The sequence below is a fragment of the Neomonachus schauinslandi genome, chromosome 4 (assembly GCF_002201575.2).
Source record: "Neomonachus schauinslandi chromosome 4, ASM220157v2, whole genome shotgun sequence".
Lineage (NCBI taxonomy): Eukaryota > Metazoa > Chordata > Mammalia > Carnivora > Phocidae > Neomonachus > Neomonachus schauinslandi.
Window position 1 is genome coordinate 110,656,490 of NC_058406.1, and position 128,486 is coordinate 110,784,975.

The window sequence follows — 128,486 nt, forward strand, 5'->3', positions numbered from 1 at the left end:
AATTGGTTAGAGTGTGTGCTTTGCACAAGTGTTATGTAATTGTTATGAGCTGAATTGTGACCCCCTAAATTCATATGTTGAAGCCCTAACCCTCTGTCCCTGAGATTGTAACTGTATTTGGAGACAGAGTCTTTAAATTAAGTTAAAATGAGATCATAAGGATGGGCCCTAATCCAACATGACTGGTGGCCTTATAAAAAAAAAGAAAATCTGGACACAGACGGAGAAAAGCATCAGACACGTGTACACACATGGAAGACCATGTGAGGACCCAGGGAGAAGGTGGCCATCTGTAAGCCGAGAAGAGGCTTCCAGAGAAACCAACCCTGCTGACAACTTGATCTCAGACTTCCAGCCTCCACAACTGTGAGAAATAAATTCCTGTTGTTTAAGTCACCCAGGCTGAGGTATTTTGTTAGGGTAGTCTCACAGACTGACACAGTAACATGTACATTCGATTTTTCACTTCTGTTCTGTGTGAACAATAGGTAGTGAATCATTTACCCTGATTTAACCTCACAGTCTCCATTTTTCCAGGGAAGTAAGGAGAAAATATGCTAGATTTGTCTCTGAATCCTTTTATCCTACCAAGTGTTATATTTTATGAGAAGAGCAATGGATAAGTCATAGTTCTGGGTCATTTCCAAGGTTTAAAAGAAAATTTACTATGATTCATCTGTATTAAACATGACATATACATTCCACTAAATTAGAGAATGAAACAATTTAATAGTTAGAAAGACCACTTCCAACTTATTGAAGCAAAACTCTTCACAAAGTATTTTAAGAATCTTAGTGAAATATTTTCCAAGGTAAAACCAGCCAATGTACATAAATTGGAATGTAAATTCACTTTGCTTCAACTTCTGCAATTGCTTCTGACAAGATAATTTTACATGAGTTTTTAATATATACTTAAATGACTATTTCAGCTTCCAGATTAGATTACAATCAGAACTGGCTATACTTCAAAACTCATTCTTTCTGTTGGAATGTTGAGAAGTGCCTGGATCATAAAATAACAATGCTATCTCTATTCTGGCTGAAGTTGGCTATAACCAGGGTACCCCATGATTTAAAGAGCCTAAAAATGGCCCAAACAAGTAGTGACTATTTTCCATACTCATGTTGTAATGTTATGTGCATTTATAAAAAGAACCAGATGGTACAGTCATTAGTTGTCTGAATATCTAATGAGTGACAAAAGAAGCCTATAAAATTTTAAAAAGATAATTAACAGTAATACCCTAAAAGCTTCCTTTAATGTACATTCACCTGTATATGTCAGAGATTTTTTTAACAGTTTTATACAGACTGATTTTAAAAGGATTTTTTATTGCAATTTTTGGTTGCTTGCTTTTGAACAAGTAAAAATAAAAACTCATAGTAGCTAATAACAATTATGACAAAAAGATTTCAGTTGGCTTGAAGAACAAAAGAAAAAGGAAGAACATGTGTCCAAGTTTCAGCCAAAGAATGTGACCTGAACTTTTGATTCTAATTCTTACCCAGGCATATTTTCAGACTCCTTGTCATATAATTAAAACAAAGGCCAATGAGCAGATGAAATGAATGTTAAAACATATAAGAACAAAATGTGTCTATATTGGCTGATTTATTAAGCTGGATTCAAGATACATGGGTGTTTATTAAATTATCCTTAAGACTTCTTGACATGTCTGAAATATCTCATAATAACAAAAATAAAAGAAGTGTCTTCCCAACATTTTTTTATTTCCTTCTTTTATGGATGATGACTCTTAGGTCCATCACCATCTGTGGTGGGTCCCTATGGCTGGAAAAGCTAAAGGGAAGCCTGGTTGGCCCATCCTCAGTGCAGGCAATTAAAAGAAGCAACCTGGCTATGTGCCCATGACTTTTCTTCTGTTTGTGCACAATTTTTAAATGTACTAGGCCATTTTTTTGCCTTGAAAGGCACAGAGTAGGGTATCAAAATGGTCTTTTGATGATGGGAATCTCATAATATGTCAGGGAGCTCTTGTGGGCTTTTAGAGGTTTAAAAGAGGGGATCTTTTTTTTTAAAAATTTTTATTGTTATGTTAATCACCACACATTACATCATTAGTTTTTGATGTAGTGTTCCATGATTCATTGTTTGTGCATAACACCCAGTGCTCCATGCAGAACGTGCCCTCTTTAATACCCATCACCAGGCTAACCCATCCGCCCACCCCCCTCCCCTCTAGAACCCTCAGTTTGTTTTTCAGAGTCCATCGTCTCTCATGGTTCATCTCAAAAGAGGGGATCTTTTGATACTGAAGTAGAAAAAGCAGAAAAAAGCCACTGTCAGCAAGTACCCATTACTGCTTATTGGCTAAGGCAGCTTATTTTGTTTAGAATGTAAGAAACAAAAGAGAGATAAGATGGGAAATGAAGTAGCCGCTTAATAAATATAGAGCATAAGAAACATCTAGGTAGAGAAGCCCTAAGCTTAAAGACCTGTTGTATAAATGCAAAAAATTTAAATTTTATTATTCCACAATTATTAAAAAAAAACTGTTATATCCCAGACAATGTGAATAATACCAGAACTTCAACCTAAATAAAAATCTGGTGGTTTCCATTTGAGTTGTCCATTCTTTTTGCCTCAGCCCAACTTATTTATTATTCACTTGATACAGTGTATTATATTGATATTCAGATGGTAAATCAACCTTGCATTACTGGGATGGTCATGGTGTATAATGCTTTTTATGGTTCTGAATTCAGTTGGCTATATTTTGTTGAAGGTGTTTGCATCTATATTCATAAGATATATTTGTTTGTAATGTTTATAGTTTTCTTAGACATCTTATGATGTCTTTGTCTGGTTTTGGTGTCAGGGTAATCATTGGCCTCATAGAATGAGTTTGGTGGATAGTTTGTGAAGAATTAGTATTAATTTTTAAACATTTGGTAGAATTCACTAGTGAAGCTATCTGGGCTTGCATCTTTCAACATAGTTTTTTGTTTGTTTGTTTGTTTTGTGGTTAATCTCCTTAGTTGGTATAGGCCTATTCAGATTTTCTATTTCTTCTTGAGTCAGTTTCAGTAGTTTTTGTCTTTCTAGGAATTCATCCATTGTATTTAAGTTATCTAATTTATTGACAAAACTGTTCACAGTATTCCTTAATAATCCTCTTTATTTTTGTAAGGCTGGAAGTAATGTCCCCTCTTTCATTCTGACTCAATATTTTTGTGTTTTTGAATCTACACTCTGTCTCCTACAGGCCACATATAGTTGATTTAAAAAAAAAAAAATCTAGTCTGACAAACTGCCTTTTGACTAGATTATTTAATCCATTCACATTTAATGTTACTATTGATATAGTTGGATTTATGTTTGTCATTTTATTTTATTTTTCAAGTGTCTAATGTTTTTTCTGTTCCCCTATTACTACCTAGCTACTTTCTTTTGCATTAAGTGAATATTTTCTAATGTAACATTTTGATTTTTTAAATATTTTTTCACTATTTTTAGAATTATTTCCTTAGTGGTTGCTCTAGGGCTTATGATATACATCTTAATTTATAAAAAATCAGTTTCATATTTATACTAACTTAATTAGAGTGAGATATAGGAATGTTGCTTCTATGTAGCTTTATTCCCTTTTTCTGCTTTCTGTGGTATTATTGTTGTACATATTGTATCCATAAATGTTACAAACTCAACAACACATGGTTACAAATAATCACACAATTTTATTTCTTTTATAGATCTGAGACAGGAAAGGAGAGTAAGTAAATATTTATAGCTTTTGTTATATTAACCTTATTTTTTTACCATTGCTGATTCTCTTCATTTGTTCCTGGGCTTTTGAGTTACCATCTGTGATCATTTCCTAGCCTAATGCAGCTTTGCTCCCATCCTTCTCTTTTGTGTCATTTTGGGCAAATATTTTGATATGCTATAGGTCTAACAATACAGTCATAAACATACTGTTTTATATAATCGATTTTTTAGAACAGTTAAGAGAAGAAAAGAGGAGAAATATGCATTTATGCTGTCTTTTATAGATACATAATTACCTTTACCAGAGCCCTTGTTTTTCATGTGAATTCCAATTACTGTCCCTTGTTTTCAGTTTGAATAACTTTCTTAAGTATTTCTTGTAAGGTAGGTCTGCTATCAACAAATTTTTTTCTGTGTTTGTTTATATGGGAATGTCTATATTTTGCTTCCATTTCTAAAAGATAACTTTGCTGGATATAGGATTCTTTGTTGACTTTTTTCTTCTTTGAACACTTTGAAAATGTTACCCTTTTTTTCTGACCTCCATTGTGATGAGAAAGTCTGCTATAATCTTTTTTTTTAACTTTATTTTATTATGTTATGTAAGTCACCATACAATACATCATTAGTTTTTGATGTAGTGATCCACGCTTCATTGTTTTCATATAACACCCAGTGCTCCATGCAGTATGTGCCCTCCTTAATACCCATCACCTGGCTAACCCATCCTCCCACCCCCCTCCCCTCTAACACCCTCAGTTTGTTTCTCAGAGTCCATAGTCTGTCATTGTTCATCTCTCCCTCCCATTTCCCCCCTTCATTTTTCCCTTCCTTCTCCTAATGTTATTCCTTATGTTCCGCAGAGAAGTCTACTATAATCTTATTAGGGTTCCCTTCTAAGTAAAACTTTATTTTTCTCTTGCCAGTTGGCAGAGTCACTTCTGGTCTTCTTAGCTTGTCTCTCCATGGGGAAGAGTCTCCACCTTGTGAGTCAGGATGGACTGAGAGACACCCAGATCCCAGTATTTTCAGTGTCTGCAACTGAGGTAGAGCCTCCATCCCACAAATGAGGACCCGGTGAAAGAATAGAGTACCCATATCTTGGCTGCACCCTTCTGGAGCTTAGCTTCTGCCCCAGGTTGCTGAGAACAAGAGGACAAATGCTGAAATCCTACCCATCCCAGGAAGATACCTTAGCCCTCCAAGGGGGTTACTGGAGAGAGAAGGAGGCTTGTGTTCTTGGCTACCTGCATCTGGAGTGGAATTTCCATCTCAGCAGAAGGAGAGAAGGGAAGGAGAAATGGGCCATAGTTCAAATGCCATAGATTCTTGCTGTTCTTACCAAGTTTTAGTAGGTTTTTTTGAATAAATGTTTCTTCATTTACTATTTCACCTTAGGACTATTTCCAGAGAATTTAAATGGTTGTCTTTTTATAATTTTCACCAGTTCCACTGTGGAGTGGGTCTGTGGAACTCCTTATATTTCCATGCCCAAAATGCATCTCCTATTCACATCCCTTTAAGGCTTCAAGTTTTACTAGGTCTCTATTGATAGATTATAGATTATTTTAAACCACCATCATGGACTTAATTGTGCCTCCCAAGCTCAAATTCATATGTTGAATTCCTAACCCCCAGTACTCCACAATGTGACTGTATTTGGAGACAGGACCTTTTAAGAGTAATTAAATTAAAATAAGTTCATGTAGTTGGGACCCTAATGCAATATGACCTTTGTCTTTATAAAGAGAAGAAGAAACACCAAGAATGCACACACACAGAGGAAAGACCATGTGAGGACATAGTAAGAAGGCAGCCATCTACAAGCCAAGGAGAGAGGCTTCAGGAGAAATCAAACCTGGTTGGACACCTTGATCTTGGACTTCCAGCCTCCAGAGCTGTGAGGAAATACATTTCTGTTCTTTAAGCTACCTAGTCTGTGGAATTTTGTTATAGCAAACTAATAAAATGACTGCGATAATTTTGCTTTTTTACATTAATATTTTCCTCCATTATTGGTGGGCCAACATCTTCCTATTTCCTCCTACTACCACCAGAATGAAACCCAACCAAAACCAACCAAACAAAATAAGACAAATCATGACAGTTTTTCCCCAGCCTGCAGTGGAAGTGGTGAGCTACTGAAGCAGTGAGAAGCATTGGTACTTTCAGATGGTTTTCTGCATCTTTTTGGGCTAACCCCCAAAAGAACCAAACCCATTGGACCTCTTTTCTGCAAATTTGGTGGTATTATTAGGATTTTTAAAGTTTGTTAGCTTTCTTTGTTAATAGTACACACACTATTTTGATGGGTTGGAAAGCAAGCATATGACGTACTGAAGAGTCTTTAGTATCTTTTGACTTTCTTTCTTTAATATTCTCTTTTCAGGATAATAAATAGGTCCCTAATGAAACTGTTCCCCTTCCTTTGTAGGAAAATCTTGCATAGTTTTAAGCACTTTTAAGTTTTGATGTTATTTATATTGTCCAGTTTCAGAAAACAATATGTTGCCTTCCAGCTTCATTCTGCCATTATTTCATTATTTCATTCTGCCTTCTTATTTCAGAGGAGCCTCTCAAATAAGAGAAAGAGGGTGTAAATTTGGGGTTCTGTCAGCCTACTTCTTGAGATCTATCCCAGGAGGCTTTGATTTTACCTGAGGCAAACCCAGGGTGTCCTAAAACTAAGCTCCTGTAATTCTGACAGTGCTCTGGTATAACTGTCATAAGATCCCTGTCTCCTACTTTATAACCTAACATGAAGAAATGTGTGACCTTATGAAAACACACTTCTGATCGGCACCAGTAGCATAATCTACCCCTCCACGATTCAGATTTTATAATTGGAACTAACAGTCCAAGAGTGGCATTGTTGCTAAATAGCACAATTGTGCCATCTGTTTCAACACCATAGTTTTGGGGATTTCTACATGGTATATTGAAAGATTATTTTAAGAGGTGCAGTTTATGATGAAGCCTCCTAATAGTGCCTCTTTACTAAACCAATTTGATATTTATAAATGCCTGGGGGCGGAAGCTACTGAAATTGTATCACCACCTTCAGAAAGATTTTTAAAGGGCTTGTTTAATATTAATGTAGTGTACAATTACTTTTGAGCTCTTGCCAAGAGTGCCGGGATAATATAGGATATGAATGTCCCAGTGTGCCTGAAAATTATTTTAATTTACAAAACCCTACTCAAGCTGCTGTTTGTAGATTTAAACTTGAGGGCAGATTCTGCAAAAGGAGCAGAACATTTGCAAAACTAGGCAAATATGCAACCGAATGAAGCCCCAGGCTTATAGCATGTTAAAACACCTGAGATCGCATGGTCCAGAGGGAGACATTATATAATTTTCAAAAGGACAAGATGCTTCCGGGGCCTGAAGATTTTGCAGGAGAGTTCAAAAATGGTTATAAGAAGGGGGAAGCATGTTGCCTAAGTAGCTCTTCCTCATGGAGTCCTCACACATTCGCCCTTTCTCTTGGTCCCTGTGTTACTCAATTTCTCTCTCCTGGTCTCTCTAACATTTAATTCAGCTGCAAAAAATCAGCTTTCCTTGTTCTCCATCTCTTTCCAGATTATACCCTGGAGACTTTATTTTTTTCCCTAAAAAATATATTTTCCTAAACTAAGAGCCACCTATTCTGAGATGAATTATGTATCTTCTTTAGTGTCAAAACACTAAACATTTTTAACATAGCACTACAGCATATCATCATATTCTCATGCTTAATGGAATGTTTTTGTTAAAATTATACAACAATACAAATTATTATTAGACTAAGAGAAGATAGTATAACATTTAAAATATAAATAAGAGAAGCTTGAATGGAAAACTTCAAACTGGAGCTAGTGTATCTTTGTTAATGATCTTTTGGATATGCAGATATTATTTTGCACAAGGGCAGCAGAAGTTCAGTTTTCTCTGAAGTCCTGCCATCTATTGGCTAATTCATGCAATAAGAATTTATTCTAACATTAATTAAAAAACAACCACCAGTGTTTCTATTCATGGAATAGAAAATAGGTACATTCTTTGTGGAATTATGTAAATTTTTTAAAACAGTCCTTATGGGGGCGCCTGGGTGGCTCAGTTGGTTGAGCGACTGCCTTCAGCTCAGGTCATGATCCTGGAGTCCTGGGATCGAGTCCCGCATCGGACTCCCTGCTCGGCGGGGAGTCTGCTTCTCCCTCTGACCCTCCCCCCTCTCATGCTCGCTCTGTCTCATTCTCTCTCTCAAATAAATAAATAAAATCTTTAAAAAAAAAACAGTCCTTATGGTAAGTAGATGAATATAAATTTTAGTGCTAGTAATTAGTGCAATTTTTTTTATCAGAAATATTTTGTTTTCATGGAAGTTTTGGACAAAACTAAAGAAAAATTGAATAGGATCTTGGTAAATAACACAATGTTATATCTAACTGACAAAATATGTATCAATAGTGATATGTGTATTGTTATTCTCATTCCACAGAAAAAGGAAATAGATTGCAGAGAAGTTAAGTGACATCCAAAATCACGCATAGAGTAACAAAGTCAGGATTTCAACCCATGTTTGTCTAATTCTGAAGTTCATGCTCATGCCAAGTGGAAAAGCAGCTGCTTAAAAGCCCTATGATTTCAGTGATAGTCAAAATAGTCACTTTAAAATATATGTAAATCTAAAATGTATCCTTTGGAAGGCTGTGGCTTCTTACTCTGTGGCCAGGATAACTGACATCTTTTAGTACCCAACAGACACCTATTGAACATGGCCCATGCGGTCACTGTGTTCACTGTCCTACAATGGTGATTCACTAAAAAGATTCACAGAGATTGGAAGCTTGTTTACTTATGGTTATGGCTTATTACAGTGAAAGGATACAGATTAAAATCAGCAAAGGGAAAAGGCACATGGGGTGATGTCCAGGAGAAAGCAGCACAAGCTTTCAGGTATCCTCTTCCATTGAAGAGGATTTAATTCTCTCAGCAATAATGTGTGACAATATAAGTAAAATGTTGCCAACCAGGAAAGCTCACCTGAGCCTTGTTGTCCAGGGTTTTTATTGGGGTCAGTCATACAGGCACACACCACCTCAATTACTCAGACTCCAGACTCTCAGAGCAAAAGCAGACATTCACCATAAATCACATCATTAGCATGAACTCTCTGATCAAACTGGTACAACACAGCCCAAAGCCTCAGGCATACAGAATTCTTCTTATATCAGACAGAATATTCCAGGGGCTCATAGCTCATTACCCAGGAACCAGCCAAGGTCCCGTTCTGAAATGATGCCTTTCTTGGGAACGTGCAGTGTTTGAGCAAATCAGATCTCCTAACCTTTTTCTGCATAGCCACCTTCCCTGGTCCTTGCCCTAGGCTCTCCTTCAGCAAGCCAATCATATTTTTATGAGCATCTGCATTTAGTATAAAATTTATATGACAGATAAATGAATATGCTTAACATTTGGAGAAGCCAGGGTGGGACAAACAGATTTAAAGGAACAACTAATCCATCCTTTAAAGGTATTACATACATTTTTATATTTTTGTACTGATTTATTTGCTTTCCCCCTTAATCTATTATTTGTACCTTGTAATAAACTTGTACAGAACTATTTAACATGGAAATCAGCTGATGGTTTGCTAAATCCAGTACTTCCCCAGGCAAGTAGTTTTCCATTGACATTACATCTTCAGGGGTCTTTAACTTGATCTCCCAACACATTTGATCATCAGTATCAGTATTGTCATATCACTTATTTACATAAGGTACTTGAATTTTATCAACAATGCCAGCGTTACACTCTACTGCAGTATGGTCATGGTACAATTCAATTTTATTACAGAACACACCAGAAAGAATTACAGAGGTATTTGCTATAATCCCTTACCCATATACCAGAAGTTATAATGGACATGAATGATTATATTTGGCTATGATTTGGTTATTTTTGGATTCCAAGTCAGTTGGGGGAAAAGTCAGTCCTTTTCTCTTAGTTCAGAGGCTTGTACTGAGACTGGCTTCCATTGTGTGCTGTTATATAGTGGGGTCCACATCCCTTCTACAGGAAGAACACAAGTGGTATTCAGAATACTTCCTAATTCTGCTCACTGTACTACAAATATGTCTTATTTTGATCTATTCTTGGGGTGAAGGCAGTCATAGTGCATCAAGGTAAATTATAAGTACCCTTAGAGAATTCTGGTAATTTTAAAGGTCTGTAAGTTTTTCATAGGTGTGCCCCTTGGACCTCAGGAGCTAGGATGGAGGGCCATTGTCCCATGGCTACTTCAGACTCCATCTGTGTTAAAATAGTCAAGAGACCCTGTTGGGCCAGGAATAAGCCTTTTCCCAATGCTGGGTCCTGGCTTTGTTTAGCACTGTCTGCTGAATCTGCCTGACCACTTCACTAAAACCTATTATCTTTCCAGGCTGACTCTCATCCATTGCTCTCTTCCTAGGAGAGAATACTCCTGAATCTGCTTATTCTAGTTAATAAATCTTTTTCTTCTGAGTGCTGCTCCTCCTTTAAATTGAATTCAATTTGTCCTGGGATACCTAGCACCAGTGTCCCTCTAAAACCCTTTTCCATCATGTGAGCCAGTGTTGCTTACTCTGCCATGCATGTTGTTGCCACTGTGTTCTAATGGCCTGAGTGCAGTTAGACACTTGTGTGCCCAAAAATGTTAGGTCCCCCATACTAGGATCAGGTGAGTGGTAGATGTAATTTAGTCTGAGTAGACCATAAGGCTACCGCAGTCTTCCTTATCTCAGGGTGGGATTATTTCCTAGGGAATTTCAGAGCCACCATGTGATGTCTACTGCTTAATTCCTATCATCCTTTCTATTCTGTTTCATAGTTTTATGTACACAAAAACAAAGCTGGTATGTATTTGTGCACAGCACATTTTAGCATGTCAGGCATGCAGTCTCTATGTTTTATCCACTATAACCAGGAACTTTTCTAAGCATCTGGTCATCAAGGTTTATAGTTACATAGACCAGTCTGCCAAGAACTGTACACTATGTGGTCCAATGGCAAATGTGGAGTAGTTCCCAGAAATTCCTTGCCAGATGATATCCTTTGTAATAGATGTAATCTGAAAAATAAGAATCAAAAGATGATGACATATTACTAGAGTCACATTCATCATTATTTAAAAATTGGTCTAGTTTATCATCATACTGACAGCCAAAATGTCTCCCAGAACAATCCGTCTCATGTTTGCAGGCTTCTATTTAACCTTGTCAGGTTCAAAAGCAGGTGTGGTCTTGGCAGTATATAGCTTCACCCTTTCAGGCATCTATTATAATTGAACTAAGAGATATCATCCCTTCCTCTGAGCCCTTCTTGAGGCAGCAAAGTAATATTGGATTTCCATATTTTCATAGTTCATTTACACATTACTTTACCCTTGACTACTTTTTTTTCTTTTTCTCCATTTGTCATTGATTTTTACCCAAGCTTTTCCAATTTGGGAAGGAACATAGTTTCCACCTCTGTGCTGGTTCTGATTGCCAGCAGCAATGCTTGTCTAGCAAGTGCTTCCCACTTAGTCTATTCCCACTGACATGGGGTAAGGTCAGGTGTAGAACTAGTGGACTATCTTGATCATTAGGTAATATAGCTGTAGTCATTGTTAACCCTAATTTTGACACTAAGAGTGAAGGCCCAGTCCACCACATAAAGCCCTTAGGAATTCTGGCATAAGTGTTTAAAGCTAAAGTTCTTGCTTAAGGACCATTCTCTGCCTCTAGCCCCAGCTCTGGTCCTGGAGCAGTGGAGGTGATGTGGGGGATAATTGTATAACTGTGCAAGCATGCCACATCTTCTTCCCTAGATGCACCCAGAAAAACATCAACCCAAACATGCTCCTCCACTCTGCAGTATTCAAAATCAAACAGACTGTCCCTAAGTTGGTCACTCTCACAATCCATTTTAGTAGAAATTCTTCAGAAAGCTGACAATATCAGTAGTTTCTTGGTTTTGCCTCCCCTCAGCACCAAGACTACCTTCATCGTGATCAGAGATCCTAGAGGTGCTGTCTGTTTTTCCAGCATAAATTGTCCCTTCAGTAGTGGCTCTGAGACTAAAATCTATAGCTCAAACCATTTAAAATCTGAACTTGGCACAGGGCCAGGATCTGCCCCAACACAACCCTTTACTTTCATTTTAGCTATTACAGATAAAGACAACTAAGATTGCATATTTAGTTTGTTTCTCATTATTTTGCAATTCTTTTCATATTCGGTGAGTCAATTCCTCAGGAGTCCAGTCTATCTTCCTAAATTCCACTGATAATTTTTACCTCCACAGCATCGTAGCACAGCAGTTGCCCCATTCCACAGGTGACTTGGTAGCCATTCAAGCATCAGAGTTTTGTCATCCCCCATCCTACCATCTTGCCTTTCCCCAAACAATGCTTTCACCATATTTCAAGTGAGTCAGGGTCATTCTAGAAAATCCCACCTCTGATGCCCACTGTATCAAAGGTCCCCAAGACCACCCTTGCTTAATGACTCACTGGAAAGACTCACAAAACTCAGAAGCCATTATACTCATGGTTATGGATTATAACAGTAAACTGATATATATTAAAATCAGTAAAGGGGCAATATCCAGGAGAAACCAGATGCAAGCTTCTGGTGTCCTCTCCCAGGAGTCAATGGACAGACTTAATTCTTCCAGCAGTGATGTGTAACAACATACATGAAGTGTTAACTACCAGGGAAGCTCACCTGAGCTTTAACATCCACTGTTTTTATTGAGATCAGTCATGTAGGCATATAGTGCCTGCAGGACCTACTTTAGCTACTCAGACTCCAACATCATCCCCAAAGCATCGGGTAAACAAAACCACTCGTAGGTAGAAAATTCCAGGCTCAGAGCTCATTTTCCAGGAGTCAGCCAAAGTCCAGTTGTGAAGACAGGTATTTCCTGGGAATATGAACTGTTTGAGAAATTCAGGCCTGCTAAATTAACTCTTTCCCACACATCCTGTTTTCTTCAGAAGCTGGAGGGCTAGAAGCTTCTTTGCATTTTGAGTTGTCTCTAGTCTTTTTAGTCCAATATATTATAAGTCCTTTGAAAAATTATCAAATTTGTAATGTATAAAATTATAAATGTACCCCATTGAATAAAAGCCACACCTATAAATCCCTTCAAGAAAGATCTTTCTCTACTTTGAGGTGAAAGTCAGAGTGGTGTGGGATAAACTAAAACTCTTGGAGGCTCTACAGTTTACCTGGGGATTCTATGAGGTACAGTCTTAAGATACTTAGAAATAAAGCTTTTTTTTTTTGTCAACCAGACAGAGTCTATGAGGTTTTGCTTAAAAATTCCTGTGAAGTCTTAGCAAAGTGTCTTACAGGGTTTTATTCCTGGGGCCACTCTCTTACTGGAGGCACTTTGGATTTGATCTTTGGGGAAATTGATAATGTTGAGAATATTTCACTACAAAAGACTGGGGATGAAAAACAGTTTTATTTTGGAAACCAGAAAGTCCTAGTCTTTATTTATTTCCTCTAAATTTCACTTGAAAATGAAACATTTCCTTCTTTAGCTCATTTTATTTTTTCCATATTTTATTATAAGCAGCTAATAGAAGCCAGTTGCATTTTGCCATGGAAATCTCCTTAGCCACATCTTTAATTTTATTAGGAATCCTTTTTGTTGTCCATTTACTCAAAAGCAAGAGTTTTGCTTGCTGTTCTGACACAAATCAGTTGCTCATTTCCTCACTGACTTTGCAACCTTCACTGTCTTGTGAGGTATCTTGAAGCTTGTCTCACTGCCTGGCCTTGAAGCCAATGTGGCATGGCTTAGTTTTTCCATCTTGGTCTATCTGTTTCTGATGAGGATGTGTTAGCCTCCTACCATGATGATGGTTTGGGCAGTTTTCCATAACATTCCATTGGGTTTTGAGACTATCTATATCAGGACCATTTTGTGCATAAGAGTTCATGATTTCATTATATCTACAAGCCTAATTGTCCCCTTTTATTACTATGTACCATCTCACATCATCTGTCTTAATGCTTTATCCTCACATTCCCTTTTGTCTGGTATTAAGATCTCTATATTATCTTTTCACATCTTTTTCCAATTCTTTATTTTCAACATTTCTGTTTTTATGCTTATGCCTATATTACATAAGCATCAAATTGCTAGATTAAAAAATAATTTCAATAGTAATAATTTCTGGTGGATTTGGGCATATTTCTAAGGTTTTGTTTTATGTTCTGCTTGTCATCTCTGAGGACATGCCATTTGGTATGAGACTTTAAGGATGAAAAGCATTCAGGCTTGGGACAGACTTCAGGAAAAAAAAAAGAACAAGTGCAAAGACATGAAAGCAGGGAAGAAAAAACTTGACATATTTGAGGATAAGAGAGGAGATCAGTGTGGCTGAAGTCTGGTGTAAGAATTCTCTGGGGTGGAGGATAGGAGCCAGGTGGGGACTGATCTTGTAGCCATGTTGAGTATTGGGAAAAATCTGTGTCCCAAGAAGGGAGCTCTCCATTAGGGAATGCTCCCAGCTTCTTTCCATCCCCAGGGGATCAGAGCACTTGCTGAATGGTGAGACTGGGAAAAGCAGCTGAGCATGCCCCTTCTGAGCTCTCTCTTTGGTGGGGGGGTACACTTGCCTGCAGAAGGCATGTGTCATGTGATGAGTTCTGCCTGCTGTTGTCATTGAGTCCATGATCATCAGGAAGTGCCACAGTTTAATCCAGGGCTGAGCTGTCAGCAGTCCTAGTTGGCCGATACTCAGCTGCATTCTCTAAAGAGTGTTATCAAAAGTAAAGATTGTGCTTTGCCCTCTATATGCCTGTCTCCTGGGTCTATTGGGATATAAAGTTATTATTTAATCAGCCCATGAAAAACTGACATTAATAACTTAGAATTTTTTTAAACTACAATGAGAAGATTTTGAGGGGTTTCAAGGCAGGGGTGAAGCTGATTTATGTTCTATAAAGATCATTTTGTCTACTGAGAGGAGAATGGAATGTAGAGTAAAAAATAGAAGCTTGTTAGTAATCCAGCGAAGAAGAAAAGTGGGTTAACTTGAGATTTGCTTAGGTTGGGTGTGGGGAATGAATGATAAGGTGGAGTTTATTGTAGCTCTTGGGTTTTAGGTTTAGTAGTGAGTGGAAGGTGCTGCTAGGTACTGAAGTGGGAAAGTCTGGGAGGATAATATCTTTAGGGGTTTGGGGCTTGTTGAGTTTGGAATACCCATTAGATAATCAAGTATAGATATCAGGTATGCAACTGAATTAGATGCAGAAGCTTAGGGTTACATCAGGACTAAAGGTATAAAATTGGGAGTCATCAGTGAAAGGTGGTATTAAATGACTTTGGATCCTGCATAAAACATAACAAATATTTGACAACTATAATTATGTGGTGCATGAGTGTGATGCTGTAACAATACAAGGTAGGGGAGAAAGTCAGTGGGAGTGCAGTTATCACAATTACCAACGGCAGAAATAGTTGCTTTAATGAACTTACACACTCTCCTCACAGTGGAGATAATTGGGAAGGTATTATGGCATAAAGCTTGAAAAACAATGTCAGGAATGTTATGTTTAATCATGAGGATGAACCATAATCTCTGAGTTTAAAATTACTTATTTTACTCTTTTATAATTTATTGTTAGGGTATAATTTTATGAATGTTATTCATTTCATAAACAACACTTCAGGAAATAGAAAAATGCATTTATCAATGCTTAAACTCAGAAAAAAATTATTTTGATACTATTTAGCTAAAAAGAATAGTTCAAAATGTGTTGGGGAAAAAAATCTAAAATATGGAAAATGTGTAATTTTTTACATTAGGAGAAAAATTGGATTCACTTATGAGAATCAGTAAAGAAAAATTTCCCAAAGTCTTTGCCATTATGAAATTGAATTTTTTTAACTGTAAAAAATTAGCAACTTGATAATAACATAAAAGGATGAAACATTTTTTTTTAATGATCCAAAGTGGACTAAAACCATCACAACTACTGCCAGGAAAATATCTACAAACAGATTGTCCTCCTATTATTAGATTGGCGTTAATAATTATCCAGGCTCCAAATGGTAGTTTAGAGAATTGCTGAAAGAATACTTTCAGACCAATTCTTCCATTTGAGACAATTTTGGAACTAAGAAATATGTGGAATTGAATTAAAACACTGGTAAAGCAACTTATTTTCTCTTTTTTGTTGCAAATAAGTTTTTCTAGCATTCTGGTTGAATTTCTTAGCTGGAGGAGAGGGGAGAAAGGAAAGTGACTTTTATCCAGGCCAAGGGCGCAGGGGCCCCTAATCAGTAGGTAAGGGTTGAAGGAATTAAAAGACTGAACGTGCCCCCAAGGAGCTCATGCAGCTACTTTACCTAGAAGCAGTTCCGCAGACAGATATAATTGCTCTTCCTGGATGACGTCACTGAGGCTGAGCAAGAGGGACAGGAAGTTGCCCATAGTCACCCCTGATGGTGGTGGTGGGGTTTCTGCCCATCCCAGCTGGAGGGAACACAGGATCAGAAGCAGAAGAAACTGAATGTTTGAGATATGTTTTATGGGTGGAAGAGCAGCAACAAGCATTTGTTATTCATTGATTCATTCATTTAACAAATACAGTGTACTGCCAAAGTAGCCATACTAGGCATATGGTGGGAAACGGAACTCTAATTGTGGGAAGAACAGATGTGTCCTTCTCTTAAGAGTTTACAATCTAAAGGGAGATAATAATTATGAAGGTAAAATGCAGCGTGGAAAATACTGTGACAAGAAATGCTATGGATGTCTACACTTTACTCCTTCACAATTTACTCCAGTAACAGCCCCAGCAAAATTACTGGGCCCTCTCAATCTCTTTTGAGTAACATGAATGTTGATTATCAAGAGCTTATAGCCAACCTTGACCCAATCAATAGGCCAATAAATGTGTAATTGGTGAGTTATTTTGGGGCTATATATGATTCCTCTTGCTCTGGTTCACTCTCCATAATCCCCCAATTTTGTCAGGGAACAGGAGGAATTGCTGAGATTAAACGTGGTAATTGATTTTATCTGCATGTTTGCTTAAAAAGAGAAGATATGAAAATAAGTTTTAAACTATCTATAAGTTTCAATTGTGCATGCCTTTGTTGGCTTCTCTTTTTGTTCTGAAGATGTTTATCTGAATTTCCAATAATTTGTCTCAACATTATTATGGAGTAAGTACATTAACAGTCCTGATATTTTTTTGAAAATGGAATAAACTTGAAAGTTTTAAAAATTAATCTGGAAAGATATGAAAATATAAGTTAATGGTAGTAAAATTTTAAAGTTCATATTAAAAAAATAAGTATATTTCAACAGTAATTTCATTAATCAGAGAAAACCATTGGTAATATTTTGTTATATTTTTATATTGTTTTAAGCTTACAATTTTTCTTAAGAGTATATTAGGAAATTTTTTCTAGATTAGTGAACATAATTTTAAATTAACTTTTAATGGTTATAGTATTTTATTGTGTGAATATACCATAAGTGACAAGTATCCTCTTATTCGACAATGAAGATAATTTTATATTTTCCTTATAAACAATGCTGCAGTTAACATATTTGCACACATCTTTTTAGTTTTATACACATGTGAACAAAACAGAGAAAATTAAACATGACTTGAAGGAAAGCTTTTTCTGATTTCACACCAGACATGAAGTGAGACATGAAAAGGATTAGGCTCACTAAGGTTTAGTAAAAGCATTGGTCATTATAGGCATGGGTTCCTTATTGCTTAACAAGGAATTGCATTGCTTAACAAGGAATCTTTGAGAATCAATGAATCTTTGGCAAATCTTAGTATGAATTGTCGAGATGCCTGGGGAAGGAGAATGGTAGTGAGGGGAGGAAGAAACACTGGGACCGAAGTCCAACAGGACATTATTATGGGGGGCTAATTGTAATGTCACAGTGACAACTCCCAGAAGTGAAAAGAGAAAAGTGAACTGGAGTCTATTCCAAACCTCTCATAGCTCTAACCATTGTGTTCCTACTTCCTTTCTATCTCAACTGCTGAGGTCTGTGCAGGAAGGACTCACTGATAACTTATTATTTGTTGCTTATTTTTTTAAAAATTCTATTCTATTTACAATAGCCAAGATATTGAAGCAACCCAAGTATCCATCCATAGATGAATGGAGAAGATAGAGAAAGAAGATAAAGAAGATATAGCTATAATGGAATATTACTCAGCCATAAAAAAGAATGAAATCTTATCATTTGCAATGACATGGATGGAGCTAAGAGTATTATGCTAAGCAAAGTAAGTCAGTCAGAGATAGACAAATACCATATGATTTCACTCATATGTAGAATTTAAGAAACAAAACAAATGAATAAACAAAGAAAAAAAGAGACAAACAGCAAAAATAAAACAGACTCTTCAACACAGAGAATAAATTGGTGATTGCCAGAGGGGAGGTGGGTGGGGGAATGGGTGAAATAGATGAAAGGGATTAAGAGTACACTTACCTAGGTGAGCACTGAGTAATGTATAGAATTGGTGAGTTATTATATTGTACTTCTGAAACTAATATAATACTGCATGTTATACTTCAATAAAAATGCTATTATATAAGCATCTTTACATTGCCATTAATACAGGTTTCAGCCTCCATACAATAAACCTAAGATAAGGTGGCTGTCCATTCTGAGATAGGGAATTGAAAAAGCTGATTAATGAGGGTGAGGATCAGTGAGTTCTTATCACAGGGCCAAAGGACATGAATATTAAAATTAAATGAACACCAGCTATATCCATACCAGGTAGTCTAGTCTGCATAAGGACAAATTTAGTTCAGGGTGACAGGATTGGGCCGGCGATTAGTCTTAAGCCAGCCTCCATCCTAGAGGAAAAACAGTTTGCCTTTGGGGAGAATTCTTACTGCAAATCCAACTAACAAAGCAACATCCACAAAGAGGCAATGATTGTTGTTCACAGATTTGCAGGTGAGAAAATGCAAGAAAATCCTGGCCAAGATAAAAATAACCTCTCTTATACCTCCAGATTGCCCTTCATCATTTCAATGCACCGACAACACCGGTAAAATGTATATTACCAAGTACTCATACCAAGTACCTTCAGAGGCAAGACTGTTTTCTCTTCCTCATGGAAAATAGTCTGGTGCATTTGGGAAACTGATTGTTATCTAGTATCGTTAATTACATCAAGAGCTGTTACCACCTTTCTCTGAAATATTCATTGTGCATATTGTAAAAGTGAAATTTGTAATTCTTGTGGCCTTCTAAATGTTATTAGATCAAAGAGAAGGATTTACTGTCATTGTGGTTTGCATTTGCATTTCCCTGATGATAAGTGATGTTGAGTATATTTTGCATGTTGCTGTCCAGTTTTCCCAACACCATTTGTTGAAGAGACTGTCTTTTTTTCCATTGCATATTCTTTCCTGCTTTGTTGAAGATGAATCGACCATATAGTTGTGGGCTCATGTCTGGGTTTTCTATTCTGTTCCACTGATCTATGTGTCTGTTTTTGTGCCAATACCATACTGTTTTGATCGCTTCAGCTTTGTAATAGAACTTGAAGTCCAGAATCATGATGCCTCCAGCTTGCTTTTATTTTTCAAGTTTGCTTTGGCTATTCAGGGCTTTTTGTTGTTCCACACAAATTTTAGGATTGTTTGTCCTAGTTCTGTGAAAAATGCTGTTGGTATTTTGATAGGGATTGCATTAAATGTGTAGATGGCTTTGGGTAGTATAGACATTTTACCAATATTTGTTCTTCCAGTCCATAAGTATGGAACATTTTTCCATTTCTTTGTGTCATCTTCAATTTCCTTTGTCAGTGTTTTATAGTTTTCATAGAACAGATCTTTCATCTCTTTGGTTGGGTTTATTACTAGGTATCTTATTGTTTTTGGTGCAATTGCAAATGGGATTGATTCCTTAACTTCTCATTCTGCTGCTTTATTATTGATGTATAGAAATGCAACAGATTTCTGTATGTTAATTTTGTATCCTGCAACTTTACTGAATTCATTTATCAGTTCTAGCAGTTTTTTGGAGGAGTCTTTCAGGTTTTCTATATATAGTATCATGTGACCTGCACAAATAGTGAAAATTTGACTTCTTCCTTTCCAATTTGGATGCTTTTTATTTCTTTTTGTTGTTTGATAGCTGTGGTTAGGACTTCCAGAACTATGTTAAAAAAACAGTGGCGAGAGTGGACATCCCTATCTTGTTCCTGACCATAGAGGAAAAGCCCTCAGTTTTTTTCCCATTTAGGATCATCCTAAATTGGCTGTGGGTTTTTCATATATGGCCTTTATTATGTTGAGGTATGTTCCCTCTCAACCTACTTTGTTAAGGGTTTTTTGTTTTTTGTTTTATCATAGTGGATGTTTTATTTGTGAACTGCTTTTTCTGCATCATATGGTTCTTATCCTTTCTTTTACTAATGTGATGTATCCTGTTGGTTGATTTGCAAATATTGAACCACACTTGCATCCCAGGAATAAATCCCATTTGATCTTGGTGAATTTTTTTTTAATGTATTGTTGGATTCAGTTTTAGTGTTTTATTAAGTATTTTTGCATCTATGTTCACCAGGGATATTGGCTTGTAGTTCTCCTTTTTAGTGGTATCTTTATCTGGTTTTGGTATCATGGTAATCCTGCCCTCATAGAATGAATTTGGAAGTTTTCCTTCTTTTTCTATTTTTTTTGGAATAGTTTGAGAAGAAGAGGTATTATCTCTTCTTTAAATGTTTGGTAGAATTCATTTGTGAAGCCTTCTGGCTCTGGACTTTTGTACGTTGGGAGATTTTTGATTGCTGATTCAATTTCTTTGCTGGTTATGGGTCTGTTCAAATTTTTTATTTCTTTCTGTTTCAGTTTTGGTAATTTACACATTTCTAGGAATTTGTCCATTTCTTCCAGATTGTCCAATTTGTTGGCATATAGTTTTTCATAAAATTCTTTTATAATTGTTTGTATTTCTGTGGTGTTGGCTGTTATTTCTCCTCTCTCATTGTGATTTTATTTATTTGTGTCCTTTCTCCTTTCTTTTTGGTAAGTATGGCTAGAGGGTTATCAAATTTATTAATGTTTTCAAAGAACCAGCTCCTGGTTTCATTGAGCTGTCCTATTGTTTTTTTAGTTTCTATATAATTTATTTCTGCTCTAATTTTTATTATTTCCTTCCTTCTGCTGGTTTTGTTTTTGTTTTTGTCTCCTTTAGGTGTAAGGTTAAATTGTGTATTTGAGACTTTTCTTGCTTCTTGAGGTAGGCTTATATTGCAATATACTTCCCTCTTAGGGCTGCCTTTGTTGCATCCCAAAGTTTTTGGACTGTTGTGTTTTCATTTTCATTTGCTTCCATGTACTTTTTAATTTCTTCTTTTATTTCCTGGTTAACCCATCCATTCTTTACTAGGATGTTCTTTAACCTCCATGTATTTGTGGTCTTTCCAAATTTTTTCTTGTGGATTACTTCAAGTTTCATAGTGTTGTGGTCTGAAAATATACATGGTATGATCTCAATCTTTTTGTACTTGTTGAGGGCTAATTTGTGACCCAGTATGTTAATTATTCTGGAGAATATTCCATGTGCTCTCGAAAAGAATGTGTATTCTGTTGGTTTAGGATGAAATGTTCTGAATATATCTGTTAAGTCCGTCTGGTCCAGTGGTGTTATTCAAATCCATTGTTTCCTTGGTGATCTTCTGCTTAGATGATCTGTTCATTGCTGTGAGTGGGGTGTTAAAGTTCCCTACTCTTATTGTATTATCAGTGAATTTCTTTATGTTTATTATTAATTGATTTATATATTTGGGTGCTCCTAAGTTGGGGACAAAAATATTTATAATTGTTAGATCTTCTTGATGGATAGACTCCTTAATTATAATATAATGCCCTTTATCTCTTGTTATAGTCTTTGTTTTAAAATCTAGTTTGTCTAATATAAGTATAGCTACTCCAGCTTTCTTTTGACGTCCATTAGCATGATAGAGGATTCTCCATCCTTGCACTTTTAATCTGCAGGTGTCTTTAGGTCTAAAATGAATCTCTTGTAGGAAGCATATAGATGGATCTTGTTTGTTTGTTTGTTTGTTTGTTTTTATCCATTGTGATATTCTATGTCTTTTGATTGGAGCATTTAGTCCATTCACATTCAGAGTGATTATTGGAGGACATGAATTTAGTATCATTGTGTTACCTGTACAGTTGGTGTTTCTGGCGATGTTCTCTGGTCCTTTCTAGTCTTTGTCACTTTTGGTCTTTTTTTCCCCATTCAAAGAGTCCCCCTTAATACTTCTTGTAGGGCTGGTTTAGTGGTCATGAACTCCTTTAGTTTTTGCTTGTCTAAGAAACCCTTTATCTCTCCTTCTATTCTGAATGAAAGCCTTGCTGGATAGAGTATTCTTGGCTGCACATTTTTCCCATTCAGTACGTTGAATATATCCTAGCACTCTCTTGGGCCTGCCAGTATTCTGTGGACAGATCTGCTGTGAACCTGATCTGTCTTCCCTTGTAGCTTAAGGAAGATTTTTTCTCTTGCTGCATTCAGGATTCTTTTCTCATCTGTGTATTTTGTGAATTTGACTATGATATGCCTGGGTGATGGTCAGCTTTTGTTGAATTTAATGGAAGTTCTCTGTGCTTCCTGGATATTGATGTCTGTATCCTTCCCCAGATTAGGGACGTTTTAAGCTATAATTTGCTCAAATAAACCTTCTGCCCCTTTTTCTCTCTCTTTATCTTCTGGGACTCCCATGATATGAATGTTATTCCATTTTAATAAGTTTCTGAGTTCCCTAATTCTACCTTCATGATCCATTATTTTTGTTTCTCTCTTCTTTTCAGCTTCATTATTTTCCATAATTTTATCTTTTATATCACTGATTCATTCCTCTGCTTTGTTCATCCTCATTTTTATGGCATCCATTCCAGCTTGCATCTCGGTTATAGCATTTTTAATTTTGGCCTAAATATATTTTAGTTCTTTTATCTCTGCAGTAAGGGATTCTCTAGTGTCTTCTATGTATTTTTCAAGCCCAGCCAGTATCCTTATAATTGTTGTTTTAAATTCTAGTTTAGCTATCTTACTAATATCTGTATTGATTAACGCTCTGGTCATCATTTCTTCCTGTTCTCTCTTTTGGGGTAAATTCCTCCATCTTGTCATTTTGGAGGGAAAAAAAAAAGAAAAGGAAAAAAATAAAACAAAAATTTAAAAAGTTAAAAAAAAATAAATAAAATAAAATAAAGGGTGCTAGATCCTAGGTGCGTTTTGGTCTGCTTGTTATAAGAAGCTTACACAGGTTGTTTTTCCAGTTTGTAGACATGCAGTATTCTGGGACAGGACTTCTGATCGATTCCTGGGTGTTCAGAATGATTTGCTATTTACCTAGCTGTGTTCAAGGGAGGAGACAAGCTTAGGTCACCCTACTCCTCCCCCATTTTACCTTCTTCCACCTCAAGTGTGTTTCTATTCTCGTTTATTGCACTCATTTCTGACTAATTCTTTTTAACTCTTTTATTTCTGTTTTAAGGGTCTCACTGATGTCTTCTGTTTTCTTCTCAAGCCCAGGGAATATCCTTATGATTGTTGCTTTAAATTCTCCATTAGGCATGTTACTTATATCTGTTTCATGTAGATCTCCGGCCATGGCCTTTTCTTGTTATTTAATTTGGGATAAATTCCTCTGACTTCATATTTTATCTAAGTCTCTGCCTTCTTCTATGTGTTAGAAAAGCCAACTATGTCTCCTGCTCCTGAAAGTAATGGCCTTATGAAGAAGAGGTCATGTAGTGCCCAGGGCCTGGCACTTTAGAGACTGTTTCCAGTGTGTGTTGTGTGCACTCTGCTGTTGTGTTTTGGCTGCTCTATCCTTCAGGCTCTCCTTGCTTGCAGTGGGTAGTATTTGGTCCCTGGCCTGAATGTGGAGAGTTTTAACTTGTCTGCTTGTTAAATGAGACCTGTCACCACCTCCACTGGAACTGAGGCCCTGCAGAACTCTCTGGTCAGGAGATGTGATGTGGGCAGGGGTTTGTGCTGGTCTTCTGGGTGAGTAGCCTGCTGTACTGGGACTGAGGCAAGCTTGATTGAGAAGAGCAGTCCCTCCAGTGGGCAGGGGTGTGGGTCTTGGTTAAGCAAGTTAGGCAGTCATTGCCCATGCTGTGCTGCTTCCTGCAGGTTGCTCTGTGTTTATGCTTAGGGGTGGCGGGAAGGAAATGGCATTGGCCAGATCCTTTGTTCCTAGAGAGGTGTCTCATGAACTCTGTCTCTCAGGGATACACTCTGAGAAGAGCAAATAATCTCCCATTGTGTACTCCAGGTGCCCTCAGAACAGTGTATCCACAGTGTCTTCCCCTGGGTTGACTGCCTTCTCTCCAAGAGTAGGGCAGTGCCCTTTGGGCCTTATCCTGGCCAAGCCCATTGACCTTTAAAACTCCAGGCTTCAAGCCCCACTGGTTGCAAGAACTCACAAAATTCATCCCCTCTTGTTTTCCAAGCCAATGGCTTTGGGGAAATGTTCTCCTGTGTGTTCTCCTGTGTGCTCCCTTCTCTCTCACCCTTCTCCTTTTTTTCCTTCCATAGCAGCTGTTACCCGTTTCTTCTCTAAGCCATGTCTCTGTACTTCCTACCTTCTTCAGTGTGGCCTCTTCTTTCCCTTTAGTTGTGGAGTTTGTTCTGTCAGTTAGATATATTTCTGGAGTATTTAGGATGATTTGATAGTTATCTAGTTGTGTTCATGTGATGAGAAAAGCCTAGGGTCCTCCTACTCTGCCACCATCCTTATCTCAAGTTTTGATTTCTTTATATACTTTAGATTAATATCTTATCAGATGTATGATTTTAAAATATATTCTCCCATTGAGTAGGTTGCTTTTTGTATTGTTGTTGGTTTCCTTCACCATGCAAAAGCTTCTTAGTTTGTTGCAATCCCTTTTGTTTATTTTAGCTTTTGTTGCCTTTGCTTGAGGAGACTATTTCAAAAAAATATTACTGAGACTGATGTCAAAGAGCTTACCCTCTATGGTTTCTTCTTGGTGTTTCTTTTGTTTCAGGTCTTACATTCAAGTTTTTAATCCATTTTAAATTTATTTTTGTATATGGTATAAGATAGTGGTCCTGTTTTATTCTTTTGCATGTAGCTGTCCAGTTTTCCCAACACCATTTATTGAAGAGACATGCCCATTATTGCCTCTTATATCATAGATTAATTGTCCCTATAAGCATGGGTTTATTTGGGGGCTTCCTACTCTATTCCATTGGCCTATGTGTCTCCAGTACCATACTGTTTTTGCTCCAGTACCATACTGTTTTGATTACTATAGCTTTGCAGTATAGTTTGAAATCAGAGAGTGTGATTCCTCCAGGTTTGTTCTTCTTTCTCAAAATTGCTTTGGCTATTTGGGGTCTTTTGTCATTCCATATAAATTTTAGGATTTCTTGTTCTAGTTCTGTGAAAAATACCATTGGTATTTTGATAAAGACTGCATTAAATCTATAGATTGCTTTGGGTACTATGGGTATTTTAACAACAATTTTTCCAATGCATGGGTACAGTATACTTTGACTTATTTGTGTGATCTTCAATTTTTTTGCATTAATGTCATAGTTTTCTGACTATAGGTCTTTCACTTCTGTGGTTAAATTTATTCCCAGGTATTTTATTCTTTATGATACAATTTTAAATAGGATTGTTTTCTAATTTCTCTTGTTATTAGTGCATAGAAATGTACTTGACTTTTATATGTTAATTTTGTATCTTGTGGCTTTACTGAATTCATTTATTAGTTTTAAATCATGTTTTGGTGTATTCTTTACTGATAATAACTGGTAATGCTGGAGAACATCAGCATTGTACAAGGACAGAAAGAATGAGAAGCATTGATTAATTTAAGAAGGTAGAATTTGTCATTCTTTAACAACTCATTTATGCATTATCTCATTTACTTTGACAAAAGCTAGAAAGGGAAAATATCTACTATTTTACAATGCGTTCAGCATCTTATATATTACCTTACATCAGTTTTGGAGGAAAATACTATTTTCTCCTAATTGAAAAAGATGTCCATCTAACCTGAGCCTCTTATCTCTAAGAGAGTTTATCACACACATGTACCTACCATGGAGTTCTCCTTGCTTGCTTTTTTAACTCTTCTTTCTTCTGATCTCATCTTCTCTTGTTCTTGTCTCTGTTTTCCTTTTATATTCCTTTCCTTTTATATTTCCTTTCCTTTTATATTCCTACTCTTATCAATCTGAACTTAGTACTGGATCTTCTTGGTTTGCCTTAAAGCTTCTTAAAGATTTTGCTTTTGCCCTACCAGTTGCTCAGTTAGGTCTGTGGAGAACTGGGCTGGTCAGCTCTATGCAGTATTTCTTAACAGGATGTTAATTCCAGCAAGGACATAAGACTTGGAGAGATTTAGCCAATGGGTGTTTGATTAGACAGGACTCTTTTAGTTGAAGCAAGAGAATCCCAACTCAAATGAGCTCAAATAAGAATGATAATTATTCAGGGTAGAGTTCTGGAAGTACCACACTCTGATATTTTTATTCCTCGCTGTTTACCACTCAATTGTCCAACTCCTCAGATCTCTGACTGCTATAACTTACCAACCTCTAGATTTAGGTGAATTCTTATGCTCTGCTGAATGTGTCTTGGCAATTAACTCTATAGTTATGAGCAAGGCAGTTAACTAGCCTGCAGCACAGTGATGGAGAGTGGAGGGAAGATACTGGAAAGATCCTGGAGCTCAGGGATTTGTGGACACAAGAGGAAATTGACATCAGCTCACTGTGATAGCCAAGACTAGTGGGCTTGGTCTTTGAGGCTGGAAGAATGCAGGGAAGCTGAAGAACTAGAAACTTGGGCAGGAGGGTAAGGACAATCTGCTCAACCCTGGAAGTCCACAGTGAGAAAGGCAGGGGAAGATAGAAGAGTGATCTCAATTAATTTCTTATTCTTTTATCAACAGTTGTTTCAGGGAAGGGCACAAGAAGTAAGGAGAAGCCTGTAGTAGACATTTTGGGAACAGCAATTGGCTCCTAAGGGAATGCCATAGGAAGAAATAGACTGCCTCCATCCTCTGGGTTGACATCAGGCCTAGAACTGTTGGGGATAAAGATGATACTTAGGAGAGCAGAGCAGAGAGATGGAGGAACCTGCCTCCTGGTTGAACTAATTAAGCTAATGAGCTAACCAACCCTGAAGCTTGCCCTGTCTCTAGACATGCTTTTGTGTGAGATAGCACACATCATTATTGTTTAACATAGGTGTAGCCAGGGTGTGGTAGTTGCAGCCCAATTCAACCTAACTGATGTAACTTGATACTAGATTACAAAGCAAATCAGTTAAATGAGATTATTTAACCACAGAAATGAAAGAGTAGATGGGGAGAAGGAGAGGACGAGAGGAGACAGTCAGATTGACAGACAGAGGGAGAAAGATGGAAACAGAGGACCTGTGAGCATCCATAAAAAGGAAGAAAGTGTTACAAGCATCACTTAATGTCAATCATTATAAAGTAAATGGTGGAATTTTGGGAAGTGTGTAACACTAGACTCTACAGCTATAGGGATTATGACACTTTGCCAAAGACCACAGGGGAAAGTACAACTCCTTGAATTACTGGTGACATTCTAATCCCTTTAAAGAACTCTTTTACATATGACACCTCTTAGTAGTTATTTCATTAAAAATCTGCTCAACATGAAGAATTATGTACTTTTAATAGCAAGGAGGGGTTATCATCCATATTTGTTTTTATTATTTTAATTATTTGAAAACTTACTTCCAAATTCTCTGGGCAGCATCATTGATTCTCATTCCTACAGAATGTCTTCCTCTCCCAGCAGTAACCAGCCTCCAGGAAACAGAAATTTAGAAAAACTGTAAAATTTCAACTCCTTAGTGAGTACTGAGTATTGACGGAAATTTATCACATTGAGAAGACATGAGGGAGAATACCATAAATCGCAAAATGGTAGAACCTTCACTATTTCACATTTTTACCTTATCTTATAATTTTTTTTAAAGGGAGGTTTCTTTTTTTTTTTTTTAAAGATTTTATTTATTTATTTGAGAGAGAGAGAATGAGAGAGACAGAGAGCACATGAGAGGGGGGAGGGTCAGAGGGAGAAGCAGACTCCCTGCCGAGCAGGGAGCCCGATGCGGGACTCGATCCCGGGACTCCAGGATCATGACCTGAGCCGAAGGCAGTTGCTTAACCAACTGAGCCACCCAGGCGCCCCTTATCTTATAATTTTTAATGCTAGGATGGACTATTGAAGGTTGACTTGTTTCTCTCACTGGTTTTAAACAAGTTTATCAAAACAGCTTTTTTTCTACAAAAAAAATGTGTCTTTTACATCAGGCAAGTTTCCCAAACTTATTTCAGAGCTGATAAAATGCTCTTTTACTCTGACTGAGAAACATTTTTTTTTTCAGTATATTAGTTTCAGAACTGGCACCCCAGTACTCATGCCTGGAAAATTAAAAGCAGATGCTGATTGCCTGTTTTTGTGGCTACACTGCACACTGCAATTATCTCCATGTGGGAATGTTTGTCTGGGTTGCCCACAGCTGCTTGTGGGTGAAATAGCAACTACACATGAGTAGTGCACAGATGTTCCTCTTAAACTTTAAAAAAACAGGAGAAGTAACAAAATAATCAGTTTGTCAGCTTACTGCTTGTACCCCAGTCAGGGTGGACTTTAGATGACAGTCAACTTTAAGACTGGGCTAAAGATTTTTTTTTTTTTAATCCAATATGGTACAAACAGAGGAAGCATACATTGTGAAAGTGTATGAGAGGTATTCGTTTGCTAGGGCTGCCATACCAAAGTATCCCAAAGACTGGTTTCTTAAAGAACAGAAATGTATTGTCTCACAGTTTGGAGGCCAGAAGTTTGAAATCAAGGGTGAGTTCCTTCTGAGAGAGGTGAGGGAAGGATCCATTCCATGCTTTTCTCCTTGGTGTAGAGATGGCTGTCCTCATGTTCCCATGGAATTCCTCCTGTATGTGTGCCTGTGTTCTAATCTTTTCTTACAGGACACCAGTCATATTGAATTAGGGCCCACCCTAATAATCTCATTCTAACTTAATTATCTTTAAAGATCTTATCTCCAAATAAGGCCATGTTATGAGGTATAGAAGGTTAGAATTTCAACATATGAATTTCAGGGGGACACAACTCAACCCGTAACAAGGATAAAGTATTTTTGTTATAAATAATTTATAAATGGAAAGCCAAAAACAAAATTACAATATGTGGGCAATACCAGGTCCCAATTTATTAGATATAAATAAACTTAGACTTCAAGAAAAAAAAATACTGCTAAAGCAATCTGAATATTTTTCAATGTTAAATAACTCATACAAAGTAATAGATAACTTTAGCAGTATCTTGGATAATTCAATACCACAAATGCTTTTCTCCTTGAGGTGTGTGAGAGTACTTTTCTTTCTTCAGTTTTCAGTTCTATTGGCCTGATAGAATTCTCTACTGAGCTGTACATTTCTTTTATAAAACAGACAACTGCATATTCCCCAGGATGATCCATGAGTACCTCAAACTTCATCCCAAACCTGAGTTACAGGTCCACCTACTGGACTCTGCTCGTAAATCTCAATCTCCCTTCAGTAAAATAATACAAGATCAAGCCAGGGGTTATCCTAAGGACATCTGCCCCATACAACATTTTATTTTGCCCATTTACTATACATTCCTTGTTATTATTTCTTCTCCCCATCTCTCACTTTTATTCTACCTTAGTTTCTTACTCAAAGAAACAATTAAGACTCCCACTCTAGTGATTTAAAAGCACTCCTTGACCCATCAGCTGGCACATAAAATACACAATGCTTATACCTATATGCACCAAATGAGTTGATCCTCAGTCCCCTTTTGTATCATAATAGGCAGAAATTAAAAGAGATGCTAGATTATTTTTAAAGCTAACCTTATGACAAACTGAATAAAAAAATTAATATTGAATTATTTTCATGACTTTAAATATGGTTAACTGACAAATGTTATATTTAATTATAACTTTTTGGGAATGCTTCTATTACATTAAAGAAGATTAGAATTAAACAAGGCAGAGAGTTGGTTTTTCATAATATAATGGCAATTGCTGACTTTTGAAAATAACTCTAAGTGATTGAATTTTAAGAATTCTTGGCAATGGTAGAAATTTATAACATCTAGTATAATTATATCTCCTGAAATAATTATTAGTTTTAAAATACAGCATATAATTTGGTAAAGGGCTCAGCTTTTGAACATATGTGGAGTATCTTGTGAACAGTGGTCTGACTTCCAAAATTTTGAGCGTAATGTGATAATTCACGATATGAGCACAATCCCTCCCTGAAAATAAATATTATGCCAGTCAGGCCAATCTATCAAGCATATTTTTCAACATATTTCTTGAGGTATAATTGACATAAAATAAACTGAATATACTTAAAATGTACAGTTTGATAATTTTTCTCACTTTTATAATGCTTGAAACCATCACCTCAGTCAATATAATGAAAATATCCATCACACCACAAATTTCCTTGTGCCCCTTTGCCATCCTTCTCTTCTGCCTCTCTCCTCCCACCCTCTCCCCTAAACCCAGGCAACCACTGATAATGTGACTTGACCTCAGCCCTGAGCTCCTGAAAGACAGCAACAATTAAGAAGTCCCCCCACCCTTTTGTTTTCCAAAATCTCTCCACCTTTTTGTATCCTAAAAAAGAGCTCACACTAAAGGACTGCCTACACTTGTGTATTCTAAGACCCATCTGCGATCTTCTTCATGATTCCCATCAGAGGGATGGATGAATCTCTTGTCTACCTGCCTCCTTTTCTCTGAGATGTTCCTCATTAATGAATGCAATAACCAGAATAAAATCATCTCCTTAATTGTCCAGTGCACTTTGTATTTGACAGCATGGTGCCTTGACTCCGTAAGTTCGGACCTTGCCTTTGATTCTTGTTTACTCCATCCAGGTGATGAGGTCTTCAAAGGGCTCCATTAATGGTTGGCCATCTGGGGACCTAATAGTGAGAGGAGCTTCTGATTCTGTGGTAGTTCTGTCAGAACTCCCTTCTCATAGCATTGTAAGGATTTGGTTTTGCTTCCTTTTGTGTACTCAATTTCTGGTGTTGGCTTTTTGATTTTATGGTCAATCCATTTTGTAATCTTTCTAAATGAATTGATGGTTTATAGAGATCTTATGTCCATTGGTCTATTTATTAGCCTGCTCTGTTTGTCTACTTTATCTATTTTGATCTCAAATCAATTAAGGATTCATACCCTTTGGGAAGGGAACAGCTTTTTGACATAAACCAGTGAGTTTGTAATTCTGTGTTTACCTTTGACCCATGGCAAAAATTTTGAATTGAATCCATAAGCTTTCTCTGTCTGTGTCATATTTATATGTCTGTTATTTGGAAAGAACTTTATCTCTGATTGTGTGGGGTGTGTAATATTTTCCTACCTCCAGATAGTATTACTAAATTAGATCATAAAATCCCTTAAGTCACAGGAACGATACTCTGACTGCCTTAAGAGATAATCACTTATATAAATTGAATATTTCTAAAATTCCTAGCAATTAAGGGAATTTAACTTCCAGTACTTTCAATGTTCTCACAATTTATATTCTTATAGAAACAAGTCAAACAAGCATTCTCCCTATTGCAACAGGCTAAATAAGATCATATCTTTGTTTAGTGCAGCTTATCCCTGACACCACTTTATACTTTCTGGAAATATAGATTACTTTTTTTTATTTTTTAGAATTTTATATGAACAAAGTCATACAGAAGGTACTGTGTTTTTTGTCTGGCTTTTTTCACTCACCATAATGTTGTTGCATGTATCAACAGTTCACTATCTTTTATTACTGAGAAGTATTCTATTGCATGAATGTACCACAATTTGTTTTTCCAATCCCTTGTTGCTGGACATTTGGGTCCAGCAAGTTTTCAGTTGGGTCCTATAACAAATAAAACTATTTTGAGCATTCATGTACAAATACTTTTATGGACAAATATGCTTTCATTTCTCTTGGGCCAATATCTAGGAGTGAGAAGGCTGGTGGTCAGCAAATTTAAACATTTAGCTTTGTGCTAATTCTCCCTTGTTAGAATATCTTGAAATTGATCCTTCACTGTATGACCAACATAATAATTTTAGGTAGAAACTTTCCACAGAGATTTTCCTAGGCTAAAAGGATGACCTTAACAACTTTTTTGAAAAGAATAATAAATTTTTAAAAATCTATTTGGCTTCTAAAGTTATGGACTTTATAAAAAAATAGGGAGAGAGAGAATTAATGTTGCCTGTAAAATCTATAAGTTGCAAATAATATTTTCAATAGCATCAAATTATCATAATGAGAGGCCATTAACAAGACATTATACTAATGATTGTAATAAACACAAATTAATAGATCAAAAGTATACTTGATACAGGAAAATAATATGAGGTTGATGGCAGGGGATGCAAAATATAGATAGTTGAAAGAAGATAAAAGAGGTTAAAAAAGGATCTCAAAACTGTTATTCAAGCAAATTTCTTTATAGATAATATCTATGCCTCTTACCAGTTCTTTTCCATCAGGCTATAATCATGTTCAAGCCTTTTCCATGAGAAACAAACAAAAGGACTCCTTTGAACCTGCTTGCCCTTCTAGCTACTGGCCTGTCTCCTTTCCTTCTCTCTTCTGCTCCTGACACTAACAGTGCTAATGCTCTGGGAAGGTCCTAAATGACCTATAGATGACCTTATGCAAAGGACAAATTTCAATCATTATTTTTTAGACCTGTTTGTTGCATTCAGTATTGTTTATCACATGCTCCCCCAAATTCTATGATGCTTCCCTGAATTCTATGATGCTATTTTTCTCTTATTGCTTTTCCTCCATTTTTGACTTTTAGTTCTTGTTTTTTTTCTTTGTGGGTCTCTGTCACCCACCCCTTAAACATTCACATTTTAACTACTCTCCACTTCCTGTACACTCTTGTTTTAAGTCTATTTCAAGGACTTCAGCTTCCTTTGAGTGAATTACAAACACAGGGACCTGTTTAAATGGAAGCACTAGGAAAATGCAGCCATGTCCTCTGATGGCACAAGCCAGGCCAGGGCGCAAGCCTCCCGAGAACTGGATTGCACCCCCATTCATTCCCTTGCAGGCACCACGGAGCCCAGACACAGCCCACTCAGCTGCTCAGTGACCTCCCCTCACTGTGCAGTGTTTTCCTCTCTCATGACGTATCCTTGGTCCTAGCTGATCTCATAGTTTAAGAAAATTCAATTTAAAGATGGAGAAAGAGTAAAAATGTTTAGCTACACTACAGCTGTCCTACTTTAACTCACCATCCCTTCCTTCTACTCTGATAAATGAGATTGGCATATCTGAGTAAAAGCAAGGCTCATATCTACCTTTCATATTTTCTGAGAACAGCGGGATGCACAGAAGTACCTAGTGTTTTCTGGATGCAATTTCTGACCTTTTGTTCCTTCAGAGTAGTTTATCAGAAAGGTTTTAACTACTAAGATTTTTCCACTGGTCTCTCTAGTGATAACATTTTTATAAAAATATGTAAGTGTTAGGAAGGTCATTGGGGAAATATAGGGGGAAGGTAAGGAGAAGGAATTTACTACAATAGGAAATGGCTGTTAATGAATTATGTGTACATTTTAAGATTACATTTTGTAAAATCTCTTCTTAATATTACCTTGTGTTTACTGACTTCCAGTGCATTTTTTTTCTGTATTTACATCTTAATATATTTGTGTGTCAATGAAAATAATTTGTAAGAAAAAAATACAACCAGGTATCAAATAATAACAACAAATACCATCATTGTTATTTCTCCTAGCAGTTGGACAAAAATAAGCATGAAAGAGACATTTTTCCTGTGTCTTTCATGAAATGTAATAAAGCAGAGCTATTTCCAGTATATATTAAACATAGTCACATGCTTTGCATTTCTCTCAGCCTTTACACAGAGCCAAAAGAGAATGAGTCTATTACTGTAAATTATATGGTCAAAATTGCATCAGTTTATTACTCTTTTTAAATAAAATGAATAGTTTATGAATTAGTAACAAAATTGTAAACATTTATAATGTTGTATTCTTTATCCAATTATTGCTAAAGTGACTCTTATAAAGACAGATGAAGTTTCACATATTTTTCAAAAGACATACACTGTGAATCAGAGAAAAGAGTTTATTCAAGAATCTTTTATAATAACTAGACTGCCATATATCTTAGTAATGAACATACTTTATACATTATATTAAGTTCTTTAAAATCTTTTAAAGATTTTATTATGTTAAACATTAAAACTCAGTGAAATCTCTACATGTACCAAGAGTTTCCCCCCACCCTACCCCCTTCCCTCGAATTCATTAATATAAATACAGAACGGATAAGCTTGGGGGCAAGAAGACCTGACTTTACTTTGGGCATAGCTCATCTTCTCAGGAGGGCACAATGGGTATTCACAAGGGGAAGAGGTCATGTGGAACAGGGCCAACAGCTGCCACTGCTTTGAGTGGTGACGAGAATTGTGGCAGCAGGGCTCTAGAGTGAGAAACCACCAGAAGAACACAGTCCCTCTGGGAATCCTAATATGTATTAAGGAAGGTACTGAAATGCTTGTAGCATGTAGGGTAGAGACTTGAGTCAAATTTCAATTCTCTTTAATACCCCAGTGACTCAAACTAGAACTTGAGGACTTTTATAATACTTTTAAGTAATGTTGCCCAAAGCTATTATTTTATCTTGTGAAAAGTTAGTGAAATGGACCTTAAGGGTTAAAACTTACTCTTAACATATTTGACCTCATTTCCCAAATGAGTGTCATTGATAAGCTATGATTATACATTGTAGATACCAGAAATTTCCCATCTTAGTCTTCCCGTTCCTTCTTTCATTTGTTCCATTCTTGTTTATGTATCTTTTCTTTAGTTACTTTCCCTTTACTACTTTTTGTGTTAGTTAAATCTGACCAATCGATATTTGCCTTCCCAAACCTGATCCTCTAAAAAATGCATTTTTTATTCCTCTTTTCATTCTTTCCTTCGCTTAGAATGCCCATCTTTCATCCTAGCTCAAATATTACTGCCTCCATAGCACTTTCTTTGGCCTCATCAGGCAGAGTTAATCTTATGTTCTCAGAGCATACTATTTTGTTGTTTTTTCATCTACTATAGCACTTAATACATTTGGCTTTGCAATGCAGTGATTTAGAAAAAGAGCTTCCTCTTGCATAAAGTGTGATTGGGGTGGGTGCTGAGGGCACTGCCTAGTCCTTCACTACCAGGCTGAAGCAATGATACCCCTTCCTCTCAGTTTCTGGGAGTGTAGGTGGCCAACAGCTCTCCTGAAGTGAGCTGCCTTGGCCAGGCCAGGCTCCCTCCACAGAGCTGCTAGGGTCTAGGGGCTCATCTGCTGGGGGTGGGTGGATTTTAAAGGCCCAGTTCCCTTGACTCAATGTGCAGCCATCTTAGCTCCAGAGTTCCCCTTGGGCTCAGTTGAAGTCTTTGCAAGGACTGTATCACAGTTCAGCTCCTCTATCTGCCCAGTGTTGCTCCCACAGGACATGACTGTAAGGACACTTACTATCTAAACATCCTCTATGAAAATTTTCACCTCAGTGTCTCTTTCCTGGGGGATCTCACCTCTTCTTTACTAGATGTGGTTGGCATTACTTTGGCATGTGCTGTTACAGCAGAGGTACTGAGAACGTGTTGATTGAATTGAACAAAACAGAGGTTCTTAGTTCTGCCCCCATCATAGCCCAATGTCAAAAAGTAATTCAATCTAGGTCTTATTCTCATCAGAGATGAACTTCAAGGAAATTTATATAGGAGACTGAGCCTTTTATTTCTAGGTGGAAATGCAACAAATATTGAATTAAATTAAACCTATACTTTAGATAGTGGGAGAAACTGAGGCCAAGAAATGTTGTGAAACTCATCCCAGATCACACAGCTAGTAACTAATAGAGGTAGAGTGGCAACCCCGTCGTTTCCTCATTAAGGACAACTCCCACGCATCTCATAAAGTGCCTGTGACTCTCAGCTTCTGAAAGTCTTGATTCCAAAGGGATCATTACAGAAAATCTTTTTTTAAACAAGGTTTTATTTATTTATTTATTTGAGAGAGAGTGTGTGTGAGTGGGGGAAGGAGCAGAGGAGGAGGGAAAGAATCTCCAGCAGACTCCATGCTGATCATGGAGACTGATGCAGGCTTGACCTCACAATCCTGAGATCATGACCTGAGCTGAAACCAAGAGTTAGTCGCTCAACTGACTGAGCCACCCAAACACCCCCCCCCCAAAAAATCATTTTTAAAAAATGAAAGAAAAAATAATTTTAGCTCCACCTTGGACTTCATTCTGAAGCCCTATTTGCCACTGAGCTAAAATTCAAACATCTCTTGTTGAAATGACTGGTGGGCTTCTCCTGGTTCTCACTTTCCTTTTAACTATTCCATAGACTTCTCTCTGGAATCTGGACACTTTTTTGGGGGGTAATCTGGAGCTGTAGTTTTGAGAATTGCCTTTGAAGCTGGGGCTTGACTGTCTCAGGCATCACTTGAAATTCAGTCATCGGTGCCCTGCAGGGTTACATAAACAGCTACACAAGGTTGGGAGAAATGGAGAGTCAGTTCCATATGACCCAAAACCATGTTTAGAATTCCTGATGGGCCAGCCAAAGCCAGCAGAGGCGATGTAGTTGGAACACACCCAGAGTGGCTCTAGCATTAAACACATGCTAAAAGTGTAGCTTTATGGAACTCAATATTTTCATCTTCTGTGATAGGACATTCATGCATCCTCTAAAGGAGATCACATCTGCTAGACAGCTTCATGGGTTAGCTGAATGAGATGAATTCTCCTTACTATCTTAGACTGCAGAGTACAGAGGGGAGTGGCTCTTTCTTGTGATTTGAGAGGATGCCCTGCAGAGCATTGTCTTGTGAAGAGGTTGCCAGCTGAGGTGATGTCTGCTGGGTGATCCCTGGGAGAAATGGGACGTGTCACATTATGGCTATATGTTATACTTTTGCCTGATGACTTCTTTGGATTTCCCAAAGTTAATAAAAGTAAATTTTAGTATGTGTATTTTTAGCAAAAGCCTTCAAATGTTTTAGGGACTATTAAAGGACATTATTAAGATAAATTGTTCTGGGTCTACAAAATAGAGAGTAGATATCAATTGACTACAAATCTACTAACCAGGGCTTTGGACCAAATTAAATCAGAGGAAACGTTGGGCTAATTTTCAAATAGAATAATGTGTAGGGTTGACTGGAAAAGAATTATGAGAACAAAAGAGAGGGAAGAAAAACAAATTAAAACGGCTGTTGAAAGGTGATGAAATTGGGTCACTGTTGTCACAGTCCATGAAATACATGACCCCCCCCCCCCGCATTTTAACGCGTTCCTCCCATAGATCATGTAAACCAACCTTTTTACAAGAGTAAAGCATTTATCTATATGTGACATAAGCTTTCCACACACTATGTGCCCTAACTAAATTAGGTGTTTGAGGAATCAAATATAGAAGCCTCAAAATCATGAGGGAACATGCAGAAAAATGATACGCACTATGATAGGAAATGAGTTTTGAAATTAAGAGCATTGTGGGAAATGTGTATAATTCAGTCATAGGAACAGGCTAAAAAAGGCTATTGAAAAGTTGATTTACTCATTGTTTAGTGCCACATCCAAATGTAATTGCAGTGGAGAAATTAGCATTAGATTATTGCATAGCAGTTTTGAAAAACTGTGTCTTGGCCAATTTGTTTTCCTAAATCTATATAACATTAGTTAACATGAGTCAGGCTGTAATAATTTTCAGGCTCTGCCTATTTAGTTCCAAAACCTTTAAAGGAAAAGTAAAAAAAAAAAAAATTTTTTAAACCGTATTCATGCAAATACAGATGCTTTTAGCTCTATGCCAAATATCTTACTTAAGTACCTTACAGTTTTTGCTAATATGAATCATAATTTTCACATTTGGGTGAAAATAAAAAGCGATAATTTGTCTGTTAAATGAGATTTTTCAAGGTGAAATAAAAAGGGAGACAATTATTTCATTGGGCTGCCTGTGGGTGCCTGGCCCCTCTGACACCCCCAAATTAAGAGATCATGTATTTATATTAGAAAATGGATGTTAGCTGAACCTATTGTGGTAAACATTACACAATGTATTAATTCAAACCATCATGCTGTATGCCTTAAACTTACACAGTGATGTATATCAATTATTTCTCAATGAAATTGGAAAAAGAAAGAGATCAGATGTAGGCAGGGTGATGAAGTGATAAGGCTTGTATTTAGCCACAACCCTACTCTGTCCACTGGCTGCTCCCCTCATCTCTGTGGTGTCTTACTTGGGTCCTTCACCCAGAAATCCCTAAGACCAGGATTCCAGTGAATGTGATATTGGGAAATGTTCCCAGGAAAAACTGGTAGGGGAGTTAGGAAGGAGGGACAGGGAGGCTGCCAAGGGTGGGATGTCAAGCCAAGCCCAGAGAGAGGATCTACAGAGGGAAGCTCTGGCTCAACCCCATAGGGAACTTTGAGACATTGTAGGTCCCCTTCTGAGAGGGCAGATCAGGGACAAAGGAGCTGTAGTAGTCATATCCCCAGGCTTGCACAACAGTCAAGAGGGATTGGGGGTGAGAAGATAAAACTCCCTTGGCATGGCCAGCTGGGCACACACAACAGCAGTCTGCCCAGGGACAAGTGCTGAAAACTCCCAGAGAAGGGGGTACAAATTTGTTGAAGGGATCTTAGAGCATCAGTGTCCCCAACCACCCCAGAGCAGAGCTGCAGCAAGAACACTGCACTCCTTCTCATCTATCTCAGCAGCTCCAGCATCCTCCCATGAGACTGAAGTTCACAGCTCCTTCTTCTAGACCCTAACCAAAAGCCATATAGGTGGCCAACAGACACAAGAAAAGGTGGTCAATATCACTAATAATCAGGGAAATGCAAATCAAAACCACAATGATATATCAACTCCCACCTGTTAGAATAACTATTATCAAAAGACAAGCAATAACAAGTGTTGGTGAAGATGTGGAGAAAATGGAACCTTTGTGCACTGTTGGGGTGAATGTAAGTTTGTGCAGTCACAATGGAAAACAGTACGGAGGTTCCTCAAAAAATTAAAAATAGAAATAACATATGATCCAGCAATTCTACTTCTGGGTGCTTGTCCAAAGAAAACAAAAACAATAACTTGAAAAGAGACATTGGGGAGGGTATGTGCTATGGTGAGTGCTGTGAACTGTGTAAGACTGTTGAATCACAGACCTGTACCTCTGAAACAAATAATACATGATATGTTAAAAAAAAAAAAAAAGAAGAAGATAGCAGGAAGGGAAAAATGAAGGGGGTGGAAATTGGAGGGGGAAACGAACCATGAGAGACTATGGACTCTAAGAAACAAACTGAGGGTTCTAGAGGGGAGGGGGGTGGGGGATGGGTTAGCCTGGTGATGGGTATTAAAGAGGGCACGTTCTGCATGGAGCACTGGGTGTTATACGAAAACAATGAATCATGGAACACTACATCAAAAACTAATGATGTAATGTATGGTGATTAACATAACATAATAAAAAAATAAAGAAAGAAAAAAGATATGTTCACTGCAACAGTTATTTACAATAGCCAAGATATGGAAACTACTTATGTGCCTATGGATGGATGAATAAAGAATATTCATATATATATATTTTGAATATTAGTCATAAAAAAGGAATGAAATCTTGCCATTTGTGACAATATGGATGGACCTTGAGAGCATTATGGTAAATGAAATAAGTAAGACAGAGAAAGACAAATAATTTATGATTTCATGTAAATGTGGAATTTAAAAAACAAATAAATCACAGAAACAAAAAAACTCGAGCACTGGTACAGAGAGTTTGGATAGGGGGTGGGCAAAATGGGTGAAAAGGGTTGAAAAGTACAAACTCCTAGCTATAAAATAAATAAACCCTGGGGACATAATGTACTGCTAGGTGACTATAGTTAATAATGCTGTATTGTACATTTGAAAGTTCCTAAGAGAGTAGGTCTGAAAATTTTTCATCACAAGGAAAATGTTTCTTTAACTATGTATGGCAATGGACATTAACTAGACCTAACATGGTGGCCATTTTATCATATACAAATATCAAATCAGTATGTTGTACACCTGGAACTAATATCATGTTATATGTCAATTATATCTAAAAACAAAACAACAAAATAGCAACAAACACAGCCAAACCTCAGAGCTCTGGGATGTGTGATGCTACATATTTGGGCTTCTAAGCTTCGGCCCTTTCAGACTTCCTTTCCTGTCCACATGTGCAGATTTAGAAATGATCTTAAAAAAGCCCAGCTGTGATTACTAAAAATAGGAGGAAAGGGGCAGAGGGGGCTGGACAAACCCTACAGTGTGTGAGGCAGAACTATCTGTCATCAAACCTGAACTCATTTAAACTTTAAAACAGCCTGATGTTTCCTCCTCTCTGTAGTTGAAGAAAGCTTTCCTCTGTTGGTTCAGAGCTGCTGAGAAAGAAGTTGCCACCCACACAGGATGGGGAGAGGACCTGAGAACCTAAAGTGGAGAGTGTGGGGGCTGAGAGGGGCACAGTCTCCAGCCCCAGCTGAGTCTGACCTGGGGACAGTTTGGGTGGGAGAGGCTGGAGTTGTATCGCTGGTCCCAGAAGGCACCTAGCAGAAGGAGGGGGGCTGGAATGGATGGAGAAGCAGGGTAGGAGGAGGGCTGAGCAGCTCTGTTCTCCATCTCACTGCCCACACCCTACTCACCCAGAATTAGGGAAGTCCATGTGATGAAAGAAAGTAAAGTGTTCCGTGTGGTGGCTGGTTGAAGGGACTTGGCTAAGCTCTGTGACTCTGGTTTTTGCTCTTTTTCCTTTCTTGCCATCCTTCTCTAAAGTCTGAGATGCAGGAGAGATGGTTGGAGATCCAGCAGCCATTTTGTCTCTTGTGGTAACCTTGAGGCTGCAACTTAGTGGGAGGATGATGGGTTAGAAAGGTGGATAAGACTAGAGCTACATTGGACGGCCTGCCATCCAACTTCTTGGAGAAAGAGAGAGCAAGAGAAATAACTTTCCATCATGTTAAAGCTACGCTTAATGGGGTTTTACTGTTATATTCAAATAAACCAAATCTAACATAATTAAACATTTTTTTTTTACTCTTTATGTTAAATTAGAAAATCCTGGATGGATCTAGAGAATATAATATGCTAAATTAAAGTCAGTCAGAGAAAGAGAAAGACCATATGATTTACACATATATGGTATTTAAGAAACAAAACAAAGAAGAAGGGAGAAAGACAAAAAACCAGACTTAACTGTAGAGAACGAACTGGTGATTGCCAGAGGAGAGGTGGGTGGGGGGATGGGTGACATAGATGAAGGGATTAAGAGGACACTTACTGTGTTGAGCACTGAGTAATGTATAGAATTGTTGAATCACTATACTGTACACCTGGAACTAATATAACACTCATGTTAATTATGCATGAAAAAAACCACAAAAAACAAAAAGCAGCAAAATTAGAAAATCCTAGCATAATTATAAGTCATTCAGATGATAGCAATTGTTTGGCAGCTCTGGCAGGAAGTTCTGGATATTTGATTGAACACGGACCCAGAAATAATGCCAAGATTTCCCACTCCTTAGTAATTTCAGGTTTCAAATGTATTAAGGTGACAAATACCTCACACTCAAACATTGAAAGGTTAAATGTTAACATGGATAATAGCTGTAAATGGATTTCTAATCCATTGCTTGGTTGTATATATCTCTGAAAGCATTTTGGAATGTACTTGGTCTTAGTATAGTTTATAAATATATCCAATAAGGGGGCATTGATTTCTTTCTCCACTGAGTGAAAAAATAATCAAGTTTTGTGAAAGTATTAACTTCAGGTGATTGAACTGTTTAATCTATAGTTTGCTTTATTCAGGAAATTCTCCTTTCTTATCCTCAACATTAAAAATTATGATATTTTAGCATTAAAGTTATAGGTTCACCCTATTTCTGACACTGACAATCTTTGAGATCCCAACTTAACAAAGCTGCATGAAATCTGAGAGATGGTTTTAATTGGCAGTATCAAGGTAATTAAAAAATATCGTTATTTCATTCTTCATTTAAGAAAAATCTTGATTAGTATTTATGCCTTCCCTTTTATTAGACAGCACACTTCCAGGTGAAAAACCAAACTTACTTCCTGGTGCTTTACAAAGAATGCTAAGAATATGTATCTTCAGTGTCCAGAGATAATTTTCTAGTTTTCACTGTTTCCTTCAACACAACATTAAGATCAAGAAGCATATTGCAATACCAGCTGCTCTCTATGAATGAAGTAGTTTGTGGATTGGCATTCAGGTTGAACCAGTTTTATTCCAGTACTAATGCCCTTCCTTTTTTCACACTTAGCATGTGCTCCATTAGTACTGATACTAAGTATAAATAATGTCTTAAAAATTGTCATTAATTTAGAAAAAAAATCTCACAGATTTTGGGTGATAACAGAACGAGGCTCCCTCATTAACTGTGTGGCAGCATATCATAGGGCTTACAACGGCAGGCTCCAGACCTAAAATGGCAGGGTTCAAATCCAAGCTCTGTCACCTGGGAGCTTTGTAATTCCGGTTAAGAAATCCCTACATGGGGACACCTGGGTGACTCAGTTGGTTAAGCGTCTGACTCTAGATTTTGGCTCAGGTCATGATCTCAGGGTCGTGAGACAGAGCCCCTCCTTGGGCTCCACACTCAGTGGGGAGTCTGCTTGAGATTCTCTCTCCCTTTGCCCTTACCACCCCTCCCACTCTCTTTCTCTTAAAAAAAAAAAGAAAAGAAAAGAAATCCATGCATGCCTCAGTTTCCCCATATATCACGGGAGAGTGTTAGTATCTGTCTTACGGGAATATGTTTTTCTAAATTGAAATATTCATGTTGGAATTGCCACCTTTTCATTTTCACATCAACGACTCAGTTTTGAGCCCTCGATTCATTTCTGTATCAACAAAAGAAGACAATGAAAATGTAATCAACTTAAACATAAGGCTCAGCTGACATGAAAATACACTTGCAGAGATGAACTGCACCCCATTAACAATGTCAGCCTGTATAAACTAACCCGGGGCATCCACAGCTTACGTGCAATTCTTAAGAACCAACTGATAAACGGGATTTCTGCAGGAATAATAATCGAGATTATAATTCAAATCTGTCAAATGCATTTGACGAATTTATTCCCCTGCCTGTTCTTCTGAAACTGCTGCACCTCTTAGAGATTATAGGGCAGACCCCGGGGGCTCCCTGTGACCTGCTTATCACACTTTAGAAGCCCAGTCTTAGATGATCAGCTCAGCTTCAGAGGTTTATTTCTTCACCTGGAGTAAAAATCTATCTATCTATCTATCATCTATCTGTCTATGTGTGTGAATTTTTCTTGGCTAATCTAAAAATTGTAATAATTCTACTTTTTCAAATGTTTCCTGAACTTGGCCTTCCTCCTAATTTTCACTGTAATTACCTTTGATCAAGCCCTCACCATCTTTTCAACCTTTGCAATAGCCTCCCAGCTGGTATTTCCAACTTACTTTCTCCCATCTACTTCATCCACTTCCCAGGTGCAATATTTTTCTCCATCAAGGACCAGGTTGCATAAAATGTGGGGAGAACCGTGATATTTACAGTCAGACAAACTTGGGTTTGAATTCTAGCTATTTCATAGCCAGCTGGGTGATCTTAAACAGATGACTTAACTTTTTTGAGCCTTGTGTAAGATATAGAAACAAATACCTGTCTTGGGGGACTTTCTAAGATTACATATGCCTCAGAGACTTTCTAAGATTACATATGCTCAGCAGCTTTTGGTTTACATTAGACATCCCTCCTTTGGGCTCTACTCTACCTCTCTGCTCATCAATTTTGACTAACTCATGTTCATATGTCTTTGTGTTAAGGGCAAAGACTGTGTGTATGCTTTTTATTGGCCCCTTCCCAGATACATGCAATGAAGGAGTGCTGGATTGAGGTGTCTATGGTCAGGCTGTGCTACGATTGTTAGTAGATAATAGGCTTGCTCCTACTACATTCTGAGAACCTGTAGTGTCCCCATACCTAGAAAGGTTCCCACAGTCAGCCATACTTGCCAGCTCTTAAGGCCTCAGGATTCCTCACCCCCACAATAAAATCTCTGCAGATTTACCTTGGAGAGCAGAAACTATCTATCCCACATAGCTTACCATATACATGAAGGCAACTAATTTATATTATTGCAGTGTCTTTATCCACTTGACTTTACAATTCCAGGAAATTCTGCCCAGGATGATAGAGTTGCAAATAACTTTATTTTTCATTTCAGAAACTCCTCCCCCAAAATCTATTTAAATGGATATCAGAGCTATCAATTTTTAATAGATAGCATCAAACAGCTGTTTAGGCTCCAAGACTCCCTTCAAAATGCTTACCTCTTAACCTGTGTCCAATGATTGTCGCCATTATATCATGAAATTTACTCAATCCCAGTTAAGCACTGCCATGGAGAGATCTGTCTTAAACCAGAGCCCCCCACAATATAAATAAATATTCCCTGGTTGCCTTTCCCCTTCCAGAAGCAATGTTCTCCTGTGGCAGCAATGAACTCTTGTTTTCTTTATTAATAAAGGATTGTGCTTCAGTAAAGGAAAAGAAATCCACTTGATTTTTTTTTTTTTTTAAAGTAGACTCCATGCCCATCTTGGGGCTGGAATGCACCACCTAGTGATCAAGAGTCACATGCTCTATCGAATAAGTCAGCCAGAGCCAGGCACGCTCCTTTTTTGGTTTTCTAATTTCTTTTTTTTTTTTTTGAAAAATTTTATTTATTTATCTATCTATTTATTTATTATTATTTATTTATTTATTTGAGAGAGAGCATGCCTGTAAGCAAGGGGAGGAGCAGAGGGGGAGGGGTAGAGGGGGAGGGAGAGGGACAAGCTGATGTGGGGCTCAACCTCACCAGCCTGAGATCATGACCTGAGCTGAAATCAAGAGTGGAGTCGGATGCTTAATCAACTGAGCCACCCAGGCGCCCTGGGTTTCTAATTTCTATTAGGTTCTCTAAGCCTCTAATTCAGCACTGTACGTAGCTATGCACTAAAACAAGCAAATAAACAAACAAGAAGATTCCAACTATTACAGTAATCTTTTAAAACAGAATTTCGTTCTGTAGATTGGTTTTGTGGGGTAAAAAAAAGCTAAAATGGCTAGATTTTCAGGTTATGCTAGCTTATTTAATATATGTATGGATCTTACGGTCTGATTAGCCACTTTGCTTCTTTGTCTGAACACATAAAAGTTATCATAGTTCTCAGATGCTTTCATATTTGGAGGATTTCTCCCTCAAAAAGCAAGCAAACAAACAAAAAACATTGTGATTTCTAAGCTGTAGAAAAAGTAAAAGTAGAATATTTTCTTAGATTTTCTTTTTGAACATTCTTCTGTTTTTTTTGCAGAAGGAATGGTCAGACAGACACAGTGAAATTCACACAAGCAACTTTACATTTTCTAGCAGTTACATTGACAATAAGTAAGAAGAGGAGAATTTCATTTTAAAACTATAGCTTATTCAATCCCATGTGCCCCAGATATTTTTACATCTGCTGTGGTACCAGATATAATTCAATGCTCAGCCCCTATGGTTGTGGATAGTGCTGAAAGTGCAGGAAGGCAGAGTCAGGGAAGAAGCAGGAGGGCCTGAGGCTGGGAGGGGAGGGCTCGAAGGACGGATGGAACTAAGCAGCATTTTGGGGGAAGAGCTGAGAAGAGGTGAAAGTGTCAGATGTACTCAGCTGTGCACAAATTACTTAACCACTTTGTGAATCCTCTTCAAAATACGTAATGATTATAATAATTCTGAATTCACAGAATTGTAATGAGAGTTATATGTGTATAGCATTTGAGAAATTCCTGGTGAACATTAAGCACTGAATAAATGTTAAAACACACACACACACACACACATCCTTAAAAAAAACAAACAACAAAACACTTCACAATGTTTTGGAGTACTTATGGGTACAGTGAGCTGGCTTCACGCTTGTCCAGGACCATGGATTAGCTTCTGCTGTTCTCTGTAAGGAATTTGAATTCACTTTTTATTTACTTTTCAAAATCCTTATGTTATTAAGGAATGATAACTTTTCTTGTCCTTGTTTCTTCCCTTTCCCTTTCGCTCCCTCCTCCCTCTGCTCTTTTTCCTCTTCCTCCCCTGGTTCTGTTGATGGTTTATATTTTCCTACTGATCAGGATGGTCACCAGAGATGGAAAAGGGCATGTGGGAGAGAATAAAACATTCAGTCTTGCTTTATGTTCACAGAAGTATCCAAGGAGGTTATTGAAAATCTTTGGAGTTAAGCTTTTAGGTGTTTGGGTGATTCAAAATTGAGCCATCTATGCACCTGCTTGCTGAAAAATTGAAGATACAGCTCTGTATTCATGGTTGGTTGTAGGAATTACCTGGGCCTGTCAAATCCTCCAGAATACAGACAAAATGATCTGTTGATACAACAAAACTTAGTTTACCCTGACAGAGTCTTCGCATCTGAGGGGAGGGGAAGATAAAGGCTGGGTGTGTTTGTGGTTTGGGGGATTTGATTTAAGGAGGACTTTTTAACAAGAGTGTGGTTGGAATCAGGTAGAATCATGACATAAAGGTTTAGAAGAGACACCACAGCAAAGCTGGGGTTCAAAGTGAGTCTCGAAGAGAAAACAGTCATTTCAGGCTGGCTGTTGTTCTGAGATGGCTATTTACTCTGAGAGGACCTTGAGTAGTTCCCATTCAGATAAATATATTGTTAAGAAGTTCCTGGAACAAATAATGAAAACATTTTCAATTTTTCTTCCTGGGCAGAAATTTCCTGGAATAGTAAACTCATGTTAATGGACACAACCCAATTGTGGAGGCATGTCAGAAAGACCACTCACTGAGACCTGGACACAGCCAGCCATGTGTGTGGATGTTTCTGGTCCTTGAAAGTTCTCCCTTTAATTTTTGAAATTCAAGTACACTAGCCTAAATATTTTTGTAAATATTTACAAAGATTTCCAGTGGTTAAAAGTTTGATCCTTTAAAAGCATTATTAGGGTGTCAAATCCTCAAAGTGCCATTCTTCAAAATATCTAGCCAACTCTGGATTTTATCTCAAGCCAAACAAGGTAATCAGTCACAGAAGAAAAATGACTATATTTATATATAGTAATACATATTTGAGGGGACAATTTTGGAACAACAGCTGTTTCTTAAGATCAGGGAACTTCACGTTCTATGTTTTTAAATATTTAATAGCTGGTTAAGGTTGGTACACAGCGAACTTTTATTTGTCAGAGGTCAATCCAAAATTGTCAAGCATACACGAAGCAGCTAGTGATGGAACAAAATAATTATGTTGTTTTGCCCTAAAAAAAAATGAGTTATTTACATTTTCTTCATAGTTTGGCTGTTATTACAACCCGTATTAAGATTTTCAATCCCAATTCATCAAATAAATGATTAAAGTGTCATATTTTTATGATATGCCTTTACAAGAAAAATACATCATAATAGTGTGGTTTAAATGTGTAAATGATGCTTCTTTGAACAACTTTATCTGGAGTGGTGATTAAACTGAGCGCCTCTTGCCCACAGACTTTGACCGGCAGGAGGTTAGGATGGGGGCCCCGAGCTGGGGGTTGGCTAGAGACAGTAATGATGGTCTGCAGGAGGGACAGGAGCTGCTCTGTGGGTCAGAGCTGGGTTGAATCCTGACCCCGGTACTTATCTCTGGGGCATCAAGCAAATTCTGTATTCTGTCTAAGCCTCAGGTTTCTATCTGTATAATGTTGCTCATAATACCCACCACAGTTTTGCTGTGAAGCCTAGGAGATCCAGCTCAGGGCCTTGAGGGCACCAGGAGGCTGTCAGTAATCGTAGGTAAGCATTCTTATCATGTCAAGACTTAGGAATATGGGGCATGTCTGGGCTCTAGCATACATCTTGATATGAACCAATTCTTGTTTTCTTTCTCGCAGGTGAGGCAGGATCTGACAGGCGACTAGACTGATCGGCACGGATTACGCCTTCAAAATGGTGGAAAGAGGTCGAGTCCCGACTCTGCCGTTCCCTAGTCTTCTGATCTTGGGCAGGTTACTCACTTCCCTGAGCACCAGTTTTCCCGTCAGTTTAATTGGGCACGCTGGTATTTACTCCATAAATGTGGCTGAAGATTTCATGAGACACAGCATACCAGGCTTCACTGATTCTGTCTGACCGTGTAGACAGCCATTAGCCAATTAAATCTGCTTACTTTATAATTATCTGCTGACTAACGAGAGGAAATAGCAGGGTACTATTCCCAGACCACACTAAAACGGACATAATGTGTGGGGAGAGATGTAGAAAACATTAGTTTTGTGAATAATAAGAAATCATTGATGTATCATAACAAGTCTCATTTTTTAAAACTTTTTCTGGTGAGGCAGCTCCTTTTTTTTCATCCGGGCCCTTGGTTCAAGTGGAAGCATTTTACTTCTGTGTCTGAAGGCCCAGCACCTTTCGTGGAATGGTGAGAACGGTCTCTATGTAGTAGCCTGAAAACAAGCACAGCAACACTCACTACCAATTTTTATGTTCTACTGTACAGCAAAGGTACAGCACTCAACATTTTTCTTGCTTTGATGTAAAAATAGTAATTGTTTGAATTGCTAGAATAATCATTATCTCCAGTGGAAATCCGATCCTGTCATTCTCTCTTTTTTTTTTTTTTAAAGATTTTATTTATTTATTTGACAGAGAGAGAGATAGCGAGAGCAGGAACACAAGCAGGGGGAGTGGGAGAGCGAGAAGCAGGCTTCCTGCCAAGCAGGGACCCCGATGTGGGACTCGATCCCAGGACCCTGGGATCATGACCTGAGCCGAAGGCAGACGCTTAACGACTGAGCCACCCGGGCGCCCCTCTTTTTTTTTTTTTTTTAGAGATTTCATTTAATTATTTGTCAGCGCACGCGAGAGACAGAGACAGAGAGAGCACAAGCAGGGGGAATGGCAGGCAGAGGGAGAAGCAGGATCCCCGCTCAGCAAGGAGCCCGATATGGGACTCGATCCCAGGACCCTGGGATCATGACCTGAGCTGAAAGCAGACGCTTAACCGACTGAGCCCCCCAGGTATCCCTCATTCTCTGGTTTTAAAGCTTCCTTTGGCATTCTGAAGTCTGCTTGTGGAAATTGGTACCCCTCAACGTGGCCACTTATAGTGTGGCCCCCTCTGACACTTACCTTTGTTCTTTGCCTCTTATCTTCTCACTTCTCACTACTTTTTTGATATTTTCATTACCTTAGGCTGCTTGGTTGATGATCTGTCTCACCAGCATGCTTTTTTTTGCACATGCGGTTCCTGCTGCCTGCTATGCCTTTCCTGGAACCTGCCCCGCATCCGTCACCGGCACTTTTCCGGGAATGGAGTTTGTTAGGTGCCCCTGCACACTGTTTCCACAGGAGCCATACACACGGCCATCACGGTACCTGTCACTCATTTCATTGTCCCTCACTGGGTTGAATGGATGTGGAAGCCCGGAAGTGGGCCTGGCATAAACATCCTCGAATTAAACCTCTATTGTATGAATGTATGAAGCCTAGCGATCACTCTCTTATTTCCAATAGGACTGGTACTCCTGATATGTTGGGAGATAGGGACACAGACGCCAGTCCCTGATGAGAAATCGCAGTCAGGGTAAGATACACATCCTCTGCGAAGGGTGAGCTAAGAACACAGCTGAGAAGATTTGCATCTTGTGATCTGTTTTCACACAGTGTATTGTACGCACGTTTGGTACGAATAGATTTGGTGACTCAGAGCAGGCTATCTTGTGCATTAACGGCTGTGTGCCAAGCCCTGTCCCGCATAGGTCTACCCAAGTACAGCCCTGGCGTTCCTCTGGGGATCCAGACTTCTCTTCAGTCAATTTTTCTTCATTACATGAATTACATGGGTCTTACCACATTGAGTATAAATGTCAACCAGTCCTAGAGATGTGTAAATCTAGGCGGAAACTGGAAAATTAAATTAACCTGACTGTTTGACATTAGATAGGAAAAATACACAAGCAAAGGAGGTTCTGTCAAGAATTAATTATTACTTTTCTTTAATTTGAATTCAGCTGGCTTATACGAATATAGAGATACACTCAGTACCCAAAGCAATCGTGCAATTAGCAGGGTGGGGCCTGTATCTTAATCGCTCGCTAGATACAGGTGAATCACCTGTTAGTGCTAGCAAATTTTCCCTTATATCAAAGGTAACCACTGTTCTGGATGTGTCTACTGAGCCAAAGGCTGTGACAACTTATCATTTGGCAAAAAATCCTGTCTACTAGGGATGAAATAATAAGCCAGGCAGACTGGTTGGCAGAACCGAAATGCATCAGCACTACCTGACTCTGGGGTAGTCCACCTCAGCAGAGGTCCTCCGAGACAGTGCTTTTCACGGAACGGCAATAATGGTCTCGAAAGAGTAGCCCAAGAAAGAGCACAGCAAAACTCATTATCAATTTTTATTTCCTACCATACACCAAATGTACAGCACTGAACACAATTTTGTTGCTTTGATGTAAGAAATATTAATTGTTTGAAGAAACAGTATACAAACAAGCTACTTCAAATTAAAAAAATGCATACATCATTGCCTTTTTGTTGTTTACAAAAGACCCAATTTACAGTATCTATCATTAACAGAGTCGAAAGGAAAAAAAATCAGTGCACATTACAAAACACATCAAGTACAAAGGAGGCAAATAAATACAAACATACTTCACAAAACAGTCTGCTCAAACTATGCAAACACAAATAAATTAACCCGAAGTCATAGTAAATTATAGTAATAAATACATAGGTTGGTAAGAGATTTCTTTTAAATTAAATAAAATATATAACAAACTTGTTAAAATATTTAGCAAATTAAACTTTTGTCTTTGTAATAAGTGAACTTATTTGTATGCATCTATCAAGTACTGTATAGCAAAATGTTTGCAAGTACATAACTTTAATAGAAAATTTTGTTTGGTGTCCCATTTATAATAGACAGCACATATGGTAGCTCTTTTTTTAAAAGTGATTTTTAAATAAACACTGTTCCTACCTAAGAACAGACATCTCATTTTCACTAAACTAAGATTCAAGGGTTCAAATGGACCCCAAACTGAAGATAAGCCCCACCTTAGTACATAACAATGACCACAGTGTCATGGGAGTGGAATTACTGTTGATATTACTTTTCGTTTGTGCAGGTAACAGTAATAACAGTGGAATATATCAAGCCTGTGAGTGCCATCACATTCAGTCTACATATCCATGAGGCTAATAAAAAATAAACACTTTTGTTATAGCACAGAAAATTAAGCCCACACTAAGTTCAAGTGTCCATTTACACGGAGGCACATTGCACACGAGGTGTGTGTGCACACCAAAAAGGCAGTTTAGCTGGTTGTCTATACCTTTTTCTTAAAAAAAATAAATATAAAAAAACTTCTGAAACAATGCTTAACTACTTTACAATCCCTGAAATAGACATTGCCTTTACTATAGCAACTACTAAACTCTGATCCATCCAGAAATTCAAGATTTCGTGGGTGTGTGAGTGTGTGCGAGTGTGTCTCTCTGTGTGTGTGAATGTGTATACTTTGTAGCACTTGTAGTTCTATGGAAAGATTTTTATCAAATTGAAAGTTTCCCTGTTGCCTACGGAGGGTAAGACAATGTCACCAGTGTTGAAAGTAATGACTTGGATCAGAGTAATGTTTTTTTTTTTTCATGTGTTACTATATTTCCCATTCCTTTCCGGTCCACCCAGTAAGATAAATGCTATTTCAGGGGATATGGTATCTACAGAATTTTCCATTTGGATGTGTTTGTATTTGCTAAGTACAAATCTACATCAATATTGTCACTTGTATATTGTACCAACATATGGCAGGAAAGCCTGGCTGGTCACATCAACTCTTATTTCTCATCTTGGGATAAGAGTTGCCAACTATTTGATATGACTTGAAAAACAAACAGACAAATCTGCATCACTAAAAAAGCTTATGTTTCTTTAAAACATGTCAAATAAATAATTCATATTAACTAAAACCGTACAGCCAAGTCGAATACTTTGCTGACTGCTCTATTTAATTATTGCTAACAAATTCTGAACAGGCTGTTTTCCAGTACACTGTGCTTCTGTGAGTGCGCATTTCCCACTAGTGGGCGCCATTTATCTTCTTATTTCTTCCCTGCACCTCACGGCAAGCCCATTTATAAATACAAAAGCCAGTGAAAGGGAGGAAAAGAAGTGTGCAATAAAAATCAAACTGGACCATAGTGCAGTCCTTAGACAAGGATTTCCTTCTTACTGTTTTGTTTTCTCATTTAAACCCAGCAAGGTATGTGATTTGAGAATAGCATTTCTATTTAAATTCTATTGGAAAATAAATTAATAAACACACTTGTAAAAATATGGCAGACTTCAAAATGCAGTTAAAAGATAAAAAACTCTTTGATTAGAAATAAATAAAATATAAAAATGTCACATTTATTTTACATATACTTTACAAAAAAAAAAAACCCCAAAAGAGTGCAATGAAGAAATAAAATTAAAACATATGAAAATAAATAAGATCTAATATTTGACTGCATTGCTTTTAATCCAAAGAGTCTATCATAGTTTTTCTTTCCTTTTTATGTCAGCTGGGGGAAAAAAATTAGTGCAATGTTGCAATTGTAAATGCAGTACGGCAACCTACGTGCTTTAGCAGCACAGGAGCCCCTTCCAGATCCGTCTGTGTTAACTGCTGTTCGTAATTTCTGTTGCCCGGCAGCGCTGTGGTCCTACACATGGATGCCCTTCACTGCCTGTTTGATACTTTCCAGCAGAGCTTTGCATTCCGGGGAATAGTCCCGTTCCAGATTGCTGTACATGTCTGTGAGTGTATTTACATATGCTTCAAAATTCTGCTCACTGATAGGCCCCTAAATGAAGACAAAACACATTGAACCAATCAGAGTCACTCAGGCTACGACAAAAGAGGACCGAGTAACACAAAGAGTATCAGTGACTCCAGAGTCTTAAAGGGAAGGTAAGGATCCATATGACTGCTGGAGTTTGGGGAGATGGAGAGAGACTGTGTTGGGATTCATCTGTTCACTCTTCACTCCATTAATGGGATTGCTGTGATTGTCAGTATTTTGTGGTCAATTTGGAGCTGCATCAGGTAGATGTCTGGCTACTGAGCTGGACCCCTCAAAGCTGCACTACTTCTATGGAGAGGCCGCCTCAGCTTCAATTGCACATGCTCAGCATAACACAGACCTCCTGTCTGCGCAAGGGGAATGTCGGAGAGGCTATGGTGGAAGGCTTTGCTTGAGCCAGGTGGTTCCTTTGACAGCACTGGGCTGGAATTTAAGGAACGTAAGATCTGAGCAAGCTGCTCACTAACCAGGTGGAAATTTTTCCTTTTTCATCCTCAGAGACCTTTTTGGCCATTTTTCCCTCGTGGCATCATTGTAATATAACCTTGTATTTTTCTATCTCTGTTCCAGGTAGCACTTCAGATTCACCAAGTCAAGCTCTGCTTATCTCTTATTCTTTTTGTGTGCTTTGGTAGCTCCTTTGCCTAACGCGGTGCTTCAGAGAGTGGCCACTTGATCCGTGTAAGTTGCACGTGCCCCTGAAGGAAATGCATGACACAGAGGGCATGCTACTAACCATTTCCGGGTGCCTCCGTTTTCCCACCTTTTTGAAAACAATGTGACATGTGCTTTACTTGCTTCACAAAATGCTTGGAAGAAAGGATTTTTAGAAGGCCTAAATACTAGAGCTATAGCGGATGCTATCGTTACTGCTGTTATTTAGAAGGTAGGTATTGCTAAATCTGAAGATTATCTTGCTGTGCTCAGTAAAATACTGAATTATGAGTATTGTCTAACCATGGTTTTCTGCTCCCTTTCAGTTTCGGCCCTTGCTGTGTCATGCGTTTCTTGGAGAGTTTGTAACTGGACCAGGACCCAGGCGGCAGAGTGGATGAAGGCCACACAAAAAAGCCAGGCTCATCTGGCTTTGGAGCCTTGATCAAATTACATGAACTCTGAGCTCTGATTTCCTCAATTACAGAATGGGAAGGCCAAGGCTCAGTCTTTGTTGTCTGTGTGAACATTTAGTGTAATCAGCCCTAAAAATCACCACTAGGTTGCCTTGCATATAGCTCTACAAAGTACAAGTTCTCTTGAATGGTAACGATTCTTTTTATGGCATTTGTGAAGGAAAACATAGTAATGAACACAAATTTCAAGTATGAATTAGACAAATGTTCATAAATAATATAATAATATCCAATAATTTACCTTAATACTGGCCATAAAGTAATAATTTATTGTCCTTTGTGTTCCTTATTATTACATTATCGATTTTTTTTTTTTTTTTTGGTCAAGAGACACATTTGGAATTGGTAAGATGAGGGCTCCATGCTGCAAAATTGGGTGAATTGAGGGATTTATTGCTTTCAGGTAAACCAATCATATTTTTTCATTAAATTGCTGCTTCTTTAAATCATTCATGCATAAAATTTGCAGCTTTAAAAAACTTGTTCTAAGGAAATTAAAAGCATTCAACAATGCAGCCTCTCTTCCAAATGTTTGTAACATTTATGAAAATGTGACCGGAACTAATTATCTATGAATTTGAAATAGTTGCCAAAACTCAAATATATGTTTAGATTTTGAAAATAAGGATGACTTGCTCACTTTTTTATTCCGTATGAGAACTTAAGTATGTTCTTCCTACTTAACGCCAAATTAAAAACACTTTTTTTTTTTTTTTTTACAGTTCTTGAATTGGGTGGACAGCACAAATGGCTGTAAACCTTCTAAGCTTTCTATTTGGAAATAAACTTTTAGTAAGGGAGCTTTGGCCTCTGACCTTCATATTACATTATAAAGCAAGTTTTAAATAAGCCCTCACCTTTAAATGATTCCTGCAATTTCAAAAGCCCTTGGCCTTCACGTAATTTAATGTACGTATCTGTCATGGTCCCCGTGAGGGAGGTTGTTGCATGTCAGCCGTGACAGAGCGGGCGCCACACCTGTGCGGCTGCTGACGGGCAGCCCTCGTGGTGACTGTGCTGCGATGGAGCAGCCAAGGCCCTGCCTTGGACTTACCATCTGTGGGAGCTGAATGTCGGCAAGGCTGGAGATGAGGGCTTGGCTCAGGCCCGCCAGCTCCTTCAGCAGGCTCTCATTGTTCTGCTCTATGAGCCTGTTCTCCTCCTCTATGGTCTTTAGGTTGCTCTCCATAGATGTGATCTGAAATGGAAATAACCTGGGAATGTGAGCAGCCGGCTTCTGAAGGAAAGGCATCTGCTGAACCTGACTGCCAAGTAGTGGGTACTCTGCAACTTCCCCCCATAAAACTGCAACCCGCCACATTGTTTTAAGTTTTGGAATCACATTCCCAAGTCTACATCTCTAGCCCAGACTTCTCCTGTGAGTTGCAAATTCCACATCTCCACATGGCTACATGGTGGCTATCTCAAGCTCAGCATGTTCAAGAGTAAGCCTTCGCTACTTTCCCCAAACCTGATCCACACGCAGTCCTCACCTTCCCAACTTGAACATCACTCAGGCCTCCGAGGTATCTCTGAAGGCTCTCTGTCTCTCATACTTTAAATTCACTGGGCTCTTCCTTCACAACACCCAAGATGGACACTGTCCTCACCTGCACTGCTGGCCCCTGGGCCCAGCCACCCAAGGGACTGTGACTGCCTTCTCATGGGTGACCCTGCACCTGGCTTGGCCCCACGCAATCTCTTCTTGGCCTGTCTTCAACACAGCTACCAGTACAAATCTCTTAAAATGTAAGTCAGATTATAGGTCAAATATGATTGGGTTTAACCATTGGCTCAAACCCCATAATGGTTCTACATTCATTCAGAATAAAAATGACCTGGGTGCTCCATGTGTTACCTCTGGGACTCATCTCCTGTGACTCCCCCCCTTGCTCGCTTGCCTGCAGCCGTGCGTACTCTGATCTTTCTCAGAACTCTGAGCCTTCTCAAGATTTAGGGGTCCTGCACTTGTGGTTTTCACTGTTTGAAACACTCTGCCCCCATACCTGTTTGACTGCCTCCCTCAGCTTCTCAAGTCTCTGACAACATGTGTCCTTCCTGAGGCCAGCCGGCCATCCTATTTTATATTGAAATCTGGCCCTGCGCCCTTGTCCCATCCAGTGTGATTAGTCACTGATGATTCTTTTTTGTTATTATCTGTCTCCCCCTTCTAGACATTAAGCTCTGGGTAAGGAAACCAAACCTGCATTTCAGATGGACTGAAACCTTCTGTCTGAAGCTGCTGTGAGTGAGGACTTCTGAGATCAGTAACCAGAGGCCCCAAAACCCTGAGTTTCAGGATAGGACAGAAGGGGGAAAGAAACTTCTGTCCAGGCTTTGTCTCACTATTCTTTTCCTTCTGATTTGTTGCAATATAGTCATTATTAGTGTTTTTTTAAAAAACAAACTCCTAGACTGACTTTTATTTTCCATTTGGGTAAATCTAGTCAGGGGATGGGGCACATATTACATTGGGGAATACAGAATTGAGAAACTGCTTGGATTTTTCAGTAAAGAATCTATCCAGAAAAACCTCCAAAATTAAATGTGAAAAGTTGCTCTGTTTATTTGAATTTTGAATAAAACTAACTAATCTCATACCTTCTTGTGATAATTTTTCTAATGCACCATGTGCTCTGCAGGACTCTACTTACACAGGATGATTGGCTTTATTTGCTTCTAAAGCCTTTAATGCACCCAAGGCAAAAACATAAGTAGCTTTGCCTACAGGTTCCCAATCAATGATGGCCCAGGGTGATCTACCTATCCAAGCTTTACAGTAAGGATGTCACTGAGACATGCTCAGTGTATTCATTGTAAGATATCAGTTTATTTTTTAACACAATGTTTAAGAGTTTAATGTTTTGCTTCTACTAACGATTGCAATCACTTTAAAGATAACTAATAGCTTTTCTGTTGTGTTATTGTTTTTACCTGCGTCTGAAGTTTCATCATATCTGCTTCAATTTTAAGGTTGGATTCATTTAGTTCCTTTATTTCTTCATCCAAATGCCTAATTTCTTCATCACTCTCTAAACCTACAAAAAATCAGACTACTGGAGTCAAACAGAAAATATGAGACAGTGACAATATGAGTCACTTTATGTTTAAATTTGTGGTTTGCTAAGTGAAAATTAGACTTTAATTTGAAATGTTGAATTTTTACCCAAATCCATATCCAAGATTCTAAAAAAGTGGGTTAAAGAGTTCCTTTGTAAGAAAAGGGAGTAGAAAAGTAATACCATTTAATGTAGCGCCGTTATGTTCCAGGTATGATGCTAAACATGTCTGCAGATAGTTTCTCATTTAAACTTCACTGCACGCTATGGGGCATGTTCCAGTATACCCTTTTCACATATGAAGACACTGAGTCCTAGAAAAGCTAAATGAGGCCACACTCTTCACTGACAGAAGCTGCATAACCTGCCTGTGTCCAGAGTAATAGCAGAGCTAGGAATGAATTCCAGAGCCCATGCACCCTCTCGTACACAGTGTTGAAGAACAGTTATGGCACGAATTATGCTGATTAACTGTATATTTATTAACTGTGTGGGACCTTATGAACCATCACTGGAGGCAGAGCTGGGGTGCTGGCAGGGGGCTTAGAGTCCAGGGACACAGAATTTGGGTTCCCTATGTAGAGTTGGATAAGGAGAAATGCAATCTAGGAGAAGGAACATGGGCTTTGGAGTTCGAATGCTGGCCTTGACTCTTGTTCTTGAATCTGCACAACTTACTTAATTTCTTTGTGCCCCATTTTCCTCTTCAATAAAATTAGGCATAAAATCTATGTTGTGAGAATTAATGCAGTAAATTATAAAGTGCTGAACGTACAGTAGGTTCTCAATGAATGGGAGTTATTTCCCATCACTATTTTATAGAAGGAATATGAATGCATTTTAAGTATTTTTTTAAAGCTGGGAATGGTAGCTCATATTATTTTTTTTAAAGATTTTATTTGTTTATTTGACAGAGAGAGAGACAGCGAGAGCAGGAACACAAGCATGGGGAGTGGGAGAGGGAAAACCAGGCTTCTCGCCAAGCAGGGAGCCTGATGTGGGGCTCCATCCCGGGACCTTGGGATCATGACCTGAGCTGAAGGCAGACGCTTAACAAATGAGCCACCCAGGCGCCCCTGCTAGCTCATATTAAAGAGGACAGAAGCAGGACGTGAGGTGAGTTTAACAGTCCCGAATAATGAATCTGAACCAAAGAGATGACAATTAAGAGGGATAAATGTAAACTTCTGCATTTGGATTTAATAGGATTGAATTCATGACAGCAAGAATGAGGGAATTGGCAATTTGTTTGAAAGAGTTCTAGCCTCTCACACTGCCCTGTGGTTACTACTATGGAAAACAGTTCACTGTCCCCTGAAGGTGAACTTCACAGTGCTCTGTGACCCAGCAATTCCACCCCTAAGTACACACCTGAGACAAATGGCTGCAGGTGCACAAGAGGAGGCACGCACAAGACGAACACAACACATTCACAAAAGCCCAGCTTGGAAACACACCGCATGCCTGCCAAAGAGCATGGATGACTCTTACCAATAACATGTTAAGAAAAATGTAAGCCCTGACTGTTTACATAAAGCTTGATAAAACAGGTGGCTGTTTTGTGGGTACTTACTGCTTTATTATAAGTAACTAACTACCTAAATTAAGTGGGCTACGCATGCACCAATGAAGACAGTATGTCACGAGATTGACCTAATACAGGGCTCTGAGATTCAATAAAGAAGAAAAGCAAACCAACAACTAAGATCCAGGTATTTTAGTACCTTGATCAATTTGAATATGAGTCAACGGTGTGACACAGCTCCTAAGAAAACAATAAACAATTACTCAGGACCACACTAATGGCTGTGTAATATCCGGGACACGGGATTTATTCTGAATTGGCTGGCTGTATCTAGGGAATTGCATTGCATTCTGAGCACCAAGTTTTACTAGTTATTATTCTAGAACAGGATCTTTTCTCAGATGAGTGGGATTGAAATACTTGTTTTTGACAACACCAGGGAGCATAGATTATCAATTAAACAGGTATTTTGAGTGCTATCAACACTTGAAATTCTTCTGGTTTGAGCAAATGAAAACTTCTTTAAAAAAAAAAAAAAGATTTTATTTATTTGACAGGGAGACACAGCCAGAGAGGGAACACACAGGGGGAGTGGGAGAGGGAGAAGCAGGCTTCCCAGGGAGCGGGGAGCCCGATGTGGGACTCGATCCCAGGACTCTGGGATCATGACCTGAGCAGAAGGCAGACGCTTAATGACTGAGCCACCAGGCACCCTGCAAATGAAAACTTCTAATGCTATATTTCTTTGCCAAATTGGTTTTCCTTTTTGTCTCTTTGCAATAAAATTCCACTTCAGAAGATGGTATTTTCTTACATAATATCTGGTGAAGAAGACAATAAGCAAGGAAGCACGGATAAAATATGAAGAGCTATGAAGGAAATAAGCAGGGTGCTTTGAGAACCCTCACTGGGGAAGCCTCTTTTAATCTGAGACTTTACTGATACAGTAAAAAGTCAGGCACATGAAAGGCTTGGGATTGGGTTGGGATGAGCATCTCAGGGGAGGGAGTAGAAAGCACAGAAGCCTGGGATGAGAAAGGAATGGGAATTCTGCTCCCGGGACTGTAAGAAAGCCCTCGTGAGAGAGGAAACAGGTCATGGGGGACCTCACAAAGAGCTTGGGTTTATTCTCTGTGCATTGGGAGCCAGTGAAGAATTTTAAGCAGGGGAGTTGATGTGATCTGGTTGGCTTCTCAAAAGCATAACTCAGTTCTGGGTAGAGAATGGGGTGAGAGGGAGACAGAGCAGAAACCAGAAGACAGGTGAGGAGATTATCACTGGGGTCCTGGCTCATCTGATGGTCCTTTGCCCCATGGTAGTGGAAGTAAGGGTAATAGAAGTGGACTCAACATAAAAGATTTGGTGGGATTTGCAGTGCTTGTGATGAATGGGAGGAAGGGGATGAGTGAAGGGAGGAATCAAGGAAGACTGTTTTTGCTCAAGCAGCTGGACAACTACTGGTGTTCCGGCAATGAAGCAGAAGCTTCCAGCAGGAAAATCAAAAGTTTAAATTTGGCTGTTAAGTCATGGATGCTTGTGAGAAGACTCTGAGAGCCCAGGTTCTTGGTATTGAGCTCTAGTTAGTGTTACATTCCCCTGGCATCCAATGTTAGTGCAGACAGTCAAGCCTCTTGATCAAGATGGGGCCTAGCGACAAAAGGTACCTGGAAACCTATGGGGAAGGTATGATCACGAGATGAGACCTCAAAAAAGAAACATTGTGTCAGGATCTAACACATAATAGGCACTCCATAAATTCTCAGGCAATTAATGAATAAGTGAACTAACATTTTCGTTATGATTTCTGGGATTTGGGGAGATATTTTATTTTATTTTATTGGGAGGGTAGGCATTTTAGCCAATCTCTTTGTAATTTTTTTTCCATGAATACATTACCTTGTCTATTTCTGTCCATCTATTTATCTGTCAACCTCCTCTCCACACAGTCTTTAAGAGCCTCCTCCAGAGTAGAACTGAGAAGATACCACAGATTTTGAATTTCACACCGCACTTGCAAATATGAACCCATTTGATTCTCTTAAGGATCCCAAGAGGCAGATACACTTCTTACCTCATTTTGTGGATGGAAAAACCAAGGCATGAAGAGGTTAAGTAGTAAGCAGTAGAGCTGGGATTCAAAACACAAGCTCTCTGGTCCCAGAATATGTTCTCTTAACCATTATAATGCTACCTTTACTCATGGCTATTTAATCTGCTTTGAAATTATCAATTAAATGTTTGCACTGATGTTCCTTGACAAAAATATACACAATAGACTAGAGAGTAGAAACAGAGTGCTGGGTTAGACTCGCCATGTGTTGTTGACCAAGGAAATCGTATAAACTTTCCACTAAATATTTTAGTGGAACTATTTCAGTGGCCCTGTTCCTTTATAGGGTGTACCTGTTTAAAAGCAAAAGAATATGCTTTCTTTACTTGGTACAAATCTATGCCTAACATACATAATTAGGGATTACATAATTTATAATAATACTTTATATTCTGTATAAGCTTGTAAGGGATGTAAATACTTGTATATAGCAGATATGCTCAACTTATAAGGGGCTTTAAATAGAGTTCTATCCAGAAAAGAATAATGTATCACAATATTTACAGCATGGTACTTTGCCACATGGAAAGAACTAGAAGGATCTACTAAATATAAGAACATATACATAGGTCAACCATTATAACTTTTATTTATATCACAAAGAACAGAAAGGCAAGTATTTATTCATGTACAGATGTTCTAATTTTATTATCAAGGACCAGTAATGGTCTTTAAAAAATTAGCATGGCAATTTAATTATGGCAAGGAGGGAGAACTAAAGATCGATTCTTCTAAAATAAATGTAAACATTTTTGGTGTCGACCTTCCATGTTTTAACTGGTTTGTACATGTTATGGAATCCAACCAATTGCCTGAATGATTTGTACCTATTTTAACTTAATATAGCACACCAAGAAGTTTAAAGTCATATGCACTTTATAGTTTATTGCAATTTGATTTCTTTTTAGGATCTGGGGAATGTGGGGTTATACTTGTTTTATAAATCATCCAGGGAAACATGGCCATGTCCAAGCTTTAAGGTAGGGGACTATGGGGATGGCACATCATTAGAGAAGATCTCAAGTGACTTTAGGTCCTCCCTGACCCTCCACTGACCACTGACTTGAACTCAGGTGGATTTTTCTTCACACACAAGTCATTGTAGGTTCTCAGGCTTCAGATGAGCATCAGCCCCTAGCTTCTTAGATTATGAAAACGTGTAATTTTCCAGTTTCCTGGCGCATTTAGAATAAATACACTTCAGACACTTGTCAATGAGTTCCAGCCATCTTGCTGCTGCTCCACGTCCTTTGAAAGCTCAGCTGAAGATGCTCAAGTTAAAAAGCACCCTTCAAAGGATGTGTGTGCAGTCCAGCTGCTCCCAGGTTACTATAACCATCTACTAGGGGGTTTGAGCAACCCAGTGGAGCTGTGTGCACCTGGCCCACATCTCACTGGCACTCTGCAAAGCTTCACTATAATTTGCTGTAGTGCCGACAGCTTACTGTCTTGATCTTATCTTTATTAGGAACAGTCTGTGATTTCTATTATATTTACTGTTAAAGGTGTTGCTGGTGTTCTTATGATGAAAACTCATAGGAAATATTTTCTTCATGCACTCACTTCCAGAGAAAGTTTTGCTTTGAATTTACTCAATGACAGTGTGATTCTCATAGTGATTATATTCTCCTTTTACTTTGGCATCTAAAAAGCTGAGACTCAAATCTGAGATCCCTTCTTACCCACTGGGAAATGGGTACATTCCTGCTATTAGCCTCAGGCTTGATCCACCTTGCTTTCTTATCTTTGATCTCCTTTTGTCTCATTTTTTTGAATTAACTTCTAAGTAGCTTTTTCTAAATGTAGCATTGCACTCCCCATCATTTAACTATTGCTTGAAAGAAGGTGACATATAAATAATAAATAAATATTAAATTGTGCCAGTTTCACAGAAAATGTGCTAAAAGGCAGTTGAGAAGTGGGCAGTATTTCCAAGGAACAATGAAAACATCTGGAGTAAGCACTTTTACTGAGCATCTAAATGTTGGAAAGAATGTCCAGCAGAGTCCCTAACCTCCCGAGCTTTTATTCCTCCTCCACAGGCAAATTGACCCCCCTCACCTCTTAGTGGTGGCCCCATGAGGGAGAGCAGACCCCTAAGGGGCCACTTTAGATAATGCATCTGACAGATGAAAGCCTCAGAAGGGAAATAGTAGGAAGCTCAAAAGTGCTTCCCTCGCTCAGATACTGCATATCTTCTTTTGAAAAAAAATCATAGGCAAATTAAAAAGATTGGGCAATGCTTTCAAAGAAATAAAGTAAAAACAGTTACTCCATTCCAGTTATGTGCCAAAGACACCATCAAATCAATCTCCAAAGCAAAACAATGCTTTGCCATTGTTTCTAGACACTTTAGAATGATGATCTAAGGAAACAACATGTGCCTGAGATGATATTGATGAGAAATCTTAGGAAAAGCACTCAAGAATCAAAGGAAAATTGGAGGATCCGAAGATAGAGCTCAGAAACTGCATCTATTAGCTTCTATAAGGCATTGACACTAGGGAAATATAGATATAAATTTAAATCATCCAGATACATCATAAAAATATTTTCAGGATGGAACAAAATTTAAGGAGTCAAAGACAGAAGCCAAAAACTGTATTTCTTGAAATTTGATAGAAGGTTTACACCAGGAAACCCCCCTCCCCAACACACACACATGCTCATGCAAAAGCTGTCATTTTGAGGACCAAAGGACAAAAGTTCAGCTGGTGTGTCTTAATCCTTTGAATAGCAATGCTTGATTTTCTGTGTTAGAGATACTTATGAAAAAGGAAAGAAAAAAACCCAAGAAATTGTTTTTTAGATGAAGTTATAGTTTTAGTTCAAATTCAAGGAAAGCATCCGTCTTGTATATTAAAATTGCACTTCCCATATAAAGAATAATTAGGCATGCGAACGCTTTGGGGAGCTATGGCTGAAACCTTGGTGGGGATGGCAGCCCCTAGCCCTGTGATCTTTTTTTTGTTTTGTTTTGTTTTGTTTTTGTTCTTGTTTTAAAGATATTATTTATTTATTTGACACAGAGAGAGCGAGAGAGAGAGACAGCAAGCACAAGCAGGGGGAATGGCAGGCAGGGGAGAAGCAGTCTCCCCACTGAGCAAGGAGCCTGATGCGGGGCTCAATCCCAGGACCCCAGGATCATGACCTGAGCTGAAGGCAGCCGCCCTGTGATCTTACCGCCTGTTGCTTTGAGCTTGATGGTCATTAGTTCTTCTGAGACCTTGCCCTTTTTGATGGCTTGTGCATTTAGAGGACATCCAGATAAGCTGTAAGGACAGAAATTATACCAATGTGTGAAATACATATTACTTCTTTTTTTAACACATGTTACTTCTTTCAAAAATTAAAGTTTTGTATTCACCACTTACTAGGTCTTTGTCTACTAATTACGTTATAATCTGCAGTCTGTTTGTAGAAATAACACGTAATATTTATGAACATGAAAGCAAAGGCCCTCAGATAATGTAATTATGTTTTGTGTTTTTGGTCTTTAAATCAAAATTCAAATAGCTATTGCTGATACTATCATATAATTAATTTTGTTAAAATGTTACTATTCTGCATTCATACAATGCCTTTTTTTAGGAGTGGTTACTTTGTTTTCTGTAAACGCAAAATGGTACATATATATTACAATTAAGAATTGTTCCAAATTAGTCAAAATTCCATGAATAATAAAGCAGAATCTAGTTCTTCCTGTTTTTTACGTACTGTAGTCTGGTCTTTACAGAATGACTCAAATTAATACAAACCCAAAATAATATGACCCCAAATAATACAAGCCCAAAATAATAAAAATAAACAGGTATATTGCATACCGTTTGGGCGTAGGGACATTTCTAATTTATTCTCTAACTTTTAAAATATTATTTTTTATTAAAAAAAAATCTCTACTCTGAAAGGAACCACTATAAATATATTCAGATGCGCTCTCTGTGGGCGGTGTATTGTATTGCAGCGGGGTTTACATCTTTTCCTTAATCTCTGTATTCTTCAGCTGTGCTTCCTTTCTTTAATGTCATCTGTTTTATTTAAATTGCACCAAAATGATAATGACAACACTGAACAAAACTTGTTTGCTGTAGTACATGATGAGATGATTTTGTTGTTCTAAGCAACCATTCATTCTTTTGCAATTTTGTTGTATTTTTGGAAATACAATTTTCAAATAATGTTAAAAATTGTCACAATCAGCCACTTAGAATATTTTTTCCCACAGAAATTTGGTTGCAATTCATGTACGAAATAATCATTTTCAATTCAAACATTAGGACACTTGGCAAAGTGAAAAGAAATATTTCTAAAGAATGGTTGTTAATAAATGTTTGCTACATGAATATGTTTTTTTTAAGATTTATTTATTTATTTCAGTGGGGGGAGGGGCAGAGGCAGAGGCAGAGGGAGAGAGAGAATCCCAAGCTGACTCCCTGCTGAGCATGGAGCCAGATGTGGGGCCTGATCTCATGACCCTGAGATCATGACCTGAGCTGAAACCAAGAGTCAGTCGCTTAACCAACTGTGCCACCCAGGCACTCCATGAATGTATTTTTAAGTGAATTCAAAGTTATTCTATATGAAGATTATATGAAATCTAAAAAATAATAGATATGTAATGCTACATAGAAAAAGAAGGCTCGGGGTGCCTGGGTGGCTCAGTTGGTTAAGCAACTGCCTTCGGCTCAGGTCATGATCCCGGAGTCCTGGGATCGAGTCCCGCATCGGGCTCCCTGCTCGGCAGGGAGTCTGCTTCTCCCTCTGACCCTCCTCCCTCTCATGCTCTCTGTCTCTCATTCTCTCTCTCTCTCAAATAAATAAATAAAATCTTTTAAAAAAAAAGAAAAAGAAGGCTATGTGGTTTGCCAAAATTTGATAAATTATGAAATATTTAACACAGGAAAAGAAAATAATGAAAAAGCACAATGAGAACAGTGAACCGGATTTTCCTATTTTGTAAGCTTCACTGTAAAGTGTGGCCTATATAAGCTTCATTATCTTTTCTCTTTTTCTGAAAAGTTTGCCCAAGTCTGTCTTATTTTATGTCACGTATTGTGCTCTCAGAAAACGGTCATGAACAGAATTAATATTTAGTTGGTAAGCTGGATTTTAAAGGTGACCTGTAGTGGGGCACCTGGGTGGCTCAGTTGGTTAAGTATCCAACTCTTGACTTCAGATCAGATCATGATCTCAGGGTTGTGGGATCGAGCCCCACATGGGCTCCACACTCAGTGGGGAGCCTGCTTGGGATTCTCTCTCTCCCTCTCCTACTCTCTCTTCTCCCCCGCCCCTCCCTAGCCCTCCAACATTCACTTTCTCTCAGATAAAGCAAAAAAATCTTAAAAAAAAAAGTAACCTGTAGTAAGTCCACTTGTCACATAATGGTAGTGGCTATTAATAGCTCAGCAGACCTTCCCGACTCTGTCCTCTAAACAATCAGCTTTATTCCAACAACAAGGCAATAAATGTCCAGTTGTAACACAGTGGTGAGGAGAGTTAAGGAAGTGTGCACAGCTGTGTGACTTAGAACCTAAGGATATAGTTAAGTTATGAAAGTGAGGGTATGGTTTCACAATGTCACTCGATAGTTTATATCTTCTAATGTAGTTACATCTTCCAGGGTATAAAACAAATCTTAAATTAAAAAAAAATGGGATGGGAAAATATTATAAAAAGTCATTTTTCCTTTTGAGGATGGTCACATTCTCCATGGGGCTTCAATCTGCTGCTTAAGAAAAGGGGGAGGCTGGCTGGGGTGTCACTGTCAAGGTTTGGGCTCTGTATTGCAAAGGCAGGAAAAAATGTCTTTTATGCTTTTGACCAATTTGCAATTTTATCTCATATCATGGCAATTTTAAACCGTATCTTCATCTGCCTTGTTAAAGTGAAATAGCAGATGATACAATTTACATGGACATCACTGTTTATATTAAAAACATCAAAAAACCTCAAAAAATGATAGTTACGGCACAGCACTAAATGAGGTCTATTTGTCATAGAAGTTCTAGTCCTAAGCTACAACATCCATCTTGTGTGTGTGTGTTTGTGTGTGTGTCTGTGTGTCGATGTGTTTTAATATAAAAGCATTTGTCTTCTCAGACTGCTATTTTTTCAAAGTAGAAGTTTGTCATGCAAGACTTAAAGCATGGTTTTAAAATAATTAGTCTGTAAATATTATGCTGAGGTAAATGCATGGATCAGATTGTTCTCAACCATCCTCTAAGGTAAGTTTTGTAATTATTCCCATTTTGCTGCATGTTAGAGTGAGAAAAATTACAAAATTGACCTTACAGGGAATGGCTGGGGAAAGACTATGAGGCCGGCACACAGAAAGATCCACTGAAAACCAAGGATGAAGATGATACGGAGCTCACAACAGGGGCTGTGCTGTCCCAACGCTGTGTGGAAGGGCAATTCCTGAACTTCCCTGTGCTTGTCCTCTTCTGTCAAAGGAGGATAATTGTACTACCTCAGTAGCTCACAGGGTTTTGTAAAGGATTAAAGGAATAAACCACCTAAGGTACTTAGAACAGTGCTCTCTACTGGAACAGAGCGTGCCCTGAATAGATGTTAGCTATTGTGAGGGATGGGAAAGAGTACCAAACAACCTCGGGGATTTGAGGGGCAAAATGCAGAATTATATAAAAGTGTATCACAGGTCAAATCATGCTATTTTAGCATAAGTCATTCCTACTTTAATGAATTATTAATGAATTATTGCATATATACACATATGTTAATATAATTTTTATGAACGGGAAAGGAAATAGTCTGGGTCAGACACCATTATGTGCCAGGCTATAAGCTAGGCACTCTATTACATTATTTCACTACAGTCTATATATAGCAGAGAGAAGCATTCCACCTTAAAGAGAATACCCCAAAGTAAATTCAGTCTCTTAAATCTTTCAAGTAGCAAGAGAACTCTCTAGTGAAGAACAGTGAAATCTGAATTTTTCACTTGTTTTAACATGAAATTATTTTCTTTCTCCTAGAGAATAATATCTTGGCATTAATGTTGAAGCCTAATTTTTGAACTCATAATTTTCTTTTTATTATGAAACAGGTAATATGTACCTAGATACATACAGTGTGTATTTGCAGTTTAAAGAATACTCTCAAGGTGAATACCTTTTACCTTCAAACATGAACATATTTGAAGCTCCCCGTGCCTTCAACAGTTGCCTCTCTTGCCCCCAGACATATAACCATTGCCTTGAATTGTAGGTTAACAATTCCCTAGCTTTTTAAATGCAATATTGCTACTTGTTTTTAACTTTCTGGAAACAGAAGCATGCCACCCACAATTTCTTCCGCTCAGCACTGTGTTCTAAAATCAGCCCAGGACACATCTTCATTGTCACCAGTGCGTGGCAGCCCCCTGTATGCAGATACCACGGTCTACTTGGGTGCTTGACTTAGCGGGCACGTGGGTTGTTCCCAGTCTGGGCTTCGCAGAACAAGGCTACCACAGACATTCTCAGACATGTCTCTGGGCTCCAGGGTGCAGGAGACTCCCTGAGGCATCAGCCTAACAGCTCAGGGTCTGGGTGGCTGGGCATGTCCATTTGCTCTTTTTCATCTGGACTCCTTGAAGGCACTTTGCTTCCTGAAGTGGCTCTACCAATTAATTACTCTTCCACCACGAGTCAGAGCCCCTGTTGCTCCCTATCCTCACCAAGCCTTAGTGTCATCATTTAAAACTTCATGATTTTTAAAGATAATTCTGTTGTTGCTGACTGAGGGATGTGCTCACCATAGTACAGCATTAACATTTTATTATCAGTGTTAACATGGATATTACTCCACGATAAGGAAGTCAAGCTACTGTGCAGTTAATATGCCATTAGGCACACTTGATTTGTGACTGTCGCTCCCAAATATGAAATGAGATTCAAACTCAGAATGAAACAATGTTAGCTATTGTGAACATGACCATGCATTGGAAAATCAAAAAATAAACCACTTAAGAAAATGTAGGTTTTGGGGCGCCTAGGTGGCTCAGTCGTTAAGCGTCTGCCTTCGGCTCAGGTCATGGTCCCAGGGTCCTGGGATAGAGCCCCGCATCGGGCTCCCTGCTAGGCGGGAAGCCTGCTTCTCCCTCTCCTACTCCCCCTGCTTGTGTTCCATCTCTTGCTGTGTGTCTCTTTGTCAAATAAATAAATAAAATCTTTAAAAAAAAAGGTAGGTTTTCTCGATTAGCAGATGCAGCTTTATATCCACTGAAAACAGCAATTCCTGGAAGGCTTAATTTTCTGATACCATTGACATGTATCTTTAGAACCAAACAAAATATAGAATGCCCCAGCTTTGCTCAGTTTGCATACTGCTCATAAGCAAAGCATCAGGGCTCACTAAAGCTTTATTGGATTTTAAATCCGCATCACGCACAGGGGCCAGAGGACTAGATAGGTCCTCCTTGATTGGAGAACTGTATAGTGAATCTTCTTGCGCCTTTTCTTTAGGTAGAATGTGAACCAAAAAGCTGGACTAAGATCAGTGTTCCCAACAAAGGACTCCATTGAAATCCACGACACTCAGTGATAAAGGAATTAAGTCATTGTGGAACTATAAAGGGTTTTCTAAATCTCTCTCATCTTGTCGTATACTTAGTAGTCACTGTGTCATTCTCTTTCTGGCTGCTGGGGATGAGTCACACCTCCCCAGCAGCAAAATAACTACAATTTGGCCTGAAATTGAGCCAGTTCACAAGAGGGAGGGACATAAATATGTAAAGAGAAAGTTTACAATTACACTACATAATAGAGTAAATATCACCACTTGAAATTGAAGTGAACCATTAAAAGACTAAACCATTAAAAAATAGCAGCATAAGCAAATTTGAGAATACAAAAAAAAATGCAGTTTCTACAGCACTTAAAAACTATGTAGCAAATTTTCAGAAACAGAGGAAATAGCATTTTTCATTCTTCAAAGGAGTAAAACATCTATCTGGCAAGACTCACTGCACCATCTAAAGTGCTATGATTAATGAACTAAAGGAGGGATTCCCCCTTCAACCCAAAGCCATTGAGGTGACACACAATCACAACAACAACAACACAACAAAAGGCAGAAAACAAATGTTACCTTCTGTGGGTGACAAAAACATTATTTACATGGCCCAGCCCATTGCAGCCTGGCAAGGGACAGTGTGGTAGCTCTTGTTTGTTCAGTTTCCAGGAGAGGGGGGCCCCATTGAGAGGATTCTCCTTCTGTCTCTTGGCAGCCAGGGGACAGCCAGAAGCTGTGCGGTGGGACGTGTATTTACCTGATATGTGACCTTGGCCGTCACACCCTATCACAGGACATCTAGAGAGATACAGCAGAGAAATTACCAGCTGGGAGACCCTAGATAACTCACATGAAGCGCTATAAGTAGGTGAATAAGAAGGCAGTGGCAATTCCATACAAAACAGATGGCAAGTGGTGGAATTAAAGGGTTTTTTTAAATGCCACTACAACCAGCGAAACAGCATTGTATTAGCAGAAATAGTGGTCCACAAGCCTGACCGAAGCAAGGTTTGCTTCCCTGCAAACCCACTGGAATCTTCACTGCAAACCCACTGGGCACAGAGAGTTACTGTCCCATTTTCTAGGTCAGGAAAATGAGGCTTATAGAGCTTAGGTAACTTGCCACCCATTTTACAAGAAGTGGAGTCAAGTCCACACCCACACTTTTTGGCTCTAGAGTCAACCACATAAGCTGCTCTATGCTGCCTCCAACCAAAGACCATGGGTGTAAAATGTTAACTGCTTTGCCCTACATTACACAGCGCATTGCCCATAGCACCAGAATGTTGGTTTTTAAATGTCTCAACAATACATTTAGAAATGTTGTAGAGCACGAAATTTAAGATAAGATTTCAGGTTTTGGGGGGAAATGCTGCCATATTTGTCATGCTTGTACTTCTACCATGCTGTTTTCTTTTAAACAATTGGAAAAAGTATGAACTTACTTTTTTTTTTTTTTTGCATTATCAAAGTACTGTGTACACATAGCTAGGAATAAGATAATTTTCTCAAGCTTTTAAACCCTCTGACCGCTGCTTCAAGGGTCCTTGCGTCTAATAGAGTGCCTCCCCCCAACCTCAATCAATGCTCAGTTGCATCCCAACCAACATCCCGCCCATTTGACCAACAAACTACATCTGGCCACCCTTCAACTGCCACACCTTAACTACCACACTCACTTGAGTTCAGGGTCTTCTTTTTCTTCCTTCGTAGGAGTCATTTTGACACTACCTTTCCTGGCACGAGGGCAGCCGGACAAACTAAATATGCAGACAACAAGGAACAAAACCAAACCATGTGATCTCACTGGCCATTGCTATGGACATTCTGATTCCCTACTTCAGAAACGAAATCGATCTTACCTTCTGTGGGAAGCATAGTTTCCAGTCACATGCCCTGAACCATCACACCCCGGGGTTGGACACCTGGAAAACGGAGTGCACGGGCCGCATGGTTGTAGTGGAGGGAGGTGGATCACGACACATTCAAATAGAATGAAACACAATGAGTTGCTTTCTGTGGGATTCTTTTTCCTTAAATATAATGAATTTTTGGCTAGGAATACATTTTTAAAGAAAATGTTAAGATACATATCTCCTGGGTGATGCTTAGCAGACAATGTGTTAGCTTTTATTCTACCTTCTTTTTTTCTTTTTTTTAAACTTTATTTTGGAAGGAACCTGTAATTCGGCCGACAACCTACTGCTGGCCTTCTGTCTACATCATGCAAAGTTTTGCTTTTTTGCTTAAGAAAAAAAGTTTTCCAAATTGTTTTTGTACATAATTTATTTTCTCTGATTTGCTCCACTACCACAATAATCCATTAAATTCAGATGAACAAGAGTGGTATGTGTGAGCTCCAGAGACTTGGCACATTAACATAATTGCCAAAAAACCTAAGTCGTTTGCACCTGGTCTGTTCTGCCTCGTGGCCCAACTTAAATGGCCTTTTGGAAAATCTACCCATAGCTATTATCAACAATCAACCACTAAATTTGGAATGAAAAGGGGAAAAGAGGAAGGGGAGTCCAATTCTACTTGGAATGCTGAGTAGGAATAGGCTTCAAAATACACTTGAAAGTAAAAACTGAATATCTAAAGAAGAGGTCAATAAATGTCTTTTTCTTTTTTTATAGAAGAAAACTAAAGATGTTACTTATCAGATGGCTGTATAAAACATGTAAATACTGAATATTGCTATAGAACTTCTCAATCTACATATTTTCAATGTGTTATCAACACTTTTTTCCTAGAAATAGTGTTTAGAGAAACTACTTAAGAGAACCAATAGCTATTATTAAGGTACAGAAATGTACAAGTTTAGAACAACTGAGTAAGATTGAATAATAAATACTGAGTAAGTAAGGTAGTAAGTCCGATTAAGAATGCCTGGCACTCCTCTATTTTCAATCTGTCAGTCATGTCTCAACCTAATATTCTTACATTTCAGTCTAGAAAAATGGCAATCTATAGCATGATTTCTAGAATCTATACTGACACAATCAAATGTACATTATTATTTCTCATATTGAATATGAGAAAAGCTGCATGTTTCATAGTTCCCTTTACTATTTCTGGTATTAACATTCCCAAGTTTTATATCTGCTTAATATCACATTCACATCTTCTTTCATAAATTCATTCTTTGTAATTTTTAAGGAAAGAATTTTTACTTGTGATTTGGACATCAAATGTTGATTCTACTACTTATACAAATATTGTTTTATCATTAGACTTAGTAACACTCATTTTTCTTAAGATTATTATTGCAGATAAGTTTCATTAATTTTGTTTAAAGTTATTGCTTATCTTTTCTAAATTTATGCCCTATTATATTTTAAAGGGCATAAGGTAGATTATAACTTTTTATTATTCTATATGTAATATAACAAGATGCAGGAAAAAAAAACAAGTGAGAAATTTGGAATAAAAGAAGAGAAGAATAGGAAAAATAAAATCATAACTAAAAATTAATAAACATATGGCTTTGAGATCCTAGGTTGAAATAAGCCAAAATTGTGTCTAGGTCCTGGAATTGAAAGACAGGCATATGATTCAAAATTCCCATAAGGTAAAATATTATGCAGTTTACTTAAGATTAGATGATGAAAGTGCTTTGCCACACCTTCATAGGTCTGATTTAGTGTATAAATCTGAAATCAGCAGAAAAAAGTATTATGTTTAACTATTCTATTGTTACTTTAAAAAATATTATAAAAGAAAAAAAAATCCCCAAAGCAAGCAAATGAACTAAATTAAGTTACAATGAGTTGTTTTTAGTCATTTGGACTTTGTGGTGAAAGAATGTATTGGTTATAATTTAGTCAGTCATGATTTACTACTTGTTAGTGAAAACCCACATGGGTCTGGAATGAGGGGAGTCCTAACACAGTGAATGAAGAGCTAGGAGGTCATGATTCCAATACTTACTTAAGCTCCTGAGAATTAGCAGCCATGAGGGATTTAAGAGTCTTATCTGCTAAAGGACATCCAGAAACACTAAAGAGGGATGAGAAAAACAAAAACAAAACACACAACCCTGACATATACAGATCCAACTCAAACGGCATCTTGAGTTTGTGAACATATGCTAAATTTACTGGTGACTGGGGAATGGGAAAAATATAACTAGGTTTGAATCGGGCTTTGCTACTCTAACCACTGTCAGCTTATGGACACCTCAATTATTTCTCATAGACTCAGGTTTGCTATTTTATCAAATAAAGGGCTTTAACCCAATGAGACTCCCCAACTCTAGAATTCAGTAATACAATGATTACTGATTCGGAGTCCATTTCCATTGCACACCAAGGGGTGGTGGCTTAAAGGTCTAAACCGGTGCCCAAAGGGAAAGCAAATCACATCAATGAAGAAGGGAAGTGGAAAGATTAAATACAGCTTTTTTGCAGTGTTTAGCACCTTGACCTGGTATTTGCCCAGGGAAGAGGCTGCCACATTCCACAAGGTGAATGGTCAACCCAGGTCACTCTACTATCTTACCTTGGTTTCACTTGAGTCCTAAAGCTAGACAGAACCAAAGCCCTGACATAAACTCTAGCTTTTGGTTTATAACCTGCACAATAGGATCAGAACATTATTTTTAGCCCAAAATCATGATTTCTATACCATATACATAAAAAGCCAGAAGATTTAACTTAGCTTTACTTCTGGAAAACAAAACAAAACAAAACAAAACAAAACAAAAAACAAAACAAAACCCCAACTAACTCAGTCTTCAATTCTGGATCCAGATAATATCTTCCTAGAATGGGTGAGAATAAGTATTTACGTTAGAATAAGATGTTGTAGGTTGTAAGATACCTGCGATGGGAAGCATAGTTTCCTGTGACGTGGCCACTTCCATCACATCCTGGCGTTGGGCAGCTGAGTCAATAAAAAATACAGTGTTAAAGTCAAGTGGTTTTCACAGATTCATTTGCTCTGTCTATAGGTTATGAGGTAGCTTCTCTTTTCAAGATCAGTTAGCACAGTACGGGACACACAGGAGCTAGTGAACAAAGGAATTGTGTTATCTAGGAACCAGGAGACTAGCTAGAATAATACTGGCATGATCTGAAGGTATTAGTTTTCACCATCACATTAATTCTCTGACTCAAATCATGTAGGAAAGTCATGCTGAAATATATGCCCTAGCAATGTTGTGAGTCAACAACCAATGATGTTTTATCTCTTTGAAAATATAAATGTTATAAACCCACGCTTTATAATGAGAGTGGCTCCTAGGAATACGGGCACCAATCATATAACAGATTTCAGAAAAGAATTTTTGTGAGTTTGAAGGTTTTTTTTAAGTAGACTCCATGCCCGGTGTGGAGCCCAATGCCCAGCATGGAGCCCAACGTGGGGCTTGAACTCACGACCCTGAGATCAAGACCTGAGCTGAGACCAAGAGTCGGCTGCTTAACCGAGCCACTCAGGCGCCCCAAGGATTTTTGTGAGTTCTTAAGAAAAGGTCATCATAGTAACTTCACATACATTTTAGAAACTGCCTGAAAAAGAAAATCTTTGAAAATACTATATATCCCGGAAAGGTAAACTGACATTTTAGGTGGGAAAGTTGCTGACAATACAGAAACCTATAAGAAATTTAGTTATTAAAGCTTGGGATCAATTTTATCCAAAGCTTGAAACCATCATAGACAATTGCTAATTAACCACCAAAGCAGTAGGCTCTCCAGGCCACCTGCCAAAGACCAGAGTCTGTATTGATGTATTCCATTGTATTTCAGAAGCTGGTCATATTCTGTGCATCTTATGTGTCTTTTAAATATAATGTAAGAGGATTTTCTTCCATAGTTAATAGGTTCCTTGGTTTCTCAGTCGTTTATTTTCCTCTGATGCTGCTAGAAAGTCACTCATTTGGAGTAAACACATTGACCCCAGCCTACTCAGTGCTATTTGTGGTGGTGTTAATCAGAGGAAAAATCAGTTACGTCATTTAGGCTTCTGGTTTTCTCTGACACGCTGCCTAAAGTGAAGGCTTATCCATATGTGTAGAGTACAGAATTTACCCCTCTGAAGGGACATTTAGAGATAAACTGCCAACATTCAAGATTTTCTTAAATGTCACCTTCTTAGTTTTCTGTTTTGTTTTGTTTTCCTGTGAGCTATTTTCTAATCATCTTCAGGTAATCTAAAGAAACGATAAGAGTTAGAACATTTCCATCTCTCAGAGAGAGGTTTGATTTTCAGGGCTCAATTCAAGCTGAATTGCCTAGCTCTTCCCCTACCACTTTCCCTAGATGGGATATCAGAAAGGAAAATGTGGAAGCTATATAAACATGTAAACAAGAAAAGGGGGAAAAAAAGAACAATGATTAACATTTGAGCTCAGTTATCTTGTAAGTGCCATTCACCCACTAAATGGAGAAACAATCTTTTCTGAACACTGTACAACTGGAATATTCAGAGTGTGAGAGATGTGTTGTAATTACCTGGGAATCCCCACTTTAGAAATACATGGCCACCTGGTGTGCAAAAACAGCACTGCATTTATTTTATTTTATTTTTAAATTTTATTTCTATTTTTTAATTATTTCTATCAATACTGCCAGGAGAAGCAAAGAAGTACCAAAGAGTTTCAAACCAGTCAGCTATAAATTAGGGAGTAAAATAGTAAAGTATGCATTTAATTAGCTGCTAATTACTTTTTCTAAGTTTGGTGGGATAAAGAGGTTAAGGAATAAAGAAAGGATTGGAGATGGTGTTGTGGGAAAAGCTTTTGTTTCAGATTCTGATAGCTGGCTTAAATTACAAACCATCAATGAAAAATCTTATCCAATAACATGTGCCCATACCATTTGGGTGAAACAATCTGGGTAGGTTTGCAAATGGAAATATTAACACTTAGAGGGGCGCGTGGGTGGCTTTGTAGGTTAAGCATCTGCCTTCAGCTCAGGTGGTGAGCTCAGGATCCTGGGATCTCAGGGTCCTGGGATCTAGCCCTGTGTCAGGCTCCCTGCTCATAGGGAGTCTGCTTCCCCCTTTCCTGCCCCTCCCCTTCCCCCCTGCTCATGCTCTCTCTCTCAAATAAATAAATTTTAAAAATCTTAGAAAAGAAAGTATTAACACTTAGAGAAAGGAAATGAGCCTGTTCCTTCAGTAAGTGGCCCTCAAACTCCAAGGAAATTTATTCTAATCAATGACATTAAAAAACTCTATTTTGCAAACAGTTTCTGGTAATCAATTAAGGTACATTTATCTGTTAGAAACAAAAAGTACCAAAAGACTCCACCCCAAAACTGCTAGAACTCATACAGGAATTCAGTAAAGTGGCAGGATATGAAATCAGTGGCATTTCTATACACCAACAACAAGACAGAAGAAAGAGAAATTGAGGAGTCGATCTCATTTACAATTGCATCCAAAACCATAAGATAACTAGGAATAAATCTAACCAAAGACGCAAAGAACCTGTTCTCAGAAAACTATAAAATACTCGTGAGAGAAATTGAGGAAGACACAAAGAAATGGAAAAATGTTCCATGCTCATGGGATTGGAAAAACAAATATTGTGAAGATGTCAATGCCACCTAGAGCAATCTACACATTTAATGCAATCCCTATCAAAATACCATCCACTTTTTACAAAGAAATGGAACAAATAATCCTAAAATTTGTATGGAACCAGAAAAGACCCCACATAGCCAGAGGAATGTTGAAAAAGAAAAGCAAAGCTGGTGGCATCCCAATTCCGGACTTCAAGCTCTATTACAAAGCTGTCATCATCAAGACAGTATGGTACTGGCACAAAAACAGACACATAGATCAATGGAACAGAATAGAGAGCCCAGAAATGGACCCTCAACTCTATGGTCAACTAATTTTGGACAAAGCAGGAAAGAATGTCCATTGGAAAAAAGACAGTCTCTTCAACAAATGGTGTTGGGAAAATTGGACAGCCACATGCAGAAGAATGAAACTGCACCATTTCCTTACACCACACACAAAAATAGATTCAAAATGGTTGAAAGACCTATATGTGAGACAGGAGTCCATCAAAATCCTAGGGGAGAACACAGGCAGCAACCTCTTCGACCTCAGCCACAGCAACTTCTTCCTAGAAACATTGCCAAAGGCAAGGGAAGCAAGGGCAAAAATGAACTATTGGGACCTCATCAAGATAAAAAGCTTTTGCACAGCAAAGGAAACAGTGAACAAAACCAAAAGACAACCGACAGAATGGGAGAAGATATTTGCAAATGACATATCAGATAAAGGGCTAGTATCCAAAATCTATAAGGAACTTATCAAACTCAACACCCAAAGAACAAATAATCCAATCAAGAAATGGGCAGAAGACATGAACAGACATTTTTCCAATGAAGACATCCAAATGGCCAACAGACACATGAAAAAGTGATCAACATCGCTCAGCATCAGGGAAATCCAAATCAAAACCTCAATGAGAGACCACCTCACACCAGTCAGAATGGCTAAAATTAACAAGTCAGGAAACGACAGATGTTGGCGGGGATGTGGAGAAAGGGGAACCCTCCTACACTGTTGGTGGGAATGCAGGCTGGTGCAACCACTCTGGAAAACAGTATGGAGGTTCCTCAAAAAGTTGAAAATAGAGCTACCCTATGACCCAGCAATTGCACTACTGGGTATTTACCCCAAAGATACAAATGTAGTGAGCCAAAGGGGTAAGTGCACCCCAATGTTTATAGCAGCAATGTCCACAATAGCCAAACTGGAAAGAGCCAAGATGTACATCAACAGATGAATGGATAAAGAAGAGTGGTATATATATACAATGGAATATTATGCAGCCATCAAAAAAAAACCCCAAATCTTGCCATTTGCAATGACGTGGATGGAACTGGAGGGTATTATGCTAAGCGAAATAAGTTAATCAGAGAAAGACATGTATCATATGATCTCACTGATATGAGGAATTCTTAATCTCAGGAAACAAACTGAGGGTTGCTGGAGTGGTGGGGGGTGGGAGGGATGGGGTGGCTGGGTGATAGACACTGGGGAGGGTATGTGCTATGGTGAGTGCTGTGAATTGTGTAAGACTGTTGAATCACAGACCTGTACCTCTGAAACAAATAATATATTATATGTTAAAAAAAAAAAAAAAGAAGATGGTAGGAAGGGAAAAATGAAGGGGGGGGAAATCGGAGGGGGAGATGAACCATGAGAGACTATGGACTCTGAGAAACAAACTGAGGGTTCTAGAGGGGAGGAGTGTGGGGGGATGGGTTAGCCTGGTGATGGGTATTAAAGAGGGCACGTACCTGAATGGAGCACTGGGTGTTACATGCAAACAATGAATCATGGAACACTACATCAAACACTAATGATGTAATGTATGGTGATTAACATAACATAATAAAATAAAATTTAAAAAAAGAAACATAAAGCAAAGCATAATTTTTGAAAAAGGATGCAACTATAGTAAGACTTTTACAAAAACAGTGTATAACACAGGTACATAAAGATCAGCAGTATCCACTGAAATGTTCATCTCTCTGGGGATGAAAATGAGGAGAGAACCATGAAGTTTCTATAGAGTTAATTTCCTAAGAATTCATGATTAAATTCTATTTCAAAAATTGTTCCAATGTTTTTAGAACCCTTCCTCTTTTGTATTAGCTTTGTCCCAGTGAGAAGTGCCCATTACAAAATAATCTCACTTCATTTTTCTGTTCAAAATGGTAACGCAGGTTAATTATCAATCTTTTACACTACATTTAGTTTGGAATGACTCTCACAATTTCCAAAAACCTACCTCCAAAGGATGAAAATTTGCCATTTTTGAAGATATTCAGAGTAATATGAAGAAACAAAATCCATACAAAGATTTTAAAAACTTGAAGTAACTCCACAAGGGAGTAAGTATATGGCTGACCCCAAGCCACCTCTGGGAAGAAACAATGTTCAGTGACATTGAAACTCTAGTGTGTTTGGTACTCATCCATCACGTTGCTCCAGCTACCAAGTTCTAGGTGAACATTAAACTCATAAGAGAAAATCATATTTGAGCCAGTAATGTTTGCCTATTAAATCCATAAAGAATGCAGTCTAGTCTGATATGCAGACTGATTATTTAAAAATCAGTCACATATCAACACAATATATCAGTGTTGCACTAGGAATAATTTCATTGAACACTTTCTATGTGCAAGGCCTGTAACAGCATTTGAGATGTGTTCCCTGCTCCCAATTCACCGTTTGTGTAGTTGGGGAAGTAAGAGGCACTGCAGTAAATATTATGTACCAATGGTGTGCATGTAGGAGACAACAAAATCAATGAAAGAAGAACACCCTTGCCCTCCTGGGGCCTCCACTCTTGTTGGGAAGGCAGACAACAGAGAATATGGGCAAGCAAAATGTATGAGTGCATTAGAAGGTGATAAATACTGAGGGACAACAGGAGTTCCAGAAACGGGATAGGAGCATCAGGGCTGGGATTGGGGGATGATAGTAGCCAGGAAGACTCCTCATGTAAGTGACATTTGAGAGAAGAGCTGAGGGAGGATGAGGAGCTATGGCCCCAGCAGATGTCTATGGCATAGGGAATAGCAGCAGTGAGGCCCTGAAGCCTTAGGGAAAAGGCAGGAGAAGAGGCGGCTGGTGGAGAGGGAGGGGTGGACCCTACCCTAGGGTCCTGCGGGGAGGGGAGAGCTCATTCCCCATGTGCCATTGGAAATGGGTCCGGAGGTGATGCAGGCCTGGGAGTCCTCAGAGTAGAGATGGTTCTAACACCGAGAACCCGAGGGACTGAGTGTAGACAGAGGTGAGAAGAGGTTCCAGAACTGACCTCTGGGACATTCCATCTTTGGAAAGGCTGCACCAGAGTCTAAGCAGGAGTAACAGGTGAGGTGGGAAACTGTCCCAAGTTGTGGTACCCTAGAAGCCAGGCGCAGAAGACAGAGGAGGAAGTGATCAGCTCTGTCAAATCTGGCAGCCCCATCAAGTAGGGTCAAGAAGACCAAGATACCACACAGAGGGGTTCCCTGGAGGGCTTAAGGATGGTTGTGGTGGAACGATGAGAACGAAGGCCTATCTGGGAGAAATTCAGGAGAGAAAGAGTCACACTTTCTTGAGGAGGTTAAGTACGAAAGGAAGAAGAAACAGGGGGTCAAGGTTAAAGCCAAGTCAAGAGAGGGGTTTTAATTATTTTTTATTAGAAAAACGGAAACATACTTTTGTACTGATTCAGAAGAGAATGATTCAGATTCAGAAGAGATTCAGAAGAGATCATACAGATGCTGGTGGCTAAGTGGAAGAGTTACTTTTTGCTAGAAACTCTCATTAATTGGCAGCTTTGAATATATCTGTGTATGAATATACTTTAACATTTCACCATTTACATACAGAAAATATTTTCCTGCATGCCACTCACTCCCTCGTGTGAAACACCAAAGCAGGACTATACTGTCTGCTAAGGATGTAAGTGTAGAAAAACAATGGATCCTACCTTGTGTTTGCCTGAAACACCTCCCACTTCTCCTCCTCACTTACCATCTATCCTGGTAAGATAACTGGAGGTGAAGTGGGGAAGGAACTTAGGAGCGGTTGCCATCAGGACATTTTCTTTAGTCGTCCTCCTGTGTCTCTAAAGGGCCTTATTTCTGTGTTCTCTGTGGGCTTCCCTTTTGCCCTGTCAGGGGCCAGCAGCATGTGCACCCTCAAGGCCTCAAGAGCACTCTATCCCTTTCTTTCTATAGTTTCTCTAGCCTCATGATCTCATGTCTGAATCTTTACATCAGTGTTTTATTTTTTTTCACATCAATGTTTTAGATGATCTTCCAGCTTCAGAATAATTTTGCACGCTGTTCTTCCTAAAGCACTACACCGTTAATTCACTTTCCTGTTTAAACCCCTGTGGTTGGCTCATGCAAACCTGCAACGAGGCACTCTTCTTAGGGCCCCGTCCTGCTTGAGTCCACACCTGCACTCTCTGTCTCTTCCACATCTGGCTAGTCCTCAGGGCTCAGCTCAGGGCCCCTGCTCCCCGAAACTTTGTTCCTGCTCCGGCCTCTACTGTAGTCTTTTTTTTTTTTTAAAGATTTTATTTATTTATTTGATAGAGAGAGACACAGCGAGAGAGGGAACACAAGCTGGGGGAGTGGGAGAGGGAGAAGCAGGCCTCCCGCGGAGCAGGGAACCCGATGTGGGGATCGATCCCAGAACCCTGGGACCATGACCTGAGCCGAAGGCAGACACTTAATGACTGAGCCACCCAGGCGCCCCTCTACTGTAGTCTTAACTAGTACTTATTGCTGTCGAGTGCCCTGGTCTTTAAACTCTCCTGAGTCACAGAACCCTTTGAGAAGGTGATGAGAGCCATAAAATCCCTTACCCAAATAATCATTTGCATTAAGTGTTATAAGGTTCATAGACTCCCTGAAGTACTGACTTGGATCTTCTGGGGTCAGTAGGTGTCAGATTAAGAACTTCTGATCAAAATATAAACATTTTTCCGACTCATTCACCCGACCCAGAAGCAACATTGTCTATCCCGCCACCCTGTTAATTTCCTTCAAGGCACTTTCCAGAAGGGCAGAGTTCACTTCAAATTTGTTCCCCCTATATTCCCAGCATCTGACATATGCCTAGAACATAACATAGTAGGCAGGCAAAAAACAGTTACTGAATAAATTAACAATTATTCCACTGCCAGAGAGAGAATAATATCTAGACCCAACTAGTCCTAAAAAAGATGTGACTCTAAATTTAAGAACGGATTCTGGATCTTTCACTCCATCATCACAACTGACTTTATAGTATCACTGAACACATCATCATGAAAAATGTTAAGTGATTTTTAACAGAATCCCAAAATTAAATGCAAAAATTCCCCTCAAAAAGAAAAAGCTGGACTCTGCTTTTGAGGAGAATCTATGAGTCTGTTAGAGAGGTTAGACCTATGGGTAGTAGGTTTTTTGTATCATCCATATGCTAACAATACTATAATTATGTTATGGAAAGAAACATTAACTTGCTGACAGACTTTAGGGAGTTTATATTTATTGCAGAGTCAAAAAGAAAATGGCTGCCATCTGTACCTTAAACACATGTCATATTTTTTAAATTTCAATGCAATAATTATTTAAATCCTAACTAAATGTGATTAATTTCTCAAAAAATTTCAATAGAGACATGAATTAATGCACTTCCCCATTAAAAAATGTTTATGCCTTTAGTGGGCAAAATGCAATAATCCTGCTTAGAATACTATGTCTTAACGGTCCATGACACAAGCAGTGATAATTACCGCACAATGAAAACATACTATCCACTAGGCATTTTGTATATTCTTATAGATTGTTTCCTTAGATTTTCACAATTTCATGAGATGACTATTGATAGCGCTGCTTTACATTTAAGAAACTGGAGGTTCAAATGAGTTTAAAAACTATGTCTAAGGCTACAAAACTAGTAAATGGTACTCTGGAGACGCTGAGTTCAGCCTGACTCAGTGGAGCAGAGCACAATGAAAGGTTCTGATCAGCCAAACAAAACAAAACAAAACAAAACAAAACACATAAACATTTCTAGTTGCTTTATATTGTTTTTGTTTTTTCAATCATCTCTTAGCATGAAATCATGTCATGTATACTTTTTTTCCCCATAATCCTCTTAGTTCTAAGCATAAATTTAGTTATGTATGGAACATTTAACTATCGACTGGCTGAAGTTGTCCTAAAACATTCCTAAAGTCAACTTATAAACCAGGATATTATTACTCAAAATTTTGAACTTGAGTCTCCTAATTCTAGAATCTCACAGAATATGCCAGTGAAGATCGCTTACGTGATTAATTCTTTTTTGAGATCTCTTGCATGGAGCTTGGGTTTAGGGCTTGGGATGGAGGCCTCTCCAGGAAACTTTTTTTCCTCTAAATTTTCTAGAGAGCTCACTGGATCTTTCTGGAAGAAAAAAAATACAGAAGCACAGAAGGCATTAGGCCACCCTGTAAAGACAACTGTATTTGAAGTCATCAGGGAGGAATTTGAGTTTTAGCTTAATGACTTAGCTGCAATTCTCCATAGGATTTGTACATAAAATTAATAAGGTAATAAGTATAAGGATATATCCTGATTATTATGGACCTCTATCCTTGGTGAAGAAAAATTGCAATTCATGGGGACAACTTTAAAAGCTCACATTTTGGCAAATATAACTACAGAGGCATTTCTTGAGCTATATAACGAATACATTTCAGATTTTATTGTATAATGAATGTTTCCTAGAGAACATAGGAATAGTTCTTTATATACACAGCAGTCATTGATAAAACAAAAGAAATATTGCAAAAATGAACCACAAATTTTTAAACAAAAAAGAATAAGTAAATTTAGGTTAACAAAATGTCCTTTCTAACATACACATAAGTACGATTTAAATTGTTTGTTTAAATATGTAATAAGTGGTCCACAATATTTAGCCACTGAATTTTATTTTTTCCGGATAATTGCTTTTATTGTCACATCACTTCCTATTTTTCTTAAGTTACCTCTTTTGCTAAGTTGGTATCTCGTAATGCTTTAGTCATTGGATGGAATTTCTTGCTGGATTATCACTAATTTTTGTGGCCTTCTGTTAAGCTTAATACTGATCTTGATTTCATAAGGAAGAAGATTTAGTAACCCTTTCAAATAATTTATTTACCATCTGATATATTATCTTACAGAAGACTAATGATGGTTTTCCTCAATTACATAATTAGCTTACTTACATCTTAAGCTTATATCCAGTAAATATAATACTTCCTGGATTTAATATTAAAATCAGATTAACTAATATAGAAAACTGTATTCTAATTCTCAAAAGTACTGATCTCTTTAAAATGAGAAAACTTTGGGGCACCTGGGTGGCTCAGTCGTTAAGCGTCTGCCTTCAGCTCAGGTCATGATCCCAGGGTCCTGGAATCGAGCCCCGCATCAGGCTCCCTGCTCTGCGGGAAGCCTGCTTCTCCCTCTCCCATTCCCCCTGCTTGTTTCTCTCTCTCGCTGTGTCTCTCTCTGTCAAATAAATAAAATCTTTTAAAAAAAATAAAATAAAATGAGAAAACTTATTTGAATTATTCAAGGTAAATCTCATTTAAATTAAATGGATATAAACATGTGATGGCAAAATTTAATTTTAATAATCCTAGGTCTATACTCAAAATCAATGGAAAAACAAATACCTGGGTTTTCTGCACCAAGGAAAAATTCTACACCTTGATCTCAGTCATAAAGGTAAGTGTAATTTTTTTCATTAATTACTTGGATAGCAATTCAGTCATTTTCCACAAAACCATACAGCGATAAATACATTGGTAAACTATCTGAAGTAACTCTATCTTCAGGCCAAATAAATAAAACCTCGTTTGGTACAATTTCTTCCTTCATATTATTTATAGTTCTAAGTTGTCATATTTTAAAATTATTATATGTTTGAAAATAGTAGGAGATAATAGTACACCACTTAAAAATAAGGAGAAATGGGTGCTTGATTATAGGTGCCCTTTAAGATACAAAGAGAAGTACCACTTTAAAGCTACTTCCATGGAATCTATAGCAAAATAGATGGATGGTGCTTCTCCTTTTCAAGTTTTATACTATAAATGCCCAACATGAGGCAATTCCTAATTAGAAGACCTATGTACTATGGTGAAGGCTGTGAATTGTGTAAGACTGACGAATCACAGACCTGTATTCCTGAAATGAATAGTACAGTATGTTAATAAAAAAATTAAAATAAATTAAAATAAAAATACTGATTACAGGAGCAAAAAAAAAAAAAAAAGACCTTAAACCTGATAATGCCACCCTCTATTCCATTTGGTGCTATCTGGATTTCACCCAGGTAGTGTTTTCTGCTACAATTTATAAATGTCTTGGCTTTTTGAAAGTCGATACAAATGCTAAATCCAATATTGCCTCAGTGTGGAACAGCCTTTGTTTTTCTGTTTAGATGCTAATTTTTTTTTAAATGGCATACAGTGAATTTTATCTTTATGATAAAATTAAGAACAAAGTATTCCTAAAGGCATGTACATTTATAGATGAACATATAAATTTTAGCAGCTATCATTTGACTGCTGAATCTATACATTATGGGAGACAAGGGAATAAGGGATTTTGAAAAAAATCATCAATTATGAAAATTTAAATTATTATTGTAACTAAAATGTATATAAAAATAATGCTTGCAGAATATATGGTATTAATTTGGTATAGTAACATGTGGTAATGTTTTAAAAGGATAATTTCACTGGATATGAGCTTTTAAATATTTCGTGGGTTCTTCTAAAAACTATGGACTCGTATGCATGCAATTACATTATGAAATGATTGTCTTTTCCCCTTTTCTTTGCTCAGCATCCTATCCCAAGAAACCTACAGAGAGCATACGTACTAAAATACAGGTGACCATCATTGAAAGAATTCTTAATTTTGTTGCACAATCACTTTATATTAAATGAATTTTTAAGAAGGACCAAGTAAAAAATAAGCCAATGTCATTTGGAAGAATTATTTTGAAATTTAAAATATAATTTTAAAAATAATAATTTTATCCTGTTGACATGTAAGAGAGAATCTGGCATATATGTGTTGTGTTTAGAAAGTATATGGATGCAATGAAATTCCTTCAATGTACAGATGGAAGTTTATATTGATTTCAGTAAAGACCAGAACATAATGGTAACATGAATAACAGATAATAGCATCTGGCACTTTTAACATTTTAAGCCCTAAAATCTTTGGAGAACTGACAGTTGAATGGAACTGACAGCCCTAGTTATTTCTCAGCACTTTCCTTTTGAGATTTTTTGAGTTTTTTCCAGATTCAGGATTTTTTTTAGGGGGCATCTGGACAGGCTATTTCACTAAGAGAGACAGACAATATTTTCTGAAAATTACCACCAAAATTAAGCAACTGTTGTGCATATGAACTAGATAACAATGAATTAGAAATAATCGCGGGGCGCCTGGGTGGCTCAGTCGGTTAAGCGGCTGCCTTCGGCTCAGGTCATGATCCCGGGGTCCTGGGATCGAGCCCCACGTCCGGCTCTCTCCTCAGAGGAGAGCCTGCTTCTCCCTCTCCCTCTGCCTACTTGTGCTTTCTATCTCTCTGTCAAATAAATAAATAAAATCTTTAAAAAAAAAAAAGAAATAATCGCTCTGTTTCTGGTTGTGCGTGTGTGTGTGTGTGTGTGTGTACGTGTGTGAGTGTCGTGTGGGCTAAGGGTGGAGGTGCCCATGGGAAGGACAAGGTGTCAGATTAAGAGCCGACCACCACCTGGTCTTCAAACATTCACAGTATATTGCCTGAGCCAAGTGCAGCATCCAGGTGGGGCTCATTGGAAAAGACAGGCACGGACCACTTCCTGTGACTGGTTTGTGTGGTCGTGTCCTATAGATCACGCTCAGGGGAGGTTTGGTCCTGCTGCCCTGGGAAGCACTGTAGACCACTGTTGGCTTCCCCGCGCCTCACCAAGCACCATTTCTTCTTCCTTCTCTTTTTCCCTTCCCTTTCTAATTGTCCTCAATATTCCCTAGCTGTTGGCACTTTTTGATGTGCTGTTTAACCTTTTCCTTCTCTCCATTCTCTTCTTTCTCCTCTTTCTTCATTTCAGGGAAGCCCAGGCCCATTTCTTAACTTCTATAAGACCAAGGACCAACAATTTAACCTCCTTGAGCCTCAATTTTCTCCTCCAAAAACTTTGACAATAATCCTGCTTTTCATGAGTGTTAGGATAATGAGACATGACTGTTAGAATAATAAGATTATTCTTACTGAACTCAGTGTCCCTCTGCTACCTTCACAACGAGGACGTTGAATACAGTCTATTTTTTCAAAATAATAACTAGCAAGTATCACAGTTCTCATTTATAAGATTCAGAAGAGGGCGATAAATACTGTCTATTTGTAGATTACCTCAGCACAGATGAAGGCACAAGGAAGGAGGGGTGAAAAACTGTCTTACGGAGTTACAGTGCTGCAGAAGCACTTTTGTGTGAGTGTGTCCCCATCAGGTATAGTTTCCCCAAGCAATGAGTCACTCATGCTCAGATCACCATGACAATAAAAATTAAGCTTAAAAAATATTTTGTCGGGGTGCCTGAGTCGGAGTGGCTCAGTTGGTTAAGCGTGGGACTCCTGATTTAGGCTCAGGTTGTGATCTCAGGGTATTGAGATCAAGCCCAGTGTGGGGCTCTGTGCTGGGTGTGGAGCCTGCTTAAGATTCTTTCTTTCCCTCTCCCTCTTCCCCTCCCCCCAAGCTCGCAAGGGTGCACTCTCTCTAAGAAAACAATTTGTCAACTCAAACCTAGGGCAAGCACCTTGATTCTACGAACTCACTTAGCATTTTCAAAGTCCTCTTTTGTCATTCTTAGTGACACTGAATCTCCACAAAGCTTCTCGATTCCAGATTCCAGAATGCTTAGGTTGCAAACCGTAGCAGTAAGAGTCTGTACTGCCAGACCTGAATAAGTAAGCCATTCTGAAAAGAGCAGAAATCTAATCTAACCAAATCCATTTTCCCCATGAAATTGCTGGGAAATAAAACAGTGTCACAGGGGGTGCCTGGGTGGCTCAGTCGTTAAGCGTCTGCCTTCGGCTCAGGTCATGATCCCAGGGTCCTGGGATTGAGCCTCGCATCGGGCTCCCTGCTCAGCGGGAAGCCTGCTTCTCCCTCTCAGACTCCCACTGCTTCTGTTCCCTCTCTCGCTGTGTCTCTCAAATAAATAAATAAAATCTTAAAAAAAAAACCACTGTCACAGATATATAAGCATTAGATAAGAACATACTCCAATTGAATCCATGAAGCTGCCAAGGTGAATCCAGATGTTTTTTGGAATTATGCAAAAAAAAAAATGAGATTGGAAATAAAGAAAATATTTGTTATGAGACCTCATTTTCTGGCTATCTGAGTGATAAGAGGTATAGCCAAGGAGGTTCTTGAAGTACTTACTAGACCTCCAAATGGGAGGAATGTCTCAGAATGTGAGTACATTGTTGACATTGTTGCCGAGGCCAAAAATTATAACCCAGTTAAAACAATACAAGAGACCCTAAATGAAAACAAGAACCCACTTAATACAAATTTGCTTCATTACTACTCAGGACTGAATCAGTATGTCTGATATTGGAAGGAAGATTTCTGGTGATTGTTGACCATGGTCCACTTATAGCAGTCACAAGGGTGGGGACAGAAAGTCTAGGTCCCACCCTGCACATGACACTGAGATGCTCCCAAACAAGGTAGGTTTTATCCTAGTGGGATTCATCCAAGAATAGGAGCACAGTTATGCTTACTCTGTAAATATAGTCCTTCATGTGACATGAGACTTTAACTGAACCCCCCATCAACAGATCTTCTAACTAGGATTGGGTTTCCTTTTGGTGGTGTACAGTGGGATATGCCATGATCCAGTCCACTATTGGACTAGCTGGGGATGAAGCAGTTTTATGAATGAGAGGGTATTCCCTTTCTCTAAAGCTGGCTTCTACAGAGTGGGATTGGATCACTAATCTTGATCTCATCGTGATTGTGCTTCTCAACAACTTACACTGCTTCCTTACCTCCATTTCAGACCAGTTGTGCAGAATGATCAGTTAATGTGCATACTGACAGATTTCCAGATTATCAAAATAAACAGCAGTTAGGTGTAACTTCTGTTATTTTGCACAAGTCCAAAATGGCAGGGGGGAATGTGGTGGATGGAAGAGGTACGTGTTTGCCCATCTGTGGTCATCACTTAAGGTAAACCAGCTTCTAATACTTTGCAGGTATTAGTTTTATAATGATCAGAGTCAAACATATATTATTTTTAGAAATGGTTCTTCTAAAATAGTGTTATGATAGATTAACTAAGACCATCCCTAAATACTCGAGGCAAATTTTGTAAAGCCAAGCAGAATAAAATGACTAAGACTAGAATGGCAGAATCGAATCAGAAACTGCTGTTGTGTGAATTCCCCCCCCCACACTTCTCTGTGATGGTGTGGGTGGTGGTGACACAGAGTCTGCCTTGGATCCTGGGGTATCCTCCAGGAACCCATCCCTGACCACTGTACATAAGGTTGGCATTCCTTTATTTCTTCATTGTGTACCTGCTCGTGCTATTCCATTTGTCACTGTATTTATTTACCTGTCAGAGTCCCTACCAGACTGAGCATACATGTGGGGGAAGTTTGTCCCATTTGGTGCTGCTTCCCTGGGACGTATGTTACTTCTGGACATGGAGATGCCAGGGAAAGTGTGCTGAAGGAAGCAAGGAAGGAGGGAGGGAGTGAAGGAAGGAAGGAGGAAAGGAAAGGAAAAGGGAAGAGAGAGAGAGGGAGAGAAGGGAGGGATAGAGGAAGGAAAGAAAGAAGGAAGGAGGGAGTGAAGAAGGAAGGAAGGAGGGGAAGGAGGGAGGGAAGAAGGGAGGAAGGAACGGAAGAAGGGGATTTGGAGAAACAACCCAATCTTGTGATCACTACTGTTTATGTCAACTTATGCTCTGAGATGTTAAAGCATATGCTAAAATCAAATTAGTTTTTCCCCCCCGAAGTTTCTGTACTTCAAAAAGATGAAAAAGGTGGTGCACCCTTCCAAAGACAGTGGCTATTTTATTTCTTTAAACATAATCAACCGGCAAGTATCAACAATTGTCCCGACAAACAGCAAAGCAAAGTGAATCACTACTGTAACAATTAGGGTCACATTTGCAATGATATAGAGTCTAAATAGTGGAGGTTTCTGGCCATGAATTCTTTTGGACGACACGAAATCATGGCTAATTAGACTAGGCCAGGTGGCTCAAACTAGGGAGATGCAGGCTTGATGAACCTGTGCAGTCACGACACCTGGCTACTCCAAAGATAACCAAACACACAAATGCATCTCCTTCACTTTGAGATTGATACAATTTAGACACCCATGATCCAAACACCTCAGCCAATGGCTCTATACGTAGACAGGCTAGCATAGTTCCTTCATGAAACCAAGGAAAGGATTTTGACATGATTCTTACTCATCCCTGATTTGATTTCATTTTCTACCCTCTGGTTCAGAAAGAGTTAGTAAGCTGGCATTTCAGTGTTGAGTAATACACTGCACCTTACGGGCTGCTGTATCTGAAGGGATGTCTAATAAAATCTTTCATGCCATGCACACAATTGCAGCCCTGATGGGGATCCAATTCACTCAGTGACATCATTTTAGTCAAGTGACAGAAAAAGTTGGATTCATTTATCAGTTTCTGATGAAATTTAAGATCATCACTTTACCAAAATCTAAAACAAGGTACAGAATTATGCATTATCTAAACAGGAGTACGAAAAGTAACGTAGGAGGAAAAAGCTAAGAATACTCTCCAATCATGCTCTGTCTTAAACTTAGTGATCGACATATTGAAACAATACCTCTTTCTCCTCCTCTGTCTTCCCATGAGTTTTGCTATAGTTGATAGGAGTATCCCAGCCCTCTTGATCACAGAGAGCCTGATAGAATGCTGCATTGACCAAAATGCTGCTTGTTTTGAATGGGGAAGAGGAAGGAGTTGGAATAGAAGTGTTAGAGGAAGTTAGGGGTGCAGCTTTGTCCAGGATTCGATTTTTTTTTCAGGCTTAAGTCCAATGTGCCATTTTCATCCACTTCTATCTCGGCTCCCTGGTATACAATAGGAAACAGAAAAACATTTAAGCAGTTTGCAGTTACAGCCTAGCCATGTGGGGCTTTTAAGGGATAATTTTAAATGCAAGCTTTTATGTAAGTATATCTGATTTAAAATCTAGCTTTCTGATTTGCTTTGGTTAATGTTCAATTCTTAGGCAGACTTTTAAGAGCAGCACCATTAGTGAGCTTCGTGTTTCTGGGTTTAAACAAAGTAGAGTCTAATATAAATAAGATGTTCCAAATGCTAAATGTATTGGCTAACCCTGTTTTATATATTTTTTTGAAGTTTAGCTTTAAATCTCCTTTTCTGGTTTGCAGAATTATCACTTTCAATTCATCACTTATAGCATTAACACTTGAGTTTATAAAAAGGCCCAGCACTACTTCCCAGCTCACCCCCCAATGCAGTATTAATCTAACGTGAATATATGCAAAAATAACCAGCTGCAAGAGAATTTTTACTGGAATATTAGATTAATACGAACATGACCTTTTCCCCTGGGTTACTTGAACCAGAAAAGCTTTGTTTACGTGAGGGGCGGGGGCAGGAGCCGGAGGCAGACAGGGCAAACTGTTGTTGATTCTGGAAGCCTTCAGGTATCTGCGGCCATCAGGTCTGCTTGGAGGTAAGTTGTAGAGGGAAACTTGAGAATAAAGCTGGATTCTTTTCCAGACGCTTAGTATGAGACTTAAAACTCACTATACTTCACGGCATTTCTCCTTGGGATACAGCTGGCTATCTTTTTGTTGTTGTTGTTGTTGTTGCTGTAGTTTAAGGTACAAGTCCCAACAACTGCCCACGTGCTCTGGATCTTCCGAAGGACGCATGCCTAAGGATGGTCCCTGTGCTGTCGCCAATTGTGAACACTGCCATGCAGTAGGACTCCGAATGCGGGAAGAGCTCGCTTGTCTTTTTCCTAAGTGGGTCAGATAAATACCTCTCCGTATTTTCACTATCACCCATCAATTCACAATTAAATCTTGGACAACGTCTCGGCTCTTTTCCCTTTTGGCTGGCAAAGCAGGAGTCTCTTTGAATACGTTAGCAAGATCCCTAACCCATATGGTAGCCAGTTACTTCCCCGGGGGGGATTTATTTTAACTCCCCATTTACACTCTGCCTTTCCCCCTCCCCAACAGTTGCCGCTGAGGTGTGGGCCAACGTAGCTGTGCTCCAAAGGCTCACTGCTTGCACCTGATTTGGAAAATGAGGCACCTCTTCTGTTTGCTTGTTTCACCTGCATAGTTCCTATTTTCAATCTCTCAGCCTCTGAGGTAGATATGCTTTGTTATATTTGTGGGAGGTAAATATACTTCTAATATGTTTGCACTAAGATGCTTTGGCTATATCTTTCTGTCCTTTTTAGTAAATAGTTTAATCTCCTGTGATAGTTTTAAGCCCTGAATTTGACAGTACAGCTTATCTGGGATAATAACTTAGTAACCACAACATCTTATGCCATCTGTATAATATCAAATACGTTTTTATACCAGCATTAATAAACCTTAGTTACAAAACTCCAAGATATTAACCATATCAGTGCCATGTGCTCTCTCCGTGGTACAACAATGTATTCTGCTGTGAGCACATCAAAATAATTCTTGGCTTCATAGCTGATATGTAACTATAGCAATGAAACAGAGCTATAGTAATCAAGTTTAATGGCCAATGTAAAGTAAAATGCTAAATATTGTAGTTGCTGACATTTTTCATTAAAAAAATTAAAAAAAAACTTGGGTTAAGACTGCACAACCAACATTCACATAAAATTCCAGACCTCTGTGACAGATGGCTTAGGAAAAAGAAGCCATGTGACTGGGCTGCAGAGTTTTATAGTGCAAAACCCATAAATAGTGCAGATTCGATCTCCCTGAAAAAATATCAACTATTCCAAGACAACACCAATATATATTTTAGTTTTTGCAGAAAAAAATTCCAAATAGTAAACAAAAAAATTAGAGATTCTCGGAGTTGTTATGTTTTACATCTTGAGTAATCACGAGCTGATTGGGGAAAAAAAAAATCACTCCTAATGTTTAAAAGAGGCACTCTTGTATATCCTGCGCCCCAGCCGGCTGCTCTGAGCACCTGACTTGACAGGGAGAAAGCACGTTTGGGCAGCAGGGTACAGATGGGCTTTAAGTGAGCGCACAGATGCATTCAACAATTACACACAGTACCAGAGAAGGGTCCCTTTCTGCCCATAGATGGGTGGATCACACGTTTACTGCATGGATTTTTTATTCAGAGCTGTATCAATAGGCATCACTTCTGTCTGTGCTTGAAATTCCAAATGGCAGCACACAAAGGAGGGGGTGGTGGGAGAGGCCACAGGAGCAAGAGGGCATAACATTCAGCTGACATGGACCCCCACTGCTGACTTCTAGCATTCCGATTTCTAAAAGCGCCATTCGCTGTTCTGGATCCTTATTTTAGCCATTTAAATTTAAATTTAAAGGGTTTTTTTTTGAGGGTAGACGTAGGTCTAATACTATTCATGTACTTTCCAAGTTAGGGCCAACATCAAGGACCATCACTTTCAGCCAATTTTGAGGTACTGATGCCATGTATGATGTATTTATTAATTAAATTATTGAGAAAGCACTTAACGTTTTCAAGCTTCCATATTTTGGGGGAAAGAAAATTGAAAAATATATTGTTCCTGCCCTCAAGGAGCTTATGTTATATGTAGAGGAGATTGTTAGTGAAAGGTAATTTAATAAATATGAATTATTATTCAACTGAAAGCTGAAATAATTATTTGTTATATAATCCTTATGTGGACCATAAAATGAGAAGTGATTCAGATGCCCCTCAACAGAGAAATGATTAATGAAATTATGCTACGTCTATTTAATGGCACAGTATGCAACCAGTAAAATGATAATTACGAGGATTGTTACAACAAGGAAAAGACGTCTATTACGGAAAGCAGGAAACAACCTGGCATTCCTATTATGCCTACAACCAGGGGAAAAGGGTAGAAATTTGTTTCCTGAAGAACAAAAGGGAAAACACAGAAATTACTCTACTTGTATTTAAAAGACAGTCTTAAGGCCAGTCTCCAATAGTTTCCAGGCAAATGACAGCATGATAATGTTCTAACAATTAAAAATTACACATTCAAAGATGGTAATGAGAGAAAGATAACTTTGCCTTAAAGTTCTACTGTGAAAAGTGTTAACTTTCAAAACATAGATATAACAAGACACCACTGTTTTCTGTATTTGTCAGGTTTCCTATTAACACAAGAGGGGTCACCCGCCATCTTTTCCTTTTTGACTTGGATACTAGGAAGTGCAAAAATTAAGTCCCTCAGCTTAGGTTTCTGCTGTAATTAGCTTCTGGTTTTCATCCTCTGGCTTATGTTCTTTCACTTTTGCTTCAGGGTCCTTTGTTTGGGGAGTATCTTCTCTGTATTGAAAGCTATCTGAAATATGTTTTCAAAGTAGGCAGGGTATTAACAATAAAAAACGAAATTAAAGTATCTTATTCTTACCAAATAGTAATTAAGTATTAACACAGTTAAGTTCAGAGTATAAACTTGTGAAATTTACTCAACATAAATAGAATGATGGAATTCAGGGGAGAAATCAGTGTCTGACATAAGGTATGAAATTAAAATTAAATTTATAACCATTTTCCAAAAATCTTTGAGACTTGGAACCAAAGTCAGTGAAAATTCTTAAGTTGGCCAGCAGTCTATATAAGACATGATGGTAAGATCTTTAAGAACATAAGAAGTTGGACAGGTATGAGTTAAAATTTTAGTTCCAACAGTTATAGCTGTGCCAGTTGGAGAAAATTATTTAATGTCCCCGTACTACTATTTCTTCATCTGCTAAATGGGATGATACCTTCTTTACAGAGTTTCTGGAAGGATTAAAAAGAATATAAGCAAAGTGCTTATTTACAGTGCCTGGCACATAGTAGGTGTTCAATAAATGACAACTTATAATAATAATAATAATAATTTGATTGGGTTTCCAAATGCCAAAAGACACAACCCTATGCTACCATATGCAGAGGTAAAGAGAGAATTATTAAATATGTACACACAGATCAGTTGGTTCCTTGTGATCTCCGACCCAAGTCTCTCATAACATTTCACTCAAAATAATGGTAGAATCTGACATGACATTAAAGTTACTGAAAAAGGGCTGCTTTTGGATTCTAACCCTCCCAAGACCCATCAGGCTATTTCTGATATCAGGCAGCGAGGATGGTGACGTGTTCTCATGTTGTTTCTAGGCCTTATTCAAGCACAAAACAGACTTTGAACTTTAAACATTTCAAGCAAGTGTCAGTTTTTTGTTTTCTTTTAAGGCACACTGTGCATATGCCACTTTGTCTAAACAGGTGGGGAAAACACCAAAACAAACAACAGAATGCTTGGCAAGCAGAAGCGATCAGGATAAAGATAGACCATGTGCATGTTCCTACCTCTGCTGCTGAGGGTGGGAGGAAGGAAGGAAACGGGGAGCGTCTCCGACACGTGCTGGCATGTGCTCTCAGGGGCCGGAGGACAGCCTCAGCAAACTCAGCAAACCCAGGGTGCTCACTCTATGCCTGCCACCTGTTTCTACTGAATGCTGCGCTCATAACAGCAGCAATGGTGGCCAGACCGAAGGGGGGGTGTTTGAGGTTGTGGCCCATGAACGTTTTACAAACTCATATTAGTTCCAAATTAAAACAAAGGACATTATTCCAATCTTAGAACCAATGAAAGTACTAGTTTCAAGAGAGGCTCATACTTCAGACAAATTACCCTTAACCAGTGTGATATCCACTAATATTGATATTACTAATTTTTTCTTCTGACTTGACTCCTCAGAGATACTTAAAGCAACATACAGGTAATTTTGGTGGTGTAGATGTGTTGTGTACATGCTGGATTGTATTTTTTTTTAATTTTATTTTATTATGTTAGTCAACATTCACTACATCATTAGTTTTTTTTTATTATGTTATGTTAATCACTATACATTACATCATTAGTTTTTGATGTAGTGTTCCATGATTCATTGTTTGTGTATAACACCCAGTGCTCCATTCAGTACGTGCCCTCTTTAATACCCATCACCAGGCTAACCCATCCCCCCACCCCCCTCCCCTCTAGAACCCTCAGTTTGTTTCTCAGAGTCCATAGTCTCTCATGGTTCGTCTCCTCTCCGATTTCCCCCCCTTCATTTTTCCCTTCCTGCTATCTTTTTTTTTTTAACATATAATATTTTAACAAACGAATAATTCTTTTTCACATCTACTTTCAGGATATAATAGACTTGACTGGGTAGTGGTGGGCAATGTTAGCACTGATTTTCTCAACACGGTGTTGGAAAAGAGTCCATGAAGGAAGTGCTTTAGTGTTGGGTAGACAGTCAGGTGGGGCTGGGAAACTTCAGAAGGAGAAGAACACTGTGGAATATCTCTATTGTCCTACATTGTTTTTAGATTGTGTAGGAACTCAAGTTCTCTTGCCTCTCTGAAGACAGCCTCTGCTCCTATTATTTTCCATAAGAATAGGGATTTTGTAAATCATGAATTTAGATTTCCCACTAAACTCGGAGTCAGTTGTGAGCTTGCAGGTAGCACGAGAAAGATCTGTTTTAGCCCCAACAAGTGGGTATGGAGGCAATTTCAAGGTTAATGTCCTTTGGTTTGATTTTAAAAAGGTTGTGCCCACATGTGACAGCCTGACCTGTAATTTGTTCTCCTACTGGACTCTTTAAGCAATGTCAGAGAAGCTCATTCCATCACAGAAAGGACTGCGTGGAGGCAGAAGGAAAATGAGAAATCTGCCCTCACCCAGATTCTGATCAAAGCCACGCATGCCTCCCCTGGACATTAGAAATGTCACCTCTAAAAATGTAGCTCTCTACCTGGAACAACCATTTCTTTTTTTCTGCTTCGCCCATAAGCTCCTTGAAGGCAGGGTCTGTGGCAGGGCAGTCCAAACCTCATAGACCATTTGGTGGGTACAGCTAAGAGTCCATCTGCCAGAATACCTCTCTATACATCAAAAAATGCTTCTATGCTCAGCTACAGAAGTCAAGAGTAGGGAAAATCTGTACATCTCTATATCCTTCTTTCTAAATAAGAAGCTCAAGAAAACTATGGATTTTGGCTAGCAGAAATAAACATACTAACCACCATGGAGGAAAAATCAAGTCATAGTGGACAGAGAATCAGGCTCGTATTCAACAGGGGAAGATCGTTTATATATAGCTAATCCTATATTAAGTGAAGGGCACAAAGTAAAGTGAAACACTGAATAGAAATGGCCTACATTGGCCACTGTTTGATCGGAGGCCATTTTTCAGGGTTAATTACTTTGGCTTTTTCTCACTTTTTGCTACAATGATTATTTTTTGTGGTTTTAGGAATTTATGAGGTTCTCTTTTATGTTTAGAACATAGGATCCAACTAGAACAGAATTCTGCAAATTGCTACAGTTGTGTGAGAATATGCGCCTGGAAGAAAGATTCTGCACAAAACGACACTGTAGGGTGCCATATTTATCCTATTTTAAGCACCACTATGTCAAATGAGATCATTTTGGTAGGAAAATGGCTTTTTAAACTGCTAATGCAACAAACTCCTTCTAAGAGTTGATTGGTACTCTCTCTGTCTCTTCCATCCTCCTCATCATGTCCACGGTTTGGCTTCTGCAGTTAAGACCTGGTTGGCTGTATGGAGGCTGAGACCCACAGGGCAGTTCCTGTCACCCTGGGCGGGAGTATCCGCTCCATAGAGCAACTCTGGCACACGGCATGCTCCCAATAGGAGTGTGAGAATAGACGCAGAAGTCAATTATTAGGAATTTTGGAATGTGCCAACTTAACAGTCATGTTTGTGACCGGAAGGTATTCAAGAAAAGAACAAAACATATACTGATAAGGGAAAATACCCTCAGTTTTTGGTCATCCTTGTTTGATTCATTGTTTGGCTCCAGCAACTACTAGAACATGGAGAATATAAAGGTTAAGGGCAGAATTCCGAAAAACAAAACAAAACAAATCTACCTGTGCAGATGGAAAGCACGCATTCCACAATCATTTGCTCAAATAATTTAAGCGGCGTTAATCATTATAATAGTGGTCCTTTTATTCTCAAAGGACAGCTTTAACAAACAAATAATATAAAGCCTAAGAAGGAAGATATTTTAGTGTTACTCCAACTAGCTGCCTATTAGAATGTCCCTTTAAAAAGGAGAAATGTATTCAGGTTTTAACAAAATGAATAAAAACAAACTAAAGTAACACTGTAAAGCACCCTAAATCATCTGCTGATGTAAATAATTTCTGACCTGAATTCCTTTGAATTTGGAGAGCTCGGAATTTTCTTTATAATTTTCAGAGGATGCGTTTTTCTTTGTTTAAGAACCTCATTTGTTTAAAAATTGTTTTTGAGAGGTTTTTGGCCACCAACTCTTCCTGGGGTTTACTTGGCTCAGATTTGTCCAGAAGCTAATTCTGATTCTTCTGTCAAATGCTCGATGGCACCGCGTTCCCTGCTCTCCTGAAGGCCTGGCACAGCACAGGTGAGCAGCTGACCACACCAGGGATGGGGCTGCGCTTGCAGGAAAAAGAGAGCTATCTACTCTAATCGCCTGAGTTTCAGGGTTAGGGTTTAACCCAGGAGATCTCCCACTTACAGCAAGGGGAAAATCTCTTCTCCAGATAAGCCTGGGCACTTTATTTGAGCTGGCTTCAGCTGGCTTCAGCCATCTAGGTAGCAAAAGAATTTCTTTTCACTGAGCCCTTTGTGTAGATGGGAGTTACATGCTCTGGAGGACTGTGGGAGCAGCTCTAACCTTCCCTCTTCAGATCTGAGGATCGCTGCTACTCTGTAGCCTGATAAACCCCTCCTCCTCAAAAGGGGAGACATGGAGGATCTTTTTGTTGTTGTTGTCGTCAAGGTGTCAGAAACACGGATGTCTCCTTCTCGTTGTCAGTCAGGGAGGAGAGGTTTATCAGAGAAACGTGATTCATTTCAGGGGCCTTAGAAATGTGACATCTTCATAAACTTCACAGAATTTGATTTTGGATTTGAATGCCCTGAGTTCTCAAAAGTCCCCCTGAACCATCTCTTGTTAACTTAATGTATCCAGGTTTTACTCAGCGTCCTTTGAGAATACCACGGCATCTGAGACTATCTTGCCTTATACAAGAGTAATGTGTGCAATAATAAAATGTCCTGAGTCAATTTTGCAACTGTTTTACAAGTCACTGTGTAGTCAGACATTTCCTACCATCTTTGATTTGCAGACAGCAAAAAGCTTCCATTGTTCAGATTGATTTTTAATGGCAAGCCTCTTTCTTGTGTGCCAAAGTCCCTGACACAAAGGTGGGTTTGATGTCTATAAATCTCCCCAACCAGGCTTCATCACTCACTTCTCCCCAGCCTTTGGTATACCGCCTTCAAGAACAACATTCCTTCACTCCTCCTTGAAGCCATGAAACTCATCCCTGTCCGTGTTCCTCTGAGTCTCTCCCTAAGACGAGGAGGGGATGTGCTTTAGGGGTGGGGTGCGGCATGGTAGTGAATGTGGTTAGGAACATGAAAGGCAGTTTATTCTCACGGTTCAGTCACTGGCCCACCCTCCGGGCTCTTGGACTGGCCTACCTTGGCATGCAGACTCTGTGGTTTGTTGGAGAGGATATCTGCAGCTTCCCTGCAGCGGGTGGAAAGGTTCAGGATGGCAGCAGCTGCTGCTATGTGGGTGTCTTCACTACATTGACCGTAGCTATAAGAGTTGGCACGGCAAGGGCTCTGTGTGTGGGCGCCTGCACTAGGCAGTCGATTAGGAAATTTCCCTGGATTTGAAAAATGCTTTGCTGTTGAAGAGAGATTTGATTAGCAAATTGCATGTACGTGTTTTAGTCATTAAATAGATTTGTTTTAGAGATATAACTTCTTACATTAAAATATGTTAAGAATAAATTAAAACAGGATCCATTATCTATTGGTACGCTCAATGAAGGTTATTCAGATTGGTTTTCACAGAAGTTCACAGATCAGATGATGTGATGGCTGGGGAAGAATGTCTGTTCTCTTAATATTTTTTGTATTTCACTTCTTACGGTAAAAACCCTATAACTAATGTTATGGGGCAGGTGCACTGGCAGCATTTGTGGCAAAAATTATGGATTAAAATGACACTGGCAAAACCCCTCAGGGACTACAGAAGCTTAAGGCTTGTACATCTATTAACTGTGTATGTGTGGAGACCAGTTATCCCAGTAGAGGAAAAAAAAATGCACCCTTTCGACATTTGTTTTCACAGTAACAATTTATATTTAGACATAGAATTGCATTTTTATTATTTGATATGCAGGTTTGTTTTGTGCTTAAACCAGTAGAAGTTGTTCTTAATGTCCAACTAGATGAAACTAAATAAATGGCAGAGTCTTTTAATGAGCTAGCATTTTGCATATTTAGGTAGAGCATGATAAGTAAAGGACAGAGAAAATGTTCTCAGGGTGAGCAGAAAGGCAATTTAGTTATCAAGGCTGAGTTTCTGTTTTATGTTTCTGTTGTGGCATCAAGGTATTACTGAGAGAGAGAATTAACCATATTTCTCTTCACTCTGGGTGTTTGTAAACATCGCTCAAGGTTACGGGAGAAACACCCAAGATTTAAGTGGGATAATATAAAAGCGTTTAGTTATTTATTTTGCTGCAAATATTCTTTATTTGATCATTGTTTTTCATGAAGTAATTTAAAACATTTAAAACATTACCAAATGTTATTCCTACAATTATAAAAATGTAAAAATGTCACTGAACGTTTGCATTTTTAAACAATATTGGTATTATATGAGTATACAGAATGCTCTTAACTAACTTCGCTTGAATTAAACATATATGTATATGTGTATGTATATGTGTATATTTTACGTATATACATAATAGAAAACATTGTGCATGTGTGCGTATATAATTTTTTTCCCGAATCTAACAGGTTGTCGATGTTATGTAGGCTGAGCCTTATTTTTAGAAAGAATAGATAAAATATCTTTTGGAGTATAATGTACATGTTGTTAACGGGCCAACTCCTTTCAAGTATGCTTATCACTGCTAGGTTTTATATAACATTCTAGTTCTTTGAAAGAAGTGACCAACATCACAGAATGAAGCCCATATTATGTGTTTCTAAGAGCACTCAGTCTAGGTCCGGAGGTATGAGATCAAAGGGACTCCATGGATTTGCATGTTGTGAAGAATCCATGGTCTATGGAGGACCCAAATCGGGGAATTATTTCACTTCTTTCCTTATCATACCATAATGCAAGATTCATGCCTGGGTTTATCCCAATGTTCACTTTCTTACCTTTTCATTAGACTATTCAAGGACTCTAAAATACTTGAAGAAATGTGTTAGTAAAAACACCAAGTTGTGTATATTATAGCATCTTTGAGTTATGATCTTCTATATGGATGTGTTACCAGTACAGTATTAACACATTTTAAATGATTCTATATTAATTCTTCAATATGTGGATAAACATCTCCAGAGTCACACATATTGCACCTATTGTAAAATCTTGATTTCTAAACTGTGAGTTTTTTCTGAGACTTTTCACTTTTTCTCTCTCTGTCTAAATGCGTTTGCTGATTTAAATACTACTTTAAGTAGTATTTCAATATTTTAGCTGTTAAATTTCCATAATTTCAACATGAATCAAAATTACTGAATTGTGATGACTATTACAGTTTTCATTAATCCCAATCCTAGCTAAATGTGAATTAAATATTTCTTTAGAATTACAGTATTTCAATCCAGCAATGGCATGATATTTGGAGAATAACCCATTAACTATTCACCATATTCAGTGTAACTTCATGTAAAATCAGTAATACTGATCAACTTATCATTGTTTTCCTTATTTTACTTCACTGTACAATATATTTTCTCTTCTCCCCACAGTAAATAATGTATTCTATATTTGAGCACACCCCCAGCCCCAAAAACACATACAAAAGATGCATTTTTGGGAATAAGGATTAGAATTTGAGGCTTACATTCAGGAAATGGTGGTGTTTTTCGTCCTTGACTTGTTTGTATGAGGGGGCGTTTACCAAAAACCTGGGCATCGAAACTGGCATAATCGAATGGTACTTTTCCAAACTTCTCTTGTTCTTTTGACACCGTGGCTCTGGGAGAGGTGATGGCTTGTGATCGGAAATTGAATTCAATTTGTTTCACCAAGCTTGTCCTGAAGAAACAGGGGAGAGTTCAAAAGAACTATGGTGAGCATATTAGCATCAGAATTTAAAGCAGATCCGATGTGTCATGCTTGTCGGTACCCACAGAGACAGTGTACTATGGAAAAGACCTGTGGTCACAGTATGATAAAAATAGAGTGCTCTGTGCTGGGAGTGAAAGATGGGAGGCACCAAGGGCTCTGGATGGCTATGGCGAGGCTGCATGTCGTGGGTCCGAGTGTCCCATGGGTAAAAGAGGAATGTGCAATTTTGCATTTGTCTTATGCAGATGCAATGAGCAGCAAGTATTTAAAGTCTGTTAGCACCTTGAGCTCCACAGAGAAAAGTGCCATGTAACTATCATTAGGGCACTGACAAGGTGTGCACATTCTGCTTATTAGGACTGTTAATCTGACTGGTGGTGAAAAGTCAGTCACGTTTTAACTGGTGGGGAAATGGCATTGTAGTCAGTTCAGAAGAAGCAATGCTGAGCCTCACTCTCCTTCAGCAGAGCTGACAGGAGCCTGACACCTAACAGGAGCACCGCAGACACCAGAAACTTGACTTCTGAATTGTGAATTTCTTAGGCTTTTCACCTTTTTTCTAATTTTGTCTGAGTGTTTTTGTTGATGTAAATAATACTTCAATATTTTATCTGTTAAATTGTTATTTCAAAACGAATCAAAATTCTGTATTGTAATAGCTATCACATTTTTTCAAAAGAATTACCTTAATCCAAGCTGTGAGTTAAACATTCTCTTACAACTAGTGTATTTGGATTAAACAAGGGCATCATATTTGTGTAGCACCAATTCCAGCCAAGAAAAACACAAACATAGTCTAATGGTAAATGAACATAAACAAATACACCTTTTGGGATTTAGCAGTATCAAAAGAACATATATGTTTTTCTTTTGTTTTCCACCAAAACATGCCTGAATCATCAGAATGTCAAAATTTCAATGATTTTTCTTGGATTATGTAAGAAACATTTTAACTGCTACATAAAAATATTAATTAGTTGATCTTATTATTAGATATGTAACTTGGTTTATACCCCTAATATACGAGCATTCTAGTCTAAAACAAATTTGTTTTTTAAGAAATTAACAAAATAAAACTAAATGCCATTTCTATATTTGATAAATAACTTACGGAGAAACTAGAGGATATGGCCATATTAACCAAAAACCTTGTTGTTAAGATTTTTAATTGCTAGTTATTCAGTAATTCATGATCTTTGCTTGACATATGTTCACTCATCTGATTTTGACTCTTTTAATTAAATCTATAAGAGCAAATATTAAGGGAAGCCATATCTTGAAAATACTCCTAGTAACAATGTTGCATTTCAGTGTTTTAGTAACAGTGAAGATCTGGTCATCTGTTTTAATCCTGAAATCACTTTTCCTACCTATATGATTTATTATTAATAAATGTATAACTTCAGGGGCACCTGGGTGGTTAAGAGTCTGCCTTTGGCTCAGGTCACGATCCCAGGGTCCTGGGATCGAGCCTCACATCGGGCTCCCTGCTCTGCAGGAAGCCTGCTTCTCCCTCTCCCATTCCCCCCTGCTTGTGTTCCCTCTCTTGCTATGTCTCTCTCTGTCAAATAAATAAATAAAATCTTTAAAAAAAATAAATGTAGGGGCGCCTGGATGGCTCAGTTGGTTAAGCAACTGCCTTCGGCTCAGGTCATGATCCCGGAGTCCTGGGATCGAGTCCCACATCGGGCTCCCGGCTCAGCGGGGAGCCTGCTTCTCCTTCTGACCCTCTCCCCTCTCATGCTGTTTCTCTGTCTCTCTCTCTTTCTTCCAAATAAATAAATAAATAAAATCTTAAAAAATAAATAAATAAAAAATAAATAAAAAAAATAAAAAAAATAAATGTATAACTTCACATTGTGTCATCACATGTGGTTTATTATTTAAGTGTAAGTATTAGGTGTTCCAAACTGCTGGAGATTGTGAAGTACCTGGGGCAAACAGGAGATATTTCATTAATACTTATCAATTCATGGAATGAATTTTTGTCTTAAATTATCTGTATAGCTGGAACAGAGGAACAAATATATAACATCACATATTTTGGGTGGGTGTGAGCGACTTATGAAAGTATTATCTGCAGGCAGAAATGTTAATCAATCATCGGGAGAGCTTACCTGACTAGTGGGATGGGTTGTATTTAGTGACACAGAATTTTGATTAATGTATGTTATATACTTTATTTCCTTTAGATTCATCCACATTATGTTACCTTTACATACAGATTAATTTCATGTTAAACTTCTGGAGGGTCTAGCAGTTCATTTAAGTGAGAGTATGATTAACTAGACCAGCCTCTCAAATAGAAATCGGTAGTTGCGAACGAAGGTCGGGCCATAGTGAACTGGCATACGAGGAATGACGGACCCATTGAGGCACAGACAGACTACTAGGAATGCAAGGGAGGGTCATACCTGTGAACCTGGTCAGGACACTGCCCGGCTTTGGGAGACTCAAGCTGATTTTTGTCCTGGGACATTGCCAATTTTTCAGCTGCAGCAATTGGACAACCAGAAAGACTGTTAAAAAAAAAAATAAAAACGGACGATTTGGGTAAAAAAGATAAAGTAATTTGCTTTGGCATGTACCTCACAGCATACTTAGCACACATTAAATGTTAAGTCATATTAATAGTTCATTTAGCACCTTTCTCATGCTAATAGATCCCAAAAAGGTTTTGTAAACTACCGTGTCAACGTTTGCCCCCCATTTCCATCTCAAAAGTGATGAGTAATGAACTCATTTTTAAAATCGGAAAATTATGTAAGGGAATTATTCTGAAACTCCATAACATTTTAAGTAGAAATGCACCCACTCCAACTACAATGTGCCCAGCTATAGATGTTAGCATGATAATTCAATGATTTGTCTTAAGATATTTAGAAAAATGTTAGGGACTTAATTTTAAATCAGTTTAAAGTATAGAACATGAAGTTTTCTGGCAATATGCTTATGAGTCACATAGTATCTTGTGAGCACATAATAGATACACAGTATAAAGTACAAATAAAACAATAGGCATTTCCACCAAAAACATTTGCATACACACAATACATTTGTATATAAATGCACATATGTGTTTTAAGTGAGTAGCAATCTCAATGTAATGAATCTCAATGAGATGAAATGATGTTTACCTTCCTCCTGGCTTATAGTCAGAACCACAGTAGATCGAAGCCCTTTTGGTACCTTTTAATGCTTATTGGATGGGATCCAAGATAAACCCTACGCAACTCTTTTCAGTGTCAAAACGGCTATGGTAAAGTTCCAGAGCAAAAAAGAACATGTTCTATTTGTGTAACTATATGAATGTATAACTCTAGTCTTCAAATACAACATTTTTTGTTTGCATAACTGGCTGCTAAATGAAAATTTCTAGGAAAGTAAATTGTGTTTCTGTTTGTTTTTTACTCTGCACACATTGAGAATATTTCTTATCTATTTCAAGTGGTAACATATTTGATACTGATCCAGCGATTTTGATGACACATTGTTAGTTGCTTATTTTCTCGGTGGAAAGTTTCTCTCACTTCCCTTTGTAAGGTAAAAGTGTAGCATCTCATCACAATTACCTCCTGTGGGTGTTGCGGTTGCTGTTCACGTGCCCTCTTCCTGTGCATCCCGGGGTGGGACACTTGAGAACGTTTTCATGCATGGCAAGAACTAAGCACAAAATATCACAAAAAGAAAAGAATAGTATACCATGAATACATAACACACCGACAAACTGACTTCTCAACGTTGCATTCAAAAGAATTTGGTTATATAATCTGCCATTCTTCCTCCCATAGATGTTCGGGTTGAAATTAATGAGCACTTAAGAACTTCATAAATTAAATTCAGCAAGTTTGTTCAAGTTTTAGTTTCTCTAATAAACTTCATGTCATGGTTAACACTAGACTTAAATAAGACTATGCCGTTTCTATTTAACTTAAACTGAGAGGCTCATAACCTTCCTTTTACATTTATGTGCTTTCCTTGGAAGAATGGATGGAGAACATTATTTGTCAAGTAGTTCCTTTTATCTTTTCCCCACAGTGTGAACTTCTGAATATAGTCTTCTTTATTTTCTAAGAGATATTACTTTGAATCTTGTCCATTGCTCCCCACTACCCACCCCACTACCACTCAGTTATTGGTGAAAGAGCATGGTTAAGTGAACAACCAGGTAATCACTTTGAGGAACTGCTAATCTACTGGGACAGTGCTGAACAGATTAGACTCACTGATCTGTAAAACTGTGCTTTCAAGAAGGGTGATGCTGAGGCATTCATACCACCATGGTTTGTATGAACCAAAGGTGTTCCAATATGTAGGTTAAAATAGTAGAGGATGTAGCACATCGATACTTCAAAACTTAGAAGGCAGCCCTTTCCTTCTCCTCCAGTTTCCTAGCTCACAGCAGGGCAAAGCAAACCAATGTTTGCTCTTGCCCAAGGCCCTCTGCTACTGCAGGATGCCCTGGGGAGACATGGCAGGCAACACAAGTTCCTACAAGGAACGGGGAGACAGGGAGTAAGGAGGACAGTGGTGATGTGATGCACTTTTTTTTTTTTTTTTTAAGAAGACTCCAGGCCCAGTGTGGAGCCCAGCTCGTGGCGTGAACTCACAACCTTGAGATCAAGACCTGAGCTGGGAGATCAACAGTCAGATGCTTAACCAACTGAGCCACCCAGGAGTCCCTGGGATGCAGTTCTTATATTTAGATGATGCACTGAGGCTAAGACTGCTGCTGGGCTTAAGGCAGCCACACTCTGGGTGAGAAAGGACTATGCAGTCCACGGTGTATTAACCATGACTTTTATTTTCTGCACTCTGATATTTTGTCATCTGGGGCCTTGCAAACCCTGGAGAGACCTGCCTTTCAAAGGTAAACCAACCAATTGTCAGCCCACACCCAGCTGCCTCCTTTATTAGACTCACACTCTCCACCTGCCAGGTATCAGACACCAACAGAGAACCCCTAAGCTTTGGAGCCTACTGAAAGAAGTTAAACTAGCCAGTCCTCAGCCTGCTTACTCTGCTCCTTCCCACAGAAACCATGTTTCCCCCCGCCCCCGCCCTGGCCCCTGATGACCTGGTGCCCCCCCCTGTGTGGCCCTGCCTGGCGTGGCACATCCCCTTCTCTCAGGAACTGTAACAAATTTTCTTCTCAATGTTGGCTGTCTCCTGATCTACTGTCTTAATTGAACCCCCAAGTTTTCTATTAATACACTGACTTTAAACACCGAGCTAGATGGAAATTGTCTTGACACAGAAAGGAAACTTTCTATTTCCATTCCAAATTCCACATTGGAGGAGAAAGAGGATAAGATCATGATGCTGTGGCGCATATAAGAAGAAGCCCACTGGTTTTAGGGATAAGTTGTACTCACTTTCCAGGGGAACCCGCACTTTGTGGGGGCACCCCGAAAGGCTGCGGTGGTGGGGGTAGAGTCCTGTCACATGTCCGGTGCCATCGCACCCGGGGATAGGGCACTTGGTCTCCCTCTTTTCGGGCCTCGGTGAATCTACAGAGAAATTAAATCAAGAAATTCATTTGGCTCTTCTTCTTTCCCTCCCCATTCACTAGAGTGGCCTTGCAAGGTGACATTCTCACTTCGCTCAGTTTTTTACAGCATAAACATTCTTCTCACATTGCCTTGAATAAGACCCTCAACTAAGACCTGTGGAAGCATAAAAAATGTTTTCAATTTTCTTGGTTTTCTAAGCAAAGGCTGACACAGGGCAAGGGAGTGTTAAAATACAGAGATGGTTTTAAGTTGTCATGTCACATATTGTAGTTAGAGTCTCATTATGAAAAATGAACCCTACGCCAGAGGCAGAGGATGCACAAGCTCCCGAAAAGGAAAAAAAAAAAATTGAGAAAGAAGAAGAATGTATTTAAACCAAACCTATCTCTTATTGAAAGGGTCTCAAGAAAGCCAGATTCAAAATGATAAAACAAAGAAGCCACCATATCCAAGAAAGGCTGCTCTCGTCTTGTCCCTGCGGGTCCCTGGCCTCCCATGGCCCTAAGGTTCCAGGGCCAAGTGGCTACTCCCACATGTGTGCAGAGCCCGCTCTGGCCAGAGTTAGGAAGGGAGTCAACGATGCCATTGTGTGCTATGGCCACGCAATTGGCAGTGCTGCAGAGGGCCCAGATCCCCAAACCCCGATGCTTTGCCTCTTTGGATCTGTACAGAGCCCCTATGGAGAAGCAGCATTCATTTTACTCTGAATGCAAAAACTGAAAACCCAGGCGATAGGAAGATGGCCCGGCAAGGAAATGTTCCAGGAGGTATGGGAATACAGAGTGGGGACGGCCTTGAGTGGTCTGTGCCGCCAAGAACTTTGGGGTGCGGGAGGTGCCACGGGGTGGAGAGAAGGGGCACCTTGTAACACCGCTTGTCAGGTTACCATGGGGCATCGGCCTAGAGGGGGAGGGCGGAAGACAAGCTGGGGTTTTAATCTTCTGGTGCACACTTTGCTGAGGCTTAGATGAAAAGCTATATAAATATGTAAAATAAATGAGGATTATCATGAATATTGGTGGGGTTAGAGCTAACAGAGAAGAGGCCTTCTGTAGACATTTTCATATTCGTGATCCAGATAGTAAGTACATAAACTTAAAACAGAAATGCCTCCTTGGAGGCCAGATCACCCCCCTAACCTGTGCCTGGAATGATGTACCAATCACTGGGGCAAGCTTGTCACTCAGCATTGCCGGAACCAGCATCACAACGGGCACGGGGGCCTCAGAGAAAGGACCAGTGTGGACTGGAGGCTGGCCGCAGGCTTCTCAGAACACGAAGTATCACGAATAATGAATCCACTTGATGCTGAGAGCGAAAATAAATAATCTGTGTGATCCTGCCTTAGGAAAGCTGCTGGTGGTGGACTAGGGGGCAGAGTCCTGCCGTGTGAGGATGTGGAGGGCCCATATGCTCCTGCTCCAAGCGTGGAACCGAGAGCAGAGCAATGTCGCGGGATGCGACAGCCGTCTCCGGGGTGGAATATTGCGATGAGCAGAAGTGCTTCTGTGATACCACACCACCCCAGTTGTTGGATGATAAACGGTCCTGGGCAGATGGGCACAGCAGGTTGTATGTAATGCAATTATTTGGGGGCATGCTTTCAGTACAGGAGGAGGAGCCAAGGATCCTTCAAGTTAGGCACACACTGCCTGGGAGGGAAGGTCAGCAGAGAGAAAACTGGTAATCGAAAGAGAGAAATGAACAGCCCAAAGACAAGGATGCCTTGAGTAGCAGACATTTATGTTTCATGAGAGACAGGACTTAAATGCCATGGTATTGGGACTGTTCTCTGTCTTTTGCAAGAAAGAAAGAGGCATATTAAGAGTTTTGACATGTTCTATGATTTTATGGCTATATATTTTACTTAATTCAAAAATGTTGCCAAATTTGGAGTTGTTTTAGGCCTATAATATCTGTAGACGGAGAGTCGAAAATCCTTGAAGTGTGATTCAAGTGACATTAGGGGGGTTGACACCATGTACGAGAGGGAATTAGAAACGAGGAGAAGCAAGGTGGATTTTGATGCCCTTCCTCCCTTGGACCTGGTCCAGTTGAGGCCACATTTCTAAACCACATTGAAAGGTTTGGCGCCGCGCATTTCCCCTCCTTGCCACATTATTTGTCTATAGGAAGCCAGAGAGGGTGTGGGAGATAAGGCAGGGCTGGCACCTGACCAGGTGTGGTCCTCTGACAGTCTGCAAGCTTCCTCTGCTGGGCGAGACAGATGCCATGAAATGCTCTGTGGGGCAGAACCTGTTTGCATGATAAGAAGCCAGAGCTTGAGCTCTCAGGTGACTCTCAGGCCTGGCTCTTCCTCTCCTTTAATTTTCTTTGCTGAATGCTGCATAATGAGGGTGACCTTATCCTCTGGTGACCTTACACGCCTGTATGCCTGGGACTGTCTTATTCGCACCTGATAATACCCTGCGGTTGTTCATAGCACTCCCCTTGGCTCTGAAAAGTGTCTTAGGCTGTACAATAAGTTCTATGGTGACTCCACATGCACTTTGACCTAAAGTCTCACTAAATGCTTAGTAGCAACAAGATAGTCAAACTTTTTTTTTTTTTTAGAATTGCTGACTCATATGAAGTCTTGGGTAAAACGATATTTTAAAATGCTAGTGCTCTCTCCTTTAACAGCAGGGTCGCATACCCGAGGTATAAGGAAATTAGGATGGTATTGTGGAGAGCATGAATTGTCAGTACAAGTATTGACCTAGGAGCATGGAATGCACACCAGAGAAAGAAGCCATTGGCTCCCACATCCGGGGCAAGGAACAGGAGGGCGAATACCTAATTTGGACTCTGCAAGTATCCTCTAGATGAAGCCTATAATTCCCGTGCATTATGGGCTTTACCTCTTTTTGCCTGTTTCATACTAGTCTGGTCTGGATCTTCTTGCATAGACTTTGAATACCAAAAGGCAGGACCATGCCTCACCCAATAGGATATACTGTTAAGTTAGCCAGCCTCATTCATAACTCTCTAAATCTTATATCACCCATGTTTACAAACACAGATTCTACTGCCTTGTTGGTTTTTGAAAACAAAAATTTTTAAGTTTTATAAAAATGACCAAAGGATTGTTAAATATTTTAAGGTATGGCACAAATAATTAAAGATTCTCCAAACACTGAATTTCACTGGCTGGAAGGTATCATCAACTGTAACATGGAACATCATTTTGTGTGTTAGCAAGAAAGAAAAAAATTATTGAAAATTAAATTATGGCATACCCTTCTGATTTCAGAGATGTTAAAATGGGAAAACTGTGTATCTTAGAATGAACGAAATATAGTAGATGGCAAATTATGACGTTTTGGGATTTGAAGTCAATTTTATCTTTTTTTTTTTTGGTTTTGTAGTCCATAAAAAAAAACAAACAAACATGCATACAGGCAAGTTTAGCAAGTTGCATATTAGTAGAGTGCACAGAGTTCATAGTGGGTCCTGTCCCAAACCACACACTGCTCATTGATATTCTGTCTCGATCTCAACCCTGGCAGTGTGTTTGCATATTATCTTGCTCCTCACTACATGACATTTTATTCTTTGTTTTGTTTTCTCAGCTCTGAGCTGCAAGACAATAATTGACAAGATTGTAGGTGAGTACTAAAATAGACGCAACATGACAAAATATACAGTTCATTTCTGCATAAATCTCAGCAAGGAGATCATCCAAACCATAACTAACATATTATTCTTGTAAGCTCCCTGGGGCCACGATCTTGATTTTCTTTAAGATATTTCTAATTCGGGGCACCTGGGTGGCTCAGTCGTTAAGCGTCTGCCTTCGGCTCAGGTCATGGTCCCAGGGTCCTGGGATTGAGCCTCGCATCGGGCTCCCTGCTCCGCGGGAAGCCTGCTTCTCCCTCTCCCACTCCCCCTGCTTGTGTTCCCTCTCTCGCTGTGTCTCTCTCTGTCAAATAAATAAAAATCTTAAAAAAAAAAAAGATATTTCTAATTCTATGGTTCTTAGATTTTAAGGTACGCAAGAATCATCTGAAAAACACGCTTAAAAAAATGCAAGTTCTGGAGCAGTAAGTCTGATAGGATCCTGGAAATACCCATCTTAAACAGGCCTTCTAGGCACTTGAGAACCACCATTTGGGAATTATCACCAGGCCCATCTGGTGTAAGACTCAGCGTGGGGGGGGTGGAGTAGCATTATGGGGGACGGGACACAATTTCGCTAAAGTTGAGGAACAGTTTTAAGGCCTCCTCCAAGCACATTTATTTTTCTCTTTCATGTTTGGACCAGATATTTGTGGCCCTGAGTTAGAGAACTGGTAAAAGCATAGGCTTATAAAGGCATTAACATCCAGTTTTATCCTGCCTGACTTGCCAGTAGCTCGACATTATTTTAAAGCTCCAAAGGAGTCAGCTGATCCCAGAAAGAAAGTGGGAAAGAAAAATTAAATTTCTGGAATTGATCTGATTAATAAAATGATTTAAAATCCAAAAAGTACTAATGTACCTCTAACATGTCCAATATAGTACTGTACAAGTACTATATATTTTTTAAAAGCTGTCAAATTAAGAGAAAAAGAGGCAATGATTCTTTTTTTGTGTGTAAAAACATTGCAAAACTGACAAAGCTTGATTTGAGAACAACCTAGAGAGCAGAGAGAGAGAGAGAAAAAAGAAATAGTTTGTTTTATAATATGAATTGGTTTTTAAAGTGCATCAAGTTGTCAAAAGCTATCTGGAAGTGGTAATCAAATCTTACTAAATTTTCTTCCAACCCTCAAAGCAATTTTATTCCTAAAATAAATGCAAAAAAAAAATGTGCCTTACGTTTATTGTTAAAGATTTGTCTTCCACCCATGTCAATAACTTTGGTTTGCCTCCTTTCCCCAGCAAGGTGCTCCAGTAGAAACCTGTCCAACTCTTTGTAGGTGTTGTGGAAAACACAACCTCGCTCAGCCTGGAGAGCAATTGCCTGCTCCAGCAAACTCAAGTTCCCCTTCGCCTTCTCCAGGTCAACAGACTCTTCTGTCATGGCTGCCAGACACTCGTTATCTTCTTCCTCCATCCCAGCGAATGAGGGCTGGGCTTTGCTGTCCCGCGGTTCCATGTGAGCAGTCTGTGGGTCTCTCCTTTCTGTTTCAGAATCACACATGTTTTCACAAGAGATGAACTTGTCACCTTCAGTTTTTATTTCAGGAACTTCCAATAGGTCTTTTCTATTATCCACTAAAATATACTTTGGGACCCTGTGTGGTTTGGTTTCTTCTGAGAAGTTGGAGCTACTGTCCCAACCATTCTCCACACTTTCAGAGTTACTCTCACTGTCCTCTGAGGAGCAGAACCGAAGCTGGGAATCATCGATTTTTTCTTTTCCATCATCAGAATGAATCATAAAGCACTCATCAGCTTCATCACTCTCTGCTTTTAGAGACTGGATGCCACTGTCATTTAAATTCTCACTTATGGTCTGAACAGAAACATTTTTTTCAAATTTCCCCAAGTGCATTAAAGATTTGACCACGAGCTCCTGATAGCAGCCATATCTGTCTTCCTTCCCATCGGAGTTGTCTTGTGCAGTCGAATGAAGGTTCTCATCCATAGGTTTTATCGCGATTTCTTCTATGGAAAAAGAAAGCCGATATTTAAAAAACAACAGCAAAAGATATTTTAAGAAAATTGCACCAATATGTAGACGAGAGATAGATTTATATATATTTACACAGTAAGTACAATATGCGAATATGTGGGCTCTATCAATTTTCTAAACACCGAAGAGAAAAATATATATGAATGAATATGAAACAAAACAAAACAGACCTTAATATTCTGAGAATTGCATTTAAAGAAGTGAGCTAGTAGAATTTTCAGCATATTAAGAGCTAATTGTTTCCAGGATACTGAAATAGATACTTAACAATAACAGTGCTGAATGTGAAATTGTTGTTATTGCACCTCTTATATTTGCAAATCCTAGCCAACCAAAAGGAAATCAAATATGCATAATACTACTCATTATAAAGGAAACATTCATCAGATTTCTCTGTTAGCATGGCAATGTATTTTCAAACTTTTTTTTTTTTTGATGTAGTGTTCCATGATTCATTGTTTGCGTATAACACCCAGTGCTCCATTCAGTACGTGCCCTCTTTAATACCCATCACCAGGCTAACACATCCCCCACCCCCCTCCCCTCTAGAACCCTCAGCTTGTTTTTCAGAGTCCATAGTCTCTCATGGTTCGTCTCCTCCTCCGATTTCCCCCCCTTCATTTTTCCCTTCCTGCTATCTTTTTTTTAACTTGTAATATATTGTTTGGTTTATGTTCACTACCTCCACAGTTTCTCAAACATACTTCCAGATTTTATGGAATGTTAGCTAAAAGATAAAATACATCCACATACAGATGATAACTAAAAGAGTTCTAAAGCTTTCAAGGCTTCCTGTTGACTTTCAGAACTGTCACACCGAAATTCCATGCCAAGGGAAATACAAGTAAATGGGAGAATTAGCATGATCAAATATCTTTTTTAAAAAGGATTATTTATTTATTTATTTATTTGAGAGAGAGAGAGAAAGAGAGAGACTGAAAGAGAGAGAGATTGAGAGCAGAGGGAGAGAATTTCCAGCAGACTCTGTGCTGAGCACAGGGCCCACCACAAGGCTCGATCTCACAACCCTGAGATCATGACCTGCGCTGAAATCAGAAAGTTGGAAGCTTAACCGACTGAGCCACCCAGGCTCTCCAGCATGATCAAATATGTAAAATAGTGACACATTTTCTGGCCTGGTACTTGCATGCATTTGTGTAAGAAGGCAATGAGACGAGAGGTGGAGATGGTTGGAGTATGTAGAACATTAACTAATAGTTTTCAGTAGTGGGCTGACTGGAGTCTTAACAGTCAAAGAGCCTTGGGACTAAGAACAGGTCTCCACATGCCAGTCTGTCCAGGACAGTCCACTGGATCTGTCCCAGTCTAGTTGTCAGTGTTATCCGCTTCACTCTTGGAGTGGTCCAGCTGCAGTGACAGTATGTGTGTGTGTATAGTCATATGTATATGTATATATGTATATATATACATGTATATGCATATATATACACACATGTATGTGTGTGTGTATGTGTGTGTGTATATATATATATATAATGATAGCCTACTCAAGCCTGTCCCAATGCAAACACACCAATTAAGGGTGCAATTCAGGGTGCAGATCTGCTAGTGACCCAGCAGCCCTGGTTTAGCAAGCACAGTGGTCTGGGGAGCATGACACCCAGCATACATGTGGCTTAACCAACTGAGCCACCCAGGCGCCCCCCAGCATACATGTGGCTGTGAAAAGCTCCAGACAACCCAGGAATGGTCCCCTTATATTCACTAAGACAAAAAAAAAAGAAGAAGAAGAAGAAGAAAAAAAGAAGCAGGACCATTTCTGCGTCTCTGAAGGCAAAGTGGGGGATGGGCAACACAAAATAATAAGCCCCCTTAAAGACTGTGAAAGACACCAAGTATGTTAATAAACATCTTTGGAGGGAAGAAAAGGACAGCCATCCTGTGTGATAGCTGCAGGAGAGGGTGTCTGTGCAGGAGACAATGTGCCTTTTTTGGTCTCATTTAATTTTTTATAAACATTGTCTCTGACAAGGACACTCAAAAATACATCTCCATCATCTTCCTTTCTGGCAATTATCTCCCTAAATCAACACTGGGCTGCCAGGATCAAGTAAATATTGCCATAGTAACTAAAAGCATTTTTGGATGAAGGGAAGAATTTAGTCACAACACTAGCCCCTTTAAATAATGCTGATTATAGGGTGCAGTCTTTTGTTGGGATCTATTCAACATAAACTGAAAAATTTAACATTTTACTTCCTAGAAAAGAGGCTGGATAAACAAGCACATCATATGTGATAGGATGGTCTATTCCCTTCGGAATTCATATCAGAGGAATTCCAGGTTTAAATAATATATTAAACATAGTCTAAAATGCAAATGAAGTTTTTCTCAATATCATGGTTGGCTATTAGGAGAAAGTGTAAAGGGTTATGATAATTTTAAAGTATTATGAACTACAGAAAACAAATAAAAAGCATTTTCAGTGAATATGCTCAATTCATTGAACTATTCTCTCACTCCACTTAACTACCCACATGTGTACAATAATGATTTATAGACATTATACCTAATTATGCATATTTGGGCTGTGTTAGAGTGCTAACAAAAGCTCTAGAAAGCAACAATTACCTCTGTTGCTTAGCTACATAGTTTAAAATATTCCTATTAAGTGCAGATCACCAGAGAGGCGGGAGTGACAAAAACGCACATGTGCACGACAATGCGTTTCACTGTGCTGCTGCCAACTGCTAGCATTTTGGGTCATTTCCAGTTTACATAATTGTTTGGTTCAACTGTTTGTTATATGCTAAAAGAAAATATTTATTAATTATTCTTCAGAAAGAGAGGAGTCCTGCCGATAGAGGTGCTACGTGCATTGTACGCGGTGGTTTCCAGGGATGTTCCGCAAATCTGCAAACCAACTTTTCATAATACACATGCCTCTCTGGCTTTCGCTGTCATTAGAAGAAAAAAAAAAAGTCGAGTTAGCTTTTGAACCTGACAGATCCGTGATGAGGTTCTTGTTTCTCTTAGCTTTGTAATGGGCTGCCTACGTGTTTACACTAGTGTGTTTTTCTTTTCATGGGTGGCCTGGTGGTTCATTTTGTACCTTGGTCATGGAAACAACTAACCTCGTTTTGCTTCTGGGCTTGCATGCTCAAGTCCGTGCAACCCCCAAAGGCATCCTTGACCTTTCTGAACCCTGTGTCCTCATTTACACAGTGAGGCACGCTGTGGAGTTGACGCGGGAGCCCACGCAAAGCAGATGCCACACAGCAGGTGTTCAGTAAATGACGTCTGTCTTCTCCCTTCCCCAGATACAAGTTCAGAGGATAGTAATGGCAGGCGATACATGGGACCCTCCACATAAATGGGGTGGGGCTTGTGTTCTGTTTAGAATAAGTCGTGAAACTGATCCCTGAGAGAGGGCACAGTCCACAGTGTGAAGGAGGCTCGGCCAGTTTACCACCCGGGCCACACATGCTATAGAACTGCTCATCGACTGCCTTCAGAAACTGGAGCTTCAACGCACAGTGCACAACGTGGAGGGGAAACCGCAGCGGGTTTGAGGTCCAGAGACTGGGGCCGAACTGCTGGCCCAGCACCACCTGCCTGTGTGACCTTGGGGCAGGCCTGTGTTTCCTGAATCCTGGGTCCTCATCTTTTAAATGAGGATGATCCAGTGACATCCTAGGACAATAAACTGTTATGTTCCTGGCATGGTGTTCAGTTCTTTATTGCATTTAATCTTTACAGTAATGACAAGAAAGGGACTTTCTGCTCCATTTTACAGAAGGGAAATGATTTTCTAAGGGGCCAGGGGCTTGCTCAAGATCACACAGCTAGCCAGTAGTGGCGGGGGTGGGGGTGGGGGGCTGACACAGGGTCATCCCTCTGCAACAAGCTACCCCAAATCCCATAGCCCAGGTAGGTCATATGTCTCGACTAATGTTTACATCCTAAGCAACCCTTAGGAGAAACTGTTCAGAATACTAATAGTCCATTACTTTCCCAAGTTTGGGTACTTTCAAGGGTAAATTTATAGGAAGATACTAAAATACAATTGTCAGCTGACTTTCAATCAAAAAACAGTGACTCCTAAATTATAAATAAAATATGTAAAAATGAATCAACAGCAATAACAAGACAAAAATTAACAAGTAACCATGCCTCAGCTTTCTCAGTAAAAAAGTGTAGGACAGAAAATTCCTCGGGCACACTCCCCGGGTCGGGGGCGGGGGGGGGGGACATTCAGAGGGTTGGATGTTTACCTAGCACACCCCTTTCTCCTCCTGAAAGGATTTCAAAGTGTGAGGCAGGAGGAGGGGCCGGAGCTGGGTGACAACTTCTGTGACATGGAGTAAAAAAAAAATAAATGTTTTTGCCTGATATGAAAAAGTTCACATTTGTTTATTTGCTTGAAACCAAATCTCTACTCCAAGGGGTCTGGTAATCCTAGAAAGCATATGCTAATGATTCTCACATTATGCGTCAGCGGTTCTGTCCCAAAACAACTTTAAAAATTACTCTGAAAATCACAAATTTGGAGTTTGACTCCTTTAATATAACTGGATTTTATTATAATTGGATTTTAGTTCTGTTTCTGGAACTATCAAAGTTACTTGTATAGATAAATTAGTTTTCCAGGTCTCTTGAATATGTAAATCTCTCTGGGAATAAAAGCCCTAGAAAACTGAATTTATCTTTCAAAGTTCTAAAATCAGAGTGGTTTATCCCTTATTTGCATTGTGTTGAGAGTTAAGATTTGTTAAAATGATCATCTCAGCTCCTAGAGCTCCTAGAATTGTGATAGATTTCCCTGAGTCATGAATGTGAGCTTAGAAACTGAGGAGGGACTCCACACACGTGGCTAATCTCACTTCTAGGTTACCCTTTTTTTCCTAGTCTGCATTGGGAAACCTCCTGGTAGTTGTCCTACCTCCTGGTAGTACTTTGCAAGCTCGTCTTCTGTTTGCCCCAGTGAAGGTGTATCTGTACGGTTTTGTCCACATTCTCTTCTATCACCATTAATGCCTACCTGCTGCTCTTTGAAAGACAGCCAGCTGAGGGTATGAGACATCGTTTGCCATTAAATGGATTCAAGCTCAGGACCTTAGCCTTCCTAAGCACTGTCCCCTTCATCATCTGGACCACCTGCTGAAGGCATAATTGGGCACACTCCTGCAAGGTAAAGACCTCGGGGTACCCGGAGTAAATGAGACGACAGGTGAAAAACCCGTATTATGAGTTAGGCACTAACTCAGTTCTCTTTCCTTTTGGGGGGAGTGGTGGGTAACTTGCTCAGAGGACTGAAGACAACTTAGTCTTTCAACTGGGGATAGGATCATCTGTGACTTGTCATTTCTGGAAATGTGACTTTGTGATTGGATGTTATATAACACTGCTCTATCTACTTTCGGAAGGTAGTCAGAGCACGGGAGGATTGGATTATGGAGCACGGTTAGCTGGGAAATAATTACTTTGCTTATCCTTCAATTGTGTCCTAATTATCTTCTTTTCAACACCTACAAGTTGCATTACCTTAAGCATTAAATCTCTTTGGTCTTCAATGATCTCATCTGTAAAATTGGGACCATAATCATGCATATCTCATGTCATTGTAGGTGGATTAAGTGATATATAATTTATGCACCTGGAATATATTAAGAATTCAAAAATAATGGCCACCACCACTATAACGTCAGCATATTCATTATTAGTAGTGTTTCCGGTGCTAAATATAAAAATGGAAAACATTTGTGAACCTGCAAATAGATATCCATCAGTGCTTATAACTGAATGTTTCACTGAGTACATTTTGACAGAATATTTTCTTGGTGGATATTAAGCATCCATGATGATCACACAACTAACATAAAAGGCAGGAAGTCAGTGGGCAGATACAGTCCTTGTCCTCATGGCACTTACAAGAAAGGGTTGGTGTAAAAGATGCCCATTTAAAAAAATACTCGGTGAATTAATGTCAACTAGATGAATTATACCTCAAGTCTAACCACATCGATTCAAGGACCTTCCCTAATACTAGATTCAACCTACAATTTTCATAAATCAACAAAAACTGACCAACTCAAAGAAACAAAATGAGTCAAGGATGATTATAATTTACAGATGAGCGATGAGGCTTTAAGCCATATGCTAAATACAGAGAAGCCAGGACATTTGCTTAAACACTGTCAAATCAGCATACAACTTTGTTTTCACTACAGAATCTCAAACTACTTGCAAGCCAAGATTACTGAAGATCTGATGGTTGTGCCCTGACATTTGTGTTCAGTTGGTCAGTATGCTTTTACATCTTTTCCAGTAATCACTCTCATTATTACTGTAATTCTGTCTATAATCGATATTTATGATCTAAGAGCCCTTTGCCTTTGGTTTGTATAATACATACTTCTTTTCAAATAACATCATATTTAGTATATTTTGATTCCTTAAAAAGTCACATTCAGAAAAAATGTATTTCATAGACTATATGTACACCTCATTTCATTTTCTAATCACTCAAGCTTTTGATTTCCATTTATTTTTTTCATAAATTTTTGAGATATTTTGCATGTCTTTCAATTTCAGCCTCAAGCACAAAGTGGTTGGTGATGGTCCAACTCCTGGAGGCACTGTGACTACCATGAACCTAATAGGAGTAACTGTGAACTGGGGAGAAACACATCCTAAAATTTCAAAATAGTAACTATCTATCACTTAGCATGCAAACAGCATTTGGTGAGTGAGTGAAGAATTGAATTCATGAAATATAATGTGTGCCTAAAGGTAACTGAAAATTATTTCAGAACTAATGGGCACAGTGATACATTTTCTATAACACATTATTTTCCTAATGAAGGATCTAGGCTGTCAACTTTTGGTCCCTTCTGCTAAGTCCGTTGCTGTAAGTATTTATTTTAAAAATGGTGAAAAGATTAAGGTCACAAGTCACCTGCATTAGTCTGTGTTGTTAATACCTATTATATTTGGGGGTGGAAATTATATTCTGTATGTTTATAAAACAACAAAGTAAATGCTTTATTTATATATGTCATATCTTAGATACCTTAAGCTTAACTATGTCCTTTTATTTTCAAGGGTTCTTTCAGGGATAGACATCTGTCCTGTTAAGGAGTCAAGGTGCTCTTTAAGGCTTAGTAGGTTTTATTTTCCTCAAAAAGAGGCAGTCTCCAATTCTGTGCTTTTGAAAATGGACTCAGGCAAGAACTCTCTCTGACTTCTATTTAGACTCTCCGCCGTTACTGATAAAAAATCAGCTCTCAGTAAATGGATGCTGAGTGAAATAAATGTTTGGTTTTGCTTTCAAATGGGAATTTGCTTCTATAGTCACACAGACTATATGTTCTACATCAGTTAAGACAGGCTTTGGAGCCAGGGAGGAGATAAAGTCTGGGCTGTTCCCGCTTGCCTACCTGTGGCAGTGCGATCGCTGGCTTCCTGGAGGCCATCTTCCTCTTCCACCTCAGTCCTGTCATCACATTCTTCTCTGCAATCCAGGTTTGGGCTGTAGTGTCGGGGCTTCATTAGCAGGGATTTTCTCTTGTTGACTGGGACGCCCAAAGCCTGCTCTGCAGCTTTCCTCTTCTTCGCCATGGAGCAATCATATGCAGCGCTGTAGTGATTGAGGCAAATTGAGAACATGGAGAAAGACTTTACTGCTACTTGCCATTTGATTCCCATGAAGTATAACCCAAAGCCTGTGGAACCTGGGACTAAGGGTTTAGGGTTAGTTGTTGGCACTAATGAAAACAGCCTGTCCATTGAATCTACTAACTGTGTGGATTCTATTTTACTGCTTATCAGAAGAGTTTAAAAAAAAAAAATCATCTTTAATCTTGAGTAAGCATATGTTAATCTGTGCTTTGCTTGGCACTACATTAAATATCCAGGGAGGGATGAAACAAGATTTGCACTGGTTTGCTAATCCTAAGAAACAGCTAATGTGAAAAATATACCACCAGACACAAAAAAACGTGTCCAGTATGGATAAATCACAAGGCTTTTCAAATAGTTGTTTGCTACCCAAATTGCTTATCTCTGCCGCAGTTACGCACCAAACTTGAGATGCCACATCCCAAGCTTTGACCTGAAAGAGAAAAGCATAAAAGGAGGGGCAAGCTAGGAACATCCCGTCAACCCATCTCCAGTCACACACACACACACACACACACACACACACACACACACACACATTAAAAAAAAAAAAAGGTGAAAAGATGTTACCTGGCATTCTGCCTTCTGATTCTCACCCATTTGGCACACAGAACAAACAAATAAAAGGAGGAGAAATAAGATTGGATTTCACAAAAATGGACAACAGTTTATCTTTACTCCTGTCCTCATGATTTTATTTGGAAATGCTCCTGAGGGCGGCCCTTTCAAAACAGATTTCCTACATATAGCTCACTCAGAATTAATGCAGATCACTCTATGTGCTGAAGTTAAGACATTCTTTTGGCAAGATCCAGAAAGACCAGAGGGTTTAGCCCACAGTGAGTCTTTGAGAGATATTTATTAAATGCCCTTTGAAGAAAAATGCAAGAGATTTAGAAGCAAAGATCCAGAATAGAGAATCTTAGACTGAGAGTATTTGAGATATTACTTACTCCATCACAAAAAAATGATTGAATACTCAATAATATTATCAAATAAACAAAAGTCTTAAATTGTTCTCTCAAGAATATCAATGCAAAGATGGTGGCCCATTCATAAAATATGATTATAGTTGTATATGAATTCTTGAACTTAGAACAGTAGATTAAAAAAACTTCAGAGGGGAAGAAAAAGGGGGCGCTATTCCTTCTAGGAAAAACAAAAGACTCTGGAAGGAAAGATAATCCAAGAGGGTTACAAATCTCTCAAAAAATATTAAAAAGTGGATAACTGAAAATTATCCTGATGAAGAGAACAGTGAAGTTCCCAAACAAATTAATTTCCCTTTGCAAAATCTCCCATGAGCCCAAATTTAAAGTGACCATGTACAGAAGATGGAGCAAAAGAGAATACAACCAGATGACTATGGGAGCAAAAACCTGCCCTTATATGGAGACTGTCGAAAGTGGAAACCTACATCTGCTGGTTTGTCATGGAAAAGTCTACAACATGTGGTTATGATATAATAGGAGTAGGCATAAAGAACCAGAACTACCCTTAGCACTAGTCTTCTTTGTCAAGGAGACTGACCTCGGAAGGAAGAGGGACAGAGAAACATATCAAAAAGGATACATTCCCTAGGTATGTGAGGTGAGATTAAGAACTTCTCCAAACTAGTTAAAGTCTCCAGAATCAAGTGAACTTGCATCAAAGATGCTCAGAAAATATATAAGACCACTAAACTATTACCTCAAACCAAGAAGAGTGGTTCCTGGCAAATATCATTCAGGTATTAAAGCAGGGAAGAAAAGTGGATTCTAAAAACCAATTTAAGCATACCATTGGTTCTGGGAAAGAGACCAAGAAAGTTTATCAAAACAAAGATTTGTCAGTACCAGAAAACATTGATCAATAAGATCTGGGTGGCAACTAGTTAAAAAGAACTGGTCTGTCAGAAAATTTCTTTCTTTGGGGCACCTGGGTGGCTCAGTCGTTAAGCGTCTGCCTTCGGCTCAGGTCATGATCCCAGGGTCCTGGGATCGAGCCCCGCATCAGGCTCCCTGCTCGGCGGGAAGCCTGCTTCTCCCTCTCCCACTCCCCCTGCTTGTGTTCCCTCTCTCGCTGTCTCTCTCTGTCAAATAAATAAATAAAATCTTTAAAAAAAAAAAAAGAAATTTCTTTCTTTGATGCTTGACAAATGAGGCTGAACATTTACTACCCATAACTTATTCTTGTTAATACTGTTATCCAAATTTACTTATAAAGACAAGTATCATTCTCAAAATCATGTATCTGGTAATCAGTGAGGCTGATATTTGAATCCCAGGCTGCTGGACCCCAAAGCTCATGCTCTTTCCTACGTTTACCAAATTAAAACAATTAATTTGGTTAATTTCCACACACATTTGACAACTGAGTGAATACCTGGATCAACCAGCCACCTCTCTAACTGGAAAGGAGCTGCCTATCACAGCCCTTTGCCCAATGATTGAGGAGCAGATAAATAGGACACTCATCAGATCTAGAGATAATACTGAGTTGCAGCAATGGAATCATGTTGCAAATGTAATTAAGACCCCCCAAATGTCCATAGTCTGGAGTAGCAGAGTGAACCTAATGAGATGACACTTAATGGTAGTAAAAATCAAGTTCAGTGTTTAGGTCCAAATAAGAACTGTGCAAGGATGAAGGGGATATGTAAGGTTTTATCAAAAGTACAAATTTAGCTTAAAAATTGTATTTGATACTGTGTATAAAGTTTCTTAAGGAATATTATCTGTGTAATCTGAGAAAAATAATTGAATTTTTTGGAAAACCAAATTCCTTATCCCTCAAATACAGGTAATAATTTCTATATCATATGTTGTGGATAGAGAAGATAACATCTGTCCTTGTAGTGACTAAAATAGGTCAAGATAGAACTGTTCTGACTCCCGGTTCAGTGCTCCTTGGACTCCATCAACACCAGGCTAATGCTGCCACAATGCAAAATCACAAACTCGCTCCCTAGCACACTGTACAGATTTATGCATGCTTGTATGTCCATAAATGCATTCTAATTTTTTACATAGTATTTATATTTACATAAATTACATGAAATTTATACATAACATTTGCTTTAAATCTCACATTCTGTGCATTTCTCCATTGCCATGGCCCAGGAAGCATTTGGAGCTAAAATGAAAGGCTTTATAATAAATATTACCCTTTGTGTGTGCATGGAAAATGGTCCCTTTCCCTAGTTTTCCCTAAGGGCACACTATTTTGGCTTTATTGTGACACTTCACTGTGACACTGCAGTGAGGGAAAGCCATGCTTTACATGTCACTGAAAGAAATGCCACAAAATGCTAACATATCTTCTCAAGGTTGCCAGAAATAATTTCCACTGGGTTGTGTTTTCCCATCTGTGGAGCTCTGAAATGTTAAGGAAATAAATGAGCTCTGTTATCTATATTTTTCTAGTAGATGAGAAAGAAAGAGAAAAAATACACTCAGCCCTGCATTTATTGTTCTATTCAATCAAACTGTTGCTTTAAACATCCAGAGTCCTCGAGGGAACTTTATCAATGCACCAAATACCTTTAAACACCATATTTCATATCTGTGGTTTTGATTTTATTAAAATATCTTTAAAGATCTGTATTTTTACTTGAGAGAAATTTTTGGTTACATAATTGAGAAATGCTTCCATTTAGAAACTCAGATTCTAATTTGAAAATGGTATTCCCTTTGATGACAACATGTGGCTGAAATTTTACTCAAAACAATGATTGAGAAAAACAACAATTAGATAACATTAATGATAGACTCAATGCTGGAAGTATGTTTAGAAGTCAAGGTCATTGACCTTTCAGATTTCAAAAAAGAATACAACAAATTAGGGAACTATGAATCCCCAAAATCTGTCCAATAAATACTGGGCTCTACAGTTTCAGTTTATTTTCCACAGTAATAAATTCTCAATGCAAGTTATAAAAAGACATGCAACAAATTAAAAAATGCAGGTTCAGTATAGATATACTCTGAGCACACACCCCCAAAGAATAAAATAGAAAAAGCAATGAAAGTTATGTATCCCTGAGCCTAAGGAAATTATTTATATGCTCCATTTCTGTGGAATATTCATAGTGGGTATTCCTACAGATTTCTTTTAATTAGGAAGAATACCAGAGACTTGTGGAAAGGAACCAAGAAGTATGAATTTGAATTAAGATGATTGGCAGAAAAAAACAAAGGTATAATGATTGAAAAAGAAAAAAAAATTAAACTATTATTATTTTCAGAGACATGATTTTATTTAAGAGAAATTCAAAAGATTCTACAGATAAAATATTAAAAGAAGGAAGCAAATATAATGATGTCATTTAAAATTATTTGAACTTCTATAAACCATCAATAAAAAATTAGGAAAAAAAACATTTATAATGCACAGAAATATAAAATGCTTAGGAATAAACCTAACAAAAGATGCATAAAATTTATACAAAAAATTTAAAGAAAATTAAAGAACTAAATAGAGAAATATAAGATGTGCATGGAATAAAAGATTCAGTATTGCAAGATTTCAGTTCTCCCCAAATTTGTTAGATTCAACACAATCTCAAACAAAATTCCAAGAATAATTTTTTCGAAATTAACAACTTAATTCTAAAATTTGTATGAAAATGAAAAGAACTAAGAACAGCATAAACCATCTTGAAGAAAATAACAGAGTTGAAAGACTTACAGTTTTTAATGTCAAAGTTTATCACAAACCTATAGTACTTGACATAGGGTGCTATGGTGCAAGCATAAACAAATAGACCAATGAAACAGAATAGATGTTCCAGCCATTGGGTCCAGAAATAGGCTCACACATATACGGTCAATTTTTGACAATGGTGTCATTGAGAAAAGGGTTGTTTCTTCAATGAATGTCACTGAGTCAACTAGGTATCTATCTGAAAAAAAAAAAAAGTTTTGACGTCTACCTTATAGTATATACAACAAACAATTCCGGAAGAATTATAGATTTAGAAGACTAACAAGACAGTAGAAAAAGTAAGCCACTGAATAGGAGAAGGTATTTGCAGTTCGTCTTTATTTAAAAAAAAAGGTACATACAGAATATATAAAGAATTCTTGCAAATAAATAAGAAAATGACAATCAATTTAAAAAGTGGGCAGGCACTTACAAAAGATCAGATACACAAATGAAGAGGTGTTCAGGCTCTTTCAGCTCCAGAGAAATGCAAAAATAAATATTGGCTCCTTGGCTAATAAAGTGATAACCATAAGTGGAATCCTGTAAAACTTCTTCCTTCCCATCACCAAAATAGTAAATCCAAAATCTTATTTTCTAGAAGGAATAGTAAAGATTAGTGCCATCCTTAAACTTAGAGGATGAATGTCAGTGGTTCCTATAATTTTTCCATTAAATTTACCATTGCAGACCCTAATAAGAATGTTTCTGGTGATTAATAGCAGACTATCACAAACTCAAACAAATAATAGTTCTAACCACAGCAGCTAGACCAAAGTATGGAATCTTTGTTTTAGCAGATTAAGACAGATGCAAATATGTATTTTGAAGTCATTGACATGGCAAATATGTTCTTTCCCATCTCTATCAGAGAGCAGAACCAAGACCAGCCAGTATTCCAATGATAAGGAAAAGAGTGTAGATGTAAAGTCTTGCTGAAGACTGCACATTTTGCTGCCCTTGATTATAATGCAGCGAGTAATCCAGACATCCCACAAAATATCACATTGGTAAATTATGTTGATGACATTATATTAACAAGAACAGATAATCAGAAGCAGCAAGTATTCTGGAGTTTTGGCAAGACATCTATGTTCCAGAGGGTGTAAGATAAACCAACAAAGATTCAGGGGCACACCACATCAGTGAAGTTTTTAGGGGCTCAGTGGACTGGAGCATTCTGTATGTTCCCATTTATAATTAAGGACAAATTATTGCATCTCACACTTTCTACACTTAGACAGAAGCACAATGCCAGATTAGCCTCTTTAGGTTTGGGGGACAGCATATTCCACATGTGGGAATATTATTTGGAACCATGCACTGAGTGACAAGGGGGTTGGAAAGCTTTGAAAGGGCTGCAGAGCTGATCCAGACTACCTTGAGATAGCCTTGCTGGTTGGACATAAAACCCAATAGAGCCTATGGTATGTTTAGAGGTACCTGTGGTAAAAGAAAATGATACTTATGGAGTTTATGGCAATATCTAATGGAAGAATCACAACACAGATCCACAGTCTTCTGGAGTAAGACCATGATATTGCAGCAAAGAGTTATAAATTACTTGAAAAACAGCTCTAGCAGAAATAGAATCCCTGACCTTGAGACCAGAGCTGGCCATCATGAACTGGTTTCTGTTAGATCTACCAAGTTATGATGTCAAGCATGCCTAGAAGTAATCCATCATAAGATGAAAGGTCCAGTATTAGGCTGAAGCAAGTCTAGAGGAAACAAGCAAGATGAATGAATAGACCTCTATGACATCCACCACTATGGTGGCAGTACCTCACCCCCAGCTGCCACTGATGAACCTGAATATCAGATACAAAGGAAGAAAAGGAATGAACTTGATTTATAAGTGAGTTGGCTCAGCATCTGAGTGCAGTCTGAAAATAGGCTGCTGGTCACCACTTAAGAATGGCTCTGAAAGGGACAGAGAGAAGAAATCTTCTCAATGGGCAGAGCTACAGGGCAGGGCAGGAATGCAACTGGTTCTCCACTTTGCATGAAGAGAAAAGTTGCCAAGGTAAGAAAATATATGTACCCATAGGCAAAGTGAATAGTTTAGGTAGTCAGTGGGGACAGAGAATGGTTTAGCTGGATGATCAGTGACAAGAAGGTCTGAGGAAGAGGCATTTGGGTGGACTTATGAAAGTAAGGATGAAATGTGAAGGCCATTGTCTTGCATGATCACACCCACCACAGAGCACATACCAAGGAATAAACATTAAATCACCATCTAGACAGAATGGCCTGGTCAGAAGTCAGCCAGTATCTGTCTTCAGCTGTCATATGCTATTGCAGGGGAGTCATTAATGGAGTAGACTCAGGGGCAGGGAATGAAGCATTGAACTGACCCCAAAACATGGATTCCCACTAAGACTGATTTACCTACTCTCACAGTACAATCTAATAGCAAAAGAAATAAATGGCAAGCACCCAATATGACATCATCCCTTGAGGAGACCAACTAGCCACTGGGCCCTTTTTATTCTGAAAGGGGCAATAATTCAACTTGACTGGAATTAACACATATTCTGGATATGGATTTGCTTTTCTTGCCTTCAGAACCTCAGATAGTAGCACTATCTGAGGGCTTACAGAACATTTGTTCTACTAACAAGAAATTCTCATACATCTCATTGGACCAAGGGACCCTGTTAGGAAGATGACTGTGGGAACAAAATAATTGGATACACTGTTATTATCACTTACCACACATCGCAGAAATTGCTGGCCTGATGGAGTGATACAATGGCTTCTGGAAGGCATAGCTGAGATGCTACCTTTGGAGGTGATACCCTGCCAAGATGAAATCATATGGCATTTGTTTTTCTCCATCTGATTTATTCACTTAGCATAATACCCTCAAGGTCCATCCATGTTGTTAGAAATAAAGATTTCATCCTTTTTTATGGCTGAGTAGTATTCCATTGTGTGTGTGTGTGTGTGTGTGTGTGTGTGTGTGTGTGTGTGTGTGT

General features: G+C 38.6%; 1 protein-coding gene across 1 annotated transcript; it reads right to left on the reverse strand.

The window, feature by feature from the left end:
- Positions 1–52,683: 52,683 nt before the first annotated feature.
- ST18 (ST18 C2H2C-type zinc finger transcription factor) lies at positions 52,684–120,771 on the reverse strand. The gene is given in 19 exon segments (XM_021688426.1): positions 52,684–52,824; positions 55,009–55,152; positions 56,889–56,992; positions 63,832–63,920; positions 69,739–69,960; positions 70,842–70,922; positions 71,025–71,087; positions 73,093–73,161; positions 73,984–74,046; positions 82,954–83,069; positions 90,544–90,741; positions 90,743–90,790; positions 99,423–99,634; positions 101,822–102,015; positions 104,463–104,567; positions 105,621–105,711; positions 107,424–107,558; positions 112,362–113,153; positions 120,582–120,771. Coding segments are annotated over 19 exon segments (3,048 nt in total). The 5' UTR covers positions 120,763–120,771.
- Between the last annotated feature and the right edge of the window lie 7,715 nt (positions 120,772–128,486).